Below are 139568 nucleotides of genomic sequence, written 5' to 3' on the forward strand. Positions count from 1 at the left end.
GTTTCTGTTTTTATTTTATTTTATTATTATTGTTACTTTATTTAAAAAAATGGAAAAAAGGATAATCACCCTGCTGTTTGTATGACTCAGAAACACCAGCTCAAGACAATTCCCTGTATAACCTACTACTTTATGCTTGGTTGGAATCTCAGTGCATGCATAAACTCCTTATATAAACTAAGACTGGTGGATTGGAGACGGCCGTTGTGTGTGGGGACATCAGTGTGACTGTGTTTTTAGACCGGCTGTCAGGGGTTTCGGTGAGAGGCAGGGGAGTCTCGGTTCCCGTGGCGAGCCCTGGATGAAGGAGAATGAGGATTGAACACATGCTCGGCGGTGCTTTGCAGAGATTTTGGGGGGAGGGTGTTGAAATTCTTATTAAATATTCAAGTCAAGCAATTCCAAGCTTGAGGAAGGAGAGGAATAAGGGTCTTAACACATGTACTGGAAAAGAAATGGGGTGCTTTAAAAAAGTAATTTAAAAAAAGATAATAAATTGATATTAACACATTAACTTGTCTTGATTTAATTTTTGGTTTTCATGTAACTTTTAAGTATCTGAAAAACGGGCCTAAATGATCTTAGTTTCAGTTTCTAAAGTGTGAATATTTTCTGTTTTTTAAGATATGGCAAAGAACATCTGTCAGTGTTTTTAAATATTTTTTAGGCAGTAGGGGGCTGAAAATATGGAGGACCAAAATTTAACTTTTGTTTTTAAATGACTGTAACTAAATTGGTATCATCAGTTAGTCTTTCAAATGACATGTTTTTATTTGCGTTTGAATTTACCCATTTATTTATTTAATGTTATTTATCAATGTATTTTTATTTTTTAAATAAAATCCAAGTTTTCAATGTAATTCCTATGTATCATTTTTCCAATTTTAATATTTACATTCTGCAGTTAGTCTTTATATAGAAAAAGCTCAGGTTTTTGCTGATCAACAAACCTTCTAGTGTAATGATGGCACTGTTTTTAAATTGGACAGACCATACATATATGTGTGTATGTATATAATATTATTACAAATATTTATTTGTAATAATATTTTGTTACAGTTTTTTAATTTAATACATTTTTTTCATTGGCATACTTGGTCCTCCGTATGCCCAGTTAAAGTCCCCCTCTTTAAAATTCAGGGTCTCATATTGTTTTATTCATTTAGACATCACTAATTATACATAACTGAAGATGGACCCTTTATTCTTACACTTACCAGTGATCCTAGTGATTTTCTGGGCTCCTTAGTTTAAAATGAAATGGTTTCCCTATGATGATGACGCAAACTTTTCTAATTATCTATAATATATTCGTTTTATAAAAATAAGTCAAGTCAAATATTCACATCCTTTTAATTGTTATTTTTCCTCCTAAGCAGACAAATGCTTCGCTAAACAATTACTCTCGTCCATTGTGTTCATATCCTGAGCTGCTATTTGTCCTCCACTGTATCTCTGACATCATTAGCCTGACTGGGAGGATCTGTGCGCACTGCCCTTTAAGATGCGTCTGTCATCGCTCCGTTAATGGAAAGTCACTCCGGCTGTTTTCTGCGGTGCAGATCTGTTCAGTAAGGGCCTGGCTGGAGGAAGGCGGGGAGAAAAAAAACACGCACGAGTGGATTTTGTGTCGGCCGAAAACCCAGGAAGGAAGCGGGAGAAGGGACAGGGCTCCGCCGAGAGAGACGGAAATGAGAGGGGGGTGTCCAAAGAGGAAACCCTATCCCTTTAAGAGCAAGTGGGACATAGCGGTGCGAGAAAAGGAGAGGAGGGGGAGAAGAAAGAGGAATTAAAAAAGAAAAGGAAGAAAGAGACAGGGAGGGAGGAGGGAGAGCGGGCGATAAAAAAAGAAAGATGACATCCTCGCAGCTGAACGGCCGAGGTGGAGCGATAGGCTGCGGCCCGGCGAGAGCGCCGCTCGCCGGGGTCAGGGCTTGAATCCAACAGCGAGGCTTCGACAAACACCCGATTGGCCTATTTGGGGGGAAATCGGAAAAAAAATATTTGGATTCATAAATTAAAAACAAAGCATGACCTGCTGTGCTGCCAGATACGTGTGTTATAACCCATATTTGTTCTTTTGCGTAAAAATACGCATTTATTTCACGCAGGTTGGCTTATTGTTTGTTGCTAAAGTGTGATACTGTGAGATGCGAGGTTTTTTGTTTTTTTGCTTCTTTTTTTCTGGAAGTAGTTTGGACTGTGTGATCCTGCGCTTCAGTGAGACTGCTGTTTAAATTAATTAAAGTTAGAAACCAAAGTCAAAGAGAGAAACGGGCTGTTATTGGCCTGGCCTGCTCCACCACTGCCTGTGTACCGCAGCGTGCGTTAGTCAACAGCTGCGTGCATTTTAATCGTCAGCACTAGGCTACCTCAATGAGAGAAACATATTTTTGCAGACGGCTTTTTTCGCGTTTTTCCAGAGGACCCGGGAGCCCGGCGTTTCTGCTGCCGGACAGGCGGCTGTTTGCGCCCCGATCAGCGGCGGGCCGACCCGAAGAAAGCGATGCAAAGACCGCTCTCCTCGATCTCAATCCAGAGCTGACTTTCTAATCTCCATCGCTGTGGCGCAAAATGGATGCTGCTTGGAGCAATTTTCTCTTCCAGGTAGGCCTCTCTCTTTCCTCTTTGCTCTGCTTTCACTTTAACAGCTCGCGTGCTGTCGCGCAGGCCTCCCCCTCTCTCTCCCTCTGTCTGTCTCTCAGTGTGGGTCCACAGCTGTCCTGCAGCCCTCACTTCTTGCATTTACTACGCCGCACTCTTGGAGAAGATATAGCTGTGACTTGTGTTTACATTTGGTGATGGCCTTCTCCTTTGCTTCTCCAGAGTACTCCCACTCAAAACCAAGTGGAGGGGAGCCTCCAATCAGAGCTCTTGCCAGTTCATACGAGTTCTCCCCAGACCCCACCCACAGAGCACATAGCACAGCCTCCTTCAACTGTGGACACCACTGCTCTCAGTGAGGAACCTCTGCCTGGTAAGGGGACACTGCACTCTTAAACACCTGTGGAGCTGAGAAAAAGTGTTTGTGAAAAGACCGGACACAGCGAGGCAGATGATGGCCACAAAAATTTGAATCTCTTAAAATAGCCGAGTACTTAAACGTGCAAATGCAAATGGCAGCGAATGAACCACTTGTGTGGTCTAAAAAATGTAAAAAGTGTACAGGTCACTCATGGATTATCAGGTACAGGTGAATGACACAGTGTAGAGCATCTCAGCATCGCTATGACAACAGCATGAAGAATATCAACTCATACACTGGTGATCAGAGCAGGATTGTGTAGTTTATGAATAATGTGTATTTATTTTTGCTATCATAGAAAGCAACTAAATTTCTTTAATCCTACCAAGCCTGAGCCATGAAGCTCTTCAGCACATCGTCTTCACTTGTGTGCCAGCAGAAAAATAAGAAATATGGAGCACTGACCACCACATCCCCATCTGTCACTCAGATAATAAGTCACCCTCCCAAAATGTGAATATTTTCGATTATACGTGTCATCTGTGGTTGATAAGAGAATATCTTTGAGGTTTAGAGTGTCTGAAGAACTCATTTCTGAATGGACTTTAATCTCATCAGAATAGTTAATGCAATGGTTACTATAGTAACAGCCCTGCGCAATATATCAATCATATCAGCCAGTCATTTTAATAGCTAACCAGTTAGTTATGTAAGCTAAAAAAAAAAGTTTAAAAATCTTTTTCTATTACATCTTCTTAAGATGGACTTTTCTGCTTTGGATTTTTTTTTTTTTTTTTTGGACTAGTTGACCTTCCAGAGGTTTATATTTAGACCGGCCACATACACTGTATGTATCTGTTTTCCTGCAGGATGCCTTAAAGGATCATATAAAGCATCAAAAGTTAACATCTTTCCTTCTTTCTTTCTTTCTTTTTTCCATCATCTGTCTTTCCTCACACCTCCCTCGGCTCCAGTGAAGCCCGTGTCTCGGCCAGCTCGCGTGCAACACATCTGTGCCATCTGCAACAAGCAGTTCAAGAACAACTACAACCTGCGGCGGCACCAGTCGGTCCACACTGGGGTACGCATGAAGGACAGGGCCAGAGAGCAGGCGGAGGGAGCAAAGGAGAGAGCTGCCAGCCAGGTGGTGGCGGCGGCGGCGGACCCGTCGGCAATGGCGGTGGGGGCCGGAGGGAGGGCGGAGAGGCCCCATGTTCCCCTCTCCCTGCTGCACCTCTCCGCGCCTCCCCCTCTCGCCCCTCCCGGTGTGCTGGCGGGCGTTCAGCAGCCTCCCCTGGGTGGTCAGGATTGTGAAGGGGTGGCCATGCCAAACGTAATGGCTAGTGTTAACCCTCATGCTCCGCCTCCTGCTGCTGTCGTCATGGCCACAGGGGCGGCAGTACAGGTGGGTCAGGGCCTTGTGGAGATGGCTGTTGTCAACCCCGAACCTTCAAGCATGTTGTTTCTTAAGCTGCCTGACCGGAGGGATGGTTAAGACGTCTTCTCCCCGCAAGCAGCTGCCCGTGTGTCACCTGCTTTGTATTTGATTCAAATTCCCCAGTTTCTCACATTTTCCATAAAGCCCAGGAACAGAAATCCGTTAAGGGACCAGTAAATTCCATCCCAGTGTTTGGCACTGGTCCCTCAGTTTGAGAAACACTGTGCTTGGAAGCCTCCCCCATGCTCCCCTGCATGTTCTCTGTAACACAAACAGTGTGAAAGTGGCTAAATGTTTTGCACAAATAGTGAAAACTTTGCACAACCCACACTTAATTGGCAAAATCTCAGCGTGCATCTTGCATGGTTTCCACATAAGAAACAGGGCAGCCAACAATGAACGCATTTCTTTTCACAGTGCAGCAGCGAAAAGCTTAACGTCTGAACTCTGTAGTGTGCTTATCTTGTCTGCTTTGCCTCAGCGGCCCACGAACCCCAACCCCAACCCCGTGAGGAAGAACCACGCCTGTGAGACGTGTGGGAAGGCCTTCAGAGACGTCTACCATCTCAACCGTCACCGCCTGTCCCACTCAGACGAGAAGCCGTTCTCCTGTCCCATCTGCCAGCAGCGCTTCAAGAGGAAGGACCGCATGAGCCACCACGTGCGCTCCCACCAGGGCGGCGTGGAGAAACCCTACATTTGCCCCCACTGTGGAAAGGCTTTCTCCAGGTAATGCAGCAGAACGAATGTTCCCGACACACTTGCGGCACGTAAAGAATTTCCTGCTCTGACGTGTTTCTCTGTTCTTTCTCTGCTCCCAAGGCCCGACCACCTCAATAGTCACGTCAGACAGGTGCACTCCTCAGAACGACCCTTCAAATGCCCCGTAAGTCACAATTATCTCGTGTTTTATCTTCACTTTACTTTACACGTTTAGTCACTTCACTGTGTGCATAGTGTTCCTCTTACACATTGCAGTGCTTTTATATTTTCAGCTTATATATTGCAGACAGACACGAGTATATGAACAATGAGAATATTACCATGGAAACCGATGTGGATAAAGTACATATGTATCTTAATCAGATATGTAGGCATAACATTTATTTAACATTATTGTGAACATTATGCCTACATGCAGCACAACTGAAGCTGGATATTTACACAGGCAAGATCAGCATGTCTCATCGCACACTTGTGTGTTTATGTATATGTGCATCTACATGCGTCATACATAAAGATGTGAACTACAGATCTTTGAACTTTCGTTAACTTAAATTTGATAAATATTGGTTTATCAACTATATGATGACGAACCGTGACAGTAGAAATGACAAAACTCTTTCACACAGATACACACAGACTTATTAGACTGTGGATCACTCACACAGTCCAATATAAATATATATATAAATATAAATATGCAGCCATCATGACACTGAAGTTATGAAATTCTCTTTTACTGTATCATTGTATGATCAACAGAACAAAATCTTGCATAACAATTTTTTTTTGCACTTATTGAGGGGTGAGAGTCTCTGTGCTGAGTGTAGTAGCAGTCATTACATAGTTCACGTGGCCCTTTAAACATACATAGATTTATCTGTTTATTTATTTATAAAAAATAACTTTTACCACTGCTGTTTTTTAATTTTTGTTATTATGATTAAGTAAATTAGCTTACCAACAGTACAAACAGACCAAATAATCATATGCTATGGGCATGCGCTAACTGTATAAAAAAGATGGAGTTAGCTGCTGACATCACAGTGGTTTGTGAAGCCCTCTTTGAAGTCTCAATTCTGACATCATGACTGTCACCATCCTGGGGGGGGGGGGGTTTACAGCCTGAAGTGAACATGTTTGGATAAGAGGGCAAAGTGCTAAGTTGCTAGCTAACGCAAGATAGCAAACAGATACCTGCTAATAACTGCTAAGTAAAGAATTTTACTCACCAAAACTGGAGCTTAGGCTTCTTGAACAGGCTGTTAGGTCCATTATCCACAAAGCAAAGCATAGTATTTGTCTGATAAATGCCCTGGAAATCTTTAAAATGTCAAAAGCACCCCAAAGAAATTAGCTGTGGTACAGTGGCGCTAACAGCTACAGCTTCCTCTGTCAGCATTAGCAGTGTGAACATTGTTTTGGACATATATTGATCCTGAAAAGGTAAAATAGCTGTAGAACCTAAACACTTTAAACAAATGTATTTCTTCTGTAAAGAAAGTCTGATGCCTGAAACAGTGCGTTAGCGACGAACAGTGTGCGGAATACATTTGTGGGTTTTCAAATATGTGCAGCTGTCACTAAGATTTTGTGGCGTGCAAAACATAATATTGTAAAACCTCACTTTAAAAATTGTAGTTTGCGAAAAGTTTTGCCATCATATTGTCATATTGCTTTCTTGTTTTTTCAGACATGTGAGTCCAGTTTCGCTACTAAGGATCGTTTGCGTGCACATATGATTCGCCACGAAGAGAAGGTGCCCTGCCACATCTGTGGGAAGCTCCTGTCAGCTGCTTACATCACAGATCACATGAGAGTGCACAACCAGTCGCAGCACCACTCATGCCATCTCTGTAACCGCAGTAAGTACAGGTGTTTTATTGCACTACATTCAATATAAATTGCATTTTGAGGGAGGAAACACGGACATTAAAGCAGACATAGCTTTAGGGATGAAACAGAGACTGTGGACTCTGTAGTAAAAATGTCAAAAACAAAAAGACCACAGTGCACCTGGCTTAACCTTTTTTACTCTTTTGTTCTTGCTTTGTGTGAAAGATGAAGAAAAAACAGAGAAAAGGATCATTTATCTTGCTCTGCCTGAAGAAAACAAAATCAATCTACCATCACCGCTATAGCACGCGCTTATGTGCTGCACTATTTCCTGGCTGAGTGCTGCAAATGCCTGAAGTCACAGCTGTTTGTTCAGCAGTTTTACTGCGATAGCAAACCTCCAGAATGTTTCAGAGAAAGAGTCCAGTGACTTTGAACGTGGCATGATTTTTAGTGCCAGACCTGAGTATTTCAAAAACTGCTGATCTGCTGGGATCAAAACCATCTTTAGGGTTTACAAAGAACAGTCTATAAAATATCCGGTCATGAGCAGTTCTCTGGATGACTGCGTTGAGCTGATAGGAAGGCAACAGTAACTCAGATAACTTCTTATTACAACCAAGTTATGCAGAAATAAAGCAGAGTATTGATTTCTCCTGCAACATGGTGGGGTCAGAATTTGGAATAAGCTTCATAAAAGCATGGCTCAGTCCTATGGCCATGAGCCATAAAAGCATGGTTCATGACTCAGTCCTTATATCAGTGGTAGTGATGGTGCACTGGTGCGTCAGATATTTTCTTGGCACACTTTGAATCTCTTAGAACAAAGTCTCAGAGGAATGTTTCCAGCACCTTGTTGAATCTTTGCCAGGAGTACAACCCAGTACTAGCAAGGTGTACCTAACAATGTGGCCAGTTGACTCTTGTTGCATAACACTTAACTGAAAAGTGTCCATATAAACTTCACACAGAAGGCCCCGGCCAGATGGTGGAGTCGAACTCGAGACATTCTTGCGGTGACAAGTGTATTTGTAAAATTTCAGACTGTTAACATGAGGTTCCAACATCAGTATTTGATATTTATTTAGTGTCCAATCACATTTACACACTCGTTCTTTCACTTATGACCGTTTACATATTTAAATATGGTATTATAATAACATGGTAGCACTGTGGTTGGCAGGCTTGGGTCAGGGGAGTCTTGCAAAAGAGAAAAAAATAAAACCTTGAGTTTTTAATTTGTCGTTTTATGAGCTTGCTGCATTGTTTTGTTTGTGCTTGGATCTCAATTGCATCATCTCTCGCTGAAGTAACGCTTCTCGGCTCTCTCCCTCTCGCCCATCAGGCTTCACCACACTGACGTACCTTCGTGTCCACGCTCAGAAGCACCACGGCCAGGAGTGGAAGGACAGCCCGGGGGGCTTTGGCGGCAGCGCCTCTGGCGGCATGCTCGTCTGTCACTTGTGTGGCGTCCACTGCAAGACGCCCACCCAGCTCCAGGGTCACATGGGCACCCACACCAACAACCAGGCCGCCCAGAACCCCGTCACCTCTAATGTGGCTGCCAGCAGCTCAATCACCCTTAGCAACATGGTGACAGCACCCACCGTCTACGTCACCGGTAACACGGTGGTGGACCTGCTCGTCACAGACTGCTCTAGCATTGCAGCACCGCAACCCCAAAGTTAGCAGTAGAGAGCTCATCAGCAATAACCCCTGTCCTTCAGCAGAGGGCAAGGTCAGAGACGGTTGGAGTTACTCGTAGATGCTGATCCGATTTTAGTTTTGTCACATCCCCACTCACGGGTAAGGTTAGGATGAAGAGTTGAGGGGAGATTAACACCAGTCAGTGCTCAAGGGCAGTTTAACCTCAGAGTTGCAGAGCTGAGGCACCAGAGAAAAGGAGAAAATGGAGGAGCCGGGGAGGGGGTCAGACAAAAGGACATTTGTAGCTGCAGGAGGTTCAGTGACACTAACGACAAACGTGGATGTGTTGTCCAGATATTTCCGAGTGCTCTTGTACGTTTAAAACTCCAATGAAGCTGTGGTATTGTGAGCATCTACTGTATCACTCTCCTCTCTCTTTCCTCTCTCTCTGTCTCTTCCCTCGACCCCGGCGTCGGCTGCTCTCTGCAAGCGCACCAAGTACTGTATGTATATCTCACACCAGCTCTGATCTTACCTCCATTTTGCAGCTCACTTACTAAGAATCCAAAAGGCTTGCATTTAAAATAAGTAAAGAAAAAAAGTAGCAGGGAGAGAGCAACTCCCAGAAAATAAAACGAAGAATCGGTTTAGAGGGGAGGTCGCGTGGATGGGTGCGCGGAAGTCTCGGCTCGACTCGCATGTTGGCTTGTATTTTGTTTTATTTCATTTGTTTTTTTTCAGAGAATTAACTTTTGATTTGAAGCGGCGATGATCGTTTCTTTAAGTCTCTTTGATTCGGATGTTTGTAGATCGGGACAGAAGACGGCATGCATTCGTGGGATGTACTTTATTCATTTGTCTCCATAAAGGTACAGAGATGACGAGAGAGTTGCGTTCAGCACCGTCAAGCACCTTAAACTTGTTATTGCTGGATTCTGTAAAGGATCGAAGTGGGTTTAAGATTTCTTGGATTTTTCTCGCTCTGAGTCTTCCTCTCTGGGTCTAGCCTTTGAAATTAAAAAAAAAAAGAAAAGAAAAAGCAAGAAACAACTGCTAACAAACACTTCAGCTTCTGACATGGCGAAATCTTGCACCTGAGAACTACCTTTTTGCATGAAAACAAGCTAGCTCAGTCATGCGTATTGTTAGGGAGCTGTGATGACAAAAGAAACTTTTCAGCAGTTCCACTAAGTAAGTTAGTTGGCTGTAAACAATAATATTTATAAAAGTGTTGATTTCATTCAGACATTTTTAACATTGTTGGCCATTCATTTGATTGTATCGCCACAGTCCTTTTGTTTTCTCTATGTACCAGTCCAATGAGTGAAACTTATGCATTAGATTTAGTCATTTAACCCTCTGTATAGCACATAATGTTTCGAACACGTCATTTTGCATTAATCATGTGAAGAATGGACTTTTTTTTTTAGTTATATTGTGGGTGATTGAGTGGTGTTGAAAGGGCTTCTAAAGTCACAAGTTGGAGTTTGATGACATAAGTCGGAATTTGCTGTAAACTAAATCCTGGTTTCGTACTGGAGCGAGTTTTCAGTTTTGTGTTGATACGTTATCTCGAGATTCATAGAGTTCTTTTCACCTTTTTTTTTTCTTCCTTTTTCTTTTCCTTTGGAAATACGTTCTTCCTGTTGAGAAAATTAGTGAATTACTACAAGTTAATTTTTAGCTTTTCTCCATTACATTAAGAAAAAAAAAGTAATACCTCTACTCTAGGATTCTGTACAGCTCTTGTGATACATCTTAATGCCTTATCGTACTCAACTGCATTTTAATTCTTTTATGATAAAATATTTCAAATCTTAGTCATGGATTCATTAAGAATATTAATGGGATGTATTTATATTTATATTTTTATATTTCTCAACAGTATGCATGTCTAAAAGGTTGTTAGAGCAAAAAAAAAAATCAATGATGCTTACTACAGTCATAAATATTATGTTATTTTGTAGATGCAGTAGAGTTCATGTTATTATTTTGTAATTTGGACAATTTAAATTAAAAAGAGTAAATGGGCACTGGTTTGTGGGCTGATCCTTTCTCCGACCGTGTAAGACGATCGTCCATCCATCTCGGTCCCGGTGGGGCCTGGAGCCTCTTTCAGTAGATACTGAGTAAATGGCAGGGTACATGCAGGACAGGTCTCTACTCCATCACAGGGCTAACTCAGAGAGACAGGCAATCATTCACACCCCCGCCAACTAACCTAACGTGCATGTCTTTGGACTGTGAGAAGAAGCCAAAGCAGCCACAGGGAGAACAAAACCTTCTGCTGTGAGGTGGCAGTGCTAACCACAATGGCACCACTGATAAGAATATTATTAATGAGAGTCTTCAGTTTAGTATTTCACATTGAAATACACATTAAGTAGCCTATTAAGCATAAATGATGCATAATTTGGTCTGCAAAGTACAAAGGTTGAGTAAGGGAAGGCAGTTAAAAGGATTATAGTAGTGTAGTGCTGTCTGATTACATGCTAAAGTTGCACATATTGGTAAATGGCCTGTATTTATATAGCGCTTTACTAGTCCCTAAGGACCCCAAAGCGCTTTACATATCCAGTCATCCACCCATTCACGCACACATTCACACACTGGTGATGGCAAGCTACATTGTAGCCACAGCCTGGGGCGCACTGACAGAGGCGAGGCTGCCGGACACTGGCGCCACCGGGCCCTCTGACCACCACCAGTAGGCAACGGGTGAAGTGTCTTGCCCAAGGACACAACGACCGAGACTGTCCGAGCCGGGGCTCAAACCGGCAACCTTCCGATTACAAGGCGAACTCCTAACTCTTGAGCCACGATCGCCCCATATTGATCATTTGAGACCATAAATCTTTACCCATTCATTTATTTCTTCATAGCTGGGCAATTTACAATGCAGGATACTAGTGCTGATTTTAATTGAAGACACGACAACTAAATTGAGTAAAAGGTTTTTGTATAACATTCCAACAGGCAGCTATACATTAGGGATTTCTTTTGTATCAGGAATGTCCTAAAATGTCAGGTTTCACTGTGGGAAAAAGGGATAATGTTAGTAAAAGTCCATACAGCAGCACCAATTTGGATACTGGATAAAGCCAGCTTTAAAATTCTTTGACATTTTTCACTTAAAATTAATCAGAAAATATTGATGACAAGAAAAAAAAGTTTTAGCATGTTTTCAGAAAAGAGAGAAAATATCCAGTGAGCAGCAGTTCTCTGGGTGACAATACCTTGCTGATGTAAGAGGAGAACAGCCAGACTGCTTTGAGTTGAGTGGAAGGTAAGAGTAACTCAAACAACCACTTCTTACAAAGTACAACACAGCAAACCTTGAAGCAGATGAAAAAAAAAACACACCAGGGGCCACTCCTGTCAGCTAAGAACAGGAAACTGAGGCTACAATATGCATGGGCTCACCAAAACTGGTAAATGGAAGATTTGAAAGATGTTGACTGATAAAAACATGGATCCATCCTGCCGTGGATCAACGCTTCAGGCTGCTGGTGGTGTATGATGTGAAGGATATTTTCAGTCATCAGATCTCAATCCAGTAGAGCATGTTTTTGACAATACAATACAATACAATTTTATTTATATAGCACATTTAAAAAACCACAGGTATGCCAAAGTGCTTCACAGAATGAGTTAAGAGCAATAATAAATACAAATATAAAGCACAAAATACAAATAAAATATACTAACAGGCGGGTGACATAACTAACCAATAATACACCAGGCATAGTAGGCACAACCCGAAAGGCTTAAGGTTAAAACATTATAAACATTAACAAAATGATAAAGATAAGTTCCAGTACACTAAAAATGTGGGCTCTAGGAGACGGGGAAAGCAAGGCTAAACAAATAAGTTTTTAATCGAGATTTAAAAGATTGAATTGTATCAGACGCCCGAATAGCTAGGGGGAGGTTATTCCAGAGGTAGGGTGCGACAGCGACGAATGCGCGGTCACCTCTGGTCTTGAGCCGAGATCTAAGTCGCACCAGGAGCATTTGGCCTGCTGATCTAAGCGCTCTCCCAGGGGTATAAAAGCTGAGGAGATCCGTAAGATAGCTGGGCGCGGTGTTATTTATGATCTTAAAAGTGAGCAATAAGATTTTAAAATCAATACGAAATTTAATAGGGAGCCAGTGGAGGTCGGAAAGAACTGGATTAATAGACTCAAACCTGCCAGTTCCAGTTAAGAGACGCGCAGCCGCATTTTGAACGAGCTGCAGTTTGTGAACAAGGGCAGAATGGAGACCAGTATAAAGGGAATTACAATAATCTAACCTTGATGTAACAAAGGCATGGATAAGTTTCTCCAGGTCCTTACGTGGTATGTAGGGCTTGGCCTTAGAGATTAGACGTAGTTGATTGAAAGTCGATTTAACTACGGAGGACACATGTTTGTCCAACTTGAAGGAACTGTCCAAGACAACACCCAGGTTCCTCAGAGTGTCAGAAAGGGAGTCAGCAAAGGGCCCAAAAATACCAGTTAGTTCAGCCCGAGAGAAGGGAGTATCAAAGATTACAATTTCTGTCTTCTTATCATTTAAAATGAGAGAATTGCTCAGTAGCCAGTTTTTAACTTCATTCATACAATCAAAGAAGTGTTGCAATGACGACGTGACATCCTCAGCTAGTTCAAAATAGATTTGAATGTCATCCGCATAGAAGTGAAAAGAAAAGTTGTATTTATCAAAGATTCGGCCCAAGGGTAACAAGTATAAAGAGAACAGCATGGGACCCAGCACAGACCCCTGGGGGACACCAGAGGTGACAGGGGCAATGGAGGAGGAGTAGGTACCCATGGTGACAGAAAAGGACCTTTCTGAGAGATAGGATTTAAACCAGCTATCCGTGGAGGAACGGGGTATTCATATTACTGATGTGCACCTGTGACGGCAAGCCACACATGGTAAGCTCCACACCTCACCGCCAGTTGATTCACTTTAGTTTACTTTGCAGTCACTACTTTAAATATATTCTATTTATTGTCCAATATTGTTTCTTTATTAAATGTATTTATTTTTTCATTTCACCTTCCAATGTTTGTATGGCATGCACACATATTATCACCGCAAGGTCAAAGTTCTGTTTTATGTTATATTAATACATCTGTCTTTGCTTGAGTTACCTGGGGTTTGGCTTCCCCTTCCTGGCTGGCAAAAGGTGTGGCAAAGGGCTGGGAGAGCTGAAGAATAGCTGACAGCCTAATTGGGTGAAACCAAATGATTCAAATTTGTTTAATTGTTTTGGATTAGTTAATGTTATTGCAGCCATTTTCCCCCCCTTGTGTGTCATTTGATTTAGCTAAACCATTAATTAAGTTCCCTTGAACTTGAAATGTATGGCTGTACTTATTAGTATAGTCAGACTGTATAGATGACTGTACTATACATACAGCATTATGAAAAAGTCTTGAGCCAACCCTTAGTAGTAGTAGTATCATTATTTTCTTGACATTTCTTTAAGTAGTCTTTAGGAATAGTTCTCCGGGCTTCTTAGTGGACATTCAAAGCTCTTCTTTGGATGTTTGTTGGCTTTTGTTCTGTTCTCTGTCAAGATGATCCCACACTGATTCAGTATACCGAGGTCTGAACTCTGGGGAGACCAATCCATGACTGATACTGTTCCATTATGTGGTTTTCTAACACTGTATTGGCAGAAGAATTAAGCTGTTGCCAATCAGATGCTTTCTCAATGGTATTGCATGGTGGATAAAAATCTGATGGTACTTTTCTCTGTTCATTATTCCATCAATTTTAACAAGAACTCAGACACCAGTAGCTGAAATGGCCCCAAGCAAATTTTACTACTCAGACATGCAGCTACATGTTTGCAGTTTAACTGAGAAAAAAATATTTCATGTTTCTACAAGAGCGGATGCCGTTGAGCGTTCAGGAAGACTGTTAATGTCCTTGGGTGTGGACTAAAGTATGATCAACTAGTAACAAACAGAACTCATTTTACACTGCATGTTATTAGTAGCTGTTCTTTGATAACTTTAAAAAACAAGAATTGGGTCCATAGGTTTGACTATAGTTTGGATTTTGTCTCATAGACAAAGGGTCAAAAGTATACTTGCACCCCCATTTTACATATCCTTAAGCAAGGCCACTTCAGAAGCCTAATGTTAGCCTGCTTTATCCTTTCATAAACCAGTGTTGATGTGTTTGGCATCATTGTCCTGTTGGAACACCCAACTGTGTCCACGTTCCAACCATATAGCTGTTGATCTGAGGTAAAGTTGAAGAATTTGAAGGTAGTCCACTGCCTTCATTATTTGATCCAATACCACTAGCAGCAAAACAGCCCCAGGAGCATGATGCTACCTCCACCATGATTGACGGTGGTACCGTGTTTTCTTTTTTGAAAGCCTCAGCTTTACTTCTCCAAACATAACTCTTGTCATTGTGGCTAAATAGCTCAATCTTTGTCTCGTCTGACTATTTGGCTTGTCCATGTGGGCAGCTGCAAATTTCAGTTGAGCTTAGGTGTCACTTTTGGAAGGGGGCTTCATCCTTGGTCAGCACCCTCTCACTCTATAGCGATGTAAAACTTACTTCATTTTGGACGGTGATGCTGGTGTTGTAGCAGTTTCCAGTTCATGGCACGATTGAGCTTTGGTGGTTCCTGGGTTGTTCCTGAACATCCTAACCAGTTTCTTCTCATCTGAGGGTGATAGTTAGTGTCATCTTCCAGACCTTGGCAAAGTGGTGACACATCTGGATATCTTATACTTAATTGTTTGAACTGATGATCTTGGAATCTGCAGTTGTTTAGAAATGGCTATAGGAGAAATCCTCAACTTGTGTAAATCTACACTTCTCTTTCTTAGATCTTCACTGAGTTCGTTAGAATTTCCCATTGTTCTCTGTGTTGATTGATCCAATAAGTTCTGTCAAACAAATTCTTTTTATGCTGGCAAAGAGAAACTGGCAGTTGTAGTCTATCATAGTCAGTAATATGAAGTTCATTGGCCTTGGCCTTGTTAAGTTAAAAGACACTGAAGATTTAGGTGAGTATATGTACTGTATATATATTAGACGCTGTATATATACTTCTCACCCAATGTGGGTAAGAGAAAGTCCCAAATACATGTAAATGTGTAAACCCAATTCTTGTTTTTAAAAGTCATTAAAGACTTTGTACAATCATTCCATCCTGGAAAAGAAACAGTTCGAAGAAATCATTAAAATCACATAGTTGCCATAACATTTATGCCCATAATGAGTATAAGTAAACATCTGACCATAACTGAATAATGACTCCTTCAAACTCTGATATATATATCTATATCTATATATATAGATATATATAGATATAGATATAGATATTATAGATAGATAGATAGATGTGTGTGTGTGTGTGTGTGTGTGTGTGTGTGTGTGTGTGTGTGTGTGTGTGTGTGTGTGTGTGTGTGTGTACGTATATTTACAAATGGCTGTACTTTATTCATGATTTAACGTCTTTACAAATCTGTAATAAACCACAAAATATAAAGAGTAATTTCACGAGCCTAGTTAGGAAGGTCACTCATGTTTATAACCTTCATGGCAGATTGCTTTTGAATTTCACCTTGGCTTATGTTTGCGTTTTACAAGGACAGCTGGCATGTGCATGTGTTGCACATACATATACACATTTGCTACCCAGCACCAACTGAGTAGTGTTAGACATGGATATCACTGCCAAGCCTGAACAAAGTAGCATTAATTGTCCCGTTATCTGCAAGCTTCCCTGGCAAGGTCTGCCAGGCAGGGCCGTGACCCTGTAAAGACACTAGGCATGTCTGATTATGTGCAGCTGAGGGCTGATAAGAGATACATTTATTGGCTGTTGCTGTTCACTTATAAACAATGACTCTACGGTTCAAAGATGTAGCCTGTACCACAGAGAATGGGGCTTTATTCTTTGTGCACATTTTCAGTGTTTTATATAAACAGATTAAAAACGTCTGTGATTTTGAAAGAAGCAGAGTTAATATTTGCAAACTAAAAATCGAGCTGAAATAGATTGCTTCCCTACGTGGGATCCATTCAGCGTTTCAGTGCACAGAAAACAACAATTTGCAAAATGCGGTGCTGTGACTGGTGCAAATTTCTCGTCATGACATGAGATGCTGCCGCCCGGACCTGTAGGAAAGTAGCTGGCGCAGCAGTCCAACAGTGTTGAGTCAACGTTGCATCTGGGAGGCTGAGAGAGGAGAGGAGGCAGCGGCATCTCTGCTCTGCTGTGGCGAGACAGAGGAGATGACATAGCGACTGGACCAGCTACAGTCACTCTGACACCTGTACCCGACTGCGCCATTGTCTTTTGTCATCTGTTTAATTAGATACTGCTATTTCTGTCGCATGCTTCCCACCGATGCCCTCGGTGAGCTGCCCTCATACAGATTTTGATCTAAGTTGAGGCACGCTAGCGCTAGCTCGCTGCTGCTACCCTTCAACATTGAAGTGGTCACATAAACATGCGGATCATCGAGGCGGAGACCCCCGGGATACCTCTAAACGCTTTCAACAGGACACGACTTTCGACTGGCCGCTGACTGGACTCTGCAGAGTCGCCGTGTAAATGTTGCATAACAATTTCTTCCTCTATTCTAGACATGTGTAAACTCCAATCCGCTAGCCACGGTTAGCGCTTAACGGGGTCTGTTAGCTGCGCTGCTACTGCTACAAACAAATAACAAGCTAACGAAACAGTTTAAGGCCACCGTGTCTTGTCCATGAATTAGCGAGAAAACACAGACGGGGACACAGTTGACGATTAGTATTTATGTGGAGGTGCTAGTATCTCTCTAACTGTTGTTGTGGATTGATGGATGGTGTCGGTTGCCAAGCCAGTGGTGACTAAAGTACCACAGCTAGCGCTAGCTAGCGTTTGTACTCATTGTTAGCGGGCGGTTGAGGGGTGCAGACAGTTGCTGTTGCCTGCCGCGGGATGGCATATAATGTTTGCTATATCGTTTTGTACACTGAGCATACATGCATACTGGCTGACCCAGTTTTTGTCTTATTAGGACTTGGGAGAAGAAAACGGCAAATCCCGCTAACTCGCCTTGCCACTCTGCCGCTAGTTTGCTTAACTAGCTGTTAAATTTGGAGAGAAAACGTAAGTTAGCGTTTGCTCAGGAACAAGTAAATTTGACACGTGGGCTCCTTGAGTCTGCATCCCGTCAGAGCTTGGGCCAATTTAAAAATTAAAGGTTAACTGACTAGACTAGGCTGGGTCGCCAATGTTGTCAGCATAGCTTATTTGTATGTGAATCAAAAGCGTAACCTGTATCTGGTTATCCAGACAGGTTAACCTCGGCTAGCAGTGCTGCCAGAAGCTTTGAGCAGCAGTAGCATTACATGCAATGTCAATATTTTCGACGTTTGGGATTTTAAAAATAGCGCAATGCGTATTTTGCTAATGGACTTCAACTTTTAATGAGTCAGCTCCTCGACTATGTGCAAACTGTAAAAACCGCATAGTAAAACCACATGCTTTTATATGTATAGGTGTATATATATATGCATATAAATGCATATAGGTAAAACGGCATGTTGCACAAAGGCGTCTGCTCACTGACATCCTATCCCCGTGTAGTCTCTCAGCATTCAGTGCAGTGCACCCTTCCCTTACCTGAATCTTAGCTCTTCTTTGGCCTTTCAGTAGAAAAATCTATTCCCACCAATGGTAGTCTAGAATAGTATTTGCGACATGCTTACACCAGGGAATTGTAGTGCGCTCAGTATGAGCCCTCATTCACTCTGTCATGTCTCGTGTTTTTCAGAGAGGTGAAAGAGCGACGGATCTCAAGGACCAGATTGCCTGCTGAACTTTTTGCCTCAACCACAGATCGCCAGGGAACATGCTGGCCATCCTAGCTGCTGGCTCTATTTTCTTTCCAGGCCTTTTCCTGCTGTCCAAACAATGCCTGAAGACCATTCCAGGACTGAGATGGAGCGAAGGGGACGCAGTGATTGTATCAGCTAGGTTAGCCCCTCTGAAATGCTTTTGAATTGCTGTGTTGTCTTATTTGCAGTAGATGTAGAAATGCCATCTAGAAACTCGACCCTCACTCTGTTTACCTTTTATGCCAACAGCATGCCCTCTAAAATTATAGCAAAGTGGTGCTTTTACTGCAGTGCGATCAAGGTTGTTTTAGACTAAACCTCTTATTTTTTTTTATTTTTCTTTTTGCGTAACAAGTGTGTCAGATTAATGTGGAAGCTATTATGTTTTTACAGGTACTTTGAGCTGTGTTATTTTGCACATTTTTAACATGTGTTAACTAGACAGTGAATGCTTGTCATTTCAGGTTGGTGTCCTCAATTCAGGCAGTCATGGCTTCCTCAGCAGGCTACATCATTGCCTCTTCCTGTGAAGACATCATTGAGGACCAGTAAGTCTATGAATACATTTCTGGAATATATTCTGTCACATTTGATCAGGCTTTGATATCATGATTGGTCATTTCCAGGTCTGTGTCTGGACTATGTATAGGCTCTCTGGTTTTCATGTTCTACATACAGATGAGGGACAGAGTTATTAATCCCTCTATTGAAATGCCCTTTAAAAAATTTTTTTTTTAAGTGTTTTCCAAGTGTTCTCAAACAGGACAAGGAATTTTTAACACAGCTTTTCCAAACATCCTAGTTTTACTTTGGATGCTTAAATGATTTCACTTTTCACTTTGTTGCTAAAAGCCAATACTGTATCCTTTTTGCTGGATAACAGCGTGCCGTTGTTTCTTCTTGCACATGTCTCGTGTAAATCCCAGGCAGTTGTTCTTTGGCGAAACTCTCAAGCCCCTCCAGATGCAAGGTCTTATAGCATGGACCTTGGTGTTCAGTTTGCCCTACAGATCTTTAGTGGGATTAAAGTAATGGCTCTGTGCAAGCCAGTCAGCAGCGTTCACTTAGTTCTTTACCGGGGCGATATATGTTTTTGGTTGTTGTCATGTTGGACGACAAAGGGACGACCCAGACCTAGTTTTACTGTTGAATGCTTGAAGTTTTATTTCAAAATCTTCCCATATCATTCATCAGATATCAAATATCGCCTTTATGATTCCTTCCACCTCAAGGACATCCTCAGTTCCAGATGCACTGAAGGAGCCCCACAACATAATACTCCCTCCACCACTTTTCAATGTATGGATTGTGTTCTTTGGGGTGAATGCCCCTCCCTTCTTTCTCTAAACAAAAGCAGCATTTCTCTGGCCAAAGAGCTCTAGTTTTGTCTCATCTGAGCCAAAGATGTGCCAGGTCATCATTAACATACTTCAATCTGGCTTGAACGATTCTCTTCTGCAGAAATGTAGTTTTTCTTGATATGAACCTCACAGTGCAGGGTTCCAGTGGTTGTCTTCTTTGACACTACAATCCATCTCATGCTTTGTGAGAATCAGCATTTGTTTTTCTTTTGTTTTTGACATAATACTTTTTTCAAGTGACAGCTCAAATCCTTGCCGAAAATTGTGACAAAAACTTTAAATGTCACAGGGGGGAGGGCCTAATAATTTTGTTCTCATCTGTATGTTTTAGGTGGGTTTTTCCAGTTAGTTTTTTCATTGCAGAGGGGGCAAGCTTTGTTTTATTAAGGGTTGTCATAGTTTATATAGCTAATTGTACTTAGCTCCAACTTGGCAGGCAAGTGCAGTATTAATGAAGTTGTGTTCTGACTGTTAGTGAAGCTGTGTCCCTCCTGTTATGCTTCCAGGCACTGGCTCACGAGCAGTTACATCATGTTCGCCGTTCCCTACTTTGTGTACGACATCTACGCCATGTTCATGTGCTACTGGTACAAGCTCCGGGTCAAAGGGCACGAGGAGGCCTCAGCGGCACCCCAGCACATGAGCTCGGCGCTGACCAGCTACTTGCGTCGCGAGTTCCTCATGGTGCTGCACCATGTTGTCATGGTCACCGTCTGCTTCCCCGTCTCTGTGGTAACTGTCATACATTGCTCTTTCTGTTGAGCACGGATCTGAGCAAAGCAAGAAAAGTATAGCAGTGAATTATCTACCCACACTCAGGTATTTTAGTCTTGTGAAAAGGTGCAGTGTACTTGTGGCAGAAGTGTTTCACGTTTTATTCCCAAAGCAAAACTTACTGTGTAGCACAAAAAGGATATAAGTCCAATTTAATAATCATTGTCTCATAAAGCAGGGCTCTAGAGTGCGACCAATTTGGTCGCAAATGCGACCAAATTTTTCAGTGGTGCGACTAAAAATAAATATTTGGTCGCTTCCGGTAACAAAAAAAAAATCTCTGTAACTCTCCGTGTGGTCAACAACAGACACACATTATGCCCCTATCGTGGACTAAACCAATCAGAGATAGTCAGGGGCGGGACCTCTCTGATTGGCCGTGGTCCAGTTGAAAGTGCAGGTGGAAGAGAGAGGTGAGTAGCTTGAATAAAGCGATATCAATTCATTAACGGATTCCACACAAAGACCTAAACACGGAGCGGACCCAACACATCAGAATCAGCTTCGTCTTTCTCGGCTTTCTCACCCGACGGCCTGAACACGGACACGCTGTCGGAGCTTAGCGATTCTTCGGGTCCGCGCTGTGTTTACGTCTTTTTGCGCTGATTCTGAGCTGCAGGTTTTGCCTCTCTCCAACCAAAATTCACCGAGCCTGCAGCAAAAGAAGCAGCAAACTGCGCTTCACATTTGATCAATGTCGTCATGAATTCCCTCTGACTTTTGCTGTTTTGCTTCCACCACGATAAAAATCACACTTCCTGCACAGCTCTCTCTCTCTCTGTACTTCAGGAACAGTTTCCCGTCTCAAATCTGTTTTCTGCATTATTCATTCGCTTATTACCCACCAGTCTAGCGTTGTTTACAGCGCTTTTTCTTTTTTCACTTAAATGACCTCGGACAAGAAAGCCTAATTTCTGCTGTTCAATACTGAAGAAATTTAAATTTCTTAAAATTATGCAAAATTGCAGAATATTTTTAAGGTTATCTGCTATAAAAAGCCAGACCAGGAAAATCTCCTTCATGTTTTCCTGTGTTTTATTCTCAGTTACTTTCACACAAAGGCATCTGCTGTGATTTTCACAATTCTGATGAAGTCTCATGTGTATCAGTACTGATAAATGATCAGAATTATAATATTTCTGACTGTCTGAGGCTAAATTGAATCAAATCAGGACTTTGAGAACCGGAATTGAATGGATTATAGAAATCAGTGATGATACTCAGCCCTAGTGAGCAGCCTAGGCCTGAGAGAAGTGGATGTACTGTAGCTGTGGGTAATAAGAAAAGATGAAAAGAACTATTGATAACTTTTTTGTTAAGTTAAGGCCTGATCTGTCTGAAATTCATAGCCAGTGCTCTGACACGGTGCCATCAATATTTGAATGCTGAAAAAGCACAGTGTATCCAGAAAACACATTATATGCTGCAGTAAATGCACTGCCCAAGTGTCCCCTCTCCCCACGGCCTTTCAGCAGCAGACAGCAGCAAACAGGTTGTCAGAGGAGGCCAAGATGATGATTAAGTTTTTAACATTTTCTACAATATTGACAAAGCACTTTAAGCACAAGTTTGTTAGTTAATAATTTAGAAATTAATATTGTCTGTATGGACTTCCCCCCCCAAAGAAAGTGCACATGTAAAACTGCGGTGTTAAGCGATGCGGTTGAAAAATTTGAGTGCGCCTAACTTTTGTGCCGGTACGCCTAAATTTTTAAAGTTAGGCGTACCGGTGCGCCCATGTCAAAAAGTTAGTCTAGAGCCCTGTCATAAAGCAATTTATATGGTGTATATTGTATTTAATGTACTGTTAAGTCAAGGAAAAATAGCCCAGTGCCAAATAAGAACCTGATAATTCTCTGATTCTTCTTCTCTCATTTATAAACAAACTAAACTAAGCAGTACGTTTTTTCCAGGTTTTAAAACTATGCCCTTGTTTTAATAGATTTAAAGTTATTCACTGTTCTGCAGCGTGTTCACTGTTCAGCTTCTAGAGGCATTAAAAAGCCGTCCACATTTGTCTGACAGAGTAGCAATTAAGTCTTCAAACTATTTCAGTTGACTAGCTAAACGTTCACTTCCAGAGAAGGGGTATTTTTATTGCAGATGTACTAACAAGTCCACAAAGGAACAAAGCGGTCTAGACAAATAATCAGCCTTCTTTTCCCTCTCTCCCTAGTTTTGGCGACAAGGAAAGGGCGATTATTTCCAGGGCATAATGTTCATGGCTGAGCTCAGCACTCCGTCTGTCTGCTTAGGAAAAATACTCATCCAGGTAAGCATCTGAGTTCAGCCTGTAGGAAGACTGAAGTGCATTTTTATTTTAATTTTTTTTGCATGTGCATGTGTCACACTAAAGTTCTCCTGCACTCTCTACTGTTTTTTTTTTTTTTTTTTTCCTTCTCCCTTTTTTAATTCATCGGAGAGTATATTTCCAGCCATTCCCAGCATGCAGCTTGTTCATGCCCAGCGGCTCCTGTCAGCTGCGTCTTACATGAACAGCTCTGTCAGAAACATCAGTCTGTAATTGGTAACACAGTCCGCTGCTGGAGTTGCACGTCCCCCCTGTATTTGTTTTTAGGTCTGTGTGTTTCAGTGTCTGCTTGTACTCCAAAGTGAGGCTCCCACAGCTGTTTGTCTCTGAACATAGCCCCTAGATTTACACTGGATGTTCAGCAGATACACTATCTGCATGTCCTTCTACCCTTTATCACTTAGCACCCTGGCTCTCCCATTCACAGTGCACATGGCAGTTTGATAAACAGCAAAAGCTGTGTCCTTAGACCTCCCTGCTTAAAGAAATAACTAAAAAAAACCCTATGTAATACAAAAGGGTTCTTATTGATGGGATGCCATGTAATTCTAGCATGTGAGATTAGTGAATGGGCACGAGGAAAAACCTCTTAGGCAGATGTGTGTTTGTGCTCTTATTTATCTCACGAAAACAGGTTCAAGATAAAGCTTTAAGCTAATGAGGGTGTAAAAAGGGGCTGCTGCAGCATCTCCCTGCCCTCCCACCTTTCCAGCCAGGAGCATTACACTGTGCTTTCCACCTCGTCTTGTTTAGATAGCATTAACAAATATAACAATATTAGAATTAACAGTATTACAGTCAAAGATTAACATCGGTGGCTTTCACCAAACTGTACCGCTTGCTTTTCTTTCTCCCTCTCTCTTTTTATTCCCGCTCTCAGTACAAACAGCAGCACACTCTCCTGCACAAAGTGAATGGGACTCTTATGCTGATCACTTTTTTCATCTGTCGAGTCCTACTCTTCCCTTACCTCTACTACGTCTACGGAAGGTATGTCTTTCTTTCCATCTCTGTTCTGCTGTCTGGCTGAACTCGGGTCAGTGACTTGCACAGCCACTAGAAAGGTTTGTGAGCGCACGTTTTACAACCCTGCAATTTTTTTTGTCTCCTCCCCGTTTTGGGTCCAGGTACGCATCCATTCCCTTCCACATGGTTCCGCTGACGGTGCCCTGGCACTGTAACCTCGGCGCTGCTCTGCTTATGGCGCCCCAGCTCTACTGGTTCTCCCTCATTTGCAGAGGCGCCCTGCGACTGTTCACGGGCACCTCCCGCTCGCAGAGGCCGCACCCGACCGCCGCCGCCGCTAAGGAGCTCCAGAGGGATGGCAACGCTCTGCCCCAGCCCGCCAACGGCTACAGCACGCTCCCCACAGAGCCCGAGCTGGCCACGCACTGAGAGGAGCGGTGTGGAGGGGAGGCTGGGGGCGGGGGAGGGAAAGAAGGCGAATGTACCAATGAGTATGTAAAGGAAGGAACGCTGCAAGGAGGAAAGCGAGACTTGAAACGAGCTGAGACGGTGGCCTCAGATTGTGCTGAAGTGCTTGTAGCCAGCAAAACAGTTAAACGCTTCAGCGGCTAGCCTTCAAGTACTTCAGCCTCTTAGTTTGTAGGAAACATAAAGGAAGTGTTGGCGCGCTCAGTATTTAAGATGTCTTCGGGCACTGTGACAGACAGGAACATGCACTGACTAGAGAGGAAGTTGCCTGGATGTACAGCAAGCATAGGTGGCCGTTTCCCCTCACGTAGATCAAATTCAGTCCTCTCTGCCTCCTGGAAGAGCAGGAAAATAGGAATGTATTATATTGTATGTTAGTATGTTCGCTGTAGATGGAAGGCCTAATTCAGTTTAGTAATGAAGAAGACCTTCAAAAAAGAAAAAAAAAATCCCAGCTAAACAGTATTTTGACTTGTTAGTGTTTATTATCTGTATCCTCTATGTAGTCACTGTCACTCTAACAAAAATGTAACCGACCTGCAGACTGACTCATCTTTAGAACGGAGATAATCTCATACGACTGTATTCTGCTGCCTTATCCCTCCCTCCTGCTCCCCTCCCCCTGATTCTTTATGTTTTAGTTTTTTAAAATATTATTATTTTTTACTCTCAAGAAAGAAGGAAGAGGCTTTCCCTCGGACAGAAAAATGTGATGGTTGTACATAGCAGATGTTTTAAAAAAGAAGAAAAAGTCATTCCATGTCAGTATTAGGTCAGTGTTTATTTATTTTCTTAGGCTTTGTCCGACTTCTGCATCCGACATTTTTGACAGTTCGACGTTAAGACGGAAACATTTCACAGTCTTACAGCTTAGTGAACGCAAACTACCCTCAGATATTTCCACAGTGGTCCTCGTTTCAGTGTAGATAAAGATTGTGTAGATTCCTTTTCATCACTATTATTATTATTATTATTATTATTATTATTTTTACATATAAGATGGTTACTTTTAATTGTTTGGTGTTGTACAACAGCACCAATTACTTTGCAGGAATATTTCACAAAGGGATCTGTGATGTTTGAGTGTTTCTAGCTCCGTTAGGGGGTCTCGTAATGTCAAAGTTTGAAGGGGAACAACAAAGACAAGGAAGCACATTTGTTACTTTTTTTTTTGCTGTTAAGTCTGTGAGTTAAGCCTTTCAGCCCTGTATGAAATGTTCCAATCATTTGAGCCACTGGTTCTATGAACCTTCTTCGAACAAACAAGCTTGTTTTGTATGATTTCATGTTTGTTTTAAGTAGCTACACTTTTCTGGAAATGGGTCAAGGAAACAAAACAGGAAAAACAAAAAACTCAGACAGCTTAAAAACCATCAAAGACAGGGAAGTGTGTGCCAAAGCATCTGGAGAGCCATGGGCATGTTGAACACAGAATATCCATTCCCCTGTTCCATGACTTCATAAGGTACTGCTTCTTGACAATACTCAAAACATTTCAACTGATGTACTGTATATTCCACGAAATGCTTGTTATTTATTTGTAAGTATTTATTATTTATTTATTTATTTGGTTTGTGGTTTTGAATGCATATTTATGCATACATATTATACTCTATGCTTCTGAGCCTCATGTGAAGGCTGTATTGTTACTCAATCTTAGCTAAAATATACTTCTCTGTCCTGAACCTGTCTCGACTCTTTTTTTTTTTTTTTTTTTTAAAGCTTTTAGTACTTAAAATCAGACTGATTGTGTAGCTCCATCACTAGGTAGGAATGAGCCAGTAGAGGGTGCCACAATCAGTGAAGTTGTGTGATTTTGAAAAGTTTATTCATTGTCACCACTGCAGCTCTGTACTTACAGCTTTCTTTACCCCCTGAAGGCCTACTCGGAGTAACCCTTGAAGCTGTTTTCTGAACTGAGATGTTTCTTTCATATTTGGGGCCTGTTTATAAAACAAAATGACTGGGTTTGCATCAGAGGTTAGTGAGGGTCAGTGAGGGTAGTCTGCCTGTGCAGCTACCCTTGGAAAAAAAACAAAACTGTTGTAATCAAATGTCTTATTTTCTCAAATATACAGAGGTATCAAATTATTAATGAGACCACATGAAGCAGATTTATGCATTTTTCTTTAAATTCTACGCCCTAATAACATCTATAATATTAGTCGTATAGTAGTTTAAATCAAACAGTCCAGATGTAATTGAAGTGCAGACTTGCAGCTTTAATGCAAATATTTCGCATTAAAGGTTTTGGAATTGCAACCATTTTTCTACAAACGTCCTCATTTTCAGAGTCTCAGACATAGTTTTGATGTCCAGATGAGGCGTGTTCTCATGTTATTTCATGACAAATGTTTCAAGCAAGAGATGTGGAGCTGATACCAAGTGCTGAAATTGAAATTGGAGACTGTTCAGTGGAACTGGCAATGTGAGCTCCAAAAATGAATGTGTACTAAAATATGGGAAGAGAAAAGTATGAAGAAGATAAGGAACAGCTTAGCATGTCTGCTAATTGAACCTGGTCTCTGGTGTTGATGATGTGACTGCTGACAGGAGTAGAAGGATGATTTGTGAAGTGTGCAGCACTGTGCTCTGCTCAGATTCAGCTAAATACTCCATAATTGATAGGTGCTAATGAATAATGACCCAAAGCAAACTGCAAAAGCAACCCAAGAGTTTGATTTCAATGCAAAAGAGCATGCTTTGGAGTTTGGTAAGACAAAACTGATGACAAAGAGACAAGCAAGCAAGCAACTGAAGGTGGCTGCAGCAGAGGACTTAGAGGGAGGACACGCAGCATTCGGTGATGTCCATGAGTTGTAGACTTCAGGACTTCATTGACTGCAAACAATTTTCATCAAGTACTAAAAATAGTCCTTATGTTTAAAGTTATATTAGTTTGTTCAATTACTTTTGTCAAAGCAAAATATTTGTAGAGCCTCAAAATTAAAGCTAAAAATCGGCACTTCAGTCATATTTTAATTGAAATGAAATGCTTTAAATTTCTTTGTACTTACAACATTAGCCTGCCAAGTTAGCACCTCATATTTATTGTTAGCGCCAAATCACAACAACAATCACCTTAAGGTGCTTTACATTGTAGGGTAAAGACCCTACAATAATAGGACCCCCCTTTTAAGCACTTGGGGACAGTGGGAAGGAAAAACTCCCATCAAACAGGAAGAAACCTCAGGCACAACAAGGCTCGGGAGGGGCAGCCATCCACCACAACTGGTTGAGGGTGAGGGGAGGGAAACGGGACAAAGACACAGTGTGGAAGAGAGCCAGATTAATATTAAATGCAGAGAGGTGTATCCACAGAGAGGGTGAAGAAGAACACTCAGTGGGCCCCATGACCCACCCAATCCTCCAGTGTAACTACAGGATTATTCAATGTCACCTTATATTTATCAAAAAGGAAAGGTTAAAGTCTGATCTTAAAAGTAGAGTGGGTGTCTATCTCCTGAATCCAAACTGGGAGCCGGTTTCCACAGAAGAGGGACCTGAAAGCTGAAGACTCTGCCTCCCATTCTACTTTTTACTGGAAACCACAGTAAGCCCGCAGTCTGAAACTAAAGGACTCTATTAGGGTGACACAGTACTATAAGGTCTTTAAAGGGCCTGATTATTTAAGAGCTTGTATGTGAGGAGAATTATTTAAAATTTGATTCTGGATTTAAAAAGGAAGCCAGTGAAGAGAAACCAATATGGGAGAAATACCTTTGTCACCAGTTGTTTCATTTAGTATATGAATTCTTGCATTACGGCCAAAAACACAAGTTTCATAAGATCAAAGTGACTCCATCAGTTAAATTACTTTGTAACGCAATCCTCATTAAATAGTGTTTTCAGGTACATTATATTATACCCTGCATAAAACTCAAATCAAAGCAGAGCTACCCACTGTGGCCACCACCTGTGACAAGGGAGCAGACAAAAGTAGCTTTATTATATAATTTAGAATCATAACGATATCATCATATTCATTTAGCCACAGATTGAAATAAACTGTCAGTACGCTCAGAGTATAACAGGTGAGGGATGTCCTCCAGGGTTAAAATTTTTATTGCCATCATACAAAACACATAAAACATACAAAACTTGTTACATTAAAAAAAATTCAAGTTTTTTAGAAAGCCTCAGGGAAATGCTTGGCTTTAGATGCCTTTGGGCAAGTCCTTGTCTCAAAAGAAACCATCAGTATCTCCTCTGTCGTGGTGAGAAGATGGTGTTGGGGTTGCTGTCCCGTTCCCTCTCCTTCTCCCGCTCCCTCTGGCTGTTTGGAGAAAGGGCTTCCTCCAGCTTCTTGTCACTCTTGAAGAGATCTCTTCCTGTGCGCATGATATGCTCCTCAATCTTGCGGTGGCGCTTCATGTCTGACAATACTTTGTCCAGCCGAGCTTCCCTTTTAACAGAGGAGCGGGCAGAAGATCCTGGGAGACAACAGGCAAAAATCATTATTAAATAAAAGACAAAAAAGTCCAGATTATAAAGAGACAACACAAATAATTGATTGTGACATACCAGGAGTCCTGCGCCGGCTTAGGAAAGCATTTTTTGGAGTGGTTTGCATTTTCTCCTCATCAAAGTCAAACTCAGTTGGAGTTGGAGGCCTGAAAAAACAAAACGAAACATGACCAACCAAAAGCACTCGAACCAAACTCCTTAATCCTGAAATGACCAAAAAGAAAAGCAACACTGACTTGCGTTCCCTCTCCTGCCTCTCCCGTTCCTTGGCTGCCTCCTCCTCTTCGTCTCTTTCGGGCGAAGAGGTCTGTTCAGGCGTGGGGGGCCTTCTAGGAAGGGGCACAAAGTTCAATTCCAGCATATCTCCTTTAGCGAGGAGCTCATAGAGTCTTTTGATCTCTGCGGGAGGAGGCATCCAGTTTTTGGGGTCCTCCATTTCCTCGTCGCTGTACGGAAGCTCCCAGTCACCGTCCGCCTCTTCGGCTTTCTGTTTTCCATCTTCAGCCTCCACCCCTGCGTCTGCCTGAGATTCATCCTGCTGCGCCTCTCCTCCCACTACATCTGTGTTCCCATCTGAGAAAAAAAACGTACACAGTCAGTTTAAAATCTCTTTTAAAAACAATAATAAAGCGACATTTTATTGTGGATTAACCCTATACTGGGCTTTGATGTAGCTCCCCGCCTTCAATTTAGAGCTACATGCTTTTGTTCTGATTGGCTGCCCCTCAGAGGGTCTGAACTGCAGGTCCGTGTTGACGATGTGTGAGGCAACCACATAAGGAATACTGGCTTCCACTGACAGATCCATGTGTAGATTGTAGGCTGGACTTTTGAAGGGGATTACTTGTACATACACTGACCTCAATATGTGAAGGTTTAGCCATGTTTAATAGGAGCAATCAGCACTGCAAAAAGTACTGTATGTATGACAGAAAGCAATACACATAATAGGTCCAATTTAAACATCTTTCAGACACACTGCTTTGACTTCTCTGTGACAAGCTCTACGTAGGGACGGACTGATATGTCAACAGAACATCAACATCACACCCACTGATGGGCATCGGGGTGCAAATAGCAAAACTATTTGAAAATCAGTGGTGACATTTATTGATAGCAGGAGCTAACATTTCTCTCGTGTGTAATATATTCTCTGCAGCAAGTGATACAAAAGCCAAAAGACTTGAAGTGATCAAGTACATCAGGGCACAGAACAACACAGACTTTTCTAATGAAGGCTGGATCAGTTACTGAGCAATAGTGGCTTTACTGAATAGTTTCATAGAAACCATTTTTTAACTTATATATATATATATTTTTTAAATTAAAAGACCTCCAACTTTCTTAAAGTTCACAATTGGATTGATTCTAATATTAATATTTTGTATTGATTTTTTGTTTTCTTTAATAGATGGTTTTTGCATTTTATTGCTGTCTTTTAACCCTGAAAAACAGTTTGGATGACTAGGTTTTTTTGTTAAGTGCTCTAGATTGGATAATCTAGGTATAATGACGCAGGGTCATAAAGATACTTGATTTCTGTATTTTAAATATACATTTAAATATACATCCCCCATCATAAATCCAGTTGACTGCAGTCTATATAGCAATATAAGCAAATATTACAGTTAAAAACAGAAACATCAGCTTATATCTAGTCCCAGCAGTCTGTTTGCTTTTTCTTTTTAACTTACATACAAAGAACTGGCGCAGGGTGTACCACACTAATGCCAACTCCAGCACCACACCCACACCAGACCCTGGGTGAATAAGCATTTAAGAAAATGGGCGGATATTTGTCCTTGCTGATACTTCAGACTCACACTAGTTACCTGTACAGGACATGCTTGTCCACACTGAAGACTTTTACCCTGATAATGAAACTTCCTGTCTACTGTGCGTCCTTTCACTACACCTGCCCATGCATGTATCTTTACGCGTGTACTGTACCTGTATCCTCCTTGGCTGTTGCGTCGTCCTCCTCTGCCATCTCCGTATCCGGTTGCTTCGTGCTGTCCTCGTCCTCTTTGCCCTCTGCAGCTTCCTCTGAGTCCTTCATGTTCAGAACCTCTATGCCCTCTTTCAGTGAGGTGTCTGTGGCCTCAGCTTGCATGCTTCCTGCTGGTGAAGTTTCTCGCAACAGATCTGCTGAACAGAAGCCTGCCATTTAGATCTAGAAAACATTTTAGTGCAGCTGAAACTAACTTCGGGTATACACAACTGTGTAGATTAAGAGGATTTTTTAGAGGCTATAACTTTTAGCCGTAGCTGTTTACTTTTGTTAAAGGATAAGTGAACGTACAGTCAACTAAAACAAGCGGCTAGCTAACGTCAGGCCTAACCGCCAGCTATTTCTTAAACAGTAGTTAATCTGCTAATAACATACGTGCCTTAAATCGTCATTAACGGCTTCTTCCGGATCGGTGCTGCTGTGAAAGCGATTAAAACGTTGAGTCAAATACTTTTCCAGTAAAAACTCCCCATGAGAGTCACTAAGTATAACAAACGCTTATGCACAGACGTAAACATTGCGCCATTTTGGCTGTAGGGATCTGCCTGAGCCTCTGCACTGCCGGGGCGGGGGAGCTTCACCTCATCGCTGATACAACGTCATGTGGATAATCCACACTCACTGCGAGCGGACACTCCAGCAGTAGAGGGGAATGGTTTGGAGATCTACGCTCGACGCGACTTCCTGCACACTGCGCAAGCGCGAGCAGGTCTCCGGGCAGACAGAGCAAAATTTGTATTAGCTTCCTTTGCTTTTCTGTTCATGTTGTTCTTGTTGTTTTTAAAACGTACGTATATGTACGTTTGTGTAGCGTAAACCTGACAAATGTAATCAGAAAAGCCACAAATCACATTAATATGGACGCATGACGTAAAACAGGCGCCAGTATTTGTGCGAGTTCTGATTGGTTCAAAAAAAAAAATTCTGATTGGTTTACGGCCGCTTCCGGTTTCTGCGCTCTGCATTTGAAAAAGTGTTCGGTTAGTCGCTCAAGTTTTTAAGGGACGCGGTCGCCATTGTTAAAACCAAGCGTCCGAAATGTTGCTGGAAGGAAAATTTAGGGCATAACAAAGGTGTGGCTTGTCTCAGACATTCTCAAATAATATCGGTAAGCATATAGCAGGCTTTGGCTTTGTGACTATTATTAGCCAGTCGAGAAGCATCCGTTCTTTGGAGAAGTTATGACTGAGCTATCCAGCTTTAGCTTGTTATTAGCCGAGAGAGGCTTTCGTCAGTAAGGAAACACAGCTTATCAGGAGAGGTTTCATTTGAATGCCATGCGTTTTAATGCAGTGCTGTTATACACAAACTGTCATTTTCAAGCACGTTCGTGGCTAACTAGTTAGCTTATTATTAAACTTTATTCGGGCCTTTCTTTTTGGAAGCGCAATAATGGCGACGCGTGTGGCGGTATCAGATGGAGGAAACAAGAAGACATCCAGGGTCCGCGTAGCTGTTCGTCTGCGACCGTATATGAACAAAGAAGATGAGAAAAGCGAGGGACCGTGTGTAAGAGGCCTGGACTCTCAAAACCTGGAGATAATCAACTGGAGGAACGCCACAGAAACTGTTAAATACCAGTCAGTGCCTTCCTAATAATCTGTTATGTATATATGCATATCGGTAAAGATTTCAGTGATTGTCTAGCTTTAAATATTAAGAGAGCTGTGGTTGTTGTTATTGTTTTTAGCTTCGACGTTTTTCATGGTGAACAAACGACGCAGCAAGAAGTTTTCCTCTCATCAGTGAAGCCCATTCTGCCGCACATCTTTAACGGACAGAATGCCAGTGTGTTTGCTTATGGGCCAACAGGAGCTGGTATGTTGAAGCACAGTCTACAGGGTTTCAAGAAACGTGTATATTAGCTGTGCACATGCATTTATAAATTAAGCTGTTAAGACTTGTGAGAGGTCACAATGATTTTTATAGATATTTTGGCTCCTCAAAGACACCCTTTTCTAACTCTAGGCTTTTGCATCCTCTTTCACAGGTAAGACCCACACCATGCTGGGGAGTTCAGAGCAGCCAGGTGTGATTCCCCGAGCTGTTCGTGAGGTCTTCAAGCTGGTGAAAGCCAAGGATGCGAGTGATGGATGGGACTATAGCATTGGCATGTCGTATTTGGAAATTTACAATGAGAAGGTATGAATGGTTTAAGTAGAAAGAGCGTACGGTTATTTCTGGCTTTCTGTTCATGATTAAGCAAAGTAATGCAGCTGGTGGTCATTCAAGTTGAGGTGTTAGAAAACATTGTCTTTGCTCTTAAGAAGTGTGTTTCTGCATTTTATAGCATTATAGAGAGCTGGGGGGGGGGATTTGTGGTGGTTGTGTTCCTTTTTTTTTTTTTTTTTTTTTTTTTTTTTCCTAGATTTAAATGGATCAAATGAACCTTTGGTATTTACTTGTTCCAAAGGTTGTAAAATAGTTTCAAATGTCTCTAAACAGCTCAGGTATTGAATCTTGGTTACCTTAATTGACAGAACTCTATGAAATTCCCTGTTATATCACCTTAGGAAGCGAAACTCTGTTGTATAAAACTGACCACACTATAATGATTTTCTATCTTTTTTTTCAGCCCTGATTAAAACCCTGTATTGAAAATAAAATTGCCTTTATGTTCATTTTAAAAGTGGAAATATTTCCGTTTCCAATGGACACTTCTCTAGAAATGTTATTAATACCCTTAGAAGATTTTATGTTGACCAAAAGCTGACTCCCTTAATTCGGCAAATTTAAGCCAACAGTATTATTATGCAGATGGTGTATTCCAAACTAAGATGTTTTGGCACGTGCAGGGTAGCCTTGGCCCCACCCAGCAGAGCTGTATGTGAGAATGCAGATATCTGATGCAGTCGGATAGGATGTTAGCCAGCCTTTAACCTGCCAGCTCTCTAATAAAAACTCAGTGCATTGTCAGATTGGACAGCTCTTACCTGCTGTATTCATGCAGTTCCCTTTTGTAGACACCATCATACATCATACACATGTCGTAGTATGAAGCCTTTTGAAGCAGATTTATTTCCTGTTGCGCTACCTGTCAAAATGAACAAATGTGGAAAATATTTGAATCGGTTGACTTAAAATTTCATGTGTGAAAACATTTTCAGCCTACCCTTTCAGTTTCAGGTCACTGGCCCTCAGCATGATTTAATAAAACAAGGGGGCGCGCACAGCTTTTTAGCCTCCAGTCTTCTTGAATTTACTGAAAAACCTTCTAACTACATTTTCCACTGCATGGCCTCTGAACCTTTTAAATGTACCTTTTTTCTTTTAGTGTGCATCATTCATCAATTACCGCTTTCTTATTCTTGTTGTTCTGGTCCTTTCTCAGGTGCTTGATCTTCTGTCGCCAAACTCCCAGGATTTACCCATCAGAGAGGACAAAGACAAGAACATCCATATCCCTGGCCTGACACACATGAACATTAGCAAATTCGCAGATTTTGACAAACACTTTGTCCCTGCGACGCTCAACCGTACTACAGCTTCTACTAAGCTAAACCAGCGTTCCAGCCGCAGCCACGCTATCCTTCTCATTAAGGTTTGATGATCTTGGTGTAGTTTATTGAACTGTTTTATTTGTTAGTGTCAAATGGACAGCCAGACAGCATCTTAAGCAGGTCGTGGTCTCTGAGCAGTAGGCCAGGATTTGGTAGCTGGTGCTGAAATCAATTCTCTCTTGCAACAGTCCCACTAGCAACTTCTGTGCTTCCTGGGATTACTATGGGAGAGAAACACAAACTATTATCTGCTGTCCTTTTTCTTCATTTATTCTTTGTTTTTTCCCTTTGTTGTCATGTTTTCATAAAATGTAATCCTCGTATTTTTTTTTTTTTTTTCTCCTTTCACCCCATGACTCTTCACCACCTCCTCGTTTTTCCTGCCTGACTTCTGTGTCGCTGCTGCTTTTCCATTCTTAATCTCTGCAATGATACAGGTTGTACGGACTCAGCAGCAACTTCCCCACAGACAACAGACAGGCAAACTGTACTTGGTCGATTTGGCTGGCTCAGAGGACAACCGCCGCACCGGCAACCAGGGCATCCGCCTGAAGGAGAGTGGTGCCATCAACCTGTCTCTCTTCACACTCAGCAAAGTTGTTGACTCTCTAAACTCGGGCACTTCGGTGCGCGTGCCGTACAGGGACAGTAAACTAACACGGCTTCTGCAGGACTCTCTGGGGGGCTCGGCACACTCCGTCATGATCACCAATATTGCACCAGAGTACAAATATTATTTTGACACCTTCAGTGCACTCAACTTTGCGGCCAAATCCAAGCTCATTGTGAACAAGCCCTTCACCCGCGAAACTGTGGCTGTGGTGCCAGGTGAGAAAAGCACTCACTTTTTTCAGTTAGGGGCCACTAGAGTATAAAAAGGCATTTTATTGGGAAACAGGAAGAGCCAAAGGCCAACAGGGGGCACCCATGTCACATCCGAGAGGATGGTGACGGCTGTCTCAGAGACAGTAAACGGCTGTCTCTGGGTCAGATGGATGTTTGTCTTTTTTGTTTTTTGTAAAACTGGTGCTCCACTTGCATTTTTGCTGTTCTGATGTTGTCTTTCCTACTGCACTCTCTCAAAGATGTTCCTCATGTTTACCTGCTGCGGCTGGCTTTAATTCAAGCACTGCAATGCAGCTTTGACTGATGCTGTGCCATTTTTGTCTGAGTTGCTTTACACTCTAGAGAGCCCCCACAGACACCGTTGTTACACTGCACTGAATACTAAACTGTTAATTTTCCATCTGCCGTCGTCTCCAGTGAAGCGGTCCAGAGAGGAACGAGAGACAGGGGGGTCTGGCACTGAGCCACAGAAGAAGAAGCATAAAGAGGAGAAGAAATCCGAACACGATGCCTCACCCTCTACACGTAACCACAGGTTATAGACCACACAGACTGATTATTTGTTTGGTTTGTATTATGATGTCTGACTGACGTGAGAGGCTTTGTGACGGAGAAAGATGCTGTTGTGTGTAGGTCTGTCTGGAATCCTGTAAACATGACTTTTTGATACCTGACTTGTTTCAAATCGTACTGTCTGCCCTGTTTTTCAGCCTCTTTGTCTAATATGATTTGTTTGTCTGCCCCTTTAGTTCATCAGACCAGTCACTGATGGATAGACTAATAGCTTTGGAGAAGAGAACGATGAGCTCCCAGGACAAAGAGAGACTGGCCATGCTTAAAGAGATCAAGGTGAAAATGCACATCTAGTTTGTCCACATGGCTGACTTGAAGAATGCTCTGTTTAGTTTAGAGTTGCTCTAAGCAGTGGTATCGAGAGGACAGTGAGACAGCATCTTAAGCAGGTCGTGGTCTCTGAACAGTAGGCCAGGATTTGGTAGCTGGTGCTGAAACTAATTCTCTCTTGCAACAGTCCCACTAGCAACACCTGGGCTTTGTGGGATTACTATGGGAGAGATACAAATCATCATCTGCTGTCCCTTTTTATAAATTGACATCTTCATGCATGCATACATGGAAATATCAAGTTGGAAAGGCTGTAACGTTGGCCGCCCTTTTCTGCCCAGTCAATATTTAATTGCTGTACTTGGTCTCTTTTGTTATGCTTCTTTGTTTTTGTTGTTGTTGTTGTTGTTGTTTTGTGCAGGAGCTCAAAGAGAAGCAGAGGGAGCTTGAGAGCAAGGCCATGCTATTCAGTCAGTTGGCTGGAGAAAAGTCGATTACAGGACAAGAGCCCGACTTCGAGAACAAGACAACTGCCCTGCGGAGAAAACAGTCAGATGCCACAAAACCCAATAAACAGCAGGCTGTGGTCCAACCGCTGCAAGGTCTGTTAGAAATCCTAGAGCAGATGATCGTACTGTAACTAAGTGAATTTCCATAGATTGTTTGCCTCATGAAGAAATTACTACAGTGTTAAAGACTATAGAGGTATCACACACTGCTGACCTTGACTGAGGACTCACTAAATTCTTTGAGTGCTTCACTAAAGATTAGTGACTCGCTAATTCTGTCATGTTGATTCACTGCGGCTATTGGTGGGCTGCAATGTGATGCAAAAGCTCAATCTACAATACTGGAGCCAGAGAAGGTATCAAATGATGATGAGAGAGAATTATTTTTACAACCCTCAGCAACACTGAGAGTGAGCCAGAGAACCTTTCTTAGTGCCTCCTGCATGCATTTTTCTTTAAAATGGTTCAAGTGATAAAAATTTGACTTTAATTTTAAAATGCAGTTGTTGGTTTGTTTGTTTTTTATATGCAGTAAGAATATTTGTCTTAGATCCTGTCCTAATGCAATGTCTTCCTGTTTCCTGCCCCTCAGTGTCCCAGCGCCAGCCCCTTCAGCAGCTTCTTGTGGTCAAAAAGCAGTCTGTATGCATCAAGAAGAAAGAGGAGACGTATTCAGACCTGATTGAGGTCAGCAACTGAGCCTTGACTGTGCTGTGCTTAACTTGACACATCTGCAGAGTTGCAAGCATCAGATACAAGCTGACAACGTGCATTAGCTTCAATGTGTTTATCTGACTCGACAGATGCAGAAAGGGTCTCAAATTTGTTTGGTTAAAATTGCCTTCCTCTCCCAACCAGTGGAGAGACGTTCAGATTTAAAGTAGATTGCTTGTGTTGTCTGATAGCAAAAATGTTTTAACGGCTTGGTTGTATATCTGTGCATTTATATTTCTTTTCTTGTCCTATCAGTCACCAGGTGGTAAAGAGAACAACACAAAGAGTGCTTGGGAGTCCCAGCTTGACCAGTCGATGGTGGATCAGTCCAAGCAGAAAATCCTGCAAATTCTGAACACAGGCTGCCTCAAAGAGCTGAAAAGTCTGCAGCAGATCGGTGACAAGAAGGCGAAGCTCATTCTGGGCTGGAGGGAGATCCACGGTCACTTCGCAAAGGTTGGAAAACAAACCTTATTTACTGTAGCTTCTATAATATAAATACATGCACATACTATATGATTGCTATTCTGCAGGTGGAAGACCTGATACAAGTTGAGGGGATGACGGAAAAGAGATTTTCCTCCTTCATGAAGGTAAGCTAGGTTCTTGCTGTCATTGTAAGTGGTTATCTTCTGCCACTCTGCTTTTTGGTGGGTTGCTTCAGGTTCTTAGAAGCACCTCTAAAACCCTCCAAAATAAAAGCATTCCCATCAGCTGATTTTGAGGTAGCAGGGGTTGACAAACCTGCTAAAACTTGAGTATGATCACTTTTAGCTTAGCAGCAGACGCTTTGATTGTAGTAATAAAGTATTACTGACAGTAAGGCTGTGCAACTAATGGAGTTTTACTGTGATTTACAATTCTGTCCTCATCAATTATTAAAATGGGATAATTTAGATGGAGATTATTGTACTGCATTCTGTTTCAGTGATTTTGCTTTAATTTTGCACGCTCCCTGTGGCGAGCTAGGTTAAATGGCAACTTCATTAGACTTTATTAATGTGTTAAACATTAAATAAAAATCAGGTTTGGTTACAAAAACACGTTTTCTGCTCCTAATATTAACCAAAATAAATATAATCCTTCCATAACTAAGCATCTGATTGATATTCTGCTTCTCTTGGTTTGTATTCATTGTTCTTTTCTTCTATTTGCAGGCAAACATTGTGAGTGCCATGGGGAAATGATTTTTTTCTTCTTTTTTAATACAAGTCATGTACATACTTTACTTTTTATCTGAAGCCACCCCATTTTTCTTTCTTTTTTTTTTAAATGCTTGTTGTCATCGTGTTTATGTAATGTCTGCTGTGTCCAGCTGGTGGCGTGTCCTTTTTTTAATAAACCTCCCATATCACGTTATTGGATGCTTGTGTATTTATTTGACGTCGGTAAATAAATGTTATGGTCACCTTCGCCTGAGCTCCAGTGTCTCCTACCCTGATCTATGCGAGCTGACGCTCCACCGCCGTATCACGGTTTCTTTGTGTGAACACATAATTAGGCTAATTAGCATCGCACAGACAGCAGGTCACAGTTTAACACCGGCGGTAGGTGGATGCTATAAACCACCGCCCCCTACAGCACATCTCTCACACACACACCTTTTCTCTTCCTCCACAGCACGTACTCTGGTTGATTTCACTTTTCGTTACACGCACACACACCCCTCCTCTCTGAACCACCCTGATATCCAGGAGACTCCATCCATCCCAGCTCACTGCGCTGGCGCAAGGCTACACCAGCCCCACCGCTTTCTGTTTTTTCCCTCCCTCAGCTTTCACTGGACATAAATCATATGATCGGGCTTTTAAACGGAGCACGTCTAGAAACCCTCTGCGCTCTGGAGATGTTTGGTCACGTCTGACAGTTTTGTTTTTTCCCCACCTGGGAGTGAGGTTACCACGATGCACAATCCAGCGACGTGATGACGACGAGGCAAGCGCTGGATTAAAAAAGAAAGGGACGGAAACAAAGGTCAGTTTGATTAGTTTTCCCTTTGATGGATTGATGGGTGCGAGATACACAAATGGCTGTTTATGTATTCCAGTCATTTCCTGTGAATCCAGTGCATGTGTTTTTCCTGCTTATCGGTGCAGTTTAGCAGCGCACATCCACTGAATCCAACCCATCAGCGGCAGGCTAATTAACGAGCAGCCTCCCTCCCTCCCTGTTGGCCTCTATCCGAGTTTTCTCCCCCCTTTGTCCTCAGCCTTTTTACCGCTGTGTCCTCTAGCTATTGTTCTGCGTCCGGCAAAACCGGCCACCATATGTCGGTGAGCGGTTGTGTACACACGGTGAAATAAAGCTATGTACACACCTGCACGGAGACCGAGGCAGGAAAGCCGTCTCCATCTGCCATACCTGTTTTTTTCCGCTCCTCCTTTTTGTTGACCTGCTTTTTGTTACCTGAGAAAGCGAGTCTTGGAGGCCTTATTTACAGTTGTGTTTTGCTCATCCATCCCTCAGCAGCTGTGAGCAGTGATCAAACGTGAGATGTCATCTGACGTTCAAAAGGGGATTATAAAGAGGCTTATGGGTGATATTGAGCCCACATCCACTCTGAAATCTGCTGAAACGGGATGTGTTTATGAAAACTGCTAGTTAGAAATCCCCTGCCAGCCATATAAATATTTCATTTCAGGGAGGCAGCGCTGCTCCCCAGCATCTGCAAACTGATTCAAACAAGTAGAGTTTTACTAAATAAACTGTAGGCAAACAACCCAACCACAAATGACCTAAAAGAGATTAAACGGTGCGTTTAATCTCTTTTAGGTCATTTGTGGCTCATTTGATACTATGCCCTACTTTCCTATAGCTGCTTTCTGTTGGGTTGAGACTGTGACCAAGAACTCAACATCTATAGACTTGCTATTATTTTGCTGTCCTCCAATAGCAAAAATTGGTCTAAATATTTGATTAAAAAATAGTTTAAATAGAAGAAAAGATTTATCTCTTGCTCCATCTGTCTGCCCTCTTCTCCACTGCAGTGATTTTTGCACAATCCCTAAGCAGATGGGAAGGAACAGTTTTTGTTTATGAATGTGTTTAAAACCACTTTCTGGCCCCAGGTGTAACTACAGACGTGCAGGACCGGACCACGAACACGGGCTTCTCTTTCTGTCAGCATGGCTGTGAACATGATGCCCGCCCCCGGCCTTTGGCCTGTGGAAGAACAACCATCGCTTCTGGACCAAGACGGCTCCCTGTCGAGCCAGGCCCCCGTCTCTGAGCTGTGCCTGCCAGTCAGAGGCGAAGAGCTCATCCACAGCTGCAGCAGCAGCCCGGCTGGCACCAGGCCCGCCCGCAGCAAATCCAAAGGAGAGCTCGTCATAGTCATCAACGAGAAGCTGAAGAACGGTGAGTGACTTGAGTTTGACCTCATAGCCAGGCAGCGGGTGGGGAGGGAGGCAGGGTCGGGCAGCTGCTTAGTCAGCTCGCTGGGGGAAAGTCAAATTCCTGCGCGTGGATGAACTCCCGGGAGAGCACGGGAGGCGTGCGAGCACTGGCGTTTTACCTCTTTGTCCTCTTCATCCTTCACACGCAGGTAACGGGATCCACTCAGTGTCCGAGGAGAAGAGCACCTCTCCAGTCGTCTCCTCTCCTCCGAGAAGGCAGCACTCCATCTCTTACCCTCATCACGGCAAGACCAGGAAGGGGAGCAGGGCGAGCTCCATCGGCTACACCGCCTTCTCGCCCAGGCCGTCGCTTTCTCGCCACTCCAGCATCGCCACCAACCCACCATTGGACCGCTCCAAAGTCAAAGACTACCTCCTCCTCTCCGTGCTGGCCTGCTTCTGCCCAGTCTGGCCCATCAACATTGTTGGATTTGTCTACTCCATCATGGTGAGAGCAGGATTTGTGTGTGTGTGTTTGGTTTTTGGAGTTTATTCTTTTTAATCACGCTGATGCTAACAGACGCTTTGATCTTCTCCCTCAGTCCAAGAACAGTCTGGAGCAGGGAAATCTGGACGGCGCCGTGCGTCTGGGACGCGTGGCCAAGATGCTCTCCATGGTCTCACTAGTAGGAGGGACGATCATTATCATCGCCTGCATTGTCAACCTGGCCAGTGAGTGTCCCAAATCTGACCTTTAAACCCCCCCTAACCTCTCCTTTTTAACCTCCTGTGTTGCTGAGCCGCTTCTTTCCTGCGAACTCTCCTCTCGTCTCGTGAATTACTGAAGGATGTGTCGCAGCTTCCACAACCTGCTGTTGTCACCGTTTATCCCATCATACTAGCATAATATATTCAGCTCTGTTGGCACAGTCTGACCTTAATCACTGATATTATTACTATCTGTGTTTGCACAGTAGAGCGCTAGCCCCAACGCCTGCACGTGGCTTTATACACTGCAGCACTTTAGCCTTTAGAAACCATGTCGCCGCTGCACAGAGATCAGAACATATTAAGCCCTCCCGAAGCAGACGCAGATCTACATTTTCTGACGTGTTCCTCCATGTTTGCACGGGTGGCCTACAGCTGTAACCGACCGCATGCCTCGGTTTTGCCGTGTGTGTATCTGTAGAGTGACGTGTGTAGTCCACTGTCTTGTTTTCACGCCTTGCCCTCTCTGCTTGTACAAAATGTGAAGCCTTGTTGATTCTGTACCACATGTATAACCACTGTATGCCCAGCTCGTGAGCTGCTGACCGGCTCGGGAGCTGGACAAATGTGCTTTTTATTGTACGTTTGCAAATAAAAAGGATTCTGATAACAGATCAGTGATTATTTCAGTGACTCGCAAAGAAAGGGACCAGCCTCTGTCTTATTTTTTGTTTTGCTGTTCTTCTACATTTAGACACGTGCAGTTTAGTCATTCTCAATCATGCCTTTTCACTTCAGATTACACTTATTTCTGCTTTATTTCTGAGCGTGCCCATTTGCAGCCTTGTGGGTCTTATTAAGCCAAGAGATGTGCTAATTAGCTCAATGACTGGAAGAACAACTGTAGACTCAACTTCAACTTGAGTTGAAGAGCGCTGGGATTTGGCAATCCTTGTTTTTTCTTCTTCTCTCATTATGTAACTGTCCTCTGTGGTCTGTGAAAGTTTATACATCCATATGAAGTTGCAGAATATAAAGCTCTGACTAATACGCTTCCTTTTCTTTTTTTAGTAAATGTGAAACCCTGAGTTTCATCCCAGGATGAAACCGGATAAGGCAACAGACCGTCTGGCCCCGCACCTGCACCACCATCTTTACCTGCCTAGTCATTACCTGGATGTGTGACAAATGTGCCCCACACCCCCTTGCCCCCCACCTCCCCGCGATATACAGCGCTTACTTATATTTCTGTAATCGATATAAATCCCCCTCCTGCCCCCCTGTTTTCTTTTCTTTTCTTCTTTGCTAATGGAAGAGAATAAAATATGCAAATGCTGCTACTCTAAATCTGGGGAGGGTGTGAGGGGAGGGGTCCATGGGACGTTAGATTGGAGAGAAGGGAACAGACAGACTTTAATCAGTCCCTTCGTATTCCGGCCAACACGTTTGGAATGATTTCCAACACAGAGACACTCGAACTCTTGAAGAGATCTCATCACAAGCCTCCAAACTGGTGGACTAGAGCGCAGCGGAGGGATCGCCTCTCAACTTCCCAACAAAAAATGACCTCTCTGGTTAAATCCCCCTCAAACGCACAGAGAGGCTCCGGGATTTTGTGTTGCGCACATGAACTCACACGCGCAGCAGAGAGGAAACCCTTTGAATCCCAGTTATGTCCTCTTGTTTCAGACTGTCTCTTGCTCCGTGGCTCAAAATGACTCCATGATATCTTGTGTTTGAGCGTACGGGCCGACTAAAAGGAGGATGAAAGCGGGGCTTACCAAGCCGTGGGTGCTAAAACGGAAAAGGGGATTACGGAGGCACAGTCGACACAGCGAGGAGGAAATATGTGCCAAATAAAAGAATTTCGAGCAAGGGGATAAAAAAAAAAGTTTCTTGCTTTGCAAAGACCTCACTTCTCACCAGTTGATGTGGAGGGAAGCATCGAGATGTGCTTTCGCTCTGTGCAACTATACTGTGTATCTGCTCGACACCTGCAACCACTGTGAGCTGGAGAAAGGAGGGAAAAAGTCACGCTGTAGTGATTAAAGCTTAAACAAAACAAAACACACAGACTTTACAGGGAAGTCAGTGATGCCGCACCATCTGTCTTTTGATAATCTTTGTAAGGGATTGATTTTGAAACTCTGGAAGTGCTGCGCCGCAGCGGAGCGGCAGCTGTAAGGCAGTGCGGGCATCACTATTTGGTTAACAAATTAAATAGCTTGTGATTGTTTAGTCAAAGATGCGGCTGTAGCCTCAGGTAGCCCGAGCTTTGAAAGCAGACAGATTGTTCTTATATTATACTTTAAAAAAAAGAAAAAGAAATAAAATACCCTCCGTAGTTGATTCCCACCTGGATGAGTCAGCACCTTTTCGTTGTAGGTGTTTGTGAAACACTAGATCAGACATGGGTGGGGGCTCTGAAGTAGCAGTGTCGTAGCATTTTAGTGTGAAGAACATCATTTTAAAAGCCGGGTTTGTTATCGTTGTTCTAATATCTCCTGTGTATCCTTCGCTAACCTCTAATCTTTATCTACTTGTGGTTTTCACTGTGATTTAATCGATAAAGTGACTAAAAACTTTATTTTGCTGTGTCCCAGATTTTCCAATGCCGCGACTTCAAGGGTCTCATCATGAGTTCTGGCCCTGCAGATAGTTTTCTATCGAGACAACTGCGGCATATATATACAAACCATCCCCGCCCCCCTTTGTTAATAATGTAAATTTACTGATTGTAATCTACAGTTGATGTACTCTGCAGATATTGTGCTAATCCTCCAGTGGATATGAGTTACCTTTACGTAATTAAGATCTGATGTAGGCGCTGAAGCTGTTGGATACCCTCCAGACAGCCACTGTATTCCCACCAGGCTTCTATGATCTTTGTGGTTATTGGCATGTTCTGTTTTCTTTTTGTTTATTTATTGATTTTTTGTAATGTATGATGATGGAAGTTTCAAATTGCAAAGATAAGCTGACACTTGGAATATTATACTTCTGCAGCACATTTATAATAAAGACACAATGCATGTGACCTGTTTTCAGTGTTGCTTTGGAGGGATAAACAGCATCAGCGGCTGTGCAGAATAAAGGCGGCGTCAAAAGTGAGTGAAAGGAGAGCTAAGCCGTTAAGGAGAGACTGTGTTTTTGCATCAGTGGAGTTAAAAAAAAGGGGAAAGGAGTGTAGTTGGGGTGGAGGGTGGGGGAAGCGTTGGTGTAGTCCTCAGTGCCGTGATGGCGTGTAAGCTGCTGGGATGGAGAGCGCCTGCTGTTGTCAGGCAGCAGAGTGCAAAGACAGCAGGAAGAGCAAAATGCTGAAGGCAGAGGCCTCGAGCCAGAAGGAAACACTGCACTGCATGACCGCCAGTAGAGCGAACATAAGCCTCAGATGACTTCAATGAAATCAAAGCAAAAAATTTCCTTCATTATTTCCTCCTGAGGTTTGTTTTTTTAACACTCTTTAAGAAGTGGTTACTAGCTTTCTTCTTCAAAAATCATTCATGAACAAGAACAGCAACTGGGCCAGTGTCTTGAAATATTAAGACAGTATGCTGCTCTTTTTTAGCTCCAGATTTTTGGTTCTCACTCTGCTGGATTAGCTTTGCATGACTCAGAGTTCAGGCACTGCTCTGCTTTCAGCTGCTCTCACTTTAAGGGCCACCCTTCCTTCATGTCAAGTTTCTTCTGATGGACTGCCCCATGCAAACAGAGGCAGCTGGATGGTGCTGCTGTGCTCAGAGACAGAGTTGTGTGCCTGAGATGAATGTATTGAGGATATCTGCTCTCTGTGTAGCAGGGTGGTAATGACTTGTCGGACTAAATCGAGTCTAGAGGAGCCTGAAGTCTGAGCTTTTGGCTCGCGGGGATTGCTTACGCATTCGCTGATCTCATTATGTGAAACTTTGGCCATATTTAATATGAGCATCCAAAAGTAGGAATTGCTTTATAGCTCCTCTTCTGTAACACAGTCCAATTTTAGGGTGAAGTGCAGTTCAAAAGTCTTGAGACATCCTTAATTTATTTATATGTTGCTAGAAAAATGGGAACTAGGCGTAGCAATTCATAGAAACATGCACACATGAATGAAAATACAGTATATAAATATAAATACAGTACAAAACAAATAGTCTATGATTCTAACAAGCTTGAAAGTGAATATTTGGTAATGACAGCCTTTATTCTTCAACACAGTCTGAACTCTCTTAGCTTTGTTATCATTTCTTTAAGTCATCTTCAGGAATAGTTCTCCAGGCTTCTTGAAGGACATTCAAAGCTCTTCTTTGGATGTTGGCTGTCTTTTGCTCTGTTGAAGTCCAGGCTCATCTATCCAGGTATGCTTTTACTGCATTGGAAGTGTGTTTATGATCATTGTTATGCTTAAAAACGAAGTTTTTACCAATCTTATTATACAAAATACAAGGCAAGCTCACCAACAACACTGGCTGAAATGTAGCTCCAAACCAAGGCAGAACCTCCACCATGTTTTACGGAGGACTGTAGACACGTCATGTTGTACCTCTTTCCTGACCTCTCTAAGCAATACTGACTTGTTCGTGATTTCCGGTGCAATTCTTGTACACTCGGGTATACTTCAGCCTTTTCTCCCCGTTTCCCTTCCATAAGAAAGGCTTATTGACAGCCACTCTTCCACTGAGATCTGATGAAGCTTCATTAAACAGTATATGGATCAACTAAAGGGCAAGATGCATCTCTCAGGTCCCGTATCAAGTATTTGCTCTTGGTACGGGACCTACATACAACATACAAGAGAATTAGGATTAGGATTTTTCCCTTAAGAACATGACTTTCAGATACTGTTCATCTGCTGTAGACAGTTTTGTAGACAGGCCAGGGCTGTCTGTAGACAGCTGCTGCTCCTTCTTTTGTCCTCCACTTGTCCAGTTTCCTCAAGTTTTTTAAGGACACACTGTACACACTGCTGACGTTTGCCAGGTTTTCAGCCAACAGCTCCTTGGAATCACCTTGTTGGGGCAAAAAGTATAATTTTATTTTTGTGAAACCGTGTTAACCTTGGAATTTTTCATAGATTCAGCCAATGAAGTTGGAACAAACAATGTGTTTTTGTGACAAGCTTTTTAAAACAGGTTCTTCTAATTTGTCTGTTATGTGTAGACACAACACTGGTTCATCCCTTGAGTAAGCCTCCTTTATTATTCCTGACTGATTAATAGGTCAGCATTAAGCGTTTAACTGACATTTCTAATTGCATTAAGTCATTTGGTAAGGAGTGAGACTTTAAAGTCAGAAAAACACCCCCAAAGCTCTCAGTGCTGCTGAGTACATTTATACTGGTTAGAAATGTAGCAGGTGCTAGCATGGTAACAACTGGTAAATAAATTAGCACTAAACATTTACTTGAAACCAGTGGTGATGTCATCAGTTTAAACCAAAATTCCCTGCATTTATTTTCCCATCTTACTTCTAATCTGGAACATGAGCTGCTTTAGAGAAAAAGTTCTGACAGCCACAGTGTCCTGCTGTGTGCTGCAGGTCACTGAACAAATTGTGCTTCAGTTCTGGTGAGTGAAATTATTTTATCTTAGTCTGTTACTTACTGTAGCACCAATTAAACTAGCACCGGTTAGCCGATCTGCGTGGCTATGCGTTGCGTTTGAAACTCTTTAAAGAGTCCAAAGAAAAATGCTGATGTGTTTCATTGATATACTGCAGCAGAATTCCTTCATAATTTTGTAAAAAATCATCAGGATCAACCAATAAATCCAGGTGTAGTACAGAATGTAGTACCCTAACAGTTTGATTGGTGTAACATCTCCGAAGATTTGTGTCCCACCCACTAATTTGAAAGTAATCCACGCACAAAACACTAAAACCTACATTTGTTGTGTAAATTATATATAAAAATATAAACCCAGATGTTGCAAAAGTGGTTTCAAAATATTATTTTAAAATACAAAATCGCTCTTCTGGCATTTTTCTACTTTTTGAATTTGAACTTTTATGCCAATTTAAAAAAAAAAATGTAAATGTACTTTTTAAGTTTTGAGTTTTTTTATTTATTTAATAACAACTGAAACGAGGTAGATTCTAAAAGTTAAGTCTTATCTGAACTTGAGGATTCAGTATCTTTGACTTAAATGTCAAAAATGTATTTAAAAAACTGTTGTAAAATCTACTTTTTCAGGTTGCTCACTAATTTGTGTAATTATTTTAAAACATTGTTTACATTTGCTTTCATTCTGGTCTCGAAACAAGTTTCTTCTTTTATCTCTGTAAATTATAAGCCCACTCTGTTGCTATCTCTCCCATGCAAGCGATATTCCAGCTATTGACCTTGACAGGAAAATGTATTTTTTGACTTGCAAAAGTGTGCAGGATAATAAAGGTGCCAGCATGTCCTGCATTGATAACATGTTTTCCTGTTCTGTCCTTGGTGTGAATGCAGGACACAACAGTATCTACATACAAATGTAAGCTTCCAGTGAAGAAAATGCTCTGTTGTAATAATAAACTTAAAAAAAATATGTTATGCACATAAAGTAAACATGGCAAAGTTTCTGCAATACTTTCAAAAATAGTCTTACTGTGCCCCAAAAGGGGAAAAAAACCCCAACGTTAACAAAAACAGCTTTCACAACATTTGACAACAGCAAATTCAAACCCACCAGCGTGATTTCTCTGACAGTTAAAGGTACTTTCCTGTGTACTCAGCTAATTTTAGTATGTCTACAGTACAGTAACAGTTCAAAAGGGGATCAGTGTACCAGACATAGTCGCATCCAGATGCAGTAAGTGGGTCATGGATTATGCAGCTGGGTCAAACAAACACTGCGGCCGTGAGTCAGTTTGGCAGCGGCTGGATGCATCGTGATCGTCCTGTCAGTCTGCATCGCAGAAGCAGCATAATGAGATCTACTGACCTGCGGCGACGCTGTTCTCTTAGTGCCCGCTTAATGTGCAGAGAGAACTGGGGCCGCAAAATAGCCACTGTGAGTGGGAATTAACGCTCGGAGACGGATTGCTGTGGATCTTTTTTTAGAGAAACTGTTGACGGCTCCGCCGCAGGAATGTTGTCTTGTCACGGCTGGGGTGGAAAAAAGCCGAGGTGTTACAGCAAGAACCTGTGACACTCAGTCAGAATCTAATTTTATTATTTACACTTGGAGAGAGATCGAGAGAGTTACAGCGTGTTTCCTTTGCTTAGATATTTGTTATTTCCCTGAAGGCTGAACTAATTATTAATTCAGCTCATTAACAGTGAATAATTTGTCAGGAAGTGCTGCGCGGCGCCGACCTTCACAATAAGACGCATGAATTATTGATTGTATATTTTCGTCAACATGTGTCACATATGTTCAGATAACACGTCCTCAGTGCAACAGAGGGCAGCACAACCTGCTTTCAGTCTGCATCACCTGTGATCATGTGGAGGAGAGTATCTTTGAACCTGACTGTGTCACCATAGCAACTAATGCTGCCTGGTCCAGAGCAGGTAATGTTTGCAGTTTAGAATCAGCTGGAAGCGACACACTTTTACTGTGTTACAAAAGGCCCAAGGAGGTTTTTCCCGCTTAAGGAATACAACATGCAACCTGCTGAGCATGTGTTACTAATGCTGCAGTGTAAAATATGACTCGTGGTCACAGGAAATCACAGCACACGTTCGGAAAACAAAAATATTTTTATGCTTGAAGTCTCGTTTTCACTGCTGGAGTTGAAAGGAGTAGAACACAGATTAGTAAATGAATCAGTCCATTTGTAGGATGTCTATCAGTAAGATCATTGAATCAGTACAAATAATCTGACTTTTTCCACACTTCCATCACTGGACAGTCAGATCTGAGCAGACTGATGTTTAAATACGTCACTTATAAAGTTTCAGAGCACTAATGTGCAGCTCCGTGTCACATTACTGTTTCCCGAGTGGGAAACATCAACAGTTTTCTTACTTTGTTTCCTTTTGCCATTTTACTTGTATAGCTGTTTCTCTGACTGAAGCAGGCGACGCTCAGTTTGGTCCACCTTCCTGCCGTTTGTGCAGCAAGAGATTCAAAGTGCCCTTTTATGTGAGCGTGCACTGAGCCTGAAGCTGGAAGCCCTGAATTAACGACAAAGGTTGATAACCACTGTCATGTTGACCGTTATTTCTGACAGAGCGTTTAGGTTTTGCTGAGCCAGCTAATGTAAAGAAAGCCTGGATATGCTGAGCGTAGTGCTTGCCTGCCTGATAGATATCACCAAGAAACTCCCCAAATCATCAAGATGTTATGTTTTGTTTAGTGTTTGTGCAGTAAAATAAACACATTTAACTGTTATTTTAGGCTTTTTTGTGCATTCTGAACAAAATAAAACATTTTATGGAAGCAAAATAGTCAAAAATCTCAAAATTAGCCGATGCATGAAAAACTGTATTTAACTTCTTGCTCTGAGCCTGGTGAAAAGGCAGTTTTTTTGAAACGTCATTTGTACTGATTCCCATTTGAAGCCCTTTGTTTATATTTTGCATGGACAGTTTTATCATCTTTAAAGCAAAAACCATCTCCAAAGTTTTCCATGAGCAAGCATGAGAAGATGAGAGAAGCTGGAATTGATTAAATCCGTGCAGTTCCACTCTTGAACTGGGTTATCATTGAGTACTTTTATAATATTCACACAAATGCTTCTTAATAGAAACTGGGAGCTTCAGGCCCTTGTGTGGCCCATTATTACCGTACGGCACTGCTGCCACACATCCAGCATCCCCCTGCTGTAACTGCACCCTCTGAATTTTCATCACAATCCCAGCTAGATGGCAGTAATGCACCCATAATGGCTCTGTAATGGAAACTGCTCATCATTGTGAAAAGTGCACGAGGAGTGTTGTCCTCCTTTGCAGGAAAATCACCAAAAATATATATTCTTGAACAAATCTTAGTTTGCTTGCACCGTCGGAGATAATTTTCATCCTTACCCACTTTTATTTTCAGCAGCTTCTTTGCAGTTTCCTAATAAAAAGCATTAGTGTTATGATACAAGCACACAGCCCTTTCAGAGGACCACACAGCAGCTCTCATATTGCATTATGTGTGCTCTGCTGGCACTAATCCCCACAGACAGGACACAATCTGGGTTTGGCTAATACACTCAATTTTAAAGGAGTTTCCTTATGCAAACATAATTTACATTTGTTATTTTCACATTTTTGTACAGTTTTTTTATTGAGTTTAATTCCTCTTTCTATCGACTCGCTAAATGCCACTGTGGTGTTTTACACCTGGTGGCTGCTTCATTTAGATGTTATTTGTGGAGCCTCTGTTAACTGCTGATCATTTGCTTTTAATTAAACCTCTTTATCACCAGGAGAGGCTTCGTTTCGCCTCACAGATGTTTAAAACTTTAATGTCCTCAAATGCTCCTCCACTTTTGTTTTTTGTTTTGTCCTTACAGTAATCTCAGTTTTGATCTCAAAACCAGCAGTCCAATTTTCTTTCTTGCAGCTTCGGCAAAAATAGGAGATTTGATTTTTTTTTCTTTTCTTTTCTATGAGCTGCAAAAACTTGCTCATGTTTTTCTTACAGCTGGAAAATGCCTGTTTATAGAAACTATTTTAAATAACTTGACGCCACCAGAACAGAGTGATGATAGCTTTAAAAGTACTTTGCTACATTTGTAGAGAATAGATGGTAAAATTTGATTATTTTAAGGCTTATATGGGGTTACATTAGCTTGTGAATATGGCAATGTGGAGAAAATCGTGAGCCACACTCTATTTAAATGTATATTTTGCTAGAAAAATGGACCCCAGGCTTCCTGAAGGACATTGAATGCTCTTCTTTGGATGTTGGCTGACTTTTGTCCTGTTCTCACTGCACCTCACTGCCTCTGGGGAGGCCAATCCGTCACTGATAGTGCTCCACTGTTTTTTCTATTCAGGTATTCTTTCACTGCCTCGGCAGTGTGTTTGGGATCATTGTGATGCTGAAAAATTAAGCTGATGCCAAGCCTATGTTTTCCAGATGTTACCACATGTTGGATCAAAAGCTGATGGTACTTTTCTGAATTCATAATTCCACAAATTTTGACAGTCACTGTTGTACATCTTTTCTTACCACCTCTACAAACTGATGAAGATTTGAACCAAGGATTTCATCATCTCCATCAGACCCGTTGCCACTGACTTTCAGCCTTAGACCTGCCGTTTGTCGTCCACTTGTCAGTTTTCCTCACATTTTTAAGGACACGCTGCACACCATGCTGAGACATGCTAGGGTTTTGTCTAATAGCTCCTGGAGAACACAAAAAGTATTATTTTATACCTGTTATCTGTGTTACCAGTATTATGTTTGAGATTTTTCATAGACTCAACTAAAGAGACAAGAATGCACAATGCCCGCTAGTAACAGATCATTTTAAATTGGTTGTCTGTTATGAGTAGGCACAGCACTGGTTCATCTCTTGAGCTGGGTGCCGTTTTTATGCTTAAATGATTCTTGGGTCAGTGTTAAGTGACTTTAAGTGAAAAAACAAGAAGAAGACTTGTTCAATACAATATGGAAATTAGTAGGTCACTGTTTAGTGTAAATCCTTCCTGATTGTGTCCCTGCTGTTAGAGGAAAGTGACTTATGAAAATCATTTAAATCTAAAATCACATTATACAAAGTGTATTAGACTTTTTACCGTGTTACCTGTATTTGCAATAGTAGAATCACCAAAATAAAGCCATTTTATTTCCTGTAATCACAGAGCAGTGATGGTGTTGACGTGCGAGCAGATCCAGGAACAAACAGTGACTAAGATGAAACCGTGGCAGCCTTATCTCATTTCACAAAGAGCTTCTTTCTCGCTCAGGCTACTGGAGAAAATGCACAGTAATCACAAACTGCACAGCTGCTGGCAGCTTCACGTGTTTCTCTGAAGCCTTTTTTCCCAGTTATTATCTGGAATGAACTTCTGTCTCACTGCCCGTAATGCTGAGTCAGTCAGCTAGCTCACGTCAACACTCAGGGCGTCCTGCCCACACAAACTCGGGTACACAAGGTATAAAAAGGAAGTCTCAATGCTAGGCTCTCACCTGCCTGTCAAATGGAACAAGTGAAACATTCAATAAGTCATGATGATACTGTAAACTAATTTGATCTGGATGAGAAGAAATGCTTCAAAATCTTATTTATTATCTTTCTTCATCCGATAAGTGAATAAAATAAAAGTCCACCCAGATCTGACAGAGGGATGGAAATAATTCAGAAGTTTAAAGGATAAGATGCCTTTCATTAAATTTGTAAAGAACATGCAGAGACAGGCAGAAGCTTTTTGAGGCCAGTGATGGCAGGAAAAACCACACTGCACTAAGGGGACTGTAATGCACGGCGGTGGGAACGCATAAGTGCGGCAGTCTCCCTTACAGTGATGTCGGTGAACTCAAATCTGTTGAAGGAGTCATAAATTTTAAGATAATCTGCCCAAAAGAATGATACAAGCAACAGAACTTGGATTTTTGTTTTGTTTTAGAGCCCAGAGTCTTCCACTGATCACACAGAGCATCTGCGTGAAGCCAAGGAAGGAAAGAAAATAAGGCGATGCTCTTGTGTGGATAAACTGAAGATCCTCACCTCGCTGCCATCACAGAGAGAAAGTAGTTTATTTCATACATGCTAGTGGCCAATCAGTTCTACAGCTAAAAGATGGTAAATAGCATTACTACAGCTCCTCCTCCTCCTAAATCCTAAATGGACAAAACAGCTCTCCTGCTAAAAGCTCCACTCTGCTCACCAGCCAGCTGTTAAGTGTGTCTGTGTGCAGTTCGGTGCTGAGCTGCTGGTTGGAGCTTTTGTAAGGATTTTCACTGAAAGCTGCTGACAGTGAAATGAACTGAAACGGAAGCAATAATGTCGATTCATTGCTTCATTTTCTCATTGTCAGTAAACATAGTAAAAATCACAAGACTCAAACCCAGAAAGATACGTTTTACAGCAGATATTTCCCACTATAAATTCAGCAGCATTTGAATTTACAAAAAAAAAAGTTGGAAAGCTGTGCAAACTGTTACAAATATAAATGAATCTCGTAAATCACAACAGAACATAGAAAACAGCAAATGTTTAAACAGAGAAAGTGTACCATTATTAAGAAATAATAAAGGTTATTTTTGAATTTTATGGCAGCAACATGTCTCAGAAAAGTTGGGAGAGGGTCTTGTTTACCGCTGTTTAGCATCCCCTCCTCTTTAACAACAGTTCATAGACATCTGGGAACAGTGGAGACCAGCTGATGGATTTTTGTCCCATCATAATCTGACATGGATCTAGCCGCTGAACAGTCCTGGGCCCATGAGCCAATGCTTGAGTTGTTGAAAGGTCTGGATAGCGGGCAGGCTTCTTCAGCTCCCTGACTCTTCTGCTGTGATGCCATGCTGCTGAAATACATGCAGTATGCTATTTAGCATCACCTTGCTGAAATCTTCTAGGCCTTCCATGTCTAGGCCAAACATGTCATCTGGATTGGAGCTTCTGCTGCTCTAAAACCTGTAAATACTCATATACTGATCATATATCCAGTGCAAGCTACCAATTTCACAGGCACTAATGCACAAACCATCAGAGATGCAAGCAAGTCAGATCATCGATCTAGTCTTAGTCTGGACGATGCAGCGTCCATATTTGCCAAAAGGAATTTCAAATTTAGATTTGTCTGACCACAGAAGAGTTTTCCACGCTGCATCGACACTCTCTCACCACAACAGTGTTTCTGACTCCTGCCCACATTTGGCTTCTTCAGTATAGCTTTCATAGCTGCTTCCATTCCAATTTTTAGACATGTTGCTGCCACTGAATTCAAAATTACTAATATTTTGCTTGAAGTAGTAAAATACCTCAGTTTAAACATGTCACATGTTTTCTATGATCTACTGTGAATAAAATGAACTTTGCAAATCACTGAATTCTGTTTATTTTACAAAGCATCCCAGCAACATTTTTTTTAATTGCAGTTGTATTTATTTTTATTTAGTAGAGTCGTCTCTATTTTTTGAGGCGACTGAGGTCCTTCAACATCTGCCAGAAAATGCTGAGGATTTTCTATGAGTCTGTTGTGGCCAGTGCGATCCTCTATGCTGTTGCATGCTGGGGGAGCAGGCTGAGGGTCGCAGATGCCAACAGACTTAATAAACTGATCCGTAAGGCCAGCAATGTTGTGGGGATGGAGCTGGACTCCCTCAAGGTGGTGTCGGAGAGGCGGATGCTGTCCAAGATAAAGACAATGTTGGATAACACCTCCCACCCACTCCATGACATGTTGGTCAGTCACAGGAGCACGTTCAGTGAGAGACTGAGAGTACCGAAAAGCACCACTGAACGACACAGGAAATCATTCCTGCCTGTGGCCATCTCCCTGTACAACGCATCCACTTAGCACACTGTTTGCTGCTACAACTACACATGTTTCTTTTCCAAATATTTATTTATAAGTGACTTATGTATGTATGTATGTATATATATGTATATATTGTACTATTCTTAGTTAGCGTATTGTCTGTCTTGTCTTAATGTTGGTTTAAAATGGAGCACTGTAACAAAAAATAATTTCCCCCAGGGATCAATAAAGTATTCTGATTCTGATTCTGATTATTTATTACATTTTGTAAAGATTCAATTTATGTTTTAATTGCTGCAGTTATTGTTTACTGGAGCAGAAAGTTGGTGTGTGTGTTGGTTTCCTTTCACCTTACACATTTGATGGATGGACTTCTGCTCTCTGTAGTCAGAGAAGAGGCTGCACTTACAGTTCAACAACACCAGGTGGCAGTATTAGCTTTACTGGCTTCCTACCAGGCTGTGTGATTGAAGGAGTCCACTGTGGACTAAAACAAAGATAAAAACAACCATGCAAGCTTTGCAAAAGACAAACATCCCAAACAAGTGAAACAGCGCACATATATTTACATATTAACACCAATGGCATTGTGAGCATGCCTGTTCACCACACAGAGAAAACCTGCAGCTGAAAGCAGTCGACAGTAAAGCAGCAGCCATGGAGTCACCATAAAGCACAGCGCTCTACAGCGGTTCATATTTACAATTTGTATATGAAACAAAGGCATGTGACTTTATTTACTGTGCCAGAGTACAGTCATGCATGGTTCGCCGTAAAACGCTCTGCTGCTGTGAAACTCCCGTTACTGACGTTGGCCTTACAAAGTAGGGAACGTGAAGCAAAACCGACCGACACCGATATCAGAGCTGACACGTCAAACAACTGCGAACAACATTAAAGAGCCATTACCGTTAAATAAAATACAGTTTCTTCTAGGGAACAACACGTTGATGAACATTTCCAACCTTTTTTTTCTTTTTTTTTTTAAAGTTTACTCCATCAACACCGAACATGCAAGTAGATCACACACGAACCATCGACGTGGAAGAACCAGTTTTCTTATCAGCTCGTGCTGTCAATCCAGTGACGATCAGAGGAAAAAAACATCCGCCAGTATTAAGACCACTTGGAAATATCTTCGGAAGCATTAGGCAATCATTATTGCACGGAGAGGTATGTGCGCTTTGAGACAGATGGGCATGACCGCGGAGTTTTAATGTCATGAATTTAATAAGAGCAAGCAAACCTGACATGCGGGACTGCGCGAGAGAATAATTAAACATTTCCCCTCGTCAAACGTCCCGGCGCAATTATTCTTCGTGAGTGGGCTCTGTCCACGAGGAGCATTTAGACCGATCTTAAAGCACTGAAAGGATGTGAATGCTTGCCAGTACTGTGAAGAAAATGGTTTCAGCTTTGTGTTGGGACTGTTTAGATCCGAGATTAGAGTATTGATCTGTGATTGTGGACAACCCTCCCCCCACCCCATCCCACCTGTCTGGGCATGATGTTTTGAATTATGACACAAAGGAGGATATGGATCCGTCACAGTCATGCAGAACAATCCTTAAAACATGCGATGAGACGTCCTTCATCCCGGGTCTTCAGGCGGTCCCTCTGGTGTCAGTTATAGGGGAGGAAGCTCGGGTTCATTCCTGCAGCGTGGATCCGGGCAGCTCGTTGGTCAGTGTGTGCCAGCGCTCCACTTTCTTGCCCTTGTTCTTCAGACAGTCTATCCAGTGCTGCAGAGTGTCTCCCTGTGAATGACACCCTAAGGATACCCCCCCTTACAAAAGCAGAAACAGAGCAGACAGTCAGAGGTCAAGAAGAGCAGGCACAGCAAGCTCCAGCACACAGCTTCTGAATATGTCTTGTATTGTTTTGTATTCCATTTTATTTATAATAGATGTCTAAAACACAGAGGATCAACAATGAAACCTCATGTTCCAGGCTTTTAATGGGTTTTTTTATTCTGATCAGGTACTAATTAGACCTGTACATATTTTTTACCTTTGTCTAATGAAGTGTGTTCAGATTGGCCATTAATTGTGCTGAAAAATTAAAACGTCAGTAATGTTTTTTCTTTCTTTCTCTGAGTCAAGTTCCCCTGCAAACAGCCCATTGTGTTAGATCTAAGCCCCATCTTGTTTTTCACATGTGTTGAAGCACCTAGAGTGCGTATTATTTCAGGTCGGGAGATGTAGTTAGTTTGACTCATGAGCTTGGAAAGTGTGTATCCATTTCCATATGAAAATAATCCTTAACAAATGCCATTGTTCCAATTTGAGGAACATATGCCCACAACCTGACTGCCCATCTGCTTCAGAAAAATACCACAAACTGTATTTTTATGCAACATTTTCACAGTAGAAGAAGGTTTGGTGCTGAAAGTCTTGAACTAGGGCATGTTTGTCACTGTTTCTGTTCAGAACTGTTATCCACAAAAGACATTTGGTTTGCTGGTGTCAGGATCTCATCTCTGCTTTTACCTATGATGTTAGCACAACAGAGTCTGAGGTCAAGGTCCTCAGCTGGAAATAGGTGGAGTGCCCACTCTGGGTCAGCGAGAGCTGAGTGTGAAAGCAAAGCTGTCGGTGAACCGCTCGATCCACGTTCCTAACATCACCTGCGATCACAGGCTTTGTGTAGTGACCGAAAGAATAAGATTGCAGATACAAGCGGCAGAAATTAGCTTCCTCCTACACGTGTCTGGACTCTCTTTTAGGGAAAGGGTGAGGATCTCGGTTATTTGGAAGGGGCTCAGAGTAGAGCCGCTGCTCCTCCATATTAAAAGGAGCCAGTTGAGGTGGTTCAGGCATCTGACCAGGATCCCTCCTGGAAGCCACCTAGATGAGGTGTTTCGGGCATGTCCTACAGAGGATGTCCCGGGGTAGACCCAGGACATTACACCTCTCAGCTGGCCCCATTGTCCCCCATAGAGCTGGTGGACGTAACTGGGAACACTGTCTGGGCATCGCTGCTAAGACTGTTGCTCAGAAAAACAGCAGAACATGGACGGATGGACGGACATCTTCATGTGATTTGCAAAATAAAAATGTAGAAAAATGCCAATGAAGAATTCAAACTTTTTACCTTAAAAGAGATTTAAAAGTGGAAGTAAATATAATCAAATGCAAGAATCTTAGGCTAAACATCTAAAAATGACCTGTAGCCTCACTCGTGGCATGAACTTACCTATGAAGTCATTGGATTTTCCTAAATCATAGTCCCACACGGTGACCTCCAGCGTCTTGGTCGCTAATTCTGAGAAGGAGATCTCATAGAAAAACTCCTGAGTAAAGACAGAGTGAACAGTCAGAAGATCTCGAGTCTCAGAAAACCTTTAATGCAGCTAACTGGTTGGAGGATACATTTAAAGCTTCTAAATGAGCTGCACCTTCGCTTTCAGTCATTACTGAAGTGGATGATGCGTACCTCATTAAACTCCGGGTTGAGAGTCTTTTTAATGACCGCTGTTTTGTGCTTGGATTTCTTGTGAACGTCTGGCTTCAGGTACCTGTGACAGAAGAATGTTTTACCGTCGTGTATACGATTCATTACTGTTCATATGTCAAAGCAGTGGAAGAAAGAATAACAGTCACGGCTGTAAAGGTCAGAGGAGGAAATCATGATTTTTCTATAACTGTTGAGGAAGAGGAAAGAGTCAGTGATTGCTGTGTTACTCTTACTTCATTCTTTATTCTAAATGAATACACCATATTGAAGCGCTACTAAGCATTAGATCAGCTGATTATTATTTTTTGCACTAATCTCGCCAGCTGGTAGCTGTAGCTTCATATTGAACAGACAGTGATATCAGTCTTCTCTAATCCAAGTCCCCCATCGATCCCCTGAAGGTTTCATGTATTATTTGTTAAACCCACAGAGGGGACTGATCAGTATGTCCTTCACCAGCACAGCACAGATTGTAAATTCACAGCCTCCCTTTGCGAGCTGTCATTAAATTCTCGGGATATTTTTAAGCCAGCTGGAAGCAGCGTGGCAAAAATCTCTATTCACATTTGCTTTCCACCCACCACCCACAGCTCGGGCTCGAGCGTATGTTCCCACACACTCTCAGACACAACAAAGCATCTGGGAAGATGCTCCCGCCAAAGGGCAAAGATGTGAGCACGCATCCAAAATGAAACAAGATGCGTGATGTGTTCCTGTGGATGTGTGAGGGATGCATGCGTAGGTTTGGTGCATGTAAAGCGGGAGAGAGAGAAAACCGGAGTTTGAAGCATAACGGGAAAAGAGAAGGGAGATTAGTGTGTGCGTGAGGTGAGGCGAGCGTGCTGGCATTTCTGCGTTTGTGCGTGTCCATGTGTGTGTGTGAGCATGTGAGATGGGAGGTTGTGGAGTGTTTTACTTATTGCAGAAACAGCCTCAAAGCCAGAACCAGCACTCAGGAAAACACTGACACGAGACGAGGGGCGATTTTTAAAGCTCATTTGTCCACTTTATGTCAGTTTGCATCATTCAAAACAGATACAGACACAAACAGACACACAGTGACACACGCAGTCTTCATCAGTGAGTAATGAATCTCCAGAGGACCTCTCTGACAACAATAGCACCCACATCTGGTTTTTTTTTCTAATCCTGGACCTCCTCATGATCCAACGCACCCATAACATTAGATCATGTCACTGCCTTTCAGTCAGTTTCAAGCCTGTCAATACCCATAGTCTCATAGTTGTCTTATAGTCATCGTGATGAATGAGTGACACATTTCCCAGTGGCCTCTATTTGTGTGAAAAGCTGCACTCATCCCTCATCGTTACCTGATGTGAGGTTAACTCGAGCCATCGATCACTCGTGAGTGGCAACAAAAGGTGATTTATAGGGTCTGTATGAGCCAAGAGCCAACCTGAGGTATTAAGGTGTTGAAGGAGGGAGACGAAGATTGTCCTGAAACGAGGATCGTGACATGTGAGTCCATCAGTCTGATCTGTGTCACGTGTTCATGTATCAGAATGTGTGTGTGAGCATTGCTGTGTGATAATAATAGTATGCTTATACATATTTTTTTTTAATTAAATGTATGCATTATTAAAAATAATTTTAAAGACTTGATAATTAGAAATAAAGTCCTTAAATATCACAGACAGGTAGCTAAAGAGATGACAATTTGTTTTAGTAAAGCTGATAACGTATGGCATCACAACCACCTGCAGCAAGTACAGATGTGTGTGTGTGTGTGTATTTCTAATATGAGTTACTATGAGGGCAGTGTTCTGAGGTTAATTGATTAGCCTGCAGGTACATTTAGAGTGACAGCCAAGATTTGAATCCAGTCGAGTGCAATTCATATTATTAACCAAGGAAATCAATACGCTTACTATATCTCTTTCAAAATGATAGGTTAGAGGTGTTTATGTTTTGGTGATTATCACCTCCTGCACCAATATCACAGTATTCCAGGCAAACATCAAAGGTTTATGCCTCAGCTTTTGTTTGTCTAAAAGTCGCTAGTGAACACGAGTAATATTCAAATATCATAAAAGATACCATGTGACGAGTGGATCTTTTGCTCCCACTGATAGTCGCTAGGATTAGGTACCTTTTCATATTCAGATACCTGGAAATTTGTACTGTACAGTTTTTGTGTGTATGTGTGTACTTTCTCATGGTGAAATAATAAATTGCCAACTTCATCATATAATTATTCTCTTAAAAAACAAGTTTCTGCTTCTATATTTAAGCATTTTGTTATTTATTTCATACATTATACACACCATACAGAATAAAACCTTTGTGTTTGACCAGGTGTTTCACACAGATTAGATGTGTTGCTATGACCACCTTTGGATTTTGCATTTAAAATATTTGTTGTCTGAGCAAACTCGCAACACGAACCTTTGACGAGTTCTAATTTCAGTGATCTCAACGTAACATTCACACATTAAGTTTTATTAAAGTCTTAAGTGATAACTTGATGAGGAAGTCACCTTGGCTTTTCAGATATATGCGATAGAGAATAAAAGTGTACAGTCAGTAGCAGCCAGCACCATTTGGTTGGTATGCTGAAAAGTAGTGAATACTGTACCCGGCCCCATTGGTTCCTCGCCTCTAAGCAGGTATGCGCCCACTTCGCAATGCCGGTGTTTATTTTCCCATCTTTGCTACGAGGTGCTCAGTTTTTCTGGTATTCTCTGGTTTCTGGTTGCCACCTCCCTGCTGTTCTCCTTGTGTGTGGAGATCTCTTAAAATTTAAGGGGTTACTTAAGCAAACTGCTGAGGCTTTGTTGCTGCTGTGGGTTGGACCATCGAGAAATAGGAATGGCGTTTCAGGGGCGGTTCAAGGACATGGAGGCTTGGTCTAAAGTATTTTGGCTCTTCATGAAATTCATGACTTGATGGCGTGCTTACGTTTTAACGTAGGGGTCGGAGAAACCGTTGACGTCCATGGCTGCCAGATGGGCGCAGCGCTTGACGCCCACACACAGTCCGCCACGAGCTCTCTCCTTGGCCTCGCCCTTCAAGTCGCCATCGGTGGATGGCGGGAGGAACTGGAGGCAGAGCAGCAAGCGTCCTCTCTCCTCTAGACTTCTCTGCTGCTCCGTCTCCCACTGAAAGAGAGAAACAAATGAAAATCATAGAAACGCCAAACGAGCGGCCTTTGTAGTTCACACATTAGTGACTCGGCCTAAGCTTCAGGGTCAATAATGAAAATGAGGCAGCAGTTTTGTTCCACGACCTTCAAATCTGCTGCAATCAATGAGGGTTTTTTTTGTTTTGTTCTGCTTTTTGCATTATGTGTGATTTTAAATGTGCAGTGTAAGAATTAGCAGCTGACTCCGGCCCTGCTGAGCCTTTCACTAACTTGTGGCTTATTGATTGTTTTAGAGGCCCCACGACTTTATTGGGTTTTTTTCTCCCTTTTGTTTTCATCACCGTTATTTCTAGCCACAGAAAGCAGCTGTTTACAATGAAACAGCCCGATAAGCTCGATGCATGCTCCCTGCAGCACTAAATGACATACAGACAGACAGTCAGCGGCAAACTGGTGAACAGAGTGGTGTGTTTGGAAGCAAAGGAGCCAGATTTTCCCTCAGGAGTGAGTGGAGAGCTAAACAAAGCTCTAAGGAGTGTTAGGACTGGAGTGATGGACTGTAACGGTTCATTAGTGATTTTTCCTACCTTGAAGCTGTTTCCTGCCTTGGTTCTAGGCAAAGCTAACAGTGCAGACTCACTGAAACATGATTCAAATGAACGCTCATGTATTGATCTGATATCCATGACTGATGTATGATCACAAAATCAGGCTCAGTTTTGGAGTATAGTATAGCTAGTTCTCCTTCTCTCTTAATGGCCAGCTTGTGTTTCTCACCACATTCAAGGCTGTTCAATTAGTCCGCCTGTTCTCACATCTTTCAAACCCGCCCACAAATTTATTTCCTTCCCATTTGTCTGTCGCCCTGCGAGAAGCTGGCTCCACACTTGATGTATGTTGATTTCCACCTCCCTAATGAGCTGCTCTCTATCGATCTGTGAAGGTCCAAGCTGTTTCCTTACCAGGTACCCGGTGCAAATTATCCTCACTAATTACAAGTTTTTTTAAGTGCCCTGATTGCTGACGACAGATGGCAGAGTTGTTGTTGGTCTCAGAGAGAGACACACAACATGGGAGACAGGAAAGGCAGCGTGGTGACAAGAAGGGGCGAAGCTGTTGAAACTATTTTAAAAAAAAGGGAGGGCGGATCTCGAAGGAGATCAGTATGTGTGACATATTGATCTCCTTTGCTGTTTCCACCTCTTGCCTGAAGATAAGACTTAATGAGAGATGGAGAGATATTACAGGAGACGTTTAGTGGAGATACAGTAATGGTAGATCTGTGGTGCACCAACAAAGACAGCTTTTGAAAATCAATGCACCTACAGCGATGCAAATCAAAAATAGCAAATGCTTCTTTCCTATAAATACCGTACATGTACTGCTGCTGCTGGCCATGAGGGTGAGTCATGGGCCCGTGAGAGCGCCGTCTTCCCTTTCTTCACCCTCGGTTGTTGCTTTCTTTCTTCCTTTCATCTGTCACTTTGAATCTATTCTGTTGTTCTGCTTCTTGTCAAACGCTTTGGTAACTATTTGATGTTGTCCATAGAAAATACAAAAGCCGGGAGCGACCAAGTAAAATGACTTAGAGGCTGATGTTTCACTTTGTCCAGGACGGGTCTTTGCCGTTGGACTGAGAGCGCTCCTGAAGTTTGTATCTAAGCTCTTTAGATGAGCTCAAGTGTTAGATGAAAGTCAATGAGCTCTTTAGGTGTGCCTGCTTAAATAGGAAAGCTACATCCAGGGATGAGCATAAAGTCCACTTTAAAGCAGGACTGTAGCCTGTGGCGTCTACTTTAGCACATCGTCGTGTGTTTAGTAATTAAACAATGTATTTTAGCCAGAGTGTAGTCAGTGCATGATATTGGCCTAAGTTTACTTGCAAGAAGGGGCAAAGGTAGCAACCCAGAGCAGCACACAAAGACGTTTATTTAGGATTCCTTTATCATTTGATTTAAATACACTTGATACTCCTAAGTGTAGTTTTTCAGTGTTTGGGGTGAGTGTTGTGAATAGAACTGCTTTAACCCCCAAATTCTTACCAAGTAGTTTTGGAATCTAAACTAATCCAACAGTAAAGGTAAAGAGCGAGTGACGACAAACAAGTTGCACAGATCCCACTTAGGGGGGAAACCGCAGTGGTGTTCTACCAAGCGAGGTTAGTGGGTTTAAGTGGCTCTTTTTCCTGGCTGAATCACTGTGGTAGCTGTGCTGAACACATAATCCGGTCAGGTTCCAAGTTTCCAGCAATCAGCAGGAAGTTTTTACTGATTCTTCTGTTTACAGCATGTTTTAAGTGCAATATTGATTCTCTATCGGTTGAATATGTCTCATGTTTAGCGTTTAAAAGTATCCAGTTTAAAGTTTCAAAGCTGTAATGTGCAGCTGTCATGTCAGAAATCCACAGCAGCACCGAGATCGCTTTCATCGATGAAATAATTAAAGTGTCAATTTTACCACCCAGCGTGATGTAACCCCAGATTAATGACTTCGCTGCAGCATTAATCTCTCGTTTTATTTGTAACAGTGATCCATTTTACTGATAAGATCTCTGGAGTAGGTGATACTCACAGGGATCATTTTGTGCCCAAGAAGAGTCATGTGACCTCTGCAGAGAACCCAGCTTAACAGAGAAAGCTGATAACCACCATTGTGATGCCTGTTATCTCCACCTGGGATTTGTGGTCTTGTCAAACATAAATAAATCCTGACTGTGCTGAACGTCGTTGGTAGTATACCTCTCTAGTTGACAAAGTAGAAAATTTAAAGAAATGTTATAGTTAACATGAATATACACAAAATACTGTACAGTGCACTAGTTACAGCAGACTTTCAGCAATTTTTCACTCCTGCTCAGAAGACTACCCTAAACCTTGTTCTTCCAGTTCACCAGTGCAACTGTCCAAATGTCCACACACCTATAACCGAGAGATATTTGCAGACAGTGAGGATAAGAAATACTGGAAACATAAAGTTTGGCTGCTCTCAATTGCGTCATAGCTCGACTCTTTTCCTGCACAGCTGGGATTCTGCGTCTCATATCTGCGATGTAGCTTTCACTTTTTGAGGGTTGTCAAACACACAAACAGATCGGATGAAGAGGCCGCTCGGAGGAAACATTTGTTCTGCTTCATTTCTGCTGCTGTAAGAGTTTAAGTGAGAATTTTCAGGACGGATTCGGTAAACTCGACATTTAACGGCTTGTTACACGGTTGTGTTCCTCTCTAATTTACAGACTTGATTAGGAAGAAATGTCAGCGTTCCTGCACTCCCCCACCCCTCTGTCTGGTGTGGACAAGGAGGCATGCTGCATTTCAAAATTCCCCCACGCGAATCAAATCTATTTAGCCAGGAGCTGCTCATTTTGGCCTTTCGGTGTTGCAGCTGTCACTGACTGACTAAATTTAGGGATAATGCTTTTTTTTCCCTGGTCATTTAAAAAACAGCTTAGGGCTTAAGGGGTAAAAGTCAGTGTGTGCATGTTAGTTTAGTTTATGCAGCTTTTAAAAGAACAAATAAAAAAGAATCATTCTTCAGCTTACAAATGAAATTTTGATTGGATTCGAAATAACGTAGCTCTGCTGAATTATTTCCACTCCGACAGCTTTGTTTGCTTTGTTGTGTAATTATTTTCAAAGATAATATTTTTTATACTGATAAATTGGATAGAAAAGTAAATAAGTATTAAGCACATGTACTTCTGCTCTAGCTAACTACAGATAAATATAGATCACTAACTTTATAGAGGTTTTTTAAAAATGTATCACTACCCTGCTTCTAGTTTAACACTAAAAATGCAAATGTATCAGGTCATCACTTCGCCCTGTTTTGGAAGTGGAAGATAAAAAATGGGTGTTGTTCTTTAAGACAGGATGAAAAATGGACTGAGGGGACAGACAGGAGGGGGGTCATGTTGAACAGAACAGACAGAGGACTCGGGGTGTTCACCTCTCGCAGGTAGCAGGAGATTCCTCTCAGGGCTGTGCTCATCGCAGTTGGTGAAGGCAGCTGGAGTCGAGCAGAAAAAAGAAGAGAGGTAAATATTGAGGTGGAGATGCCTGAAAAGCAGGCAGGTTGGAGGAGCAAAGAGAAAGGGACGGCTGCATCGAGCGGAGAGGGGAGCCACTTTGAAAATTACATTCCTGACACAGCGTCTGTTCGCGGGATGACAGAAAGGCTTTAGCGTTTGATCGCAGAGTGGGCACCGGCCTCAGAGGGCCAGTCCAATACCAGCAGCCTTCCTCAGCTCAGAAAGAACAAAACCCAGCGCCCTCGCAACCCCTTTTAACACCTCTGCCCCCGACCCCTGTGCACACCCCCGCCCCCCACTTTTATTTTTTAATCCATTTGTTTCTCATCTCTCTGGCTTGCTCTTGCTGTCTATTGACAATTCTCCGCCCCCCCCTCTTCTCCTGCTCTTTCTCCTCACCTTTTATTCTCCCAGTGTTTGCAGCTTTTTTTTCTTTTCCCCCCACATGTGACCCAGTTGACATTTAACCTACATGAAAAGCTATTTGTGGCTCATGGGAGTGGAAATCAAATCCACTTCTTTCTTTATCAAGTATTTGTAATTCCAAGGAGGCACAAATCATCTCAGACTTCACATAACGAAATCATCAATTTCCAGAGGTTTTGGTAATAAGTAACATTCAAATTACTAATGATAACAATAATAATAAATTTGCCAACTTAGTCATACATTAAGAAATGCTTAAGTGGCAGAGTTTTTAAAGAACTCTTTTGTTATTGAAGTAAAATATAAGTTATACAGTAAGCTGTAGATAAGTAGTTATTATTATGCTCACTGCTGCTGTCTTTTATTTCATTACAATAAAAGATACAATTTTAATGTCTGTTCAGTCGGGCAGTATTTGTCAATTTAAGCAGGAAAACTGAAGATTTGCTCTAATACGGTTGATGTATTGAAGCATAAGAATATTTTGAGAAAATTATCTGATCGATGTAGCGAGTGCTCTGATGCTCCTGGATGAATCCCGAGCGCAGTGGTTTTATTTCCAATGATTTTTCCGAGCACAGCAGCTCATTAATGCCGTTCTGTTTGCGGACAAAGCGTTCAAGTTTGCTAGATAAGATCATTACGACAAGTCGGAAAATGTAAATAATTGATGAACTTGCAGCTGCTGTGCCACAACCTGATTTATTGATTTATTTTCAGCCAGTATGGATCAGTATTGTCACTGTACTGTTAAACTAAGCCAAAGGAAACACGGTGACATTGACCGTGTGAACCTTCAGCACATCTTAAAGCTGAAGTTTTTACTAGTTACATGCAGGCTGGCGATACTATCATACTGAATGATGCTGCGCAATAATACGATGTTGTTATCTACTTTGCAGGAACTGTTTGGGAGAGGCCTTTTTTCTGTGTTCCTATGCACAAAGTGAGCTCTAAAATAAATGGGCTGCCCAGTTTGTTGTGGAATACGTTGCCTGGCTGGCACCGAGCCCTGACCTTCACCTTCTCCCACACTTGTTGGATGAATTTCAACAGCCACCGAGAGCTGCGCTTTATCCAACCCAGTCATTCAGATTTAAAACTAGGTGGAAAGAGTTTAGGGTCTTACATTTTTAAATGTAACTTTTTTTTCATAAACATGAAAAACATGGGTGCAGATTTGCCATCAGCATTCAGTATTAACATTTGAAAACTTCGAGGTCATTTTTCTAAATCATTAGCGCATCTTTCTTTTCTTTCTCCCTAATCAATACCTTATAGCGCTCGGTCATTTCACACCATGCGCTGGCAGCTGGGATAGGCTCCAGCTGCTCTGCAACCCTTAACTAGACGGGCCTTTTTAGAAAATGGATGGAATTAATGCTTAATAAGTTATTGGATTTTTCACAAACTGGCAATACAGTTTATTTCTATAAATGCAGTTATTGATTTATAAATCTAAAGATGGCACAGATGTTGCTTGTTTTTTTTATTTAAATATGATGAGACCTAGATGTGTGATATTCATCCAAGTGAAATGATACATCGATCAGGCACAACATTAAAACCACTGACGGATGAACTGATACGGTTTATTATCTCAGTACAGTGCAGTTTTCTGCTGGGAAACTTTGGGTCCTGGCATTCGTATGGAAGTTATTTTGACACCTATCACTCACTTGAAACTTGCACACCATCCACACCTGACAGTGGCGCTCCCCGATGGCAGCTGCTCTCCCAAATAGGACATCCTGTCACTTTGCAAATCTGCCCAAGAATGAGTTGGGGTAACACAATAAAATGCCCAAAGTGACAGCCCAACCCACAGACTCCCATCTGATCCAGCGCCAGAACAATCATGAGTCACATCCTGCAGCACGCAGGATGCACCGCCGGTAGCAGACACCGCAGGACGCCTCCAGAGGTCCTCTGTCCGAGACCCAACTGGTCAAGGCCGTTGTGACTCACATGAAGGGTTGCTACACAATATTACAGATGGTTTTATTGTTGTGGCTGACCGGTGTGTGTTACCCTCTGTCATCACCTCATCCCCTTCTTTCTCTGTGCACCCCCCATCTTTACTCACAGCTGTGAGTCAGACAGGATGCCTCAATAAATACTGCTGTACCCCCTACTGTAGCATTCATCTCCCTTATACGCTTAGATTTTCCTTTTTCCTAGTTTTATAGGTTCTGTCTTTCCTTTTTTCCCCTCTCCCCCCCGTTCTTCTCACAGGAGGTGGATGCTCCAGACAGATGTTAAAGTGTTTGGTCTGGTCAGGCTTCACACGGCGCAGGGCCACCCGAGACTCCCCAATGAACTCATTATGTGTCAGCTTGTCTTCGTCGCACACGGACACCCTGGGAGTGAGAGACAGGGAGGGGATGGGGGGGGGGTAAAGAATGAGAAATGAGGAGAGAACGATGGGCAGAGCACGAAGCATGAATCAAAATAAGAGTAGCTGGTTACTGCAGTGGCATAATAGGGCCATTGTAGGTATGGAATTCAATTACAGAGCTGGGTGAAACAATCTATTTACGAGGGCAAAAACTATAATTCTGAAATTTTACACATTTTAAAAGAAAGGCTTAAGAAAACACATCGCATCACTCTGCAGGTGGATCAATGTCACCGCACCACAGACGCTGGTGAAAGCACAAGAAAAAAGGGAATGCCGCATCCACATGTTGGCGCAAATAATACCTTTGCAGCTGTTCTTTGTTTCTGATGCTCAGCATATAAATGAGTATATTGTTTTCTTTTGAAGAGCATTAGTTCACAGTAACATTTCTGCAAAGTCTGGATGATAATGGCTAAAATCACAAGGATTTCTTTATTGGAGAGTCTTGTTTCAATAGGCAGTGTTTGGACCAACATGGAAGGCATCTTTACAGGTCTGAACAGCACTGTGAAAATTTCTTTAGCCACACCACATTTCTTAAGACTTTGCTTCCAAGGAGACGGGATGTCTTGAAAATTCTTAAAGTGGTCTTGAGAATAGTTCTCCACGCTTTCTGAAGGTCTATCAAAGGTTTTCTTTGGACATTGAAAATGTGTGAAAAAGCAGCCAGTGTATTTTTTTTTGTACCTGGTCATTTTTAGAGGATTTATTTTTTTGCTAAGCCACTTAACAGTGTTGTGTCTACACATAACAGACAACTTAGCGAAGCTAGTAACAAAATACTTTCAGGGGTTTTGACACTAAAAGCCTGTCACAAATGCATCATGTGTCCCCATTTCTTTATTCGAATCTATGAAACACAAAGAGAACGCTGTTTGACAGATAAGAAAATATTTTTGTACCAACAAAAAACTTTGTACCGATTGCCAAAAAGCACTTGGACCAAAACTTCGCATATCTCTACATGCTGTCAGGGCGTCTTTAAAAAATATGTGGAAGCTGGACTGCATTTCAAACTGCGTTTCAGGCAGTGGTGTTGGCCATCTTGTCAAAAATGATGGATGCAGAAAAGAACCATCTGAAAAGCATGAACAGCTTCATTTTTCAGCATGACAATGCTCCCAAACACAATGCAGCACGGTAAAAGCATACCTGGATAGGAAACCGCACAGTAGCGCACTATCAATCATGGATTGGCCTCCCTAGAGCCCGGACCTCAACCTTACTGAAGCAGTGTGGGGTCATCGTGACAGAGAATATAACAGAAGGCAGAAACATCCAAAGAAGAGCTTTGAATGTCCTTAAAGGTGGTCACACCAAATACTGACTGACAGCATTTATTACAAGATTGAATTTCTACATATGCTTGCACATGTTTTAACAAGTCACTGCACCCATTTCTCATTTTCTGAGCAAAATATAAAGAAATGAGGGGTGAGTCAAGGGTTTTGCATAGTATTGTATAATATCTGAGATAATTCAAAGTTTTACTAAAAATAAAAGTTTTTTGTTAAGTCATCATCTGCCTCCCCACCACCCTTTTTATTTGTTTAGACCTACAATGACCCTGATATGACAGAAAATGTAAAGTAATCAGAGGGAGAGTGCTTTTTGTGTGTGATGGAGTGTGGTAGTCAAACACAATATCATGAGTCATTTTAGGGAAGGGAAATCACTGACATAAACACGACCTGAATAAAGTAACAGAGTCAGAAAGTGACCGACGCTACATGTAAATCAGGCCTGTGTGTGAGTGTGTGTGTTCAGACTAGAAGTAATTACCATTTTCCTCCAGCAGGAATTTATATAATGTGAAAGTGCATCATGCTAGGTTACGTCAATCCATATTTATGGGCCTGGCAAACTTTTACACCTGCCATAATAGTGCCTGAAATAAACTAGTGGGCGGGTGGGGAGAGTGGAGTGAAGGAGATGCAGGGATGCTGTGTCTGTGAGGATTTGAGTGACGTGATGAAAACAGGCTAGTCTATTTAAATGAACATGTGAAGTGATATGTTACAAGCTAACTGAAGCCCAGCACCTTTTCTCTTTAATTTATGTAAATATGAATGAAAGACATACAATGGGAGGAAGAAAATCAAGAAAGCGATCGGCCACAGGAGAGATTGGTATATAAACATGCTGCCTCCCCATCTACTGCTTCATTTGACTTCTTACTAAATTCATAACCACAGGTGTAACGTTTGTCTTCAGTTTCTGATAATAAAAGACAATAATCTGTTAAAATACCGAGAGTTAATATCTAGTTTAGTGACTTAAGTTTCCTCAATCTAAAACATTGAGTATCAAAAAGACAAAACTAATGATGAAGAGAGGGGGGGATGAGCGCAGATGAGAGCAGCAGCTGGCGCTAAGGGGAGAAAGATGGTGTAAAACAGCTCGAGGGTGAAGTGGTAAGTGAGAAAATGATGGGTCAAAGAGGGAAGAAAGATGGAGCCATTATAATACCAGCTGGATGTAAGGCTTCACTTACAGGACATCAAGTAATAAAAACATTTAAGTGTCATTGTGACAGCTCGTAATTACTGACGCATCAGCCATCATCCATAATGTGAACCCAAGCAGGGGGGTGAATCTGATCTACACATACCAGCATCACCTTATATACAGATGAAGTCTCATTGTGACTGCCTGCTGTCTATTTCCGGCTAAAAACGTAGAAAACGTTATCAAAACCTGTGACTTTTTGAGTCAAACATTGATAAATAATAAGATAAAATAGCAAAATGTTTATTCTTTAGTTCCACATACTTTTCTTCTTCTTTTTTAAACCAAATTGAGCTTCAGAAAAAAAACCTTAATTGGCTTTTGGGCTGTGGTCCTACACACGGAGTGTGATAGCGCATTCATTTGAAATGACCACAAGGAGGCGACACCTGTGGTTACAAAAACAGTTGAGCTTGATTTAGACTTCTGCGGGATGCCGTAACCGCAACCATCCACGGCATTTAAGTTGTTGTGGTATGCGTTGACCGGATGTGTAGTTACATCACATCAGGTTATGTGGACGGTTACAGCGTAGGGTTAAAATGAGTTTCCCATTTCTGCGTAGTTAGATATTTCCTGCTGAGGCATAATTCTCTCAATAAACCCACCCTGTTGGTCACTTTGCGTGCTGCTAGTAACGTCATCATAGTCACATCCTTTCAAGTTCAGTGTTTTGGTGCTGGTACTCCCTACAATATGCTCCTGAATGATCAGTGTCCCCAATCAGACAATACCTTCACATCAGCACTAGTTAGCAGGAGAAGTGGTCAGTTTTTTAACACTGTTGCAGCATCCTGCTCTGTGTAATCTGTGAATCTGAGTTTCCTGCTGATATGTCATTAAAATGGCAGTAAAAACTGACACGATCCTAAATACATGTCTTCAATCTGGCTGCGACAGCAACACAAGTTATAAAAGAGAGGTACAAGACCGGCAACTTTGTTATAAGGTGACGTTACGATCATGCAGAAATCTGTGGTAAATGGCCCTTGACTTTTCCTTTTACACTTTCCTGATGAGTTATGGACTCAGTCGCTCATTTCGAGTGGGAAAAAAGCCTAAGGTGTAAATTTTGTTTCTCTAACTTTCAGAAAGATAGATCGTGCAGAGAGATGTGTGATTTCACAGTCAGATCAACTCCTTGCTGGGCTAATCTAGTTTCAAAACACCAAGATTCTCATGTGGCTTAAAAACAGGATTTAACAAAGCAACAGGTGACGTCACAGCAGCTACATCAATTTCAAATCATCATAACAGGATAAGCTGTGCAGTCTCAGCTTGTTGCAGGGCAACACCTCCAAAGCTTAGTGTCACCTGATGCTGGCGGCTATAACAGAGAATATTGTAAGTGGTGTGTGAGGAAGTGGAGGCAAATAAGAGGGCGATATGTATTATACTAAAAACAAACCCTTCTCAGCCGCCTATTGTATCTATCCTGCTCTCCAGCATGGCGACAGCTGTTAGTCACCAAGAGCGTCAGCCATCATTATTTTACTGTTTAATTCATTGTTGGTCTAAATATATGATTTTTTCCCCAGACTGTAGAAAAGAGAAAACATTGATCTGGGCAGCACAGTTTGTTTCTTTGAGGGCGATCACTGACCATCACCTCATCAGGTACAAAGGATATGGGCGCTAGCTACTTAGCACGCTAACTCTGGTAGCTATCCATGTAACTACCGTAATGACATTGATACTTTTTTCCTGTTTATGTAGCTAAGTAATTTATAAAATAGTGATGATTTCTTCTTCTGCACGTTGATTTTGCATTTTCTTATTGTCCCTTTTAAAAGCTTTCATTTGTCACATTATGGGTCAGTCACACTAGAGTTAAAAAAAGTTTTCCTAGCAACTGAGAAAAACTGGTGGTTGCCCAGTGACTGCATTAAATTTTTATTTTAATGTATTTAATTTTTTTAGCTTTTAGACTAAAGTTGCTGCCCCGCAATAACTTTGTCACTGTTTGTGGAGGAATTTCTCTTTCAGACCTATGAGGTTTTGGCTTGACCCTGAATATCAGAGGCAACAGCTTTTTGCTGATTTATACCATTTACCTTCTATAGTTACACAAACAGATCGCATGTAATTGCCAACTTGACCCCATTCAGTTGCAAACCAATGGCATCTCATTGCCAGTTCTTTGTCGTCTTGTTCCACTAAAGTTGCTCTAAAGACGGTAGCTGAGTTCGAGTGATTGCAGACCTGGTCTTTATCTTCAAATATTTCTAATCCAACAAGACCAGAGGTTCATTGCACAGACTTACAGCAATTTTGGTTGTGCCATCATCTTGAAACACTGTTTTCCCCAGTGTGACTGTAGCATTAGCTTGTTTTGGAAAAATCAGAAACTCTTAAATTCTTAGGAGCTGACACCAAACGTGTCCACAGTGACTTATTAGATTATTCTGTTATTATATGTTACCTTATATATGTAATCAAAGTAGTTGAATTAGAATACTGCTGTAGATCACATTATACCCTTTAATATAGAGTGTGTGAGCTGTATGTAGTTTAGTTCTCATTATACTTTTGAGTTAACAGAACATATTCACATATTAGTTCATTAGATAAATGTGCATCACTCTGTATCCTTGATCTGCTGGGAATGTGTTACACTGTTTTCTTGACATGCTTAATTGTTGAATCATGAAGAGAAGGTTGTAAGCAGGAGACTCTGTGTCTAAAGACAGGGGAGATAGACAGACCACATTCCACACCCCCACCTTACAGAAAGCAGAGAAACAACTGCCGAGGTCATAACTTAGGCGCTGTAACAGAGAAAAAATGTGATGTTTTGGTTTTTACGACTAGCTGGGGGCCACTAGAGACTATAAAAAGCTGAGCAACCCGTCACCATTTTGAGACATGTGCCTGACCCTCTGGTAGCATCTCTCCCGTCCGGACGTTGTAATGCTCTGACTGTTGAATTGTATGGAAATAAATGATTGTTGATTGAGCATTGATACACCGAGTATTGTCCCTCCTTCAGCCCAAAGATTCAAAGAATTGGGAGATTTCAACAGACTGCTTGAAACAATCCTTTGAATCTCGTGCTCTCAGAAGTTTGTCAATTTTAAAGACACTGTATTTCACAGATCGATGGTGACATGTTTCCATGTTTACCTAAGTTCAACTTCCCATCTCCTGATCTTTACATGTCTCTGCTGAATTAACACTGCCAGATTCTCTAATTTCCCTGGAGAGATCATCCGTCGATCCTATTTAAATCCCACTCCCATGTGTGCCACGGCAAAGTTTTAGTCACAGGCAGAAACAATTCGCAGCTTTCGTCACCTCTAGAGGGGGGTCAATGAAATTAAAACACCCCGCGGAGCTCAGTCTGACCTCAATCTGTCACTGCAACTTTGATAGAGAGAAAGCAAGGAGCCAGATTGAATGAGAGACAAAGAGAAAGGAGTGGTTCAGAACGAGTGAGGGGAGATCTTTTCTGATCCTGGTGGACAGGAGAGTGTGAGGATGGGGAGGAACAAAGGTGAAGAGGATCTCAGTGGAGATGGAAACAGAGAGGAGCAACATGGCAAAATGGAGAAAGGCAAATAAAACCAGGAGCTGTGATTGAGACGATGATAAGAAAATCCTTTGTAAAGCACGGGTCAGCTTTGCGATGGGAAATGATAAACAGAAAGGCAGGGCATGAAGAGGACAGAAATAGCCTTTCCTAGAGCAAACATTTACCGGAGTGTTTTGCGGTACATGTCTTCCTCGGTGATTCCACAGTAGGTGAGCGTCTCGTTCCACATGGGATTCAGCGTGTTGCGAACAGTCTTGGTCTTCAGTTTATTGGCCTGTAAGTGATGGGCAGAGAGAAGAACACATCAATTTAATGCCAGGCTTTGTCGAGGAGAGACAAACGGAAAACAACCTCCGCGAGGAAAACAAGTTCAGTTCCTACAATCTACAAGGTCATTTTGCCTCATTGCCGATTTATTGGTCTGCACTTTAGTTTTCATTGCATAACGCTAAAAAATGCAACATGAATTAAATCTGCACTTCAGAGTCCTTGTGACACGATACTGAAGGCATCTTTCATTTAGGGACAAAAACTCTGTTCTGATAAGAAAATCAGACCTTGCAGGCGCCTGGGAGCAGATGCAGCTTGACGTAGGGATCGGCCAGACCATTGAAATCCATCGGCTTTAGACCCTTTTCAGAAAAGATACAAGCCATGTACAAAAGAAGATCGCAGTACAAATGTTCAACATTTAAAACGACTAACAGACTAAGACTTGAAGGGTTCTTTCTTCTTCTTCTTTTTTTAATCAGTAGAACAAAAAACACATGCTGTTGAGTTGTATCTTGGTTCAGCTGCAGTGGCTCTAATGGAGTTTTCCGAGTTCGGGATTTACCTTTGCTCTGAGGACTGTGCAGTGCAGGGAGCTGGTGGCTTTCTCGTACAGTAGGTCAAACTCTAGCGTCCCCAAAGAGGCTGGAAGGCAGTTAATAAAAAGTCACACACACACACACACACACACACAAATCTGCGCCATTTACTTTGGTAATTGCTTTTGAGCTGATGACTTTATTATCTGCAAAACAGATGGAGAATGATGGCAGGGAGAAACACAAACAGCAGATGAGAAGGAGAAATTGAATTCGCTCAGACTTTTATGAAAACATCTTTTCTTTGTTTGAAAGGAATACATAAAATATTTCCCTTCTTGTTGGGAGTTGATAGAGAAAGATTGAAACTGCAGTGCATGTACTGCAGACAGCAGCTGGGTGGCTGACCTCAGCATAAAGCATGGAAACAACCTACACTGCTTCTACCCAAAAACACATAAAAACCCATCTCCTAGCAACTCTTAAACTGAATGACATGTCTTTCATTCATCCTTTGTAATGCTATTCCCGTGTAGAGGTTGACCTCTAATGTAGTACCCGGAAACTTCTACAAAACTTTATACTCAAGTCTTGGTACATGTTTATTAAACGATCTGTCCTTTTTTATCCTTGGTGGTATTTTTCTTCTGGTGGTCTCCGAGGTCCCTGTTAGATTTACAGTCTTACTTTTCATGACTCTGTGTATTTGTAGTTTCTGGTATTTTCTGTTTTGTTCTGAAGGTTTTCTTGTGTTGTTTTAGTTCCTGTTTTTGATGCTTTCTAAAACTTTATCCTTGTATTTAATTGCTTCCCACCCCAATAGGTCAAGGAAAGGTGTAAAGGGGAATTTATTGGGACTTGCACAGAGAATCCCACTGCATTTACATGAGACGCTTATATTCCTCTAAAACTACATGGTCCTGAAGATGGAGAACAAAAAGCACATTGCTCTGCATGCTTTTAGTAAAAATAAGACCACAGCCTCCTTGCAACTAAGAAAACTGAGAGGTTTCTTGGTGACAGAATTGAATTTTTTAATATTTATGGACTCACTACAAGTAGCTGCAGCGACCAGCTGGTTCGTCAGAGGTTTATTGTGCAACACCCTCAGCCTGCAAGGCTGCCTTCCACCAGGCAACGTGGTGATTAAAAACCTTGGGACTCTCTGCCAAATAGCTGTGTTCTGGTTACTTTCTTATATAAAAACAAGGTTGTCAAGCACCTATGTCGTTCAGCAATTAAATCATTGCCCTGCAGACTGTACCTCAATATTAAAGCAGGAATTTGTGAATTTCAGATCTTTGAGGTTCTGGCTGGACTCTGAATGCTTGTAGTTTATGTGAATCTACCGATTTAGACAATTTATTGCAGTTAATTGCAAACAAAATTGCTATTTTATAGCCAACCTGATGTACAAAGGTTGCCCTGAAGATGGCAACTGACTGTGAGCGATTGCATGACAATGAAATTGCAAGTTCATTGCAGATGTCCAGCATAATTTTGGTCATGTTGTGGTCTCAAACTACTGAATTCACCGGGGAACTGTAGCTTTAAAAAGCCAGATTAATAAACTTTGATATATTCTGAGGTAATCTGATAAGGAAAGTTGCTTTTTTTTTCTTACAATAAAGTTGGAGTCCTTTTGCAGACTATGCATGGAGCACTTGCTGCAGTGCAAAGTTCTTTCAATATTTCAAGCGGTGAAATGATCCGCAGTAAACCAGATGTGCGCTGACTTAATTTTATTTGCTCTTAGATTAGGTTGCTTCAATGAGACTTCCAGGTGACTCACTGTTATCATCGCTGTCACAGCTGTCGATCTCAATGGAGGTGTCCATGCTGCTCATGGCTGACAGGGAGCCCCCTCCCCCCGCCGCTCCCGGTAACTGTGGCGACAAAAGGCCACTGCTCCCCCCTCCTCCTCCCATGGGCCCTCCAGCTTGACCTGTGCTGCCAGGGCTGAGCGTTGTGGGCGCCGCCACCTGATTGGGCGAGAGTGGCTCGGAGAAGGAGGAAGTGGGCGAGAGGCGAGGGAAGTAGGCGGAGATTTGACGAATGGGGCGTATGGGGCCCGGGCAGACATCGATGGCCATGTGCTCCTGGATGGTGATGCCCAAACGTTTTCCTTTTCGCACAGTCATAGGGCTGGAAAGGAGAATATCACATTAGTGTATGCACACAATTTTGAATTGCTTACCAGTGTAGAAAGAGTGAAGACGGGCCTTTTCTTTTCCTCAGCACTGAGCTCAGTGAGGTGTTTGATTACAAACAGTCTCTGCTCCTCTAGGATTTTCATTTTCAAGAACATATCTAAGGATGTTTTTTCCTCACAGTGCTTTCCTGGTGAAAATCTTTCTAGTGTAACTGGAACAGTTTTAAAAGATGACATTACATTTAAGATGTGCATACATTTGCATTTCAATTAAGCAGATCTGAATAAACCCAACCCTATCAGAGAGGATAAAAGATAATGGACAACGGGGGTCTCCTCCATATCCTAATCATCCTCAATGAAACAGCAGTGTGTGTGAGAGTGTCTGAGCATGCATCTTATCTATAAAAAGCTTTTCAGAATGCTCTGCAGACACAAAGGTAATTACATAAATCTTTACAGGCTGAGATGGAGAGAAGATTCCTGATGATTATATAGTGTTGTGGTTCCAAGGAGTGGAGCTGACCACGAGGCTGATGTGTCTGCTCTTTTCCCAAAATAAAAAAAAGAGGGGGTGGACAAATATCTCATAGCTTTTGTTTTCTCAGCAGGGCTTGAGGGGCCATTCTGTCCTCTGCAGCGAACTGAAAATCCCCCCCTGGACTCCCATCGCTGCTTTCTCTGCATTAATCGATTGGAACTGAGAAGTTAATATTTGCACTTACTCCGTGTTTGCCGTGCACGCCGAGTTCAGCGAGATTTAGAAACATAAAAATGAGAATTCAGACAGGGAAAGCTTGGTGTTCTGTTTAAGTATTTTTCATGTAATAAATTCTTATTTTAAGCTCATTTTCAACGTCTTATTGGATGAAAAGTAAAAAGCGAGACTGTCTTCATCTCTCCCGGTTACCTCTAATAGCCTATAAAAACATCAGAGTTTCTTTAAGGTTAAACATGAGAATAGAGGCATTTTAATTATTAATTCAGACAGTACACCTCTTTACATTCATCCCTTCTAAAGAGCAGATGCCAGTCTTCTATAACACAAATTTTTAGTGAAGGTCTTGCATCAGATTTTGTATCAAATTCAAAGGACTCGACTGAATATAGACACATTGCCACGAAGCCCTCCTTTCTCTGTGAAATTACTAGTTATGTAACATAGAAAACTACTTGGATAAGGTCAGTATATTCAATAAGCTTACTGCTTTCAAATGGTTTCACCAGAGAACTATTAAAAGGGTCTGAAATTACATGTCACGAACTGCAGACAGTATGAAAAATTGGACGCAGCTTCTGGGTCAGAAAAGTGGAGCTGTGGTTGCAAAATGATATCTAGTTGTATAGAAATCTTTGTGGACATGGCCCTCACGCCGTGTCCACCTGTGTAAACCCTTTGCTGAAAAGTTTATGGGCTCAGTTGATTATTTTGGGGTTATTCCGAATGAAATATTAAGTCAGTTTGTACATTTTAGTGAAAATCTCGTGGGCCTCACCCAATCTTATATTTTTTTACTAAAAAAATGCAAAAGAAAGTGTTGTATTGAAAATTTTATGCAAAAAACATAGACAGCACAGGCAGTTGGTTATAAATTGCTAATGCTACCTTAGTGTTAAGGTCTGTGTACGACCCACATGCCACTCTGAGACAAACTTCAATCAGTCTCGTATATTTAGGTCAGTGTAATGAGTAATATCACAAACTGACCACCACCTACTAACAGTTTTAATTCACATTTTATATAAAGCAATACATAAGGCAGCACGGTGGCACGGTGGTTAGCACTGTTTCCGCACAGCAAGAAGGTCTTGAGTTCAATTCCACCATCAGTCCAGGGGCTTTCTGTGTGGAGTTTGCATGTTCTCCCCTGAAAAAGGATAAGCGGAAGCGAATGGATGGATAAATACATTTATATACCTACCTACTTCAAACATGTACCTGCAGTGCCTCCACAGCCCACCAGGGGGCTCCAGCTGCAGCTCACAATCCGATTGTTCAGTCTGACGTCACTAGCCGTGTCTGGGCCTAAACTCCGCTGCAGGTCCATATATCAAACGATCACTATGGCATTACTGAGAGTTGAAAAACTGTCTAAAGTCTTTCATCTTTAATAAAATGATCAGCGTTCTGCTCTACCAGGTGTAACAATTGAGTTTAACATCCAGGCATCCATGAAAACGGAATTTATGACATTTAACGGAGTTAGAAGTTAGCAGGAAGTTAGCTCGCTAGCGTCTATCTAAATACAATATAGCACGTCCTGACTGCGGGGTTTTGGAAACAAATTAAAACGTACAGCTCTGCTATCACTTCCAGCATAAATGAAGACAGAAAACTAAACAGCAGTGACGTTTGTAGGGTTACTGAAGTTGGGCTAGCTGGTATATAATGATGTGCTACGTGACCGCTAGCGACACAGCTATGTTAGCATAATATAAACAAGCTAACTTTTTTTCCACTCGATAAAAGTTACCGTGAGTGTTCTCGGTGGTCAGGAACAAATGTAATCGCATGGCAGGATGCTGTAAAAGGACCAAACTTCAGCCAGGAGAACAACTGAGATAATCCATCCACAATACGAGGTTAGTCAGTCATATACTGCTGCATGGGCTGGGCTGTAGTTACATCCTAAGGTTTTAAAAACTGAGTTTAAATAAATGATTAGTGGTAATAAAAGCAGAGGGAGGTCAACAGGGATCACTGACTGTTTTAGGAGCTTTTTGAGATCAAATAGAAGAAAATACATAACATTAAACATGTTAACAACACAAAAGCCATATTAAACGCAGACTACTTTAGACCCGGAAGTAGGATTCGTCGCGTCATCACTGAACAACCGGATAGCATCGATAATACAGTTGACCTACAGTGTACTCATTGAAACGTGTTTTTGATAAGTAGTTAGCCGATGAGTATGTGGGTTCACAGCCAGATCTGCTTCTCGCTTGTGACATCTGGTTCTAAATCACCAAGACGGCGGTGACAGAAACGCTCCACTGGGTCACATCACATGCCACCAACAAACATGGCGGAGAAGTGGGGATGTTGAATTTTAGACGAGCCTGTTGTGTCCATATTACCGGAGTCACTAACCATGTATTTATTGTTGACAAGATTTTGAAAAGGACACTCACGGGTGAGCAAAAATGTAGCTACAGCAAGCAGGCGGTTACACTTGAACTGTAGTAAAAGGCTAGCCGACTATAACCAAAGGTCGAAATCAGTGTGAAAGTAGCCACCAAAACCCCACAAAGTCAGAACATTTTTGTACCCTTCCGGTAAAACCACACCCTGCTTTACACTTGAACAGAATCAGACTAGTTGTTTTCCAGCTACCACTCTTTATGCTAGGTTAATGGCTGCAGGCTGTTTTGGGGGTCAAACTAGTAAACAGATCCATTTCCGAGACTTCTCTCATCAGGACTCCATCATTATGACCAACAACTCCCCTGGCTGTCAGTGGCTCTAAATTTGTTGCCTCTGACCGTTGACCTTGAGTAGAATTGCGGGCACCGAGGGTCACTCGTCATACACAATCTGGTCTCACTGCTGTGAGCGCAACAGCGGGTAATATACACCACAGATAATCCAGCTCTTTCTTGGCCGGCGTTGAAACAAACTGTTGAAGCACGCCGCAGTGTGCCATGCTGCAAACTTCCCTGACTCATTTGACTGAAAGGACTTTGACAGACTTCTGGCTCTGGGATGGGAAATGATGGACATCTTGCCTTTTATAAACCAGCAGCTGTCATGTTTTTGGTGCCACAAGAGCACATTTAATGACATCAGAAATCCTGAAAAACACGGAAAAGCGCCGCCGCTCTGTTTTACTGTTCAATTAAGCAGAGCAGAGATATCCTAGACTTGTTGCACGCAGAGTCAGAGGTAAATCATTTAGAGAGAAAACAAAGCAATAAATCACTTCTGCCCGACAATAAAATAAACAAAACAGAAGCCGCCCACGGGTGAAAATGAACTTAAGAGGTGGATTGCTTGATATTAAGAGGAAGGTGAAAACGAGTCAGTGAGCTCTGAGATGTTGATTGACTAAAATTTATTGATGGATTAATTCAGAAGTTCTTATAAGAAAAAATAAGCCAGGAAAGCGCACACACACACACACACTGTGCCATATCAGCATGCACATCTGCAATCACACATGTAAATATAGTTCTATGAGTTATTAATTCCCCTAAAATTACACACAAACACACACACACCCAGCAGCTTGTTGGAGGGTATTGGCTGATATAATGTGTGCAGTCAGTCCCCCCCACCCCCTGTTTTTGGCAGATGTGGCTGTAAGCTGGAGCAGCCTGAGCACTACCAGCACCACAGGCATCAACAGCAGCACACGTACACCCTAGAGGCCCGGTGGCTCGCAGCTCTCTGGGAAGCAGGAGCTCTCAGGGAGCTCAGGACTGATCGCTCTCACGCTGCCAGCTGGAATCTCTCTCATCTTCTCGTTTCCTCGTCATCTTGTTGCTGAGAAGTCTGACTGCACGCGCGCAAGATAATAAGATGCCGATTTCAGCGTTACACTTTACAGGTTTTTATGTGCTGAAGCACTACTTTGCATAATTCCTATATGCTGCAGGATAATGTGCCACTGGTTCCCTGCAGCTACACACACTATCCCTACATCTATTAGTTATGCAACCATATACAGTAGAGTATTTTATGCACGGCCCCCTTGTACTTATGTTCATGAGGTTACATAGGTTTCCAGCTTCAAAAGGGGGGGGAGCGACGCTGCCACAGTCTGGCGGTCAGAAATATTTTTGCGCAACATGCAATCTCCCCTCCTCCCCTTTTAGCTCCTTCACTTTAAATTAGAGTCATATCACAGGCATGGGAGCTCTCTTCTTCAACCTCTGTCTTCTCATCTCCCCTTTCTTCTCCTGCACTCTTTATCTCTCATTATCTCTCCATTAGTCTTTCACAGACACCTTTATTCCACCTGTAGGTGCGTGAGGATTTCTCTGTCTCCCGGCTGGTTTTCGTCTACTTTCCCCCGTGTCCTACATACAATGGGGCCCCTGCAGCAGGCTCCATTCACCTTTAAATAACAAGCTGCTGGCTGACAGGCAGATGGTATAGTACTGTGCTTTCAGAGTGTAGCTGCTCATTAGAGCTTGGTACTCAGCATCATCTACAGCTAACCATCGTGACAGTCGGCACTTATAAATTAAGAGCCAAGTTATTTTCAGGCAGCCAGGAACGGGAAAACTTGAGTGAGAGTGTGACAGGAAGGTGTGAAAGAAAAGTGAAAGAGCAGACACATGCCACATGTTGCACCTCACTGCTGTATGCAGAATGATCTGCCTGGTTTGTGATGCATTAGTTTTTTACCTTAAAAAGAAGCAGACATGCACATGAACCTTACAGACAAAGTGAGCATGCAATGACGGCAGTGGAAGGTGGCCAACAAAACCTAAAACCAAACATCTGAGAAGAAGTGCAGGTGCAATTTAAGAGGAAAAATTAACATTTCCAGCCTTGGCTTTAGAATCAAACTATCTGCATTTCAGAATAAAAGAATAAATACGGTGTCTTACCTCAGTGATAGCGTAAGTGTGAAACTCCTCATAAAAGAAAAAGAGGAAGAAGAGGGGATTCTGGTGTGAAGAGGAGAAGGAGACTAACAGGTGGCGGAGCAGGGAGCAGAGAGTAGGGACAGAGCTGGAGAGAGAGAGGGAGAGCAGGGACGGAGCGAGCGCAGATTAAGATGAAAATGAGGAGCTGAGGGGAGAGAGGAGAGCGGCATGCTGGAGGAGGCAGAGGAGGAGGATGGAAGGAGTCAAGAGGATGAGAGAAAAAGAGAGAGAGGCAGGGGGCGAGTTATTCCTTGACAGTCTGCTACGCATGTGACCATTTCGCCTCACTCCCTCCTGCATCCCCCCACTGTCACACACACACACACACTTGTTTTTGCCATTTAGGAGGAGACTGCTTTGAAATCTACACATTCCCCTTCAGAATTAAACCAACCTTTGAGAGTGAGGCTGATTATCCTTTTTTTTAATGCAATGAGCAAAACCAACATTGGATTATCCTGATGGATATTTACTAATGTGGAATAAAAACAAAGAAACAGAATCACTTTAGCAGCAAAAAACAGTTTTTCAATTTGTTCTTAACCCTTTAACTGAAACAGCACAGCTGTTTATATTTATGTTATACAGGATTTGATTGATTGAAGATACTGGAAAGTTGTGTGAGCTTAAGCCAGGAGATCGACATGATTTGATTTGTTATTAATTATACCATAATTAGACATTTCACCTTCTCCTTTCCTCTTGAGGGGTTGCTTTTAATCACAATACATCTAATATTGAATATTGAACATCTAAAAATGAGATGTTTGTTCGATTTTTTGTAAACAGAAGCATGAAATTAAAAGATTGAAAAACAGCCTTGTGACTAAGATGATTTCATCTTAGTTAACTTAAACTGTTGGCCATTTATCTACATTTTGGTGTTAAAATGACACTTGCAAATTTTGCTGAAGCATGGCTTAAGTTTGAAAATTTGTTTTTGTTCTAGAATTATTGAAAGAATTTTTGTAAAACCAAAATAAAATAATTTCTTTGCACGATTTAAAACCACAATTAATGACATTATTCAAATTTTAAAAGAAGAAAAACGTTTTATTGCTATAGGTGGAGCAGTGTCATTCCATCAGGGCAAGCAAGACGAGCAGTGCTTGCCCTTTAAAAGCTAAAAAGAGACATCAATTAAAACAGTCTCTGACATCTAACACAGTATTCTGTCATAAAGCCTCTTGCTTGATTCTGTCTTTTAAATGACTTCCACCTTGTGGCAGTTGGCTATTGTCTCTGGAAGCAGGTTGACTGCTTGACTGGGATCCCATTGAAATCTCTGTGGGCAAGCGATTTAATCTGGATGCCCGTTAACAATGACTTTAGCGCGCCAGCAGATTTTTCTAGTTGCTTGCACATGGGCTTTGTGGATAATCCAGCGGGCTAGACCAGTGTCACCAAGCTGTGCCTGGCTTTACTTTCACTGCTCTGAGATCAGTTATTATATGCTGTTTGTAGAGCTAGTATTAGCAAGTAAACAAGCCCGCTTAACTGTTCATTTAAACCGATAAGTTTTCTCTTACTTACCACCTTGCCCAAAATGTGTGATATGTATAGAGGAGTTAGTGTGGTGTGATGTGAAAAAGGTCTTGAATGATAACTCCTGCATATTAGCACAGAAAGCCTTGATAATGGAGGGGGCCTGGGTTGTCTGGGTTTTAAAAAAACAGTAAAGTTAGCAGCAATTTCACAATAGCATATCTAAAAAAAGAGTTTATCCAGTTGTATTAAGTCACCACCTTAAATTTTCCTGAATATTTTTTGAATCCCCCGTAGATATTAATGATTAACTGTGTCACACATGGTTTAATTCACCTGTCATCATCTCTGCTTGCCTTTCTACAAAATTCACCACATGCCACTGAGGTGAAATAATGTACCGGAGCTGGAGAGGTCAGTACCTTCTAGCTAAATCTGGTAAAATTGACCAAAAGTAAAAGTTGTGCTCACCGACTGCATCAGCCTTTCCAAACTAATGTTTGAAAAAACATGAGGAATTAGTCATGATGGAAAAATTAATCAACTGAGCAGTCCTCCCTCTGCTTTTAGTCTTTAAGCTAATGCCCCGACCCTGTATTTGACGCACAAGCATGAGAGTGCTTTTCATCTTTTTAGTCCTGTAAAGAAAAAAACCCCCACATTTCCTTTCCTGCAAAGTTTAAATATTCTTTCAACATGTTATCCACCTAACTTCACCCTAACTTAACCCCAAGACTGAGAATTTTTCCTTGTGAGGAAATTGTTTGTCTCCCTATGCGCGTATGAGATTGGTTATTATGTCCTAATAATGTCAGCCGCACAGATACACAAACTGTGTTAGTTTTCAGGGGGAATACATCTAATTAAACCTTTCCATCTTTCTGTTCGTGTTAATTCCAAGCCAATACACTGCATCCGAATCCAACTGTCGCTCTCTCAACCACACACACAACCACACACACACACATACAGTCTGTTCAGTCTCTGTTGCTCTGTATAATTAAGCTAGTAGCTCTTGAGTCTGTGATGGACAAGGGGAAACATGCTATTTCCCCCTTGCGTCAGCTGAGAGGGCAAAATTGGTGTTCTCTCTGTCTCTTTTTATCTGACTTGCCCCCCTCTTTCTTTGTCTCTTCCTTTCAGATTTAAGTCCACTCTCTGAAACTCATTGTCTATCAAAAAGAGGAGCCAGAAAACTGTCACACAGCACGGGATGATGAATAGACGTACTGGCGGGGTTTTTTTGTTTGTTGTTGTTGCAATCTTCAAAAACTGCTTGATGTCTTTGTTCAGTGGTGTTCATCATGTCTTCTTTCTTACTTCTTACTTCTTACTCCCCCTTAAGTTATCTCTCTCTTGCTTTCTGTCATGCAAACAATCACACCCACTCTCGTATATGGTCGCACCATAAAATTTATGCCATGCAACAGACATGCGTGAACGCGTGAACGCACGCCAAAAATTGGCACAGCAGCCTCTAGAAAGGATGACTCCCACTCCTTCATGCAACACACATTTACGCAATCGCACACACAGCACACACATTTCAAGCCAACACTCTACTGATGTTGTGAAAAGACCCTTCAGTCCTTAAATTTGGGATTTATTCCACTTCCCTCCCCTCTTTCTCCTCTCCGTCCTTATCTCCACTCTCCTGCCTGCTGTTTATGAGAACAGAAAATCTCCTCATTAGAAATGCATAGTCGTTACATGCTTTCTCCACACCAGTTATGGCAGGGACGGGTGCTAGTGCTTCAGTGAAAACAGCTGACCGCAACAGAGTCCACAAAGGCTCTGACAAGAACAAATGACATCAGCAAACCAGTTGGTCTTGTTGCACATTGATGACAAACACTGACAGGAATAGTTTCTCTAACCAATTATAAAGTTCCTGATACAGTACACGGTGATTATTCAAAAAGAAAATTGATATGGAGTACTACAAGACACTTCTTTTATCTTTTTACCCCTTAAAAGCCTACTAGCCTTGAAGCTGTTTTCTGAACTTTGTGGTTTCTGTCATATTTCTGGCTTCTTACATAACAAAATGCTGGTGTGTGCGTGTCAGATGTTAGCGAGGGTGGTCTCTACTTGTGCAGAATACCCTTGAAAAAACCTGGAAACTATTCTAATGGGTGTCTTCACTTATATACTAAGATGTCAAAGCTATAGGTGAATTATGTTTACAGGGGAGGTCATCAAATTCGTCTTAATGTGGGAAAGGATTAAAAAAACTCCATACGTAACCGCTCTTTGCAAAAGTACCTATCCTGGTTTTAAAAGTGCTCGTTAATACTTTGATTCAGTTTCTTATAGTGGCACATACTCGCTATGTTTTCTGTGCATCCTACATAATCTGCAAACAGCAGATCAGTGCTAATTTAAAATGGTAATTATGCTGATTGACACACACATTTCATAGGAGAATGAATAACTGATGTTTATCTGTGCTAAAATGAAAAATGTTCCAGTTTTTTACTAGAAATATTCCAGGATATCTTTGTCAAATAATCCAGGAAATAAACTCAAGAAACGTTAGTTTACTCTTTTATGGGGTTTTTTCTAAGGCCGATAAAAATAAAGTCAAATGAGATTGAGTCTGAAGCTAACCGAACTTGTAATGGCCACCAGCGAGAAACTCCTCTGATTAAGAAAAAGGAAGTCAGGTCATCTCTCCCATAAACTTCTATTAAAACTAACATATCACATGATTTATTTCCTTGATTTAAAAAACGGTGCTACTGAATTTATAAACCCAGTCAGTAGTTTCAAGGCTTATTTGCATGATATTAGTTTTGAGCATGCAGTGTTCCTCATTTTTAGTCCGATCATCCCCTGGTTTGTCACATTTGGTTTCACAACAATAACATGGCAAATCCCCGAATTCTCAAATATATCCTGCCAAAGGATTTCACAGATCAGTGCATGATGGCTTCATCTATTTTTTTTATATATATATATATATATATATATATATATATATATTGGAACAGAGAGAGGGAAACCTGCACACGGCTACTAAACTGAACAGGACTAAATCTCATAGTTTTTATCTGTCTTGTATGAAACTTGTATGAAAAGCATACAAGAGTGAAAACACATATAAGATCCCTTGAAAAATGATATAATGAAACTTGTATGTTTTGTATACTTACTAAAAAAATATATGAAAGTAATGAGAAAGTGGCCACTTTCATGAGTAAATCATATATGTTTTTACTATTTCTTTTCCATATGGGTATACTTGGTACAATGCAGTTAGACTTTAAAATCCATTAGACTCCAAATCCATTAGCGAAGCATGATTCATCATTCCAGAGAACACGTCTCCTCTGCTCTAGAGTCCAGTGGTGGCGTGCTTCACACCACTTCATCCAACACTTTTGCATTGCACTAGGTGATGCAAGACTTGGCCTCAGGTGCTCTCCATGGAAACTCATTCCATGAAGCTCTCTACGCACTGATCTTGAGCTAATCTGAAAGCCACATGAATTTTGAAGGTTTGGAGTGATTGATTCTGCAGAAAGTTGTCGAACTCTGCACACTATGGTCCTCAGCATCCGCTGACCCTGCTGTGTGATTTTATGTGGCCTACCACTTTGTGGCTGAGTTGCTGTCAGTCCCAATTGTTTCCACTTTAACAGCTGAGTGTAGTGTTGAAGTAGTGAGAAAATTTCACAACTGGACTTGTTGAACATGCGGCATCCTATCGAGGTAACATGCTGAAATTCACTGTGCTCCTGAGAGCGACCCATTCTTGCTCAAATGTTTGTAGAAGCAGTCTGCATGCCTGAGTGCTTGATTTTATACACCTGTGGCCACAGACTTTATTGGAACATCTGAATTCAATGATTTGGGTGGGTGAGGGAATTTGGTAATATATTGTAAATAAAGTAAAAGGAATATAAACAGTATTTACCAATTAAAAAGATTTAACTGTAAAAAGAATTGCAGGAATATTGCAATTTTTAAGCATCAGGAATAATCAGAAGATTCTGTTTCTGTTTGTGTGAAGGCCTCCTCCATATTACAGCTAAGAATGATAGACAAGACTGCACACATTTATTTATTTTTACACAGCATATATTTAACATGAGACATACAGAACACGACTCCTACAGCGTATTAAAGGGGGATTAACTCCCAACTGCATACTTCTATTAATGACGGCAGGCATTGGCAAGAAAAATGAAACAATCCAAGCTCTCCAAGGTCGTCTTTCATCCGGCTCTTCGACATGTGACTGCAAGGTCGTTGTGTACTGATTGGAAAGTAAAATGTCTCAAGCTTCTCACAGCGCTCTTCTGCATTGCTTCTTCATCACTTACTGGGATGAAGTGTGTGTTCCACTGGCCCATAAATGTGCAAAAGGAAAAGAAACACTGGGACTTAAATGTACCTCTATATGTTCCTGTTTAAAGGGATGAGTGTGAATTGAATATAGAAACACAGTAACTGATCCCAGGTGGGAAACTTGAATTACATTAAAGTAACACATTTGTAGAAGACTGAAGGTGTCTGCAAAGGGAGGTGAGGAGTTTTACTCTATTCAGAGCCAACAACTGCTGAATTGATTAATAATCCTCATAAAAGTGAGGTGCTGACATTTACTTAAAAAAAAAAATCCAGGAATTAAATGTCAGCAGATCATGTTTTAACCCTTTACAGCCGATCGGAGCGGGCACGCTCTGTTTTGCGTAACTATTTTTAAATCCCGGTAGCTCTGCAACCAAGTAAGCTAGCGCAATAATTTTTTTTGCATATGAAACTGGAGGAGTTGTACTTACATCTTATGCCATCAGCTTGTCCTAGGTCACAGTTTCCTTCCACATATAGCTTTGCAAAAACTGCATAAAAATCACTTGCAGCAACAAAAACATGATATTCCAGAAACACGCTTCGCCGATCCATCAGCTGTTTGTAACACTTCCTACGTCCATCAGCGCGAACTATCACATGACCGCATGACCTGCCCGAAACCGGAAGTGACGTCATTTTGCGGAAATGTAGTTTTTTACGATCGGGGCCTTATGAGCTTGTGTTTTACTTGTTATGTGTTTTAAAAAGTTATGTTTGAGTTTATGACTTTCTGTGTCGTTTCTGGGATGCTTAAGACTCATATTGCACTGCTGGAAATAGTTTATTTTGATGCATATGCTGTTATTTTGCAAATTTGCACTATAATATTTATTTTCGTTTTTCCTGCAGTATATAAAAATTGGTGTATTTCAAAAATAAAACTATGAAGACACTCAAAATAAATTTCCTGTGGTGGGAAACTAGTTTGTGTAACTTTTTTGTATTTACAGTTTTGAGGGATAAGCCTCTTAAATTTCTCTAACTAGAAATATATGTTAAAAAAACAAAAACGATTTTCAATTGTTTTGTAGTTTATTGCACTTTTTTGCAATTTATGTAATTACTATGCACCTAATGCAGACATATTATTAAAGTTTGGGCTATAATGGTTGTATTGATGTATAGCAACTTGAAATGCTCCCAAAAATGGCTCCACAGCATGTAAAAATATAATATAAGCTCTGGCGAACTTGGTTCTATGGTAGGTCTTAAAGGGTTAATAAGAGCGGTTTAATACCATTCAGCCACACACGTCACACAATTAGATTTTATTTTTTCCTCCCACTTTATCACGTAGTCGGTATGTAACAGGATTAAAATGAACACCTCTGAAAATACAGATGCAAGCAGTGTTTATCCTTTGTTGTCAGCACTTTTCTTCATGGATTTGATGCATGTAATCGACTACAAGAGCTCACAAATGCTGCTTGTTAAAAGCGACTGCTAAAACCAAACGAAGTGCCACAATTTTCTCCCACATGGACTCTAAAAGCCTTCGGATGTCGGGCAGAAATTTGCTTTACGAAATATGAAAAACATCCAGGATGATAGCAAACCAGCGGTCACGATTCTGATCTCAGTGGAAACTAAAGAAAAAGTGCATTGGTCAGCAGATACGTGGGAGACAGGTATTTGTAGGCCATGTTTCTCTGTGTGTGATGGTAAAAAAATAAAAATAAAAAATAAAAAATTGGAAGGGAGCTATATTAAAACATTGGATGCATAGACGAGTAATTGCCACAAAGCCGCCACCTCTGATCACCTCTGATCACCTCTGTGGTCTTTTATTGTTTCAGTTTGGTGTGTTTCCCTCCTCTATTATTTTACACTGAGGTTCAAATCGAAAAAGTTTAACAGCAAACACGTTTGTCTGGCTTTAGGAATCAAGACCATCGCAATAATCTGATGTCAAAAATGGCAGCCTACAAGAGTTTTTTCAGATTTTATAAAAATGTTACAATAAATACACTTTTTTCAAAATGGAATTACATTATAGATATTAATGGTAATATAATAAACTACACATATCTTTAGTTGTGCTTTCTATTTAAGGGAACATTAACCGTTATTAGCCAAAACAATTATTTTTTTGTTGAGATGCCCTCTTGAGGTGAAATGCTGCAATTTCTCATCTTCCTTAAAAGTCTCTTTGGCAAGTTTTTTTTTTTTCTTAAATTTTTAAATTTTTTATTTTTTAGGTAGATCATAACGTTACTGTGATACGCCAGCACAACCACTTTGTCAGCTTAGGCCTCAATCACACGGGCCTAGAGCCCAGTTGGCGACCGCCTGGGAACCACCAGTTGCCAAGGCAAAGTGAGTATTCCCAGACTGGTTGCTACCACTTAAACTAGTGGCAGATTAGATTGCTAGCAGGTTAATGCAGTGCAGCGGTATTGCAAATAACCATGCACTTAACTACGACCTGGTGGTGGCGCTAGAGTGCTTCAGGTGCAGACATGACTCATTTTGCCAAATTTCACAACCTATTAGCACACGGATCAAGGCTAAGATAAAAGACACACATTAAAAATGCCCATGCTGCTTTATTGATTGGTCTCCAGCAAAACTGAAGTGTCTGCCTTAAGATGTCTTTACAGGCCTGGTTCCTTTCAGTTAATAGCTGAATATTCAGTTTAGTTTCCAAAGACTTACTTCATGAGTCCACTCAAGCGATGGTAAAACAATTAATGAAAAAACAAAACAAAACACAGTTTTCTCACAGGTGCTTCTCTGAATTGAGCATGCTAATGAGCTTCTCTCTATATTACTGCATATAGGATGTGCCTTTGCTCTGCATATTATCCTGGGTGCTGTCCCAGTTACCCTCTCTATTTTTCCATCTCGTCCCCTATGGAGCTTTAAATCCAGAGATGAGAGAGCCTCTGCATAGATGTTAGACCTCCATTCGTGCAGGTACAATTTGGAAGTAAAACATAAAACGCATCTTGAATCTTTCTTGTTGAAAGGGATTTTCTCTGGTTAAAAACGTCTTGTTCAGTAACAAACAGTCAGTGGAGAGATGCTCGACCGTGGACTCATTCAGCGAGCAGTCTCAGTTGGCAGATGAGCTGCCGTAACACTCATGGAGGGCAGAAAACAAGTTTACATGAGCGCCTGACTGACTGTGACGTGTGCAGATGAGTGTGCTTACGAGCCCCGCGGCATCCACACAGCGACATGTTTGTTTGTCTGGGTACTCATGAGTGTTTTGTATGAGTGTGTGTGCATATTTATGTTTACAAACACCTATGTTGATATAATTAGAGCACGTACCTGAATCTCTTTGACAGGCACAGAGGAGACTTTTATGTGCCAGAAATGAGCAGCTCACACAATTTTAAGACTTATTAGATCCAAACTGACACTGCAAAAATCTTTATCGCTGAGATCTGTATTATACACAAGCCTGCAGGCTGGAAAAGATGACTTGAATGAGCATAACTGTTTCAGCTCACTAATTTTCTTATTGAATCGAGGAAACTACTGAGCAGAGGCAGCTATTAAAGATTATCGCCATTAGCCAGCCTTTGTGGACAGTAATGGCTTTTTACCACTCGACTGGAGTTTCAATCGTTACTCAGACACTTACATTCAAATTGGTATCTGTCACCATTACTTTGTGTTTTGGTGTCAAAATTAATTGAAAGACAGATCCTCCTAATTAATATTAAGGGCATCACATAGATTTGCATTGTGGTATCACTGTGGTATGTAGCTGAGATGCATTAGATAAGATGATAATATTTTCCTTTTTATGTATAGTAATGATGAAAATGTGTAACTGTGGCTCCGCTTAAATTGAAAGGTCTTGTGATAGTTTGCCACGGTGACCAGGTTTTTGTTTAATTCACCAATCCATGAAACATATTAGTATTTTAGGCACTACGCTTAAACATAGTAGCTATAAAGCAGCCTATGTAACAATTAAATTCAATTTTTTTCATATAACACTGATCTACAGTGTTATGTTGTGGCAAGGATTTGTCCACCAGGGGGCAACAGTGGTTGGGGAGCTTTCAGTCTGTGGGGGCGCATGCCCCGGTTCTCTTAATAAAGAAGCAACTGTGAGCTAAACATGGTCTCCGTGGTTCCTTGGTCTTAGGATATCACATATGGCGACGAGGGTAAAAGCCAGGTTTTGCTGTGAAGTTACACCGTGCTAAGTGACTTATGAACTGAGGTTGGCAAGTGGTACAGCGCTAGCATCTGTGGGAAGTGGAGCGTAACCCTCAGTGTGGAATAATGGCTACCACTTTGGGCTCGGTGGCACCGTTCGACAGCGAGCTGCAATCCTGGGAGGAATATTGTGAGATTTTGGATTACTTCTTTGTGGCGAATGATATTAAGGAGGAGGAGAAGAAGCGAGCGGTACTGTTGAGTTGCGTGGGCGCACAGACCTATGCCCTGATTAGGAACCTACTCAGTCCGGTCAAGCCAGGGGATCGTTCTTATGCTGAGTTGGTGGGATTGTTGAACAATCATTTTCACCCTAAGCCGAGTGAAATTGTGCAGCGGTGGAAGTTTAACACACGGAATAGAAGGCCGGAGGAAAGTGTGGGCGATTATGTAGCGGAGCTGAGGAAGCTCGCACAGGACTGTAACTTTGGTGACTCCCTGACGGTGATGCTGCGGGATCGTTTAGTATGTGGAATAAGCGACGACAGAATACAGCGCAGATTGTTAGCAGAGGATTCGCTAACATTTGAAAAGGCGCTGAAGTTTGCTCAAGCAATGGAGGCTGCTAACAGAGACATTGTGGATTTGAAGAGCATGACAGAACAGTCGCGATTCACTAAAGGATTAGGAGCCGTGAACAAGATGGAGGACGGCGGCTCGACGTCACAACAGGTTGTCAGGAAGTGCTACAGATGTGGAGGACTAAATCATGTGGCCAAGGACTGCAGGTTTGTTTCAGAAAAATGCCACAACTGTGGAAAGGTGGGACACATAAAAAGGGTTTGCCGAATGAAAATGGAACAAAAAGGAGGGCGTGGCAGACAAGGTAAACAAGCCCATTTCTTGGAAGAGGAGAATGTGGAGAGTGAGGAAGAAGGAGCTGAAATGCACCACATAAAGGCAAGTGTGACTATGTATAATGTGCATGAGGAGATTAGCATCCCAAGGGAAGAACCCATCAGACAGAAGCTAAAAGTAAATGGACAGAATGTGACATTTGAAGTAGACACAGGCTGTGGTTACACTATCATGTCGAAGGAGTCATTTAAAAAACTTTTTGAAGGCAGTAAGGCGCCCAAAGTAAGCAAGTGTGGAATCAAACTGAGAACGTATGGAGGCCACAAGGTACCCGTGTGGGGAGCAGCCCAAGTGCAGGTGGAATTCAGAGACAGTAAGAAAACACTGGATGTGGTGGTGGTTGAAGGGGCTGGAACTAGTTTGATGGGTCGGGGATGGATTAAGGCCCTCCAATTAGACTGGCAACCTGTACATAAGATCGAAGGCGGAGAGGATGCCTTACAGCGGATACTGGCCAGACATGAAACAGTGTTTAAGGATGAGTTGGGAACGCTGAAGGGGTTTGCGGCAAAGATACATGTAGCTAAGGATGCTAAACCGTGCTTCTATAAGCCCCGATCAGTTCCGTTTGCTATGAAAAAGAAAGTGGAGCAGGAACTGGAGAGACTGTTGGAGGAGAAAATCATCCAACCAGTGAAATTCTCAGAGTGGGCCGCACCCATTGTACCCATACTAAAGCCAGACTCCAGCGCCAGAATTTGTGGTGACTACAAACTGACTGTTAACAAGGTGTCGCCTGTAGAACAATACCCCATTCCACGAATGGAGGACATGATAGCGGGGCTGGCGGGAGGAGAAAAATACACCAAGTTAGATATGAGTCACGCATATCAACAGGTTGTACTTGATGAGGAATCTAGAAAGTATGTCACAGTGAACACACACAAGGGTTTGTTTACATACACCAGGTTGCCATTTGGTGTGAGTTCAAGTCCTGCCATTTTTCAGCGCACCATGGAGAGTGTGTTGCAAGGTCTGACCAATGTCGCAGTGTATCTGGATGACATCATCCTGACGGGAAAGAATGACAAAGAACATCTTCAAACACTGGAGGGAGTGCTGCAGCGCTTGGAGGAGGCGGGCCTGCGCTTAAAAAGGAGCAAATGTCAATTCATGGAGAAGGAAGTGACATTTTTAGGACATCGGGTGGATAAGACCGGTTTACATCCAGTGCCGGCAAAAGTGAAAGCAGTGCAGGAGGCGCCACCCCCAAAATCAGTGACAGAGCTCAAAGCTTATTTGGGGTTGTTGAACTTCTATAATAAGTTCTTGCCAAACTTGTCCACACTGTTGGCCCCACTGCACAAGCTTCTGAGAAAGGGGGAACCATGGTGTTGGGGACCAGCACAGGAGAAGGTTTTTGGCAAATCAAAGGAACTGTTGCAGTCAAGCAGTGTATTGGTACACTATGATGAGCAAAAGGATTTAATTCTTTCTTGCGATGCGTCCCCCTATGGAGTGGGAGCAGTACTAGCTCACCGCATGCCAGATGGTCAGGAAAAACCCATTGGGTTTGCATCGCGTACCCTGAATGCAGCAGAAAAGAACTACTCACAGCTGGATAAAGGAGGATTGGCTGTGATATTTGGTGTACAGTATTTTCATAAGTACCTGTACGGCAGGAAGTTCATGATTATCACGGATCATAAGCCATTGATAAGTTTGTTCCATGAGTTGAAGGCCGTCCCTCAGATGGCGTCACAGAGGATCATGCGATGGGCAGTGTTATTAAGAGCCTATGAGTATGTCATTAAATACAGAGAAGGCAAAAATAACAGTAATGCTGATGGTCTGAGTCGTCTCCCTCTTCCAGAGAACCTCCCTAAAGAGGTGGCAGCTGAGGACCAAGTGTTGATGGTAGATCAGGACCAGGAGGGCGTGATGACATCTGAGCAGCTGCAAAGATGGACAACCAAAGATCCCATACTCTCCAGAGTGCGTGAGTATGCTATGAGAGGATGGCCCACTACGCAGCATCCTAATTTTCAGCCCTACAGACAGAGACAACAGGAGCTGAGTGTGCAGGATGGGTGTGTGCTGTGGGGGGCGAGGGTGGTGATACCAGAACGAGGTCGACGCGCCCTTTTGGAACAGCTACATCAGTCACACCCAGGAATGAGCCGCATGAAGGGCCTGGCCAGAAGCTACATGTGGTGGCCGCATATGGAGAATGACATTGAAGACAAGGTGAGGTCCTGCAGTACATGTCAAGAACATAGACACAGGCCACAAGAGGCACCGCTACACCCCTGGGAGTGGCCAGAAAAGCCCTGGAGAAGGATACATATCGATTATGCGGGCCCGTTTTTGGGTAAAATGTTCTTAGTAATAGTGGACGCCCACTCCAAATGGTTAGATGTGTATACAGTTCCATCCGCTACAGCAGCTGCAACCATAGACTGCCTGAGAAATTGTTTCAGCACGCACGGCCTTCCTGAGATGGTGGTCTCAGATAATGCCCAGTGTTTTGTAAGTGCACAAACTAAAGAGTTCATGGCAAAGAACGGAATCACTCACGTCACCTCCGCTCCATATCACCCCGCCTCCAATGGGTTAGCAGAAAGAGCAGTGCAAATGTTCAAAGAACTCATGAAAAAGAGTACTGGAGACACACTGGCAACCAAGTTAAACAGGGCTCTGTTTAGTTACAGAATCACACCACAGTCCACAACAGGGAAGTCTCCCGCTGAGTTGATGATGGGCCGGAAGTTGAGGTGTACTCTTGATCTCATACACCCTGACTTGAAACAAAAAGTGACAGCAAAACAAGATAGCCAAAGACGGTATCATGATAGACATGCCAAGGAACGCATGTTTGTTATTGGAGACACAGTATATACCAGAAACTATGGCAGAGGACCCAAATGGATACCAGGACTTATACAGGAGATGACGGGGCCTGTTTCCTACTTGGTGATGCTGGGCAATGGGACAGTGGTGAGGCGTCACGTCGATCAGCTGTTTGCCCGCCTGGAGCCATGCCTGGCAGCAGGAATGCCTGAAGGCCACCCAGGCGAGCCCCCAAAGGCAGCCCCAAACATCAGCGCTGAGACAGGAGACGAGGATGAGAGACACATAGAGGTGCAAGTTACACCAGTGGTGAAGCCACATATGGAGAGTAGTGATTCGCTGGAATCACCTGCCACTGGGTTACGGCGATCGCAAAGGACCAAGAGAAAGCCGGAGCACCTGAGAGACTTTGTGCCGTGATTACGGTGAACTGTTATAGGTTAACCTAAGACTGTTGGACTAAAGGTTCACTATTCCGGAGTGAAATTTCAATAAAGGCTGGGGACGGGGTTGTTGCATTTTTTTTTTATAAAGGTGAAGTTTTTGGTTATGGGTATTTTCTGTAGTGATTAAAACTACAGAGTAGTTCCAGTTTAAGGGGGGAGGAATGTTATGTTGTGGCAAGGATTTGTCCACCAGGGGGCAACAGTGGTTGGGGAGCTTTCAGTCTGTGGGGGCACATGCCCCGGTTCTCTTAATAAAGAAGCAACTGTGAGCTAAACATGGTCTCCGTGGTTCCTTGGTCTTAGGATATCACATACAGCATCCGTCGCTTCAAGGCGATTTGTATTGTAAGGAAAATACCTTTCAATATTACAAATAAAACCCCACCAATCACAAGAGCCCTATGAGCAAGCACTTGCCAAAAGTGGGAAGGAAAAACTCCCTTTTAACAGGAAGATACCTCCAACAGAACTGGGCTCAGGAAGTGCAGTTATCTGTTGAGACAGGACAGGACAGACACTGTGGAGAGGACCCAAAACTAATAATTACTAATGATTAAATGCAGTATTGGTGTATAAAGTTTAAAGAGGTCAGTGAAGAAGAAAAGCTCAGTGCATCATGGGAAGTCCCACTTGCAGTCAAGGCCTATTGCAGCGTAACTAAGGGAGGGTTTAGGGTCACCTGATCCAGCCCAAATTATAAGCTTTTAAGGGTTTAAGCCTTTAAAGTAGATAATGCCTTCCTCTACAGATAGCAGCCTTGAAGCTTTTAAAAATTACGCTAGTTTTAATGTAATTTTGACTACATGCAGTCCACATGCAGTTCAATGATTATTATCACATTAGGCCAGGAGTGTTGATGAGTTTTTTATCAACTGTTAAACTGTCTATTTTCCCCTGCAACCTTTACTCTTTTGGATTTGGAATCCATAGCTCGGGTGATGTAAGAATATCTGTTTGTGTATATGTCCCTGGTAGCCACTATTGAGGTTAAGCAAAATTTTAAAGATAAATTGCATGGTGACAGGCACAGGCTTAATACACATATTCAAGCATTTTAAAAGAAAACTCAATGTATCAGCCAGACATTTTTAGAAGAGGAGAATGAAAAAAACATATCCAGTGTTTATTTCCATTTTCATATTCACTAATGTTTATGAAACATTAAACATTAATGAATGTTTAATGTTTCTCCACTGGTTTCCTTTGCCCACCTCCAAAGGAAACCAGTGGAGGTGGGTAAAAGAGAAACAAATTCACAACCCCTGACTGTGACTACATGAAGGATTTGATTAAATCTGCCAGTTTGCCCTTTTAGCATCTACTCATTTATGACTAAATAGCATTTTTAGCTCATCTGCAAGTAGTGGCTAGCATACAGGTCAATCATGTGATCACTTATGATTTGATGTGAATTTGTCTGCTGTTTAGAACGTGTACCAATGTAGGAGTAAGTTCCCAGTCACACAGATGGAGACTGGTCCGTGATCATCTGGTTGCTAAGGAAAAATGTTTATTCCCTGACCGCTCGCTAACTGGTCGGTGAATACATGTTTTCTCAACTGGTGGTTGCATCCCATCCAGCAAGGCAGACGACAACTCAAACAATTTCTGCCTGATGGTGAATGACAGAAAACTCTATGCCAGATATGTAAAATGCAACAAACACAACAGTACCTCAGTTATGATTTTCAAACAAGAGACTTGCAGCAGCTTAAACTGAACAAGACAGGAGGGAATAAATATATTACTGCACCTTTTTCCGTGAATGCAGGAATTGACTTCCAAGCCTTTAAAAATATTAAACATATAATTGTTTTTTAAAGCCAATTCATTTAAAAAGTAGTATGGATTACATGCATTGTGCAGCTTTCAGAATCCCTTCCTTGACTCCCTTGGTTGCCTCTAACAGCCTGTTTTCTGTGTGAAGCATGTGGGACATTGTGGGATTTTCTGTGAAAATCCAAAGGATGTGACGCTTATGCTCCCAAGTGTCTTGCCTCTGTGCTTCTATTTGGCACCTAGCGTCAACAGTGAGCAACACTAGCTAACAGTAGCTTATAAATGGAGTCCACTATTCACTAATGCCAACAAACAACAGGCTCCCAGGAGACTCCAACACAAACTCCAAATAGGAACAAATAAAACTGGTGTGACTGCTGATTCTGCTGTTTTGGGTCATGCAAACAAGATGAAGATGATGTCGTACACTTTATGCCAACAGGTGTCATTAACAGAGATGGGCAGTAACGCGTTACTTGTAACGCGTTACTGTAATCTGATTACTTTTTTCAAGTAACGAGTAAAGTAAGGGATTACTATTGCAAAATCGGTAATTAGATTACCGTTACTTTCCCGTAGGAACGCTGCGTTACTGCGTTACTAAAACCGTGATTTTTTTTGCGAGAATGTCTCATGACAGTGACGTAAGCAAGTGCGACGTTGGTGACAGCAGCTGTGTGCAGATCAACAATGGATAATATATCGAGTGCGGGAGAGAGTATGAGCGTGCAGCGTTTAAAGTGTGGAAGTACTGACCTTACTTTGAGTTTGATTCCATAAAAAGTGACAAAAACATTAGCGTCCATCGTGCGTGGGAAGAAAACTTCTTTTTACAGCGAAAAAAACCCCTAAACTTCCGAGCAAGCACCGAGTAGCTACGACGTGATGGGAAACTCACAGAGACACTCGCGCGGATTCTTCAACTGACCGCAGCACACCTACACCAGGGTAACCCTCCGCCTACCCTGCTCCTGCTTTACAGGTGAAAATAGAGCAAAAGGACCGCTGAGTCTTTGACTTTATTTATTTTCTGCTGTGTTTTACTTGCATCTGTTTGAAAGAGTGAGTGAAAACACAAAAAATATTTTATTTTATGTGCTGGAATGTGTAGAAAATAGGTTTAAATGTTAAACTAATTTATTCAAGTCAGAGAATGTTGCATATAATTAAATGTTTTGCTTGATGCATAAAGTTAAAAGATTAAAACTGATAAAACAAGTTAAAAAAAGAGACTTTTCCATTTGATTACATTTTGTATGATGGATTATGTAGAAAAAGTAGAATTGGGCTGAAAGATCTATCACTTTATCACCTCTTCAGGTTGTAAATCGTGTTTTTAAAAAGTAACTAAGTAACTAAGTAATTAATTACTTTTGAAAATAAGTAATCAGTAAAGTAACGGGATTACTTTTTGGGGGGAGTAATCAGTAATTAGTTACTGATTACTTTTTTCAAGTAACTTGACCAACACTGGTCATTAATAACAATAGTTTTCTGAAATTTACACAGAGCACCTTCAGCTGCACAAGAGCTATGAGTAGAAAGTAAAGTAAGGAGCCGTGCTCTATTCAAAACTCTATTGAAGCAATAAAATTGCTATTTACAGCATATATGGCATTCATATATTTAGATAGGCATACTTTGTGTAGTACTTTGGTCAATGAAAGTAGGCCCTCAAATAAAATTTCTAATTAAATGTTACTTACTATATAGTATGTTGAGTTTTGAAAACCTTACATCATTTAAGTTGCACAACTTTGCATACAGTTGTTTACAAAATGCAAGCTGACAAGCTGCTGTGTCAGCAGTGCCTAAGGTAAAGTTTAACATGTTCTCTTGGTTTATTTTCTTCTCTCATAAGTACATACATGCCACCTCAGGTAATGTGCAGCCAGTTGCTATAAAACTAGACATTCATATGCAGAAAGGCTTGAAAGGGCATTTGGAAAATTAACATTTTTACTCTGATGTTGGTTTGCTGTCGCCGGACAGTAGAAATGCTAAAGAAAAAAACAGTTTTATTATCTATTTAGCACAAATAGAATTATGTCATAAAATTAAAAAGGACTAAAATCTTCAATCTTGACAATTAAAAAATAGTAAGACCTAATAATTCACAATGACAGCAGTGCAGATTTCACTGTGATATCTGTCCAACTTCAGTTTTTATCTGGGAAAAAATAAAAAACAGTTTTATGTAGTTTTTTTTTTCTTTTTAATGCAGATTTTATGGCTCTCAGCTGAGATGATTTGACGGTTTAATTAGATAGTGGCAAATGATGAGATGAATTTCATATGGGAATCTCAGACATGCTGTAATTTTAAACTGAGGAACTGACAGGGTGCTGTCTAACATACATGACACATGGTCCTAATTATTGAAAATCTGACAAATATAAATTAAAAATGTTTTTTTGAAGCGGCATTTTGTCATATTAATTTTTTTAAATAATTAGTTTGTTTTTTTTAAACTACAGGGCAAGCTTAGGATCTAATCAGCAAGAGCGTAGTGTCAGTGATTTCTGAATTTGAATGATGGATACAAGCAGAATACAAAAAAAAGAGTGAGGGGAGAAAAGAAATGGAGAAAAAAGACAGAACGACAAAAGTAATGTAGGGGTGGGAATCAGATGAACTGCTTACAATGCTGAAGAAAATGTAAACAGTTTTATTTCATCTAAATGTCCAAAATAAGGATTGCAAATATAAGGAAGCCTTCACACCTGAAACATCCGACTAATCAAATCAGAAAAGTGAAGTTTTTCCAGCTCCGTGCAGATATTGATTTCATCAGGGACACCATCTACCTGTTTGAGAATGCCTCCGGGACACAGGATTTATTGAAAAAATATTCTTTTGTTGAGGAATGACAAATGTGTATCATCACACAAATACAATAAAGTGAAAATATATAAATATATAAAAACATATTCTCAGTAAAAACATTTGAAACCCCTCTGTTTACAGATTGCCTTATATATTACACAAGCAGTGCTCCTTTCCATTTACACCTCAGCCTTCAAGGCGCCGAAATGTTATTTCACAATATAAACCTAATTTTCAGCTGAGGCAACAACACAAATGAGAGAATAAGAGGAAACATTATCTGGAAGAGCCGCCCTTTGCAATTTGAATTTTCTATACCAAGAGTGTGACCCCTTAAAAAATACCTGAATTAGCTCTGTTAGATGAAAACCACATCAAGCCATGGCAGGAACATTAACTTCAAGAGTGAGCTTTCATTATGCAGCAGGGCACTCGTGCTTTCACAGCAAAGCTCACGGGACAACTCTCCGAGGCAAACTGATGTAAAGGGTTCAAATTATGTTTTATGTGAGAATTGGAAGAAAGTTGAAACAAAAGTTAAAACAGGAAATGTTATTTAAAGCAGTCGTTTTGCTTCTTTGATTAACTGAGATGGTGTTTGTTTATGAAGTCCGTAGCCTCGCTGCCAGTTAGCTTAGCCTAGCATAACACTGCCACAATGATTACATAGCTAGTCTCGTTATGTCCTGTTTAAATTTTGTGCATATTGAACATCTGAAATATAGCATGTTGATTTTTTTTTTTTGTTATGTTGAGCTGACTGCTTTCTGCTCATGACTTCATGAGAATTGTATGTGTTATCGTGTGAAAAATAAAGTTTTCACTGAAGTCTGTGCAGTCTTTGGAAAACTAACTATACCCTCAAAGCTTCCATAGTAATTAAGAGTCTCAGTATGTTCTAGGTGCTGTTTATAACCAGCAAGTGTAAGCACCTCAAGCACCTCTATAAATGTAGATGTTTTAGCAGTTTGATGGTCTGGAGCATTCAGGTTTACATTAACACAGTGCTGCAATTTTCCGAGGAGCGCTCATCCCAGCAGGCTCGCCCCAAGGTCAGGTTGTGCAATGCTCAACTTGATTAAAACTCTGTGTTGGGACCTTAAGAAAGCGAATGACCACAAAACTCGATAATTTTAAGAAACATTGTAAAGAGTGGGTCCAAAATATCAAAAACCAGTCTTTCAAGATGGGGAACAGTTAAGTCCGGCACACACTGATATCCCAAGCATTGCAATCACTCTTCACTAGTTTGCAAGTAGGTACCTCCTTCCAGTTTTGTCTGCTGTGTGGTGAGGTAGTATACAAAGAAAGTAAAGAGCCTTACAGATACAAGTAGATGCAGGTTTGAAGACGTCAGCAGGTAGATTTGGACAAACTGTCATATCCTGATGTGTCCAGCAAACAATAGGTCACTTATAAGTCAAATGTTTAAAAATGCTTCAAGAAAAAGTTCTTTTCTGATAATGTCTTTTGGTTAAAGCCATTTTGCTAACCAACTTTGACAATATAGTAAAGCACCTCATTAGATTTAGGAAAAATAATGACTGACGTGGTAAAATCTAATGTTTTCCAGCTATCCTTTATCCAGCTAAAGTCTTCTTTTATTACGATTTTAATGTTGAAACACCAACAGTTGTTTTCTCTTTGGGTGGGCAGGGTTTTCAGAGTAATACACGTGGTGCTCCGCCTCAGTAAAAGCTGAACATATCCAGAGATCAAGATGACAGACACCTGGTCATCTACTTTCTTATGATCACACCTGCGAGGAAGTTTAGTAGCGGTATATTTCCTGGAAGTTACAGGAAGAACAGGGCACCGGTGACACATTTACATACGGTTCATACATGTCCACACATCCCTCTGACACTAGTTCCCTTTGCCCCAACAGACACACCAATGCATGCAGACACATTCACGTACTGTTTAAACACGCTGACACCCCCATAAATGGTGTTAAATCTCCAACACATTCAGCCCCAGTTGTATTCCGCCAGCCAGTTGCTAGGCAACACTGGAACCTGTAATAGCACTCGGGTCTCACGGCCCGCTACGGGTGGGGTTGGGGGTGCGTGTGTTGACAGGGGTGTCGGGTGAGGAGGATGCAAGGGGTTTTTTATTTTTGTTTTTTGAGAGGAAGCCTCTAAACTGGAGTGAGATGCCATGGTGGAGACTGGTTAGGCTGAACCATCTCTAACTGCTCTGGGACCCAGAGGTCTATGTTAATGTAGTTTCTGACATGGCACGTCAAAAAGGATGGTGATGATGTCAGGTGAGGATCTGAAGTGCAGCGATAGATAAGATGTTCTTTTAGTCTTTTTTTTTTTACAGCATCTTCTCACAGGAGAAATATTAAGAGTAGGGATGGAAGCAGGTGGTTATTTCGCTTTTACCAACCCTGGGATCTTTAGATTATTATCTTCATCTCTGCAAAGCTTTAGTCAGAGCCTCAAGCACTGACAATGAAATAAAATAAATGGAACATCATACACGTCTCAAAAAGGAATGAAAGGATAACTTCAAAGTGGAGTGCAGCATCAATTTCAAACTTTGGAGATACTGATCTGGCCAGTTAAATATCAGAGCAGGTTGTCAATCCGTTTCAGCTGCTTTGGTGTTAATTAAATTAAAAGCAGGTGTGCTAAAGGGGTTACAATGAGACAACCCCCAAAACAGGGATGGTTTTACAGGTGGAGGTCTCTGACATTGTTTCCCTAACTCATCAGTGTCACTAATGGTAGCGTGAGGTAACACCTGGACCCAATTAGGTTGCACAGGTAGTCAAACTGCTCCAAGATGGTACATCAATACGTCTAAGGAGTTTGGAAAGAAAAGCGTCTGGACTTCTTTGAGTTGCTTGAAATGTAGTTTCTGACAAAGCTTTAGTCAGAGCAACTTTCAAGCAACTCAAAGAAGTCCAGATGTTTTCTTTCCAAGCTCCATAGACTACGATGACCTGGATGACTGAGAACCTTCACGGACATACATCAATACGTGTCATTGTGTTGGGAGACACAGCAAACCTCCTGGCAGTCTTGAGAGTATGGAGGAGATTCCAGGAGACAGACAGTTAGTCTAGGAGAGCTGGACGGGGCCCTAGAAAGTCTTTAACTCATCACCCCGCTCCTCCAGCCTAAATCCAACACCTCTGGGACACCTCAGACTGTTCGGGAGGTTTAGTGATTCCCTAATCCAGATCTGGGAAGACATCCCCCGAATCATCCACATTTGTTTTCTCATTAGGAGCATTCCTCGACATTGCCGGGCATACATACAAGCATGTGGGGTCCATACAGACTCCTCAGTACCCCCCACAGGTGGAAGGAAAAAACTCCTTTTAACAGGAAGAAACCTCCAGCACAACCAGGCTCAGGTAGGGACAGCCATCTGCCATGACCAGGGGTGAGGGGAGGGAAACTGGACAGTAGTAGTAAAAAACAAAACCTAGATTGTTTAGGTATACTAAGTCTTTAAATGTCTGGGTAATTGTAATCAATAACCAAAAAGACCCAAACATGACTAAGAAAAGCATCAAAGATTCACTTTGGAGCAGCTGAAAGCAGAGTGTAGAGCTTTTTTTTAAATTATTTGGTTGCCAGTACATTTTCAGGCTAATTGTTTTAAATATAGCCAGTGTTAAACAAACATGGGGAACATGCTCTTTGTTACTGGAAGCTTTACTGTCTGTAGCCTGAGTAGTTAGATCACAAACCTTCAAGGACACTTTGGTTGTATGGAGATAATCAGTCTGCGCGGACAGAGCATTGCAGATTGCATTTGCTGAAATGTGATTGCAAAGCAAGTCAAAACATAGTTTTTATGCCTCCCCCCCTCTTGTTTTCAGTAGTCATGAACAATGACTGCAGTTGCCTGTTGCCTCCAGATGCTGAAGTTGGCAGACAGCTTAATACTGAAATAACTCTGAAGAGTACACAGTGTATTTAAGAGCAAGGTTAGGCGATAATAAAAATGGCAAATTCTGATGTGTTTAGAAGTCCACCAGAGACCGACGTGTGGAAAAGGAGGGAGAGGAAGCATTAGAGAATATGATTTGGTTGCAAAACCACACTCCAGCCCGTGTCCCTAAGAGGCAACCTGGGGGCGAGTTTGTCAGGCTTAGTCAAGCAGACTGTACCTTCTGCCTTTAACCAACCACCCCAGCAGAGAAGCAGTACTGCTTACTGAAGCTCGACCGTGCCAGCGGGGGCAATTTAAAAAACATTATAATCACATGAGGAGAAATTTCTCTGGTTTCATAATTAGAAATGGCAAGTGGGGAATGAACTTGATGGCATTTGGTTTGGCCACAGTGCAACAGGATAACGGTGCTGCTTTATTATCTCGTTTTCAGTGTAAAGGGAATGAATGAATGAGTGCAGAGAGGGTAATGGTCTTTTCTCAGTGTGTGGATTAGCTGTGCAAAATTACACATGGCTATACCTCCAATTTTAAATAAAGCAACTCGTACCGGTGTGGTGGTACATGTCACAGTGTTGGATTAAGCAAAACGGGTAAAAACATGTTTGTTAAGGAGCTTAAAAAATGGAAATAGACAAGTTTTTGGCACAACCAAAACATGACCAGGGTGGCGCTTTAGTTTGCCCAGGAGCTTTCTGCAGATGGTGGAAATGGCACACTAAGAAAAACTGTGGAAATTCTGCCAGACAAAAGTCCCTCTGTCGAAGGAAGAGAAGAAGAAGAGGAGGGAAAGGGATAGAAATCAAAAGAACCTGAGAACAAATGGATGCAGAGCTGAATCAGTCTGCATTAATTCTACAGCGAGGAGGCAGCAGAACCTGCCTGCTTTATCCTGCTACAACCACGTGTTTTTTATAACTAAACAAATAATGGTTTGCAGTCTTTGTGACAGAGGCACATGGCAGTGAGGAAAGAAGGGGAAGCTGTCTATTGCCACTTTATTAAATAGCATTGATGGCTGATTTTTTCTTGTCTTTTCTTTGTTTACTTTGCACAGAGCCATTCTTTATCCTGTCTGCTGGATAGACATGGAAGTAATCAATGTTCTCTGTGGTTGCTTAAATAAGAGCGCTGTGTATACCAAATCAGTTTGTAACCTGGAGACTGAAAAGATTCGGCATGAGCCCCCGCATCCTCAGGACCTTCTATCGCTGTGCCATTGAGAGCATCCTCACTGGATGCATCACCACCTGGTATGGCAACAGCACCGCCTACAACTGCAAAGCTCTCCAGCGAGTAGTGCGGTGCTCTGAACGGATAATTGGAGGTGAGCTTCCCTCCCTCCAAGACATCTACAGGAAGCGGTGCCTGAGGAAAGCGGGGAGGATCATCAAGGACTCCAGTCACCCCAGCCATAAACTGTTCAGACTGCTTCCATCAGGAAGGAGGTTCTGCAGCATCCGGTCCCGTACCAGCAGACTGAGAGACAGCTTCTTCCATCAGGCCATCAGACTGCTGAACACGTCATAGACACCTCAGCTTCACTACTGGAACTTCAACATTATGCACTCCACACTGTATATAAATGCCACTTGTTTTGCACATATTCAACTCTGTATATTTTATATATTTTATTATTATTATTATTATTATTATTTTATTTTATTTTTTTACTATTTAATTTGTAAAAATGTGTACACACACACACACACACACACACACACACACACACACACACACACACACACACACACACACACACACACACGTAGGAAAATATTTAGTATACACATCCAGAAATGCATACACTATTATATATTGTACATATATTTATTAGTTTCAGGTTGGCCATTCTTGTATTTTGCTCATTTGTGTTGTTGTGTTTGCACATCTCTGTTGCTTGTGGGGCTCGCACACAAGAATTTCACTCGCATGTGCTGTGCCAGTGTGCCTGCACATGTGATGTGACAATAAAAAGTGATTTGATTTGATTTGATTTGAAGGACATTTGTTGTGCAGCCAGCTGCCTTGGTATGACATGTTTTTGACTGCTGCAGACATTTCTTATCTTCTTAAAATATCTTATCAGCACAGCAATGCAGCTACAACACTGCTGACACAGTCCTAAACTTCAGGCACCTCCACAATCCATCCAAACATATCTGCACATGCACCATCCGTTTTTATTTCACCACTCTTTCTCTCTGTGGCTCTCTGTACTCACCATAGTTTTTATGGCCCCAGGCCTGACAATTCATATGACAAATAGCCTCCAGGCCTTCTCCCTCCTGATACATCACCTCCTCAATTTGCACTTCCCCTTTGATGATAATTGCGCGGTATAGTGAGGAGTGACCATGCGCATCAGCCATGGGGAATCACTGTCTGGCATCAGGATCCACCAGCTGGCAGCATCAATCACCGGGTCTCTTTAAAAGCAGCTGTTGATTTGTTGCAGTGAAATCATGCCACCCTGTGGCAGGAAGAGCTTCAGAACACATCAGATTGATGGGCAGATCACTGGCAGTGGAAGCTTTGGCTTCATCTAAAGTGGACTCTAAGAGCATAGAATTGATTATAATGTGATGTAATGCTTTTCTGAACCCCGAAGGAGAACTGTGGAGTCATTTCTTTGAAGAGAAAAATCCTGACAGAGCCTTAAATGTGTTTAGCTGTAGTCACTCGCTGTTATTTCTATCTCCTAATATCCTCTGTACATACTGACGATGATGCGAACCAGCAGTTTCACACTTCCATCAGACCTGTTGCCACGAGCTTTCAGTCCAGTTCTTGTGTACTTTGACAAACCTCAGCCTTTGTTCTTTGTTTCTCTTCCTTAGGAATGGCTTCTTGACAACAACCCTTCCACTGAGATCATTTCTGATGAGACTTCATGAAACTCTACATGAATCAAATAAAGTTTCAGATGCATGTCTCAGGTTTGGTGTCAAGTCTTTGCTGGATTTCTTTTTCTATTTCTTAAAATTGATTCTGATTTGCTTAAGATGCTATAAGGTCATCACTGCAGTGTAGCCGGCCTGTAACTGTGTGTGTTGTCCCTTAACCTTTATGCATCATGTACTGTGTCTGGGACTGGTTCCCTTGATTTTTAGTGTTTTGTGTAATACATTGACCTGAAATCTGTGTGTACGTATGTTTCACAGACTTATGTTTTGAAGTGATATTTCGGGGAGCTGTGTTCCTCTCTCTCATCTTTATTTCCTTCCCGTCCCAAATATACTTGAATATAAAAAATGACATTAAATATTCAGCCTTTCATTGATATGTGAGTCTTTTGTCTGGTGACGAGCACTTACAGACACTGCCTGTCTTGTTTCTTAGGACTGCTTCGTGATTTTCAAGTTCCCTTAATGGGACTTTATAATTGAAAAAAGAAATCCTTCAGACTTGTGTAGTTCAAGATGTGAAATGCTTATCGTTTAAAGGTTTTCATATATTATGTGTGTGTGTGTGTGTGTGTGTGTGTGTGTGTGTGTGTGTGTGTGTGTGTGTGTGTGTGTGTGTGTGTGTGTGTGTGTGATCCTTCATCTGAACTGCCAAGATCATCATCTGGCATGCGCTGCTCGCCAAACTTTTATTGTTCTTGTAATGCATATTCAGGAACTCTTTTCTTTGTTTCCACAGTTTATGTGTGCTGTTTATCTTCAGTGAAGTGATGAAGTGTCTTGAAGCATTTTGTTTTAAAAGCAGTTTCTCTGTGAGATCAGTTAATGTCACAAAGCTGGATACAAACTGATTTTCTGATGCAGCTCACAGGACAGAGATGCTACAAACATCTGCTCACATCAGGCCACCCATCTAGTGCTGTGCAATACTGCAAATTTTGGTATTGATCCGACACCAAGTAAATACAGGGCCAGTATCGCTGATACCAATATTGATACTTTTAACCTATAAAAGCAGCTTATGTGGGGGATAGCAGCGTATCATGATTTATGAGGTGAATCGTCATCACTTTGCCTAATTCTGAGCACATTTGAATGACCACTGTGATGTGACTGTGATTTTTAGTTTCCACAATAATTAACATGACATAACACACCTTTCAGTTTATCATGTATAGTGCATCTCGCTTATTTTGGAGATCTGAAATGTAAATGTGCGTCTCTCTAAAGCACCTTGGGTCAGCTTCTGTAGATTAAATGTGCTGTATATGCTATAAATAAAATAGACGAGACAGTCGTGGTTCAGACATTGGGGTGGCAGTCAGGAGGTGGAGTGGGTCACCTACTGATCAAAAGGTCGGTGGTTTGATCATGACATCCAAAATGTCCTTGGGCAAGATACTAACTCCAAGTTGCTCTCTAATGCATCCATCAGGGTATGAATGTGTGTGAATGATGGGTAGAAAGCAATGGATGATGGGGTATGTTGTATAAAGCGCTTTAAGTGCTCCAGGAGAGTAGAAAAGCACTATATAGAAGCTAAGTATCGATGCTATTGGGCTAGTATTGATTTAATTCCTATACCAGCACTGGTATAAATACTCTCAGTATTTGGATCAATCCACTTATACATATTACACTTATTCCTATGCTTAGGTGGAGCTGATGGTGGTGTCTGGTTGTCAGTAAGGTTATGCAAGCACCACTTTGGTGCAAATGTGAAGAATGGACAAGGAAGAAACTTGATCAAGGAGAAATGTCTGTATGAAGAAAATACCAAACAGTCAGGTTTTGTCCAGAAAAAATCCCCCTGACATTTACTGACCATAAAAATCCATCACCTTCAGATCTCCACACACAGAAATGGTGTGTGTGTGTGTGTGTGTGTGTGTGTGTGTGTGTGTGTGTGTGTGTGTGTGTGTGTGTGTGTGTGTGTGTGTGTGTGATCGGTGCTTGGGAACTCGTCAGAGATCGTGCTGTTAAACATTTGTCCCCATCTTGCCAGCTGGAGAGCTAAACTTGGTTCGTCTCTGTGTCCTTTTTTAGCCCGCACGTTTTCTCGCGAGTCCGGCTGTTGGCTGTGGTTTGAAAAGTAGTTGTTACCATAACTTTTCTAAATGAACGCAATTTTTTGAGCTAGGAGTCTGAGCTACTGCTTGCAACAACCAAGCAGGGCCCGTGTGCAGCCGCGGTGTTAACTGGACGCGTGTAACCGCCTCCTGAGGATCGTTTGTGGGAACAACACGCTGCAATGGAGCGGTGAGGCTGCAGCTGCACGGAGGGAGGACGTCCTGCGTTACTTAGTTTGAATCAGGTTTCTCTGTGATTGACCTGTCCTGTTAGATCAACTCTCTTCACACGTGATATTGTTTATATGTGACATATCATGACTTCTAGAGACACAGTTTTTGCGATTTACGCTGAATGTACAATGCACGTTAACATATTTGGATATTTATAGTTACAGTGTATGTCTAGACTAGACATAAGTAACTGTAAATTAGCCTCATAGTAACTTAGAAGAATGACTGCTTTGACACAACAGCGCATTTCTTCTATAAAGCACATTTTTAATTCAGAGCTATTATTTAAGGGTTAAATGTTATCTGTGAATATTGCTTTTTAAAAAGTAAACGTAAATTACTGTGCAATTACTGTTCTTTATATTTTGCTAGAAAAATGGGAGATTTGTTGAAAAAAATGTGTAAACTTCAATAGAGTGCAGTGTATAAGACAAAAACAGAGTTGGTACAATTCCAACCATGTTGTAAGTCAATATTTGCTATGACCAAATTTATACTTCAACACAGCCTGAACTCTCTTAGGCACACCTTTAGGGGGCTTCTTAAAGGACATTTGAAGTTCTGTTTTGTTTTTTCATGTTAGCTGCCTTTTGTTTTTGTTCTCTGTCAAGATAATCCCTCTAAAGAGGGATCCAGCTGCTGGGGAGGCCAATCTATGACTGAGCTAAATCAAGACTTTAGCTCATTGACTTCTCCAATGAGTTTTCTTTATTTAACGTAAAGTTAAAAGCACTATGAGCTGATCGGGTTGTCCGTCTGTGGCCTTTAGTGCAGCGGTCCCCAACCTTTATGCCCGACAATATTTTCATGGACCGGCCTTTTATTCATAACACACGTGAAAAGACCCAGGAAAACCGAGTAAACGATAACAAAATAACGCTGAAAACCGATAAAAACCCTGAAAACTATACATTTCACACCTGAGCCTCAACTCTCGCGGCCCGGTACCAAACGACTCACGGACTGGTACCGGTCCGAGGCCCGGGGGTTGGGGACCGCTGCTTTAGTGCATTTTAGGTGATCTTTGCAAAGTTCAGCAGGCTAACTGTGATCTTTTCAGCCCCAGCAGGTCTGCTACGCTTGAGCTCTACAAGGCAGCCATGTTGCTGAGTGGAGTTGGTGATGCCTTGGGCTACAGGAACCAGCTGTGGGAGTACAATGAATCAGGACCAGCTATTCACCAGGTCAGTACTGGACCAGCAAAGCATTTCCATCCAGGGTTCCTATTTTTTCTTATGCATAAAGATGAAGGTATCATCTAATTTATGAGTTACATGTAGTTTTTATTGATGATGACTTAGAAGGGAGTTATTAAGAAAGGAGTGTTCATCATCATCCTCTCTGTCCATGCAGGAGCTTCAGGAACTTGGTGGCCTAAAGAACATCAAGGCTGAGCTCCCTGACTGGCCTGTGAGTGACGACACAGTTCTGCATCTGGCTACAGCTGAAGGACTAGCAACAGGCGAGTCCAAAGCCACATTAAAACATTTTGTTCTACTTGGTTTTTCCTCTGTTGCACATCTTGCTGGAAGCGAGGAGCTGATTGGATTGACCTTACAGCCGCTGTTCACGCCTCTTCAAGAGCTCCACAAAAAAAGGTCAAATCTAATTTCCAGCCTTGCCTTGATTTAGCGCTCTATTAGGTGCTACCCAAGTGGGGGGAAAAGAGGCAGAAATTCAACTTGACCTTTAGTGGGATACGGCAAACCAGGCAGTCCTGTTAACAGATCAGTTACCTCTTTAAAGTCTGCAGTTTGAACAATGTGTGTCATCCTAACAGGAAAGACTGGGGAGGAGCTCATGCATGAGGTGGCTGCTCGTTATGTGGAAGCCATGAAGGACATGGAGGGCAGGAAACCAGGGCCTTCGAGCATTCTGGGTAAAACATCATTTTGAAGTCATTTAACCCTCCTGCCATCCTTTAAAAAACTCACACCCATCACCCTAGGGACCATTCTCAGCCACGCCATAAAAAGACCATATATCCATATTTTATTCCACTTTAAATTAGCCAACCTTGTAAAACTACTTCTCCCTGAAATATTCATGTAAAGTTTTAATTATATTTTCGTTGTTTTAACCCTTCAAATCCCAGTGTTATTACATGAGCGCCCTGTGTTATAAGCCCCAAAACCCAAAAAACGAAACTAAATATTTCCACAAAAAACCAGTTGAAGTAATATGTGATTGTCATTATAAGTAGGCCTTTAGATGGACCAAAGATTGGCACCAACATACATTTTGACCTGCCATTATTTTTTTTGCATTTTTTTTGCAATTTAAAAATTAAAACTTCAAGGCCCTGAGTCTTCATTGACATCCAAGAAAAGAAGAAAAAATAAAATCATATGATGATAATTTGGGGTTGAAAAATAGCGTTTATAATGGAAGTCAATGGGCAGAAAATGGTCCCCAGGGTGATGGGTGTGGGGATTTCTGCTGCTCAGCCATTTTAGGCTGATTTAAGGAATTCACACTGGAATATTAACATTGACAGGTAAAAACTATCCTGTGGCAAGTTTGGTTATATTCCACTGAACACAGTGGAAATGGCAGCCATTTAACACATAGCAGTGGCACAAAAAGGTCCCAAGAAGGCAGGAAGGTTAACATCTGTTTATGGAGGCGATATAGAGCTAAAGCTTTGTTCTTTTAGGGGTTTCCCAGCTAAAGCCTGGGGAGGAAGGGGGATACAGAGTGGCATATAACCCTGACGGGACAGGCTGTGGAGCAGCCATGAGGTCCATGTGCATTGGCCTGAGGTAAAAAGCTCTTACTTTTCAATCTTCATGTTGTTTGTTCTTTCCCTGAGTCCGCAGTGGGTTTGGTTATTACTTTTTAATTGGCAATAATTCTGAAATATGGCTGTCTTGAGCAGATGCAGCACATCTTAATCATGAACTGAGTCTGAGTCGTGCTTTTTTTGAGAGAGTGTTTTGCTGTGTTCTCAGAGCAGTTTTTTAATAAAAAAGTAAGTGAAAGGCGTTCCAAATTATTATTATTTTTAATTAAAATTTTTAATTACATTAGGTTAATTAGGTAGTCCTATTTAGAACTCTTATTCGAGTGAGAGTTGTGTACAAAACCCACATATAAAAAATGCACAGAAACATGCATGCTAGTTGAACATAAGACAAGGATACATTGTGCATGCTCATAAATGAAGAAAAGCTCATGCAGTGTAGTTGGAGATCATTTATAAAACCATTAAAATATTCCAATCAAAGCAGAAATTGTATTTTTTTCTTTTTTTTTAAAACTTGTTCTATTTATCAACAGCAACATATTTCAATCCGTGCCACTTTTTTCATAAAAGACACAATTTTGACTAAGAAAAGAATGACCCATGATAACATATATGAGTGTATATATTAACAATATCACCACAATATCACCATAATTGTGTATAATTAATACGTAATTGTATAAGTGCAGATAAAATAGTTAAGAAACAAGATTTGTTTCTCTATAAAAAGCTCATCTTTGTCTTTAATTTTCTTTTTTTTTTTTTTTCCTTTTTTTCTTTTTTTTTCTGGAAGTCTTTAATTTTCTTAACAGGTGTTCCACATGGGTCTTAAAAGCGAGTCTAGCATCCAACCAGGTTCCTAAGTATGCAAAGTAATTAACAGTTTAAAGACTAAGAAGAGTTTGAATATGGACTGTACCATCCCATACTCTTGTCTTTATCTAATTCTAAAACAAGCTTATGTTTAATAAGAGAATTTTGAAATGTATCAATAGCGAACTGTAGATTTTTAATGCAAAGGAAGAGACTGTGGTATATATAGTGGTGTCATCTGCATAAAAATTGACATTACAGTTTTGGGTGGCAGAGAGTATTATTTGTGTAAAGGGCAAATAAAAGAGCTCCAAGAATAGATCCTTGTGGAACACCTGTACAAATGGCAAATGGACTTGACCTGAAGACTTTTGGAGACTATTTTAATTCTGTTAGAAAGATAATCAGCAAACTAACCAACATCTAAACTGAGAACCATCTTTGTGCTAAATGCAATACAGATGAGGACAGAATTATTTCTGTGTTTCTAGTTTTATTTTTGATCCTAAATTATTTTACCGAGCACAAAAGTCTAGTATTATAATGTAAAAGGTAAATCCATTTTTATTTGTGTATCACATTATACAAGAAATAAGTTTAATATCCTCAACGTTACAACCACCCAAAGACAATAATGATCCCAGATCCAGGTCCAAGTCATCAGTTATAATAGTCCACATTGGCTGAGAGTAATATTTTTCTCTTGGACTCTGTTTATCTGTTTTTGAGGTGCAAAGTGTTGCCCTTCTTATGCAACTCACATGACTTTCAAAGGTGAAGGTTTCCTGTGGAGTTTTTGACTTCTTTGTGGGGTTTTTGTCTCCTGCATAGAAGAGGAGGTCACACAGGTGATCTCACGTTATTCTGCTCATCTACATGTAGCAGAAACAAGGAGCAATATTTAATATATGTATACTTTACTTATTTTAAGTTTAAGATCTCTCTTTCAGGATACCCCCGGGGGCAAGAAACAAAAATCAGTCATGACAGTTAATGCAGTTGAGACAAAACTACTAAAATAAAACTGTTATTTAATATTAGGAAGGTGATCTGCAGTTCACTCCATTGAAATAGTTCTTAGTGTCTAAAATGAGTGATTCAAGTTCATCTGTTAACGTAGACTGCATTAAAAAAAAAAACGAGCTTATGACTATAATGCTGATTTTGACTCTTTGACAGTGCCAGATATGCTGAGTTTTTATTTTTATTTTATATAAAAACACAGAAAAAGTGAAAAATATCTACTATTAGCATTTTAACAACAAATAATTTACTAGTTTTTTTTTAGCTCTCAACAAATACTGATAATTCAATTATTGGAAGAATAACAGCTTCTTTATGGAAAAAACATGTTTTTCCAGATGTATTTATCTGCACCATACTAACTCAGAATGATGATGCTCAGAAGTTCTGTGCATGTCAATGAGAAAACCTGAATATTTCAGGTGATAGATATTATCTTCCTTAATAAATACTGATAAGGTCTTTAATATTTCATCCCCATCAGGTATCCAAAGCCCGACCAGCTGTTGTCATTGGTGGCGGTTGCTGTTGAGACAGGCAGAATGACCCATCCTCACCCCACGGGCTTCCTGGGAGCCGTCGCGTCAGCCCTTTTCACTTCATACGCCATCCAGCGCAGGCCAATCACAACTTGGGGTCTGGGCCTTATAAACGAGGCCTGCCCAATAGCAAAGAACTTCGTTGAAGGTCGAGGCTATGCCGTGGAGGAGACCGAGAGAGACTGGGGCTACTTCTGTGACAAGTGGCAATGGTATGGGCTGCTGAAATTGAGCCTTGTTAGGCTGTCATGTTGAATTCAGATTAAAGTTTCCAGCATCAGCAAGTTCTATTAACCTATTTCAGCGTCAAGGTTAACAGACGGTGACATGAAATTGTACTAAAATGTCACCGGTCAGGTTTACTTAAGCAGAACAAATGTCATTTTTATCCTGCAGTACTACATTCTCTGACAAAGATCAATGTAAGTGCAAAACACTATATTCAGGTAAATGTGCGAAATGTGCCTTTTATATTTCTGGTAACTTGATGTAATATATGCTTGAATGAGATCATGTGATATAAAGGAAGAGTTTGTTATTTTGGGAAATAAACTTACGGACTTGGTTGGCTATATAGTGATTACACTGGAGGTACAGCCATCCTGTAAAGTCCAGTATTTGAGCTTACACTAATAAATCACATTGCAAAAGAAAACTGATGACAAATGCAAATTAAAACATGCAGAATACTTTTTAACATGAAATTCTTAATCACAAAAAGTAAGAAAACTAAATTTTCCTTCAACTTTCATACCGAACAGAAAAACTGCTAAGTTGTACAACAAAAGCAAAATGTTTCCAGATGGTCTAATTATAACTGAGAAACCCCAGAGTGAATCCTGCAATTATTGCAATATATATGAAAATGCTACACTGATGTTCAGAGTACCATCTGGAAACGCCACAATATTTGGATTAGCTGTCTAAAAATCATTTTTTAATGACTAACACATTTTGTGACAAACATTTTCATATTAAAGTATTCTTTAATATATATATTTATATATTAAGAAATTATCGCTAGTTGAATTTTGCAATGTTATTTTAAAAGTGTGCTCAAATATGGGACTTTAGAGGACGGCGTTATTTTTTGAATATTCGAACTAGCCAATTATCAGACATGTTTTGATATTTTATTTTTATATTACATATATGAAGCTAAAGAAATTCACTGCGATTATTATTATGTATGTTCACATTTTAAATCTGGCAAATCAAAAATGATTGAGTCATTTTGGTGATTTGAGATGGAATGACCCTAAAAGTAAGCGAGTGATTAAATGGTAGGAGTAGCTACTGGACACAGAAATATATTTTGATTTTGTCCAAAGGTAATAAAAAACAGACCTTTTTGTAGAAACAGTCATGACATGACTGCATTGTTTTATTTTTTTCATTTTAACAGAGAGAGAATGACACAGGTAGACCGTGTAGATGCTGTGAACCCCCCTTTCCTGTCTGCAGGTACTTGGATCTGAGGGGCCTCGCTCACGGTGTGGGCCCTGCAATTTGGCCTGCCTCTTACGGCCCTGCTGAAAGAGACGAAGCCTATAAGAGCTTCAGCTTGTCAGGTTGGGCCGGACGCAGTGGCCATGATGCTCCAATGATAGCGCTGGACGCCTTGCTAGGCGCAGGTTCAGACTGGGAAGAGCTGATGAGCAGGGCCGCCTTCCATGGAGGTCAGAGGTCTCACTGGTGTAATGTATTATAAGCTGTGAGTGAAGTCTTGCACTAAATGTAAAACCTTTACCTAAAATATGTGTTTAATTATATTAACACAAACTCAGCTTTAGTTTGAAGTCTGCTTTTTCTTTTTGACAATCTTTGGTTTAGTTTGATAGTGACTCCGGTAACCATCATGTTTATATATTAGCCAGCATTCCTCTCGTTTCAAACATTTACACACAGTCACTCAGAAAAAGGTGTTGTTGTTTTCAAGCAATGGATTATTAAATCCCTGTACAAAGTAAGTTATTAAACTAACAGCACCACTTGAGATGCACTTTCACCTAATTGCTAAATAATGTAACTACAGGGAACTATGAAGAAGGTATTTGGTGTATCCACTGACAGCTGAAGGAACAATGTAACCTTTCGTACAACTTCAAAGAAATCTTGTAAATTCCCTGGAAATTTCTCTCCCATGTAAACGGAGTTCGGCTGGTTGTTGCTTAAGCAGTTTGTGTCTCAAAGTGCAGATAATTAGAAACTAATGTGATTTCTGAACTCAGGAATGCAAATGTGTTGCAAATGCAAATTGTACTGCAATTGCACCCAATACTGGTCCGTTTTAAGGAAAGTAGCAACTTTGTGAACATGGAACAAGACTTAAGAAGTAAATCAGACATTAAACGGACAGCTTGATGTCAGCTGATAAAGTAAGGCATGAAGATTAAGCTGCCAGTTGTTTGACTTCTCAATAATTATGCAACAAGGTGTGAGACAAACTGTGTGAATGAAAAAAAAATCTGGTGTCTTTGTTTAGTAAGAGAAAAAACAAACCAGAAGTACACCCTGGACAGGATCACCAATTAACCCAACCTCACTCTGTTTTCTTTGGATTGTGGGAGAGAACCTGTGAACCCCACACAGAAAGGCCTCGGCCAAATGGTGGGTTTGAACATGGGACCTTCTGTCTCTGAGGCAACAATATTAATCCCCACCAAAGAAGCCAGTCTAGTGATAGATGGATGGTTATTATTTCTAATAATAATATTAAAAAAAAATCATTAGTCACTTTTAAGATGGCCACAAAGATAAATGATAAATATCAGTGATGCATTATCTCGCACACTAACTGCTCACTCTGCTCTCATCTCTCTTGTCCAGGTGACAGCGACAGCACCGCAGTGATTGCGTGCTGCTGTTGGGGTCTCCTCTACGGATTGCAGGGGGTCCCCGAAGGCAACTACGCCAACCTGGAGTACCGGGAGCGACTGGAGCGCAGTGCCGAGCAGCTCTACGCGCTGTCACACTGAGGAAGGTCGCTGCAACCCCGCCGTGCTGACAGAGCGTGTCCCGGCCCGCTGCGGCAAGGGGGAAACTGGGCCACGCGCACTGACACACTGAAGTAGAGCTAGCTGGTGTGCTCAGTAGTACATTGATTTAGAGAGCTGTCACTGAGCCACAGTATGTTGTCATAGTCGCCTAAAGGGGAAGCAGAAGCAGTGTCCTACTAACCTAAAGAGTCCTCTCTGCCAGAACAAGGACAGAGTGCCTCGTGATGTTGGCACGGAGGCTAGCGTATAAGCAGGGGTCCCCCTAGTGACCGTTTTAAATCAACATATTTGCTCCTGTGAGCAGAACGAATCCAAGCTAATGAGAATATGAAATGAATGAGCAGCATCCTCTGGGAGGTAATTTACTTTGTTTTGTTCAACCTGACATAATGACAAACGCTCCAGCCTCAAATTAAATGTGCTTTTGCTAAAGGATAATGAAAAATAAATTGGTGTGCCTCATGGTCGTTAACTCCTGAAGTGAGAAGGCAAACTAATGCTCCAGACAAAAACATAATTAACAATACAATAAATTAAACGCTTTGTAGTTGAGTTGAAAACTTTATTTTTTGGTCATTGTTTATTTTTAAATTTTTTTTGTCTTGTCCATTTTTTTGTTTTTTAATTAGATTTTCCTACAAGGGAAAAGAAGGGGAAAGGGGATGTTTGTAACTACTGGATAGAGTTTAAAAAAAATTTGCTAAAAGTCCTCATCACGTCTTCAAATCCCTCCTTTCCTGTATTCATGAGAAACAGTCCGTTTCTCATTTGTGTCGTAGTACAAGGCTAAAAAACAATTCTGGAAGATAAAGAGTCTGCTGCTGTTTTCCCTCCGCGCCTGGTCCTCCCAGTAAGGTGCCTCGTGTCTCTGAATAGGGTAAATAAAAAGTCGGGGAGAAGAGCGGGACAGCACCAGGGGTCAGGCGCTGCTGCCATCCTGTCACCTTCATCGTTAGCATTAAAAAGCTCCTCCTAGTGCCGCACGGACACCGAGGTTTGTACTGAAGAAGCGTAAGGTGCTGCGAGGTTTCTGATTTCTTCTCTGCTCCGTGTGATCCTGTCAGTTTCTTTGTTTTAAATGAGTCGCGTTCACTCTGGGCCTCTCATCCAGCAGACGGGGATTGGGAGAGGGGGAGAACAATCTGGGAGGTTGCAGAGAGGCTTTAGTTTCCAGGCGGATGGAAGGAAGCGGGGTGTGGCTGGACCTGCATCGCTGTGGGAGGTAAACAAAAATAAAACAGAGCCTGTAAAGCCCGCGCTTCAAACGACCCCTTTGTTTGACCCATAAAAGGGAAATCTGAGGGAGGGGTTGTGTGATACCTTGCTGGATGTAGAAGTGTTGGTGTGCTCCTTGCTGAGGTCCGTGTTGGGGGTGCTGGGGCACTGCACCAGGGCCCTGCTGAGGCTGCAACATTACTATTTGGGGCTGACCATGGCTCCCCGAATGGTGGGGACCCGAAATGGCTCCTTGAACATGAGCCTGGGGGACAACAAGATCAGTTGACATGGTTTAGATCAGAAGTTAAAACACCACCTGCTGAGAAAAGGGGGAAAACAGGAAAATGGAGCACATACCTGTGCTATCTGTCCAAGGGGGTAGGTGGGTGGGATGCCCTGGTGACCATGGATGCTGTACCCCGGAATGGAGTAAGAACCCTGTGGAGACGTGTGGCCAGGCGGCATGTTGGGTGGGGTGGGTGCTGACAAGGGGCCTGAGTGGTACAAGGACTGGGGCTGTGGGCCCGACTGGGCGTTCTGAAAAGCACATCAAGGTGTGAAAATTCATCAAGGGCCATAAAAATAAAGCTGTAGAGAAGGAAAAGGTGCACATGTGCCTTTTCCAAAAGTGAGATTAGAACAAGTGCTATGCTTTTCAGCTTATTATTATTATTATTAAGTCAACATATCTAAATAGATCACCAAAAATCAACCTGATAGTGCAAGCTGCTTAATTTCAGAATTCATAGTCTAAGGAGCTTAAAAAGAAAAAGCATCTGGACTTCTTTAAGTTGCTTGAAGACGTTTACCTCTCATCTGAGAAGCTTCTGCAGTTTTAGGGTCAAATGATGGAGAGTCCCAGATTTAACCCCTGTGGGAGTGTCCCCCCAAGAGGGACAATGGATCCCCTATTGATCCTCTAACTAATCACACGAGCCAAGGTGTGAAAAACGGTGTAGGTCACAATCAGCCAAGGTTTTGGATGAGCTCACTGTGAAACCTAGCCCCACCCTATCATGTGATCAAATGGCCCAGGATGTGAGCGGGCGCTAAGGTGTCTGCCATCTATTATCCAAAACTGGATTATAGATGGCAGACTCTGTTCAAAGATGGTTGTTCACGGCAACTTAAAGAAGTCCAGACGCTTTTCTTCCCAAGCGCCTTAGACAACGATGACCTGGATGATTGAGAACCTTCACAGATATAATTGGAATGAATTCTGAACATATTTCACACAATCCAGTCTGAAAATGTAAGGTGTGTCGAAGCTGTTGACATAAAGCAGCAATGAGCAGCCCACACTGCACAGACCAGGTGGACGGTCCCTTCTCCTTTTCGGGGGCGTCCTACCTGTCCAGGGCTAGGTGCAGTGTGCTGGGGTGGGGGCTGATTGCCTGTTGGTGTACTGGAGGGCTGAGGCTGATGAACTGCGCCTGTGTGATGGGAGAATGACTGTGGAGCTACAGAGGAAGAGAATTCACGTCAGGGTCGACTCTGTATCTACAAATCAATCGATTCGGGTCACGTGGATATTTTGTCGTTCACATCCATCTCCACTCACCGTAGATGCCCTGCTGTGGGCCTTGAGGTCCATCTCCCTGTGCAGAGAACTGGGGCCCTCCTGGTGGACCGAGGGCTTGTGGGTGGGGACCCCCACCTTGACCTATCATCCTGGCTCCACCTTGCAGCATTGAGTACATGGGCTTTTGAGGATGGAGAAAAGAAAGGAAAAAGGTGTTATTCTGCTGAATGAGAAATAATGTAAAACCCCGACTACAGAATGTGTTTGGAGGGCAGACGTGCTACCTGTCCAGGGTAGGGTGTCATGGCCTGGATGACCTGCTGCTGGCCATACTGCTGAGGGTTGTACTGAAGGTAGGACTGGGGGTAAGGGGACGCTACCAGCGGGGCCCCAGCAGCTGATGCAGCTTGCAGCATGGAGGGTGCTGAAGAACCATGGTCAGAGCGCTGAGCCACAACCGAGCCTAATGAGAGGAGCCAATCATCAAGAGAACAGAAACATGGAGGACAAAAACACCATCTTTCCCGTTCCTCACTGCAGATTCCAGAGTTCAGTCGTCTCTAATTTAAGTGTTTAAGCGTTTCTGCAAGTTTAAAGCATGACGGCTCTGTGTTTCACAGCAGATCACAACTCAAGGTTAACATTGAGGTAACAGTCAGCACTTTCTCTGGAGCCGAAAGTCAAGCCTCTGACAAGAGCTGACAGGAAATTCATTTTAAATATGTGGGAAACAATATAAAAAGCACACGCTGCAGTTACCTTTTGCTCTGGGGTATTTTCCCTGGCCCACTGTAGACATGGTGTACTGATACATTTGTGGGGGCTGAAAGACAAAAAGATGAACAGGTGAGCACAAGAACTGTGGCTTTAATGTGAAAAGAAAAACTGCAAACAGTATCCGATTGCAGTTCCACGTGAATATTTGGCTTTTTATTGGCATGTTTCAAATGCCAGCAAGATATTTGTAGAAGGTGTTAAGCACGACATTTAGAGAAAGACGCCTTAAGTGACCATGTTTATTTATTTTTGGCTTGCGTACCGGCACAGAGTGGATCTGTGAGATGTAGGAGGAGAGGTAGGGTTGGGGGTTGTAGAGCGGCCCCTGTCCTCCTGGATGCTGCAGCACCACGGGGCTCTGAGGAGTTGGCCGAGGTGGGGTGGGCGCAGTGTTGGGCTTCGTCTGTCAGAAACACATCACGGGTAAATAAATATAGATTCAATATATGAAATAATATCTTAATTTCTGTGTGTGTTTTTTAAGTTTTAATGACTTAACAGATTCAAGTGTCTTACCATAGGCATCTGAGGTTTGATAGGATTGAACTCTTTAGCATTTGGGTTTAAGGTTGATTTCTTTACTTGGCTGCAAAAGAGAAAATAGTTGTTATAAATTATGATGAGTGCAATAAACTGAGTTAAAAAAAAATAAATCACACAGTTCACAGTCAGAAATCTTTAGTCCTTTTATTTAAACTCACTCTGCTACGCCTTCTGTCCTCTCCGCTGCCTCGGACCTGACCTCCTCACTTCCTGGGGTCCTGGCAGGCTGAGGGGTGGCTGGGGACTGCCTGTCTGAGAGGGGTGCCGTGGCGGCAGCTGTTGCGGTGCCCAGTGTAGCTGCAGTGTCCTTGGAGGGGTCCTCGGAGACGGCTGGCAAAGGCTGGGTCTGGGAAGGACTGGGAGCTGCAGGCTGAGGTTTAGACTCTGATGGAGGATGAGCGTCTGATGGCGCGGGGTTGGCTGCGCTGGGCTGGCTGACCTCGCTTACAGCAGGAGGGGTCGTCCCTGCTGCAGGAGAACTGGGAGAGCTGGAGTTAGCTCCGCTGGGTGGGAGCTGGAAGATAAAAAGGAGTCGAGGGATAAGCAGTTGGTCTGTAAAAGCAAAATTGTTTGTTTCATCCAACAAATCAAATAATTAATTTACTATCAGACATGACAGCAAAGCCTCACAACTGAGGAGCCTGTTATAACTACTGAGGTTTAATTTAAGTTCACAAGAATATAAAACGTGTTGATTAGCAATCCCGCTATAATAGGTCATAATAGTATCCAAATGAGGAGTACTGTTTCTAAGAAAAGGTGGAAAAGGAGACTGTGAAACACAAGAATCTTGAGTCCAATCCAACAATGTGCACAGAAACAGAGTCATAACAGATTAATCTGAGGCTTTGCAGCAGCCTGATGTCATAATCAACTTTCAGCTCAGTCACATTTAATAACAATCGAGTATTGTAATCTTATGTGCCTTTTATTTTAGACATGTACTGCCTGTGAATTGCTGGGCTGACACCAATGTTGTAAAATAATTTAATACTGATCATTGTTTCCTTTTTACTTTGTTACTGTGGCAGTTACTGGTCAGTGACACTGTAAAGACCGAGATGGATGACTAGCATTGAGCGTCATCTGCTAAAGTTGATCATCACAACATGATTAAGATGGGAGTGATGTTGGAGGGAGGTCTGACATCACTGATGTCAGCACGCAGCCTTGTGATTGGTGACGGATTTTCTCATTTCACACGTCGCTGAAACACTCTTACCCTGAACTCTTTGCCAAATTTTCGCAGCTCCTCAATGTGGGACCTCTGCTGAACCGACGGCGCTGGTGGAAGAGAAAAGAGTTTTGAGAACTTCAAACAACAACACAAAGGGTGCGTAACTAGGCAAAAAGCTCACTTCCAGCGTTTAGCCAGCACCAAACTTAAATACCTTTACTCGTCTTGCTTTCCTCTGTTGTGCTCGGGCTCTCGCCGGAGCGTTCCTTTGCAGCTGCACCGAGGATCTCATTCACTGTGAAAACGGCACAATAATCCAGTTAGTTGCAGAATTTCTAATTCCAAGCTGATGCATACTGTTAAGAGCCTCGTGCTTTAACTTTCGTTTTAAAATTGTTCTATGAACACAAACATTAGGAGAGACTGTACCATCTACAGGGAAGAGAGGGGCGGGGCCTGATGTCTTCTGAGCAGGCAGCGAGACAGAAGATGTGTCCAAGTAAGGTGTGTCCTGGGAAGAGCCTGATTTAGGGGAACGAGTAGCTGTAAGAAAATTGAAAGTGAAGTTAGTTTGATTGAATTTCATAATTAACATGGGGGGTGACCAGAACGTCACTGTACCTGTGGACTGAGCGTGAGAGTTCTGAGTGCGGCTTGTCCGGCTTGACTGTGGAGGTCTTTGGGCTTTAGGAGAGGTCCTTGCAGCAACTGAAAGCACAGAAACATCTGCTTTAGCGACAGGCATAGATGCTACAGCTGTGAAGTCGATCCTGAGAAAAGTTAACGCACTCACCTCCATTAACTGGTCTGCTAGCGTCGGACAGCGAGTGCGGGAGTGAGTGGGAATGAGGAACCGTGTGTCCGTGTGGAGCGGGCGGGCTGGCTGGGGACGGGACAGTTGAAGCGGAAGCTGAACTGGATGATGGGCCGCCAGGTGAAGCAGGCGTGTAGGGGCTGGCTGGGCCGGAGCATGGACTCGGGCTGGCGTTTCCCTGTGGGTGGTGAGGGGCGTAGGCACCGACACGACCCGACAGAGGGCTGCTTCTCTCTGAGGGGGTGACACCGGGCTGGGGCCCAGCTGCAGAGGGCAGGGGTGGTTTTGGGGACGAGGAGGATGGAGGGTTGGAGCGGTAACCTCCACTCAGGCGATTGTGAGATGGAGGCCCGCCAGAGCCTCTCTCAGCTCGTTCCCGGTTCATCTCTCTTTGACGCTGAGGTAATGGAATGTACTTGCCCTCCCTGGTGGAGAAAAGAGGGGAGCAAACGCGTTTCAAACTTTACTCTTTAGCTTTAAGTTGGAACCCCCCCACAAAAAGAGGGGGAAAAAAGTGAGTGAACACCTAAAATAAGTACAACCCTTATATCTATGTTCCTGACAAGCATTTCAGAATAAACCTCCTCTCACCTGTTGCTGGCTCCTGGACTGTCTCTACCCCTTTCCCGTTCTTTGTCACGTGGGCTCTCACGGCCCCTCTCTCGATCATTGCCGTCCCGCGCCACGGCGCTGAACTTGTCCTCCTCGGTTCTGCCCTCATCATTTTCCAGGTTGACACGACTGCGGTACTGGGGGCTCGACTCAATCTCTTGGGCCAGGCGGGCAGCGCGTGCCTCCCTCTGCCGATAGTTCTCAGAGTTGCCCCTCTCCAGCGGTACACTGGGCGGTGGGAGAAATAAAAACTGACTTAATCTGCATGTTTGTGTCAGATGTGTGTCCTACAGTAAAAATACTGATACTTATAACCTTACTGACTAGTTAAGGGAATGTTTTTGGCGTATTTTACAAACTGCTGCAGTAACTTACGTGTACATTGAGAGGCTGGAATCATACGTTGATGTGACACCATATTTGACTTCATTGTAACGAAACATCTCGTTGGCATCCCAGCCGTTAGACTGGAGACAAAAAAAAGGGAGATTAATGGGGTAGTAAAGGAATCAGCGCAAGAGTTAACAATAAGTAACAGTCTGTATACACAGAAACTTGACAGAGTGTATGAAACCTACTGTATCAGTTTCCAAATCGTAACTCTCTCCGTTGCTGTCACCTCCGTCCCATCTCTGCAAAACCTTCTCTTTATGTTCTCCATTGATGCGGCTGGAGCTGATGGCTGTGTCTGTGAAGGTGTCTGAAAAATCAAACGCAAGAAGACGTCAAAACAAGGTGGATAAATCTGAAATAGTTTCCCCATTACATCTGCAGCCATTCAAACTGAATGAAGAAGCGCCACGTTTACATTCTTTTAACCAGATTGCAGAAACCCAGAGCCTGCCCTGACTTGACCCTCGGCACACGTGCATTTTCATACCTCTGGTGGCGTAATTGAGGTCGACGTCTCTGCAGATCATCGTGACCAGGTCTGAGGGGCTGAAGATCATGGTGTCGGTGATGTCCTCCCTCCGTGGCGGAGCTAATGTTGAGCCCTCCTCCTCATTGCGTTTGTGTACAGCATCCACAGCCAACTCGCACTAAGGACATTGAGAAAGCACTCAGCGCTCAGCAAGTATTAAACAACCACAGAAAAGATGACCATCACTCTAACCATCACTCTAACAGCCCGAATAAGGCGGCAAACTGATGTGCATGCCTGTGTGACCTGAGCTTCTTACCTTAGAACTGAGAGTCTTAAATATGCCCTCAAATGCACTGCCATTCTTCACTTTTATGTCACATGTGGATCCCTGAGAGAGACAAGACAGTCTTTAAAAACTATAGCTAACCAGAGAAGTGTTTATATCAGTATTAAATCAATAACTGCTATATTATTTGTGGAAAAACTGCATAAAAAAGTGAAACAAATTTAACCAGTGTACAGATCCCACCATGAAATAAAGAGTGCCTTTACAGTAGGTAAGTTTACCTATAAGACTATTGTTTACAAAATAAATAATAATAATAACAACAACATGGTCTGAAGAAGACAACAACCAGCCAAATGACTCACCACAACAGCTGTGAGGAAATGAAGCATTCTGGCATTGTTATAGACACCCTCAAACACCTACACATGGGGAAACAAGGATTTTCAAAACAAAGCTTTACAAAGACGCAATATATTTAAATTAACGCGGGCTGACGCTGACAAACTAGAACAGAGTTAAACATTAACCCTCAGAGGCCCTTCGCACCAAGAAGTGCTTATTCCTGGTCTTAAGTTAATCCGTCATAACTTGGCTTTTTAAGTCCGACCCGGCAGCTATGCCTGTTACATCATCAGCTTAAACCGTCTTCTGACTATGACCGTGTGTAAATCCTGCAATTAGTCCAGAGCAGGTAAGGTAAAAATTTTTCTGCACAGGTTACGCTAAAGGTGACGTCCCGTGCCATATAACAGACTTTTTGTTTTTACACGTGGTGGAGAGAAGAAATCATAAATTACTCAAGACGTGTCACTGGATTTAAAGTTAGTGTCGAACCGCGACTCAACATCTGGCCACCTCGGCTACTTTACACGACGAACAATCCACGAGGCAAGGGTAAAACCTCTTTTCAAATGCCTCAAAAACGCCAACGTTTATATTGATTTCAATATCTTTCCACTTTTAGAAGCTGCCAGTGTCTAAACAATGACTTGTTTCCTGGTTGCGTTTTTCAAAAAATTTAATCTGTCCTTGGTGTGTTCTTGCGCTGACTGGACAGCTTGACTCTTTAATTTCACTCTTACTCAACTACCTTTACTTTCACTTTTGATCCTTTACATCTGCCGTATCAGATATTAACCAACCTCCACAGTCTTGTGTACAATCACATAACCGCACACGCAGTTTTAACCCCAATCTGATGACTGGTCATAACAGAGTAACTTTGTGGATCGGATCAGGTATAGTAAAGACCAGCTAATGCAATCAGCCACAGCTGAGTGAAGAGCAGCTGTAGATAAACCTTTCAATGGCCCTTTTACAGAGGAGGACTTTATCAAACACAGGTCATACTCATATCATCGGGATACTTACAGGAGATGACTGGAATGATGGCTTTGCAGAAGATCGATTCCTGAAAAACAAAACAAACGTATCGCTGTTCAGAAGGAGAAGAACTTGTTTAAGTCTGAGGAGTCAGTGTCACAGTCCACATCACACACTAGAAAAATTGGTTATTCGAGAAGCAGACAAAGTTACTCAGAGTGGCAGGACAAGTTCTTATGTCACTCCTGCTCACCAGAAAAGCTCCACAGTTAATTTATTCTCAATCCACGCACTCTAACTGAGGGACTTAAAGGAAAAACTGGCATACGAACATAGATATTGTTTAAAGAAATAATATTTGTTTACAGATTAATCTCCCCCCCCATCTGTCCCATCCCCCTTCACCTCACTGCAGGTATGTCTGGCTCTAGAGCTTCAAGTTTCTCCCCAGTGTTTATTACCACACTGTTTGTTGATTCCCCTGCCCTCTCCCTTTTCCCCTCACCCCAACCAGTTGAGGCAGATGGTCGACCCTCCCCGGGGCCTGGCTATGCAAGTTTCTGTAGGTTTCCTTCTGTTTAAAGAGATGTTTCTCCCAACTCTCACTGCCTGCTTGCTGAAAGGGTATTGATTGGTTTCTCTGTAATATTCGTAATCCAATTTGCCCTATAATAACTGCTGACATAAATAAAATATAATTAGACATAAATAACGTATGTCAGTTTAGTTTGAATTTTTTTTTTAATATGCGTCCTTAAGATAGAAAACAGGAAGTCTAAATCGAAAATTAAAAACACATTTCTGCCCAAAGACGTTTGATATACGACTGGAAAAGCCATGAAAGGGTGATGTAGACCAATCTGCATGCTAAACGTAACTCCACCGTGAATGGCCACTGTGGCTCGTATCAATGCTTGCTACATGCTCGGTTACAAAACAAAGACGGAGCTAACAAGACTTCAGTAAACGCGCTCATCTCACAAATCAGCAGCACACGCGACCTCGTACTGGTCATAACAACTGTGTAATGTTAACACAGCCATTGTATCAGGCGTTTTTATTAAGCATTTGGGACGTGAGGTTATACATGTAAACAGTTTCTCCCTCCCCTCTCTTTCGCCCCTTCTCAACCAAAAACAGGCCAAATAAACTTTGTATCACCTCTATGCTGATTTGCTACTCCTAGCTTTCGCCACTTCGCTGATTCGGTTGAGGTTCGATTCGAGCGTGCTGATTGGTCCACATATGATGCCAATCTAAGAAGAGTGAATCCCATTGGCTCCTAGGTAAGCTCTATTTTTGGGGTTACGCCCACTGGGAAACAGCGCTTTAACCGGTAGGCCTTTAAGTCACGGGACAATCCCCGGACTGTCCTGAAAGAAAAATCCCAGCCCTCTTACCTTCCAGCCGGTGCCCTGTTGGCGTTGTTGATCCCGCTGACTGGAGAAGACATACCGGCAGGGCCCGATGTCCCGTTAGACGCCTTTCTCCCGCCGGATCCGGGTTGCTGTTGTTTCAGCATTGCGAAGCACAAGGCTTAGACAGTATCAAGTGTAAGCTCACTTAAAAACACCGATACCTCCTATGTGAAGTAGCTTTGAAAGCGAACTCTCTTTAGCAGTTATCAGCTGCCCTAAGAAGCGCAGAGCCGGTGTAACCTCCCCGGCTATTGTGGCTAATCTTGCTAGGTGAACACCAGTCGCGTGTGGCCTAACATGTAAAAGCAAAAACACCTCGATAATATAACTAAATCGAACACATAACTTAACAAATTACCCCACGCTATCTACTCTACAACCACACAGGCTACGCCAAAGCAAGCGACAATTAAAAATTACACCAGCTTCCGTGTAATTATTTAGCCAAGGCTGGCTAGGTTAGCATTAGCTGTGATCCTCGGGCTCACTTCGGACGCTCTCCCTCCGGGGTTTACTTTGTATCCTCGGCCGCGTCGCCTTAAATCCAACACCGCTGAACCGTCGGTTAAAAAATTACTGCTCGGCGTTACTGTCCTCTGCCGTGGAACTTAGATTTTCAGGTTTCCTTTGGAAAACCTGCTGCGGTCGGTCAACACCTCCTCTCGCTAGGACAGCTTGACTGAACCCGCGCGCGGCTGACTGCAAACCGGCTGAAAGGGGGAGGGGGCGTTGACGTGAGCGCGCTTACGTGGAAGAATGTGTGCATTGATTAAATCAGGACTTAATCGATACCACTGTATCGCTGATATAATCAAGGATGGGTGGTCCCTGCTGTAAACGTGGCAGTCACCATACAGAACACTTAATGTTTTGTTTACAAATCACCACCTTGGTTTCTGTTAATTTAATCATCTCCCATTATTTTTTTCCTATCTGTATTGATCGCATGTATTTATTTATTAATTTATTATATTTGATTCATGATTGTAACATTAACCAAACGAAGACACCAACAGCACAGGCGAAAGGCTGAAACATGCTGAGCATCGTTTTTTTCAGTGCGTCTGTAAACCAGTTATTACGGTTGTGAGCTACAGACATCATGGCGGCCTCCATAGGGAGACTTATGTAGCAGGAGTTTGGTAATTTTCCTAAATGATCTTTGCCTTTCTGTTAGTCTCAGTTTCTGCTACAGAGAGTCTGAAATAAAAACAACAATACGCCTTCTCCCAAATAAACCGTAAGTGCATTTCAAACCTGAGGGGAGAGTTTGTTGTGGATCCACACGTGCGCTGAGTAAACGAAGCCGTATTTAAACTGTTTACGTATTTGTACGTTGTGCTCTTACTAACAGAGAGCGAGGATGCGGTTTGATTCACAGCTGTACATGTTCAACATAACAAATTTTTAGAATTAAATTGGATTTAGGGCCAAAATGCTTTGTTGATGCCAGAGGTCAGAGAAAGGCGTACTGTTTCCAGCTGGCAGGAAGGCAACAGTAACTCAAACAACTACTCCTTGCAGTCAAGGTACACAGAAGAGCATCTCTCAGTGTGTATAACGTGGACCCTTAAAGCAGATGGGCTGCAGCAGCACAAAACCACACCTGGTGTTACTTTAGTCAGGAACAGGAAACTGAGGTCAAGTTTGGAATGAACCAGCTGATATTAATCTGCAATAAATGCCAGGATTATTTTCCAGTTACTGACAGATTTCAGCCGTTGTCATCATGGCATCTATGTTTTGATTTCTTTGGATGTGTGGATTGGATGGATTGTTACTGAAATCTGGTGAGATTTTTTTATGTCAAAATCACCTTTAGAAATATATTTACTTAGAAAGTTGGTGACATGTTCATTGCTTATTTTACCCACTGTAAACAACAAAGTTATTTTTCCAAGTTGAGAGTTGAAATAAAGCTGATGGGTCACGAAAGTAATGGAGTATCTAACAGGGATACACCATCATTTAACTTGTACTCTGACAGGTGTGCGTCTCACATGTTGAGAAAGAAGCTTCCCTTCCTGCACAGTCTCCTCTCACCGGTTTCCAGACATGTCGGTCACCTCACCGGACATCAGTATGATGTCATCGTGGTGGGCGGGGGTCACGCAGGGACCGAGGCAGCGGCGGCAGCAGCCAGAGTTGGGGCTGAAACACTCCTCATCACGCAGAAAATTCACACCATCGGTGAGGATAAAGGGACACCTAAACAAAGAAGCTCTTTTTCCTCCAGCAGGGAAAACTAGACTTCTCTGATAATATTCCCACAGGTGCTCTGTCCTGTAACCCCTCCCTGGGAGGAGTAGGGAAGGGCCAGCTCGTAAAGGAGGTTGATGCTCTGGATGGGCTGTGTGGTCGGGCAGGGGACTGGGCTGGGATTCATTTCTCCATCCTGAATCGTAGAAAAGGGCCTGCCGTGTGGGGTCCGAGAGCCCAGCTGGACCGTCAGCGCTACCGAGACTTCATTCAGGTTAAGAAAAAAACCCAAAACTTGAATTACTCGTCCATTAAAGTAAAATATTTGTCTGCGAGTGAATTAAAATGTTTGTTTTCTACATATTTTTTTTCTTCAGTCCGAGCTGCTGTCCACTCCCAGGCTGACCGTGGTGGAGGGCTCAGTGGAGGAGCTGTTGGTAACAGAACCAAACCCGGAGGAGCCCGGGCACCACAGAGTCACTGGGATACGTTTGGGTACACAGCAGATTACCTCTTTTAAGGACAAGGACCTAAATGGCAAACGGTACATATTATACACTGAATTTACTTTCTCATGTTTTTTGCACTTCCTGAACAACCAGCTAATGGCAGCCACGCCATCTCAGCCAGATCAGTGGTTCTTACCACTGGTACGTTCCTGTCTGGCTCCCTCTTTGTGGGTCAAACTACCTCCCCCGGGGGTCGGATTGGAGACGCTCCATCAAGCGCTGGGCTGTCCCATACGCTGAGGGAGAGGCTGGGGCTAAGGACAGGCAGACTGAGGACCGGTACCCCTCCCAGGATTGTGAAGGACTCAGTAGACCTGTCTTTGGCTAAGCTTCACCTCCCTGACAGTCACCCGACTCCTTTCAGCTTCCTCAATACCCACACCCACTGCAAGGTACAGCTGAATGAATGGACTTTTATTCTTTAACTCACTGTCTAGTTTATTGTTCCTCCTGCTTTATTTTGAAACGTAACCCTCTGTAGCCAGAAGAGCAGCTGCCTTGCTACCTCACCTTTACTACACCGGGTGTGGAGAGAGTGGTGAGGGAGAGCCTTCAACTAAACTGTCACATACAGCAAGACACCAAAGGTCCCAGGTACACACACACACACACACACACACACACACACACACACACACACACACACACACACACACACACACACACACACACACACACACACACACACACTTTGGACTCAATGGTTTGAAACTCAGAAGGAATCACTTCAGTTATTCCATCATTTTCTGCTCATTAATGCAAAATAAAGCATGTAGATTCGTTTTAACATGAAGGTTTTTGCAAAGAAAATGCCACAAAAACAAAAACATCAGTGTAACTGTGTATCATAAAATTTTTATGCAAAACGGAAACAATCGAGCTGAATTGGAATGACGTGCAGTCTTCGTCTCTAACAGGTACTGCCCCTCCATCGAGTCGAGAGTGCTGCGCTTTCCAGGCCGAAGCCACCAGGTGTGGCTGGAGCCCGAGGGCGTGACCTCTGACCTCCTGTATCCACAGGGTCTGTCCATGACAATGCCCCCTGACATACAGCTACGCCTCATCAGAGAAATCCCTCCCATGCGCAGAGCTGAGATCCACACGCCAGGTAGGTCTTTAGATCCTGTTTGATCTGCCTAGTAACAAGTGAGAGCAGTGACAGTTCCCTCAATTCTTCCCTAATTCTAAAAAAAATGGATTGACAGAAGTAAGCTGGTTTCCAGAACTGAAAGTCTAATGTTTGTTTTCTGGGATTTCCAGGTTATGGCGTGCAGTACGACTTTGTGTGTCCCACTCAGCTGAGCCCGGCGCTGCAGGTGAAGAGCACTCAAGGTCTGTTTCTGGCCGGTCAGATCAATGGAACCACGGGGTACGAGGAGGCTGCCGCACAGGTAGCTGCTTCTTTCCTTAAAGACACACACACACACACACACACACACACACACACACACACACACACACACACACACACACACACACACACACACACACACAGCTGGAAGCAGCTTAGGAGTAACTGATTTTTCTTCTTCTATCTGAGCAGGGTTTGTGGGCGGGAGCAAACGCTGCCCGCTCGGCGCTCTCCATGCCCACAGTGATGCTGTCTCGAACAGAGAGCTATATTGGAGTTCTCATTGATGACCTGGTGAGTCGAGGCGTGACAGAGCCTTACCGCATGTTCACCAGCCGGGCCGAGTTTCGAACTTCTCTAAGGCCGGACAACGCCGACCTCCGCCTGACCCCGAAGGGTAGGTGTAGCATCTTCAACGTGTCATTGTGCTTGCGTTTGTTTTGTTTTTTCACCTTCTTTTCCTCCTCTCATTACCTTTTGTTTCCCATCAGGCTTTGAGGAGGTGGGATGTGTGTCTTCCGTGCGCTACCAGGAGTCTTTAAGAGTGAGGAACAGCCTCCAGGATGCACTGACAGCCCTTCAGGCTCTCTTTCTGTCTACATCGAGCTGGAAGAAGAAGCTTCCCAGTGTTCCCATCAGTGAGACCAAGAGCACCTTACTGACGTGAGCGATAGATATCTGCCAAGCTAATAATTAAATTTTTCATGTCACAACAGTTTAAAAATGTTTCCCGTTAATGTTTGTTTTTCAGTGGCTTAGATCTTCTTCAGTACAACGACGTGACCTTTGAAATGTTGGCATCTGCATTCCCCGAGAGCCTTTCGTCTTTTATGGAATTCGCACAGAGACTTAAGATAGAAGGTAAGAAAAAAATAACCCCGCCTGAAATGTTAATCTACAATAAAACTCTTGCTAAAACGTTTCTCTTGTCTGTCACGCAGCTGTGTACAAGCCTCACTGCGACTTAAACAAGAAAGAGATCGAGAGAATTCAGAGGGAGGAGAACATGTCCCTGCCGCAGGACATTGACTATTTCTCTCTGCCGGTGTCGCTTTCCGACGAAGTTCGAGAGATCCTGGACAGAGTTCGACCGAGCACAGTGAGCCCACTCCTTTCAAAATAATAGTGTGAAATATTTATTTTAATAAAAGAGAAAAAATATGCCCTGACTCTTCTGCTCTGTCCTCCAGCTGGGAGCTGCTACTCGCTTGGAAGGTATAACTCCCGCTGCAGTCGTCAATCTCCTCAACTATGTGCGCGTCACAGAGAAAAAGAAGGAAACGCACAGAAACCAGCGACAGCAGGAGGCGCAGAGAGATGAGGAGCTGTGTGCAAACAGTGCCTCTTTACCTCAGTGATGCAGTCTAAAAATGACTCAAACTGTCTTGTGAAAATGTATTTATTTCTGAGAAATAATTGAAACAATAAATTAGGTATTTTAGAAAACTTTTCCTCGAGTTCCAGTGCTGCTCCAGTTACCCGTCAAGTTACCTGCAGAGGAATTCTAATCCTGTTAGTGACATGACTGTGAGCAGCATTAAACTCCATGTGACCTTCTCTGTGCTGCTGCTGTTCATAATAATGTGGCCGTCCAGCTCAGCGGAGCCTCTCGTGAAGAAGCCAAAAGGAAACTTCCAGAAAGGCTGAGGCAAACCCCTGGGGGGTTCTGGGTAGACTGTGCTGTCAGCGAACGTAACTCTAGTGGTCAGAGCGAGAGAGGATGACAGAGGACACTGAGGAGGAAAAAGAAAACAAAAAATAAAGACAGGAGGAGAGGAATGTTAAAGGTCAATTTGTCAGAAAAAACAGAGAAAAAAGTGAGATGTAGAGAGCACACCTTGAAATTTTGACACTGGAAAAGGTATCTGGCCCCTAGGATGTAGTTTTGGGGAATGTCGAGGGGACCCAGGCGAGCCCACAGTACTTCGATGGAGAGAGAGTGAGGGAGGACACAGCCTGATTCACACGTTTCCTGAGAAGGAACAACATAAATGTCTCTGTGAAACGTGTCTGTGTACAGATACTCAGGTCAGTTTTATTTATATAGCACCAAATCACAACAACAGCTGCCCCAGGGCACTTTATATTGTAAGGTGAAGACCGTACAATAATACAGAGAAACCCCCAACAATCAGATGATCTTGTATGAGCTAGCACTTTGGCGACAGTGGGAAGGAAAAACTCCCTTTTAACAGGAAGCACTTGCTCATAGGGGGTTTGATTGTTGGGTTACAGTATAAAGCGCCCTGAGGCAGCTGTTGTTGTGATTTGGTGCTATATAAATAAAACTGAATTGAATTGCTGCGACTGGCTGAAGGGAGATACAAAGCACCGACACTAGGTGCTGCTGCAGACACCAGAACAGCTGTAACGGTGTATGGGGGTCAGATTTCGGTTATACCTGCAGGCTGAAGGGACACTCCTGTGTGAGGACTCTCGCCCAGTCTGGCTGGGAGCCCGAGCTCATGGCGATCTCATCAGGAGTAGCAAGTCCCTGCAAAATCCCATAAATCTGCGAGCGCAGCTCTGAGCAGTCGTTGGCTGGAGAGCTTGTAGCACGGAAATAAATTTTTTTTAAAAAGCAGAGGATATTGCTCATTATTTTAGCGACATCTCCACTTGTCCTAATGTAAGCTAACTAGAACCACAGACAACAGAGGCAAAAAGAAATAATGCAGACTCACCTGAATGTGCAGCCAGTGATGATGTTGTGCGTGAAGAGGATGGGCGTTCGCGTGGTTGTATCAGGGGAACAGGTCCCACTTTGTGACACCCCCAGTGAGGTCAGCTGGCTCACTGTTAAGGAGCCAAACTTCCCCGAAGCTTGGCAGATAAATTAAAAGATACAATCTTAAAATTGTAGTTAGGATACAGGCATCGCTTCCTTTAAAAAGCGACCGATGAGAGGAGATCCAACTTTAAGTCCGACTGCAGGGTTCAGTATTGCGGGAGTGGGAATCGGTTTGGTCAGCTAAAAGAGAAAAACGACATTACTTGGCACATTAAACTGTTTAAAATTAGTTTTTTTAATTCTTTTGGCTCTACCTGGAACTCTACGGAGTGCATCTGGAGCAACAGCTGACTCTGATTCACGTCGGCTAGGGTTACATCAACCGTTGCGTTTGCGAGTTCCCCTCTGCCGGTGTAAAATATGACAAACTTCACCTGCAGGAAAGGCAGAAACAGCAGAGTCAACGTCAATGTTTCGTCACACACTTGAGCACTCGTGGTTCACCACACAGTTGTGCACTTGTTCACCTTCTGCACTGCATTAATACAGGAGCTGTTCCGCAGCGTTGGTGAAGGCCAAACTGACAGGTTGGTCACTGGGATCTAAAACAGTCAGGAAAACATTAGCCTGTAAGAATAATCAATAACTGTGAAATATTAGCCCAGCAACAACTATTAAGTCCTATTTTTGCCTTTCCAGTGTAGTACATGTACTATAGACAAAGTATTTTAAGTGGAGTGTCAAAGCGCATTTACAACAGCAATGTACGACTTACCAGAAAATCTGACACTGGTGCCATCTCAGCTTTTGGGATCTGTCACAGAAAAACACGATATTAGTCCATCTGCGGTGAGAGTCTCACAGCTAATCATGCACTTAAAAGGATTTAGTGCAAATGGACTCGCTGACCTTGACGAGATGCAGGTCGGAGAAGTAGGAGTTGGCGCTGAGGCTTGGATCTGTGATGCATGACTGAGGAGTCACCATCCGTGCACAAGACAGAGACACAGACCTCAAGAACTCTACAAGAAGGGGAGGAATTAAGGTGGATAAAATCTGGCGTAGGAAACAGCGTGTTGTTGTAATAATTCTGCATGTGTGTACCAACTTTTGATAAGTAAGACATTGTTTACAGTACAATATGAGCAGAATGTGGTTGTGTGCAAGTCTTTTCCTGACAAAGTCATCACCTGGATGGCAGCACACATCACTCTAACACCTGTAAACACCTGTTTAGTAGTGATGGAGCCTTAAAACATGTGCAAGATTTCCTCTGAGCACCCCCACATGCACACAAATTGGTGTGGTGTCTCTGTACGGACTGTTGTCGTGACAAGAGAGCTGAGTGTGAAATCAGTCTACATTCCTACCGTCACCTATGGCAACAAGCAGAAAGAATGATATTGCGGCGTTTCCTCTGAACAGTGTTTGGGCTCAGCCTGGGACACAATGTGGAGATTGGTCCTTGATCAGGAGGGGCTAAGAGATGAGTCAGTTATAGGATACTTGCTGGCCTCCCCAGTATAAAAGGCTATCATGTATACTGCCACAAACCCACACGTCTGAGTTGGGCTGCTGTGTCTAAGACATCTGTAGAAAATATCCTAAACTAATTCTCCCAAAACTGTCCAAAGTAAATATGAAGAAGCAACTCTAGGTGGCAGGGCTGCACTTAAAATGGTGTAACAGCACTTTGCCACTCAACAGTTCAACATTTAACTTTTTATGTGATCTTACTTGCAGGGTTGCGGTCGATGCAAAAAGCTGACGCTGCCGGTCCTGGAGATGGCTGACGGAGGAGACCCCGCACGGAGGAGTTGGGGAAATATGTCTGGATGACATCATCAACCTACAGAAAAAAAGTTGTGATGATTTCAAATATCTTACGTTTTTTTTGTTTTAATTATTTAAGTCTGTGAGCACTTACCATGTAAAAACCTCTGCTGGGGCCTACAGTTGGACTCTTCTGTAGAGAGAAGTGGTACGAGTCCCCTAAAACTGGATGCTGAGGTTGGGCTGGGAAAGCCTGGGACGTGTTATCTGTTTGGAGGTTGGAAAACGATAATGATATACGTTGACCTTACCTGTAATTTTTAAAAAAAAAGTTATGCCATTTACCTGAAGGCTGCACACAAACCAGAGAGTCGGTCACTGTGATAAGAGACGAATCCACATTGGCTCTGAACATCAGCCATTTCTCAATGCAAACACCTGATCTGTAAAGTTAAAAATGGTATTTTAAATGCTGAAGCTGTGTACTACACGTGTTATAGAGCTAACGACCAACACTCACATGGCTCTCTGCGGACATCCAGTGAAGACAGCGCTCAAGCTAGGGACCCCACAGTCAGCTGTGTCACAGCAGCAGCCGATGTCACAGAAACCAGGGGTTAAATCACAGAGACACGCTGGAAAACATCAGGAAAAGGGTTGGACATGCTTGGGAGTACTTATGCTAGGTGTGGTATCACCGTCAGATCCACAAAGTCTAGCTTGAGTAATTAGCGGGAAGCCTGATCGAAGCAACAAAAAGACTTAACCGCCCCAACAAACGATGTAGGTCAGGGGTGTCAAACTCAAATTCACAGTGGGCCAAAATTCAAAACTGGAACAAGGTCGCGGGCTAACATTAATATTTATTGGAAAAAAATCTTCCTCCAGATTTAAGAATGAATCTTTTCTTATGGAGTCAAACAAGTTTTGCTGAAAAACTGAATATGGAACAAGCAAAGCTTAATACTAAACAATATATATATTAGCTGTATAATACCAGTAGGCCAGCTCTAATAATAATTTGGTATGGCTTCGCGGGCCAAATGTAATTAGGCTGCGGGCCATATTTGGCCCGCGGGCCAGAGTTTGACACCTATGATGTAGGTGGAGGTGTAATTTACCCTGTGGAGACACCGCACGCTGGACGGTGGTTGCAGTTGGACTCTCGGCGGCCGCAGTGGGCGCTTCGGTCGCGGACAGCGTCGTGTTCATCGTGGAGTTCACGGTGGCAAGCGTAGGGACCTCCGTGGTGTTGACACCAGTGGAGTTCACGGCCTCCGTACCGCTCGGTTCAGGGGTGGCAGAGCTGATCGGTTCCCCATTAGCGGGGGTGGCACTGATGGAGGAACTCCCCACTGGGTCTGTAGCTCCGTGTGCCAGACGTCCACATATGACCGTCAATATAAGGGGTAAAAAACACCACTGGATGGAAGTCATTTCCTCTAAAGAGCCATGAAAAACGAGCGGGAATATGGACACTTTACCCGAAGAGTTTCTCCGCTGTCTCGCGTCACAGTAAAATTAAATTAAAGGTCAAATAAATTTTGTCTTTATGACTTAAACACGTTGGAAAACGTAGCAAGAAGGCTACAAGCTAAAAAATCAACACACAATCGGAGTGCGAGCGTCTTGTAACTAAGGAAGTTCTCATTGAGACTTCCGTTTCTAAGAGAAAATTACCGTAAAGCACGTAAAAGAGAAGACGCAGTCATTTCAGGTTAATGAATTCACCACAATCAGTAAACGAGCAAGGTTAACATAGTTAACTAAAATCAAACTAAAAACTATAACTAAATCTGAAAAAAGAATCATTTTTGATTGAGATATTATTTAAAACTAGACTTAGAATATTTGTTAATAAC

The 139568-nt window shown here is 42.2% G+C and overlaps 10 protein-coding genes across 19 annotated transcripts; 6 read left to right on the forward strand and 4 right to left on the reverse strand.

The window, feature by feature from the left end:
* Nucleotides 1-1627: 1627 nt before the first annotated feature.
* Nucleotides 1628-10636, forward strand: mazb (MYC-associated zinc finger protein b (purine-binding transcription factor)). 2 transcript variants are annotated; one of them, XM_080873324.1, is made up of 7 exons: nucleotides 1628-2607; nucleotides 2827-2977; nucleotides 3940-4370; nucleotides 4885-5132; nucleotides 5226-5289; nucleotides 6820-6991; nucleotides 8308-10636. In XM_080873324.1, the coding sequence occupies exons 1-7, from the start codon at nucleotides 2575-2577 to the stop codon at nucleotides 8649-8651; spliced, it is 1443 nt and encodes a 480-aa protein (XP_080729450.1). In that variant the 5' UTR covers nucleotides 1628-2574; the 3' UTR covers nucleotides 8652-10636. The 2 variants fall into 2 exon arrangements, with proteins under 2 accessions (XP_080729450.1, XP_080729451.1); XM_080873325.1 differs by having other exon boundaries at nucleotides 1634-2607; nucleotides 3940-4046.
* Nucleotides 10637-16767: 6131 nt separating this feature from the next.
* On the forward strand, nucleotides 16768-26026 carry tlcd3bb (TLC domain containing 3Bb). Of its 2 annotated transcripts, none has more exons than XM_080873706.1 (7): nucleotides 16768-17186; nucleotides 18398-18600; nucleotides 18926-19009; nucleotides 20329-20554; nucleotides 22773-22868; nucleotides 23788-23897; nucleotides 24035-26026. In XM_080873706.1, the coding sequence occupies exons 2-7, from the start codon at nucleotides 18476-18478 to the stop codon at nucleotides 24300-24302; spliced, it is 909 nt and encodes a 302-aa protein (XP_080729832.1). In that variant the 5' UTR covers nucleotides 16768-17186; nucleotides 18398-18475; the 3' UTR covers nucleotides 24303-26026. The 2 variants fall into 2 exon arrangements, with proteins under 2 accessions (XP_080729832.1, XP_080729833.1); XM_080873707.1 differs by lacking the exon at nucleotides 16768-17186 and adding an exon at nucleotides 17193-17730.
* A 2364-nt stretch (nucleotides 26027-28390) lies between these two features.
* pagr1 (PAXIP1 associated glutamate-rich protein 1) lies at nucleotides 28391-31616 on the reverse strand. The gene is made up of 5 exons (XM_080873943.1): nucleotides 31199-31616; nucleotides 30759-30953; nucleotides 29045-29381; nucleotides 28866-28954; nucleotides 28391-28774 (listed from the first exon to the last, which is right to left on the reverse strand). The coding sequence occupies exons 2-5, from the start codon at nucleotides 30919-30921 to the stop codon at nucleotides 28539-28541; spliced, it is 825 nt and encodes a 274-aa protein (XP_080730069.1). The 5' UTR covers nucleotides 30922-30953; nucleotides 31199-31616; the 3' UTR covers nucleotides 28391-28538.
* Nucleotides 31617-31771: 155 nt separating this feature from the next.
* Nucleotides 31772-38590, forward strand: kif22 (kinesin family member 22). Of its 2 annotated transcripts, none has more exons than XM_080873937.1 (13): nucleotides 31772-31892; nucleotides 32205-32399; nucleotides 32510-32637; nucleotides 32810-32961; nucleotides 34151-34360; nucleotides 34757-35147; nucleotides 35583-35700; nucleotides 35915-36014; nucleotides 36430-36610; nucleotides 37110-37204; nucleotides 37487-37687; nucleotides 37765-37824; nucleotides 38389-38590. In XM_080873937.1, exons 2-13 carry the CDS (start codon nucleotides 32212-32214, stop codon nucleotides 38416-38418), a joined length of 1854 nt encoding a protein of 617 aa, XP_080730063.1. In that variant the 5' UTR covers nucleotides 31772-31892; nucleotides 32205-32211; the 3' UTR covers nucleotides 38419-38590. The 2 variants fall into 2 exon arrangements, with proteins under 2 accessions (XP_080730063.1, XP_080730062.1); XM_080873936.1 differs by having other exon boundaries at nucleotides 31779-31927.
* A 116-nt stretch (nucleotides 38591-38706) lies between these two features.
* On the forward strand, nucleotides 38707-44292 carry prrt2 (proline-rich transmembrane protein 2). Of its 2 annotated transcripts, XM_080873945.1 has the most exons (5): nucleotides 38707-39205; nucleotides 40300-40588; nucleotides 40776-41074; nucleotides 41169-41298; nucleotides 42346-44292. In XM_080873945.1, the coding sequence occupies exons 2-5, from the start codon at nucleotides 40357-40359 to the stop codon at nucleotides 42360-42362; spliced, it is 678 nt and encodes a 225-aa protein (XP_080730071.1). In that variant the 5' UTR covers nucleotides 38707-39205; nucleotides 40300-40356; the 3' UTR covers nucleotides 42363-44292. The 2 variants fall into 2 exon arrangements, with proteins under 2 accessions (XP_080730071.1, XP_080730070.1); XM_080873944.1 differs by lacking the exon at nucleotides 42346-44292 and having other exon boundaries at nucleotides 41169-42295.
* Nucleotides 44293-54867: 10575 nt separating this feature from the next.
* LOC308391332 (double C2-like domain-containing protein alpha) lies at nucleotides 54868-82723 on the reverse strand. Its single transcript, XM_080873939.1, has 11 exons — nucleotides 82581-82723; nucleotides 76662-77014; nucleotides 74896-74975; nucleotides 74618-74692; nucleotides 74225-74334; nucleotides 67853-67979; nucleotides 65112-65171; nucleotides 60980-61179; nucleotides 58040-58121; nucleotides 57800-57896; nucleotides 54868-56390 (listed from the first exon to the last, which is right to left on the reverse strand). The coding sequence occupies exons 1-11, from the start codon at nucleotides 82610-82612 to the stop codon at nucleotides 56254-56256; spliced, it is 1353 nt and encodes a 450-aa protein (XP_080730065.1). The 5' UTR covers nucleotides 82613-82723; the 3' UTR covers nucleotides 54868-56253.
* Nucleotides 82724-110087: 27364 nt separating this feature from the next.
* Nucleotides 110088-119114, forward strand: adprh (ADP-ribosylarginine hydrolase). Of its 3 annotated transcripts, none has more exons than XM_080873942.1 (8): nucleotides 110088-110421; nucleotides 111526-111649; nucleotides 111819-111927; nucleotides 112246-112344; nucleotides 113122-113227; nucleotides 115532-115798; nucleotides 117051-117300; nucleotides 118416-118556. In XM_080873942.1, exons 1-7 carry the CDS (start codon nucleotides 110414-110416, stop codon nucleotides 117295-117297), a joined length of 960 nt encoding a protein of 319 aa, XP_080730068.1. In that variant the 5' UTR covers nucleotides 110088-110413; the 3' UTR covers nucleotides 117298-117300; nucleotides 118416-118556. The 3 variants fall into 3 exon arrangements, with proteins under 3 accessions (XP_080730068.1, XP_080730067.1, XP_080730066.1); XM_080873941.1 differs by having other exon boundaries at nucleotides 110089-110476; nucleotides 117051-117265; nucleotides 118416-119114; XM_080873940.1 differs by having other exon boundaries at nucleotides 110089-110421; nucleotides 117051-117265; nucleotides 118416-119111.
* Nucleotides 119115-119133: 19 nt separating this feature from the next.
* Nucleotides 119134-129853, reverse strand: LOC308391328 (ataxin-2-like protein). 2 transcript variants are annotated; one of them, XM_080873931.1, is made up of 23 exons: nucleotides 129126-129853; nucleotides 127774-127813; nucleotides 126765-126821; nucleotides 126430-126501; nucleotides 126129-126288; nucleotides 125827-125948; nucleotides 125624-125715; nucleotides 125228-125476; nucleotides 124616-125061; nucleotides 124444-124530; nucleotides 124252-124365; nucleotides 124037-124117; nucleotides 123868-123929; nucleotides 122804-123159; nucleotides 122619-122688; nucleotides 122365-122505; nucleotides 122085-122148; nucleotides 121610-121788; nucleotides 121365-121506; nucleotides 121154-121263; nucleotides 120161-120340; nucleotides 119906-120065; nucleotides 119134-119798 (listed from the first exon to the last, which is right to left on the reverse strand). In XM_080873931.1, the coding sequence occupies exons 1-23, from the start codon at nucleotides 129245-129247 to the stop codon at nucleotides 119749-119751; spliced, it is 3156 nt and encodes a 1051-aa protein (XP_080730057.1). In that variant the 5' UTR covers nucleotides 129248-129853; the 3' UTR covers nucleotides 119134-119748. The 2 variants fall into 2 exon arrangements, with proteins under 2 accessions (XP_080730057.1, XP_080730058.1); XM_080873932.1 differs by lacking the exon at nucleotides 121154-121263.
* A 365-nt stretch (nucleotides 129854-130218) lies between these two features.
* Nucleotides 130219-134648, forward strand: mto1 (mitochondrial tRNA translation optimization 1). 3 transcript variants are annotated; one of them, XM_080873933.1, is made up of 13 exons: nucleotides 130219-130383; nucleotides 131131-131333; nucleotides 131417-131616; nucleotides 131720-131837; nucleotides 131945-132243; nucleotides 132333-132445; nucleotides 132769-132959; nucleotides 133112-133242; nucleotides 133395-133599; nucleotides 133694-133865; nucleotides 133954-134063; nucleotides 134144-134301; nucleotides 134393-134648. In XM_080873933.1, exons 2-13 carry the CDS (start codon nucleotides 131144-131146, stop codon nucleotides 134558-134560), a joined length of 2055 nt encoding a protein of 684 aa, XP_080730059.1. In that variant the 5' UTR covers nucleotides 130219-130383; nucleotides 131131-131143; the 3' UTR covers nucleotides 134561-134648. The 3 variants fall into 3 exon arrangements, with proteins under 3 accessions (XP_080730059.1, XP_080730061.1, XP_080730060.1); XM_080873935.1 differs by having other exon boundaries at nucleotides 130245-130285; XM_080873934.1 differs by lacking the exon at nucleotides 130219-130383 and adding an exon at nucleotides 130797-130933.
* LOC308391331 (tectonic-3-like) lies at nucleotides 134550-139356 on the reverse strand. Its single transcript, XM_080873938.1, has 14 exons — nucleotides 138828-139356; nucleotides 138227-138341; nucleotides 138052-138149; nucleotides 137861-137973; nucleotides 137671-137782; nucleotides 136843-136955; nucleotides 136709-136747; nucleotides 136461-136535; nucleotides 136248-136367; nucleotides 136075-136173; nucleotides 135887-135990; nucleotides 135604-135751; nucleotides 135040-135174; nucleotides 134550-134935 (listed from the first exon to the last, which is right to left on the reverse strand). Exons 1-14 carry the CDS (start codon nucleotides 139141-139143, stop codon nucleotides 134690-134692), a joined length of 1833 nt encoding a protein of 610 aa, XP_080730064.1. The 5' UTR covers nucleotides 139144-139356; the 3' UTR covers nucleotides 134550-134689.
* Between the last annotated feature and the right edge of the window lie 212 nt (nucleotides 139357-139568).

This window comes from Rhamphochromis sp. 'chilingali' (genome assembly GCF_963969265.1).
Source record: "Rhamphochromis sp. 'chilingali' genome assembly, chromosome: 22".
Classification (NCBI taxonomy): domain Eukaryota; kingdom Metazoa; phylum Chordata; class Actinopteri; order Cichliformes; family Cichlidae; genus Rhamphochromis; species Rhamphochromis sp. 'chilingali'.

Coding starts and splice junctions, on each gene's coding strand:
- kif22 (XM_080873937.1), top strand. CDS start 32,212: ATGGCGACGCGTGTGGCGGTATCAGATGGAGGAAACAAGAAGACATCC. Junction 35,701..35,914: donor CCCTCTACACGTAACCACAG/GTTATAGACCAC, acceptor CTGCCCCTTTAG/TTCATCAGACCAGTCACTGA. Junction 37,825..38,388: donor GATTTTCCTCCTTCATGAAG/GTAAGCTAGGTT, acceptor TTCTATTTGCAG/GCAAACATTGTGAGTGCCAT.
- mto1 (XM_080873933.1), top strand. CDS start 131,144: ATGTTGAGAAAGAAGCTTCCCTTCCTGCACAGTCTCCTCTCACCGGTT. Junction 133,243..133,394: donor ACGAGGAGGCTGCCGCACAG/GTAGCTGCTTCT, acceptor CTATCTGAGCAG/GGTTTGTGGGCGGGAGCAAA. Junction 134,302..134,392: donor ACAGAGTTCGACCGAGCACA/GTGAGCCCACTC, acceptor TCTGTCCTCCAG/CTGGGAGCTGCTACTCGCTT.
- tlcd3bb (XM_080873706.1), top strand. CDS start 18,476: ATGCTGGCCATCCTAGCTGCTGGCTCTATTTTCTTTCCAGGCCTTTTC. Junction 18,601..18,925: donor GCAGTGATTGTATCAGCTAG/GTTAGCCCCTCT, acceptor TTGTCATTTCAG/GTTGGTGTCCTCAATTCAGG. Junction 22,869..23,787: donor TAGGAAAAATACTCATCCAG/GTAAGCATCTGA, acceptor TCCCGCTCTCAG/TACAAACAGCAGCACACTCT.
- adprh (XM_080873940.1), top strand. Junction 115,799..117,050: donor TTCTGTGACAAGTGGCAATG/GTATGGGCTGCT, acceptor TCCTGTCTGCAG/GTACTTGGATCTGAGGGGCC. Junction 117,266..118,415: donor CAGGGCCGCCTTCCATGGAG/GTCAGAGGTCTC, acceptor TCTCTTGTCCAG/GTGACAGCGACAGCACCGCA.
- LOC308391332 (XM_080873939.1), bottom strand. CDS start 82,612: ATGAGGAGTTTCACACTTACGCTATCACTGAG. Junction 74,693..74,895: donor GCACAGTCCTCAGAGCAAAG/GTAAATCCCGAA, acceptor TTTTCTGAAAAG/GGTCTAAAGCCGATGGATTT. Junction 74,335..74,617: donor TGCTCCCAGGCGCCTGCAAG/GTCTGATTTTCT, acceptor CATCACTTACAG/GCCAATAAACTGAAGACCAA.
- pagr1 (XM_080873943.1), bottom strand. CDS start 30,921: ATGCAAGCTGAGGCCACAGACACCTCACTGAAAGAGGGCATAGAGGTT. Junction 29,382..30,758: donor AACAGCCAAGGAGGATACAG/GTACAGTACACG, acceptor TTTTTTTCTCAG/ATGGGAACACAGATGTAGTG. Junction 28,955..29,044: donor AGGCAGGAGAGGGAACGCAA/GTCAGTGTTGCT, acceptor TTGTTTTTTCAG/GCCTCCAACTCCAACTGAGT.
- mazb (XM_080873324.1), top strand. CDS start 2,575: ATGGATGCTGCTTGGAGCAATTTTCTCTTCCAG. Junction 5,290..6,819: donor AACGACCCTTCAAATGCCCC/GTAAGTCACAAT, acceptor TTGTTTTTTCAG/ACATGTGAGTCCAGTTTCGC. Junction 6,992..8,307: donor ATGCCATCTCTGTAACCGCA/GTAAGTACAGGT, acceptor CTCGCCCATCAG/GCTTCACCACACTGACGTAC.
- LOC308391331 (XM_080873938.1), bottom strand. CDS start 139,143: ATGACTTCCATCCAGTGGTGTTTTTTACCCCTTATATTGACGGTCATA. Junction 135,991..136,074: donor TTTTAAAGGAAGCGATGCCT/GTATCCTAACTA, acceptor ACAGTGAGCCAG/CTGACCTCACTGGGGGTGTC. Junction 135,175..135,603: donor AGTGTCCCTTCAGCCTGCAG/GTATAACCGAAA, acceptor GTTCCTTCTCAG/GAAACGTGTGAATCAGGCTG.
- prrt2 (XM_080873944.1), top strand. CDS start 40,357: ATGGCTGTGAACATGATGCCCGCCCCCGGCCTTTGGCCTGTGGAAGAA. Junction 40,589..40,775: donor CAACGAGAAGCTGAAGAACG/GTGAGTGACTTG, acceptor CTTCACACGCAG/GTAACGGGATCCACTCAGTG. Junction 41,075..41,168: donor GATTTGTCTACTCCATCATG/GTGAGAGCAGGA, acceptor CTTCTCCCTCAG/TCCAAGAACAGTCTGGAGCA.
- LOC308391328 (XM_080873931.1), bottom strand. CDS start 129,247: ATGCTGAAACAACAGCAACCCGGATCCGGCGGGAGAAAGGCGTCTAAC. Junction 126,822..127,773: donor CATCATTCCAGTCATCTCCT/GTAAGTATCCCG, acceptor CCCCATGTGTAG/GTGTTTGAGGGTGTCTATAA. Junction 125,062..125,227: donor AGTCCAGGAGCCAGCAACAG/GTGAGAGGAGGT, acceptor TTTCTCCACCAG/GGAGGGCAAGTACATTCCAT.